The sequence below is a fragment of the Eptesicus fuscus genome, chromosome 22 (genome assembly GCF_027574615.1).
Source record: "Eptesicus fuscus isolate TK198812 chromosome 22, DD_ASM_mEF_20220401, whole genome shotgun sequence".
Classification (NCBI taxonomy): domain Eukaryota; kingdom Metazoa; phylum Chordata; class Mammalia; order Chiroptera; family Vespertilionidae; genus Eptesicus; species Eptesicus fuscus.
Window position 1 is genome coordinate 7,095,856 of NC_072494.1, and position 114,955 is coordinate 7,210,810.

General features: G+C 43.0%; 1 protein-coding gene across 3 annotated transcripts; it reads left to right on the forward strand.

Annotated features, from left to right (window-relative positions):
* Positions 1 to 59,842: 59,842 nt before the first annotated feature.
* Positions 59,843 to 114,465, forward strand: RAP1A (RAP1A, member of RAS oncogene family). Of its 3 annotated transcripts, XM_054711415.1 has the most exons (9): positions 59,844 to 59,956; positions 91,586 to 91,759; positions 101,385 to 101,468; positions 103,323 to 103,391; positions 105,515 to 105,571; positions 107,257 to 107,397; positions 109,127 to 109,270; positions 110,513 to 110,628; positions 113,775 to 114,465. In XM_054711415.1, the coding sequence occupies exons 3-8, from the start codon at positions 101,412 to 101,414 to the stop codon at positions 110,597 to 110,599; spliced, it is 555 nt and encodes a 184-aa protein (XP_054567390.1). In that variant the 5' UTR covers positions 59,844 to 59,956; positions 91,586 to 91,759; positions 101,385 to 101,411; the 3' UTR covers positions 110,600 to 110,628; positions 113,775 to 114,465. The 3 variants fall into 3 exon arrangements, with proteins under 3 accessions (XP_054567391.1, XP_054567390.1, XP_054567389.1); XM_054711414.1 differs by lacking the exon at positions 91,586 to 91,759; XM_054711416.1 differs by lacking the exons at positions 91,586 to 91,759; positions 103,323 to 103,391 and having other exon boundaries at positions 59,843 to 59,956.
* The last annotated feature ends 490 nt before the right edge of the window (positions 114,466 to 114,955 follow it).

A 114,955-nucleotide genomic window follows, 5' to 3' on the forward strand; every position in this document is an offset into this window, starting at 1 on the left:
TCGCCCCACCCCCACGGGGACCTGGGCCGGAGGCTGGGCGGCCTCTGACAGTCCTGTTATCCTGGGGTTTGGACTCTGCCTGCCGGGAGCGTGGCTCCCTCCTCCGCCCCATCACACTCTGCACACAGCAGCCCTGCCCCCCAGGACCCTGCACCCCTCCCGGGCCGGGTTGATCTAAGCAGGAAGCCGCTGTCAGCCTCTGAGAGAGGAGAGCAGGATGGAGGCCAAAAGGAAGTCACCCAGAGCAGCTTAAAAATAACCCTCCTCCCGTCGGTCATGCGGGGGGCGCGTGCAGGGGCCGCGTTCGGATGCCGGTGGCTCGGAAAGGCCCACAGGCGAGTGCGGGGGCCCGTGGGGAGCACACCCACCCCACCCTCATCAGCCCTCGAGCCCCCGCCCCCGCCTGTCTCCCCGGGGGCTGCCTGCCGCCCAGCCCGCAGCTGCTTCCCTCCCGCAGTTGAGGCCCCGGGTCGGTAAACTGGGGAGAGCCGCTGCCCTTCGGCCCGGGGCAGGGCACAGCCTCCCACGGAGCGGAGCGCGGGCTGGCGGCCGAGGGAGCCAGACTTCCTGTGGGCCGCAGCCTCATCTGTGCCCTGCCCGGGGCGGCCAGGATCTGCCCGCAGCGGGCGTGATGCCTTCCGACACCGGATGGGGTGAGGGGCCCCAGGAAAGCCAGAACCCACACCTATCTCACAGCCCGGCCCGGCATCAGTGTGTGCGACCCCTCGCGCTGCTGGCCTGGGGGCCTGTGGAGGCCGCAGCTATTTTAGGCCCCATTTCCCCCCATCCGAACGGCGCTGCTTGTGGGAGGGAGGCCACTGCCAGCCCGGCCTTTCCCTGGGTCTGCCGGATCCTCCGCCCCAGCCCGCTGTGGTCTCATCCCACTACACACACATGCACATACACAGGCACACACACACAGGCACACACATACACAGACACACATACACACACACACATACACAGGCACACACACACATATATACACACAGAGAGACACACACATACACAGGCACAGACAAACACACATACACAGGCACACACACATACACTGGCACACACATACACACATATACACAGAGAGAGACACACATACACACACATACACAGGCACAGGCACACACACACAGGCACACACATGCACATACACAGGCACACACACACAAACACATACACTGGCACACGCACACACACACATATACACACACATACACACACACATACACAGGCACACACACACACACATACACAGGCACACACATACACAGGCACACACATACACAGGCACACACATACACAGAGAGGCACATACACACACACATAGAGACAGACATACAGACACATGTGCAGACACAGACACACATACATGCACACACACAAACACACATACACACAGAGACACATACACGCTTCATGAAACATTTAGAGAGAGGAAGGCGTCTCAGGAACCCTCTGGAAAACACCTCATGGGAGAAAGTACCGGCACCGCGTAGCCTGAGTTAGTAACTTCCTCCCCTCAGTGAGCTGAGCCCACATCCCCTCTCGCGCTGCCAGGCCTCCACCGTCACCTGTGGCAATGCGGGATGGCTTTCCCGGACTTAGGTCGTTGCTCAGCCACTGAGCCACACTGGCCGGGCATCTCCTCAATGTTCTTAATTGTAGTAATCTATACCTAAGATAACTTTTATCACCTTAACCACTTTTTAAAATACATTTTTAAATTGATTTCAGGGAGGAAGGGAGAGGGAGAAAGAGATAGAAACATCAATGATGAGGGAGAATCATTGATCGGCTGCCTCCTGCACACCCAATACTGGGGACTGAGTTCACAACGTAGGCACGTCCCCTTGACAGGAATCGAACCCAGGACCCGTCAGTCCGAAGGCTGATGCTCTATCCACTGAGCAAACTGGTTAGGGCTCATCTTGACCATTTTTAAATGCCCAGGTCGGCGGTATTGCGTGCGTTCCCACCGCTTGTGCAGCCGTTACCACCCTCCACCTCCGGAGTTCTTCGCCTTGTGTAACCGAAACTCGGTACCCATTAAACACTGACTCCCAGCCCCGAGCGCCGTTCCGCTTCCTGTCTCTGGGATTTGGCTAAGCCCCTCCTACCTCCTCTTATCCTCAAGCCACACTCTACTCTTTTCTTTCTGCTCATAAGCCCAGCCCACTTCTGCCCTCCCAGAAACCAGTCTGTGGAATCTCTTCCTTTGGCTGAGCTACCACGGAGTCAATGGTTGCCTGCAGCCCTTCAAGAATTTTTTTTTTTCCTTCAAGAATTTTTAAAACTGTACACAAATAATAAGGTAGTTTAAGAACAATGCCAAGGCCCTGGCTGCTGTTGCTCAGTGGTTAGAGCACCAGCCCATGCAACGAAGGGTCCTGGGTTCCATTCCTGGTCAAGGGCATGTCCCTAGGTTGCAGGTTCGATCCCTGGCCCCCAGTCAGAGTGTGTGCAGGAGGCAACCAATCGATGTTTCTCTCTTTGCCCCTCCCTCCCACTTTTCTACGCTCTCTAAAAATCAGTCGGAAAAAAATATCCTTGGGTGAGGATTAACGACAACAATAAAAAAAGAATAACGCCCAAAAGTACAAAAGTAGGGATTATAAAAATAAAATTCCCGTGCTGTCCTTCATCCCACCCACCATTTCCACTCCCCTTAGCCAGCCATTGTTCGCAGGGAGCCGTGCGCTTGTCTAGAATTGTTCTTTGCCTTCGTAGCATGTGCTGCTCAATAACAGACGCTCTGGAGCCAGGATGCCTGGGTTTGAATTCTGACTTGGCCTCTGAGTTGGGTGACCTTGAGCAAGTTTAACTTCTCTGTACTTTGACTTCTTCATCTAAAATTGAGGCAGTCTGAGTATCCATTTCATAGGACTGTTTTCTTAGGATTAATACATTAATAAATATACTTAGAATAATGGCAAGTGCATAATAAGCCCTACGTAGGTATTCCTACTGTTCATTTTTATTATTATTATGCAGGTATTTTTATCTTTTTACACAAATGGGATTGTACCATGCATATAGTTCCGCAAGCTTATTTCACCTGATAAGCACACCCTGGGCATCTTTCAGGATTAATTCAACCTCATTGGTTGTAAGAGTTGGAGCTGTTTTAAAGTCCAGGGTACAAGAAACTAGAGCACATGACAGCGTGTCTCAGAGCATGTCCCCATGTACACCTGAAACTAATACAATGTTGTATGTCAATGATGACTGAAAAATAAAAAAATGTTTTTAAAAAAGAATATGTCTCCAGATGACAATCCTGGGGTCCTGGGTTGGTGGCACATGTGGGGGTGACCCATCGGGATTGGGGTTTGCTTTGCTCAAGGCGAGCACAGAGCGAATTTCCTGCTAGGTTTTGTGAGCTGCCGATGGCGCCTCTCACTCCCAGAGGCCTGGCCTTTACAGTGGCTATTCTTTTCTTTTCTTTTTTTTTTCTTCTTTTTTGCTGCAAAAAGCTTTATTGTTTCCATTTGACCCCGTGCATGGGAGAGGGCTGCAGGGTGGTGAAAAGAATGGCTAGCAGTTTCAGGGACTCAGGCGAGAGCCAGACACCAAGGGAGGCCGAGGGCCCCGGGGAGGCCCCTGGGCCCCTAGTCCTGCTGGAGGGTGAGCTCTTGGAAGAGACACCGGCCGGGCCCAGCCTGGGGCCAGCAGCCCACGTGGTGAGTCAGGTGGCGCCCATCTTCCTGATGAGTTTCACCTCCTCACCCGGAAGTGGTTCCCCCGGAAATCACAGAGCTGAGGGTCTGCACCGGGAAGCAGCTCCGAAAGGGCCGGTGGTTCAGGCCCCTCAGCAGGACCTGCGAGGCTCCCATGGCCCCCCGGCTTTGCCCACTCATCCTGGGGAGGCCCGGGACGCGGCCACGGCGCTGGGCTTGCCTCTGTCAGACACGCTTGGACCCTCGCGCTCCTCCCGTGCAACTCGAGGAAGAAGCAGAGAGAGGTGGGTGAGGGGGCCGCGGAGGCAGGGGGCCGGGCGGTGTGCGGGCCACCCCCGTGGGTGGATCATTCTGAGAGGCTGGGAGCCCAGGTGGTTGGGCCATAGGGCCGTCAGGTGCGCTGCTGGCCTCGGAGGCGGTGCCGGAGGCAGGCAGGGACCGGGAGAGAGGCGGAGGGTGGTCGGAGGCTGGAAGAAGGGGCGACCTGCTGAAGCCAGAGGCAGGTCCGGGGCGCCGAGGGCACTGCCAGCTGCTATTCTTACGGACCAGTTCTTGTCAGGGCTCCTCTCCAAACACGGTTTTCCGGGCGGCCCCTGGAGAGGAAGCCCTCTCCTTCCTGCCCCTTCCCAGGACCTGGCGGAGAAAGGGCTGGTCCCCCGGGAAGGACTATGTATAACCGGGCAGGAAAGGGGCCTCGGAGCCCCGTGACGGGAATAGAAAGTAAACAAATGGGCCGGCATGTGAGTGTGTGCGTCTGTGTGCATGCACGTGCACACGCCTGTATACATGTGTGCGTGCGTGCCTATTATATGTGCGTGCATGTGTACATGTGTGTGCACCCACACGTGTGTTTGCTCACTGCATGGCTTCTTCCCTTACCCTCCACCCCTATGGACTCTCCCATTACTTTCTGCCCATCTTATGTCTGGGAACCCGCGTACAAAGACAACAAATAGTCCAGAACCGGATCCAGAACTAAAACACGGCCTGGCCCTCAGGAGACCAAGAGGCAGGAGCGTTCCGGGGCCACCTGCTCAGGGGACATCAGCACAGTGTCCGGCTCTGAGCACCACAACTGGGATCCCCGCTCGACCACCCACCAGCTCCGTGACGTCACCTCTCTGGGCCACAGTTTCCTCACCATGAAAGTGCTGAAGACAATATTAGCTACTGGATAGTCGCTTTGAGGATTAAGTGAATTAAACTCACAAAGAGCCCCTACCAGGGCCTGGCACGGAGCCAGCACCGAGCAGGTGTCCACCGGGTTAGTGCTGTATCCGACTCATCCCTGCCTCCATTTCTGTGAGCCTCAGTTTCCTTTTGTGTCAACTGCTTACGCTTCACGCGCAGAAAAAACGATCGCACAGAGAGAGGTTCAGCAGGAAAAGTCATTTGTCATTTGGGAAATTTTTCGCAAAGACAGGGTCAGAGCCATGGCGGGGGCCGGCCGATTAGATCTCATGAGCAGTAGGCACAGAAGTCCCTCTGGACACTGGCAATCAGATGGGCATTTATCCAACACATTCCTGGAGGGGGTAGCTTACAAAATTCAGCCAGCGCAGCAGAAAGACCCAGCAGTCCAGCGCCTTCCCCTCCAAAAATGGTCATCAGAGGCAGGGCGAGCCCTGGGCGAGGGGAGAGTGTCGGGCGCTCCCTGTTTTACGGAAAGTCGTTACCCCCGCATGGCTGGGTGACGCACGGAGGCACGTGCTCACGAGGGCTGGTGGCTCCTGTTCGGGATCGCTGCCTGTTTGTTAGACGTGACAACAAGGATTTCCTTCCCCAGACCAGTGTGTCCTGTAGGGCGTGTCTCCAAAAGAGGAGATTCAGAAAGGAACGAGAAGGACGCTGGCCACTGAGCTCCAGAAATCCAGCTGCCTTCTCCCAGCCTGGGGACTCACAACAGCTTCATTGTGTAGGGGGTGGGGGGATTGGACCGCAGCTTTCCTGCAAGCGTATTTGAACTTGGACCTCGGGTGCATAGACTAGCGGCCGCTCCCAGCCAAGGCACCCCCTCCTTTCCCCTCCTCTCCTCTCCTCTCTTCATCTTTGCGAGAGGATTTCGTTCCATTTAAGTCCAGGGGACACGGCAAAAACAACACTCCAAACGCCACTTCCATTTTTGGCAATGGGATCCTTCCAACAGTGAGCAATGGGCCTTCGGCTCACAGGCCTTTAGATCCTCTGTGTACCTCATACAGTGGTGTTCTCCGCTCACTTCAGGGGGAAGCTTGAGGTTCATTTTTCAGCTTGTTGGTGTGTTTTTTTTTAAGGAGAAAGAGCACCATATCGGCAAAAAAGGACAGAGTCACTGATTATTAACGCTGGCAGGATGGTAGCTAGTCACCAATCAACTGCCCCATTTTTCAGACGAGGAAACCGAGGCCAAAGAGGCTAAGAGCCTGAGCAGCACTTTGAGAGGAATCCCCAGGACGAGCCATCTTAGGACTCAGCGCGGCTGAAAGCCACACCGTCTTTCCCTCGTTTCCTTGTGCTGTTCACTTCCCATTAATGCGCACCAATAAATTGCTGTGCGCCACTTTGGGGTGTAATGAGGTGCACTCAGGAGAAGGAAGCAAAACTTGGCCCTGTAGGAGTTCACTGTGAATAGTTCATTTAAAAAAAAAATTTTATTGATTTCAGAGAGGGAGGGAGAGAGAGAGAGAGAGAGAGAGAGAGAGAAAAGAAACATCAATGATTAGAGAGAATCATTGATCGGCTGCCTCCTGCACGCCTCCCACCGGGGATCAAGCCCACAACCCAGGCATGTGCCCTTGACCAGAATCAAACCTGGGACCCGTCAGTCCACAGGCCGACGCTCTATCCACTGAGCCAAACCGGCCAGGGCTAGTTTATTTCTTTTTCTTTGGAGCCATTCATCCCTCATATTCCTCATCTCTCTCAGGTTTCACATCCACTCTTTTTTAATCCATGGAGTGCTATCAGTGAGCCACTTAACTCTGCCAGTCTCCTCTTAGCAGACTTCTATGCATCTCCTCCCGTGTGCCAGGCACTGTCCTTGCTCTCCATTTCTTCTTTCTTCACCCCAATTCCCAGACTCATTACCTTCCAATTGACTGGCACTTGGCAGAACTGCCTGGCTGCCCCTGGGCCAACCTCCGTGTCTCCCACAGGTCATGTCTGAACCGTTTCCCTTGAACAGCTCACGGGTCATGCTGTCCCGCTCCGCAGCTCACAGCTGATTGCTTCCCGTGACTCACCAGTTCAGGTCCAAGTTCCTGCCTCTGGTTTTCAAGTTCCCCTGCAACCACCTTACTTACCCAAACTTACTTCCCCACAGTTCTCACCTAACTTGTCTTGAACTGGTAGAATTTCATTCACCCTTCAAGGCCTGGGGCCAACGATCATTTGTTCTCTAAAAAGTTTCTCTTCCACAGCACGGGCTGATGTGGCTCGGTTGGGTCAGGGCACATGCCCAGGTTGTGGGCCCAATCCCCAGTGGGGGGGCGTGCAGGAGGCTGCTGATCCATCTTTCTCTCTCCCTCCCTCTCTCCCTGTCTCCTTTCCTCTTTCTCTAAAAATCAATGCAAATATTTTAAAAAGAAAAAAAGAGTTCCTCTTCCCTTCCTCTTAGGCATCACTGGGTGCTCCCCTCTGGCACACGATGGCTCAACCTGCGGTTCGGTTCGTCAGCGGGCTTCTCACCAACCTCTGAGCTCTTTGAACACAGGGAGCATCCTTCCTATTTTGCATCCTAATGCCCTGCCGAGTGCAGATGCTCAGTAAATGCCCTGCGTGGCATCAATACTGAGTTCCCAGTACAGCGTTGAGTCCCTCACTGAAACCCAGAGGCTCAGCGAAGACTCGCTGGGCACCTGCGGGTAACCCGACACCAGAGCTCATCATGAGTGACGCAGGCCCACACTTGTAAATGGCAATTATGACGCAAGACACATGTTCATGAGAACGTTGTTGTTTAAAGGGGAAACTTCCCTTTTTGGGTGACCAAGGCCAAAGAAGCTGAAAATCCGAGCTGCACTTTGAAAGTTGTCCCAGGACAAGCTGTCTTAGGACACCAGGGAGTTCTCCCTCCCTTTTTGATACGTGATTTGAAAGAATGAAAAAGAAGGCAGTCTGAACTCACTCGTAAATGCTAAGGAACGACAATGTTACGTTTCCAAGGGAAACGGTTCTACTTTACTAGCCTAAGGAAGACATATCTAATCTGGAGTTAATAAATAAAATTAATACAGCATAGCCCTGGCCGGATGGCTCAGTTGGTTGGAGCGTCATCCTGTACACCACAAGGCTTCAGGTTCCATTCCCAGTCAGGGCACACACCTAAGTTGTGGGTTCGATCCACAGTCAGGGTGTGTATGGGAGGCAACTGCTTGATGTTTCTCTCTCACATCAATGTTTCTCTCCCTCTCTTTCTCTCTTTCCCTTCCTCTCTCTCTCTAAAATCAATAAAACATATTCTTGGGTGAGGATAAAAAAAATCACACTTAGCGACATGAGATTCAGGGGGGGGCATGGATAATAAAGATTAAGATGGATGTGATCATTTTTTTGGACCATTTTAATTACTATTCATTTATTCAAGACCATTTCCCCATCTCCCTGCACCCCACCCCACCATGCTCTTAGCACTGGAATGACCCTCTTACTATTTTCTTCAAATAGTTTCCTAAAAAACCTAAGCTGTTGAGACTAAAAACCGCTTGTTTGCTTTTTGTCAGCTCACATGTCATTTTAACAGTTTTTAAAAAGAATAATGTCATCAGAAAATCGAACATCTCAGGATGATGGCCTGGGTGATACCAGCCATTAAAGCACACACTTCCTGTGATAGGCAGGACATGACAGCAATTTCATGGAAATCACAATTAGTTCTCCCGGAACAGATCTCATATCAAACAGTTATCAAGCACATTTGATAAGGGCGCTGGGAGGATGTTAGCTAGCCACCCTTCACCCCCCTTTTCCAATGGACTTTTTAAAAAATATATTTTATTGATTTTCTACAGAGAGGAAGGGAAAGGGATAGTTAGAAACATCATTGAGAGAGAAACATTGATCAGCTCCCTCAACCAAGGTACATGCCCTTGACTGGAATCAAACCTGGGACCCTTGAGTCCGCAGGCCAACGCTCTATCCACTGAGCCAAACCAGTTAGGGCTCCAATGGACTTTTTTTATGGACAAGATAACTACGCCAAAAGAAAAAAGAAAAAAAAAACCCACAGAACAACAATTTGTATCCAAGCGACTCCTTATTCTCAAGTTTTCCAAATCCAGAGAAAGGATTTGAGTTGGGAAGTTCATTACTCACAGCCTTCGTTCACAAATCTGCAGAAATTGTGAGGTCTTTCCATTATCAAGTTCATTGTGTAGACACGCCATATGTCTGTGTGTGATTAGTGGCTCTGCTCAGAGCATGAGGAGGAGGTTCCTGTGAGGATATGTCCCTTTTGTTGTGGCTGCTGAGTCAGCCTGCTCCTGGCTCCTCGCCCTGTGTAGTGGGCACCTACTACTATGTGTATGTAGCCCTAAATGCGCCTGTTCGTCTTTGATGTCCCAGGAACCAAGCCCACTGGGTCCCCTTTGGGTTTGGCACCACATGGTCCACAAAATCATGGCAACATCTACAGTTACTGGAGTGCATTTGGACAAACGTTCTCAAGAGTTGAAGATCCAACCTGGCATAAGACATGTTTCCATCTAAACACACGAGAAGGTTCCCTCTGGCTCTGGCATCCCTCTGGGAAAGAACCATGTAACCACAGGGAGACCGGATTGTTGCCTGCGGGCCTTCGGCATGACCTGAACTTGACAAACCTTTTCAGTAGATGCCCTGCGTAGTGCCCTGGCAACAGAGAGTTTTCCCAGTCTGTGATACGGAAGTCATCTGATACTTACATTCCTGATCTGCAGGATTTCATCTATCCTACCCCGCAATGAGCCTGATCCTCGGGACCGTTACTAGAGGGTTTCTCCTACTTGAGCTTCCCTTTGCCATGGGCTGTGACAGCCCACCCTTAGCGGCAGGCACTTTCCTTGGAAACACAAAATTCCTTTTAGTTTTGTTAAACTAATTTTAATAGATGTTATCTATGTGCCAAAAAGCGAGGTTAGCCACAGGAAGTTAAGCAAAAGAAGAAGATCTAAACCTTGCTCTTGAAAAAGCTTATAGATAACTGTGATGTAATATAATGTCTTAACCAAACAGCGTAGCCTGGGAACCAGTAGGACTCAGAAATGAGGATCATATTCGCATGGGAGTTGGGATGAGCTTCTTGGAGAAGATAACAGGTAACCTAATTCCTAAAGGAAGAATTAGGAGAAGTCACTCCCCCAAGTAGGAAGGGTGTTCTCGGCAGAGGGAATAGTATGAGCAAATGTACAGCAGTATAAAGAGAGTGGGCTGTGCCCGGCCAATGTGGTGCGGTGGTTGAGTGTTGACCCAGGACCAAGAGGTCACTGGTTCGATTCCCAGTCAGGGCACATGCTCGGGTTGTGGGCTCAGTCTCCAGTAGGGGATGTGCAGGAGGCAGCCGATTGATGTTTCTATCTCTCTATCCCCTTTCCTTCCTCTCTCTCTCTCTCTTAAAAAATAATCAATTAAGAGAATGGGCTGTGATGAGGAGTACAAGCAGTTAGGCATTAATTATCAAAGAAGTACAAGGTGGAAGGTGGGGACAGAGATGAGACTAAGGAGATTAAAGCTACAGCAGATGGGACAAAAGAATGGAAAGAAGAGACTCGAACAGATATCTGCACACCCACATTCATAGCAGCATTCGTCACAATAGTCAGAAGATGAGCAACCCAGATGTCCATCAGCAGAAAGATGGATATGCAAAATGGGATATACACATACCATGAGATATTATCCAGCCTGAGAAAGGAAGGAAAATTCTGACCCACCTAACAACATGGATGAACCTGAGGCTATTACACTAAGTGAAATAAGCCCGTCTCAAGAGGACAGATACTGTGATTCCATTTACATAAAGTATCTAGCGCAGTCAATAGTCAAATTCATAGGTAAGAAGTAGAATGGTGGCTGCCCAGGCCTGACAGGAGTGGGGAATGAGGAGTGCGTGTTTAATGGGTACAGAGTTTCAATTTGGGGAGATGAAGGAAATTCTGGAGATGAGTGGTGGTGACAGTTTCACAACAGTGTAAATGTGCTTAATGCCACTAAACTGTGCACTTAAAAATAGTAAAAGTTGTGTTATTTAAATTAAGCCAGATTTGGCCCCGGATATAGCTTGCCAACTTCTTTCATGAGAGGTAAAGCTTTGCGTTAACAAGGAGATTTTCATGCCGATTCGAGCTGTGATAGAATTGGTTGGTCACTTTTAGGTGTGCTGGAGAACTCAGGGAAACGAACCGGTGCGCTCGGGGCCCTACATCCCTAGCTTCAGGCCCACTGAGGGGATCTGAAATCTTCCGTGAGACCCTGAAAGAACCCTGAAGTGAAATCAGTAGATAATTTACAGCCCAACCACAAAAAGGGGGGACTACATGTACAGAGGCGGCAATTTGGGCCACGTCGAGTTTGAAGGGCCTGTGAGATGTCCACGTGGAGAGGTTCAGCAGGCGCATACGCCATGGTTATAGTCACGAGAATACACGAGGTCACCACTGAAGAAGAGAAAGCGAGAGAAAGGCAGTGGGCAGAACGCCGGGGAACCTGACGTTCCGTGGATGAGCAGGGAAGAGGGACCATCATCTTATGGGTCTAAGACCCCCAGAATGGAGAAACCTCACAGAGGCCCAGGAAATGGAGAGTCTGGGGGAGCTGAGAGTGACTGCCCTAGACCACGCAGGTGTTATGGAGGCCGAGGTTGAGACATCGAGCAAGGCACAAGTGAAACAGGCAGGAAGATGACCGCTGCCCTCAAAAGAATCCGTTGCAAGATGTGAGATTTTATGAGGTCTGTGTCACCAGATCATCCCTTCTTTAAATCGCCGTTGGACTTGGGGACCAGGCACAAAGGTTAGATAAGGAGAAGTGGCTCTGTGGCTCCTGTCCACGTGGGTGAAAGGACTGTGGTGGGTGAAAGGACTGTGGTGGGTGAAAGGACTGTGCGGCCGGAAGGCGGGAGCGGCAGGAAGCGGCCTGATGACCTCCATCCTTTGATGGAGTAAGGACCAGGCGGGCACTGAGGGCGGGGCGTCCAGGGCTGTGTGAAGAGTTTGAAGAGAGAGGGGCACTTTGGAACAGTCCCTGGAAGTGGGCACCTTTTATGTAGAGCAGGGCCATCTGCGTGCCCTTCTGTCTGTCACTTAGAGCGTCAGGGAAGTGTTTCTTCTATGCACAAACTTACGATACCAGACATGCTTGCCCACATGCAGACCAGTTCTTGCATTCAAAGTTTATCATGTAGATTTCTTTCTGTAACCCTGGGTAAGGAAAGGGTAAAATTAAAAAGTTCCTGCCTGGCTGGCATGGCTCAGTGGTTGAGCATGAACCTCTGATCCAGGAGGTCAGGGTTGGATTCCTGGTCAGGGCACATGCCTGGATTGCGGGCTGGATCCTGTGGTGTGGGGCGTGCAGGAGGCAGCTAATCAATGATTCTCTCTCATCATTGATGTTTCTATCTCTCTCTCCCTCTTCCTTCTTCTCTGAAATCAATAAAAATATTTTTTAAAAAGATAAATCATGTGCTTTCCCTTTTAGTCTATATATATAATTTATATTACATTGCTTGTATACCATACAAGAAATGACGCAGTCTTTCATTTCTGGGATAAATCCCACTTGGGTCATGATATATAATCTTTTTTATATGCTGCTGGGTTTGTTTTGCTAGTATTTTATTGAGGATTTTTGTATCTATATTCAGAAGGAATTTGATCTGTAGTTTTCTTCTGATGTCTTTGTCTGGTGTCAGTAGCCTCCTGGAATAAGTTAGGGAGTCTTCGCTGCTCTTTATTTTTTGGAAGTATTGGTGTAGGATTGGTGTTACTTCCTCAAGCATTGGATAGAATTCACCAGTGAAGCCATCTGGTCCCGGGTTTTTCTTTGTTGAAAGTTTTGTGTTGTTGTTTTTTTTTATTACTGACTCAATCTCTCTACTTTTTATAGGCCTATTCAGATTTTCTGTTTATTCTTGAGTCAGTTTTTGGTAGTTTGTGTGTTTCTTTAAATTTGTTCATTTCATCCAGGTTGTCTAATTTGTTGGTACATTTCATGCAGGTTGTCTAATCTGTTCATAGTGTTCTCTTTGTTTTCAAATGGTTTCGTATGGGTATGCATTGCCTCCCCATACAGATTGCAAGCAGGAAGGAAGTGTGCTGGGCACAAAGCAGAAACTGAAGATGATTGATTGGAGTGGGTAAGAGCATGTGCACTGAAGCCAGAATTCCCAGATTCAAATACCTATCAGTGATTATTGGCTGTGTGACCTTGGGCATATTACTTAACTTTTCTATACCTCAGTTTCTTCATCTTAAAAATGGGAATGCTGATAACGATAATGCCTATCTCACAGACCTGTTGTGAGAATTAAAATACAGAAAAAGATGCACCAAAGATCAAGTTAGAAACATCACAGAATTTAGAGCTACGAGAACCCACAGAAGTGTGTAATTATCACAAGGGATTTCATTTCTGAAAACATTGCTGCTCTAAACCCCTCAAAACCACTAGGTCAAATCTCACAAACACCTTCCATTTGGCAATAAAATAAAGAAAATATTTGAAGCTTAAAGATGAAACCACAGCACAAACCTAAAGAGGAGGATGAAAGCTAAGGCTGGGGACTGTTCTGGGGTTTTTGTTTTCTTTGTTTTGTTTCCTTTTTATGTAATGTATTGGGTCTAGAGCATTTGTTTTAATGACCACTTGGAGGCAGTACATAAGTCTCAAGTTCACATAGGTTAAAGCAGGCGTCCTCAAACTACGGCCCGTGGGCCACATGCGGGTGTTTTTGCCCTTTTTTTTTTTTACTTCAAAATAAGATATGTGCAGTGTGCATAGGAATTTGTTCATAGTTTTTTTAAAACTATAGTCCGGCCCTCCAACGGTCTGAGGTGAACTGGCCCCCGTTTAAAAAGTTTGAGGACCCCTGGGTTAAAGAGTAAGATCAGAAACCCAAACCTTTATCCAGGAGTTGCAAAGGATTATACACTCAATAAATAGAAGAGACACACGTATCCGTCAAAGGAACATAGTGAAATTCAATTAATATGTCAGTTGTGGCATTTGGTACATGGTCACAGAGTCCCCTTTGTGACTTGTTAACCACATATGAGATCTCCAATCAGTTTGGGGCCTGAATTCAGATTTTCTTCATGTTTTTTTAAAAAAACAAAAACCTAAATCAAAAATTTAATCTCGGTGGTCTCTGTGGTCCCAGATTAGTAAGTACCCAAGCCCCTGGCAAAAGCAAACGAATTCTCTCCACTCAGGCCTCTGAGGAGTCCCACAGAGTTCCAAAGAATGTTAGCTCACAATCAAAAATCACAAAATACGTGAAGACACAAACTCCCCTGAGAGACAGCAGAAAAGCATGTAGGGGGGGGGGGGGAAATCACCTGCCGCGTCTTTAAATATAGGTATTAATGTTACAGAACATTAAATAAGTATACAGTGAAATCCATAGAGACAGAATGGTGGCTGCCAGAGGCTGGGGGAAAGAGACTTAGTCTTTCATGGGTATAAAATTTCACTTTTAGAAGATAAATGTTTTGGAGATGAATGATGATAATGGTTGCACAACAATGTAAATGTACTTACTGCCTCTGAATCATACACGTAAAAAAATGGTTAAAATAGTTAATATGTACATTTTATCACAATTTTTTAAGCTTGAAAAGATTATTATGGTTGATAATTTTTCCAGATCTGATAAAAGGCACAAATGGTCCACTTAAGGAATCACAATGAATCCTTAGTAAAAGAAAAACATATCTAGGCACATTGGAGTAAAACTACAGATTAACCAAGAAAATGCTAAGGCCAGGCAAAGGGAAAAGAAATGACCTACAAAGAAATGATATCTACACCCACAACTGGTTTCTTTTATATATACATATATACTTTTTTATTGATTTCAGAGAGGAAGGGAGAGGGGGAGAGAGAGAGAGAGAGAGAGAGAGAAAGAGAGAGAGAGAGAGAGAAACATCAATGATGGGAGAGAATCATTGATTGGTTGCCTCCTGCACACCCCGCTCTGGGGATTGAGCCCACAGCCCGGGCATGTGTCCTTGACAGGAATCGAACCCGGGACCCTTCAATCCATAGGCTGACACTCTATCCACTGAGATAAACCAGCTAGGGCCGGACAGTGGGTTTCTGAACATCACAGTGGTAGCCAGAAGAAAGAAGTGCAATGTCTTCAAAAGACCAAGATGAAAAAGAATTCTGCCTAAAAACGGATACTTTAACAAATCTTACTGAAATAAGGGGAAAATTAAGTCCAAATAATTAAAAACTAAAATTTTACTAATGAGCTTCTAAAAAGTACATTTTGAGAAGAAGTAAATTATGTCAGAAAAGAAGTTTGAGATGCCAGAAAGAACAATGAACAAATAGTCTAAAACATATGTAGCTAAATATATAAAACAATTGGTCATATAAAGCAATAATAAAAATTGGTAACTTATGGGAGGAAAACAAACAGAACTAGAAACAGTAATAGTATATGAGTTTGGGAGAATGATCTGAGTAACAGCACCCTAAGCTTCCTTGTACTGTTGTAAGGGAAAGTAAATACACCAATTAGCATTAGTCTATGGCCATTGTCGGCAAACTGTGGCTCGCGAGCCACACGCGGCTCTTTGGCCCCTTGAGTGTGGCTCTTCCACAAAATACCACGGCCTGGGCGAGTCTATTTTGAAGAAGTGGCGTTAGAAGAAGTTTAAGTTTAAAAAATTTGGCTCTCAAAAGAAATTTCAATTGTTGTACTGTTGATATTTGGCTCTGTGGACTAATGAGTTTGCCGACCACTGGTCTATGGTAAGTAAATTAGGCACATTAAAATTTCGAGGGTAACCACTATATGAAAAGACCATCTACCAAAAGGGAAAATGAAATAAGCCTAGGAAAAATCTCAATCCAAAAGAAAGCAAGACAGGAGTGGGAATAATGAAACAAATAGAAAGTCCAAATGAAGATAAAGAAAGGATCTAAATATAACAGCGCTTACAACAAATAAACCAAATTCTATGGGTTAAAAGTCAGATTTTTTTAAAAATCCTCTTATTTGCTGTTTACAAGATAAATACTCAGAACATAGGACAGAGCAAGATTGAAACTTAAAGAATGGCAATGTAATAAAGAAAAGCTGGTGTAGCCATATTAATATTGAACCAAAATATCACTCAAATGAATAGGGTCACTACGTAATCACCAACATTTCTATTTCCCAGGAAGATATAAACTTCTAAACTCTAAGTACCTAATAAAATAGCATCAACTGTAGAAAGTAAAAAGTGACAAATCTACCATCATAGTGATAGACTTTGACTTACCTCTTTTGGAAACTGATAGAACAAGCTGACTGAAACACCAATAAGGTATTATTCAATTATTCAATAAGCTTGATGAAACTGATTATGTATTAAACATAGTCCCAGCAAGTGCAGATTATATTTTCACATAAATTAAATATATACTAAGCCATAAACTAAGTTCTATCGTATTTAAAATAATCAGTATCATATACGCCATGTTCTGTGAACACAATGCAATTCAATTACACACTAATTTAAAATATTATTTGAGCCCTAGCCAGTTTGGCTCAGTGAATAGAGCGTCGGTCTGCGGACCAAAGTGTCCTGGGTTCAATTCTAGTCAAGGGTACATGCCTGGGTTTCGGGCTCGATCCCCACTAGGGGGCATGCAGGAGGCGGCCGATCCATGGTTCTCTCTCATCAATGATGTTTCTATCTCTCTCCCTCCCTCTCTCTCCCTCTCTGAAATCAATAAAAATATATTTAAAATAAATAATAAAAAAATTATTTGACTTGACATTTTGCATTTGAAAATATTGAGGCTCAAATGAAAATACATATAGAAACTTATGTGATCAGACTAAATCAGTATTTAACGAGTAATGTACTAGCTTGATTTCCTGTAATAGCAAGAAAAAAGGCAAAAAAATCAATGAGTTAATCGGCTAACTTTAAGAAGTTAGGAACATGGCAATTAAAACAGGTCCAAAGAATTAGAAGGAAGGAAATAATTTATTCATTAATTAAGCTAGTATTTATTGAGTACCTGCTATTAGGCATTGAAAAGAAAGCATTGATCTAAACAGTCTTTGTCCTCATGGAACTTAGACCCTCTATAACCTCATGTGGGAACAAGCATACTACTGGTCATCAAGAGATTTGATTCTACTCCCAACTGTCCCAGTAACCACCTGTAAGTCTTGAGGTAAATTACTTATTCCTACTTTGCCTCCCTTTCCTTCTCTGGAAAGGAAATCATAATATCTGTCCTATCTATTATGTGATATAATCAAATGGAATCCAATTACATAAACAATGTTTTGGGAAATTAAAAGCATTATTCAAATATAAAGTGATTGTTATTAATATTTAAAGCATCCACATTCCATTTGCTCTCACTGCCTTCCCAGTCTTAGAGAAATACAATGGCAGCTGGATTTAAAGTGTTCCCTTCTTCAACTGGCCAACGGCCATGAGATGGGTCTATTGTCAAGGTGGCTTCAAATATTAATGTTGGGAGAGACTCAGTGCTGGGTCACCTGATGCTGTGAAATCAAAGTCCACATTACAGGATAAATTACTAAATCTACTCTCAGGTATGCCTTGCATTTCTGCAACTCCCAATGGTGGGATTTCCATATGCTACCACATACTTGTCAGTTGTCCTGACCCTCACTTCAACATCAAAGATTCTTGGCACATAAAACACTGAATTCAAAATTACCTCACAGAGCAGTCATTTTGATTCAATGCTCTTTTACTGAGCACTTCTTATGTGCTAGGTCAGTGGTCGGCAAACTGCGGCTCGCGAGCCACATGCGGTTCTTTGGCCCCTTGAGTTTTTAGCAAAGGCCAGCTTAGGAGTACCCTAATTAAGTTAATAACAATGTACCTACCTATATAGTTTAAGTTTAAAAAATTTGGCTCTCGAAAGAAATTTCAATCGTTGTGCTGTTGATATTTGGCTCTGTTGACTGATGAGTTTGCCGACCACTGTGCTAGGTAATAAGCTAGGCCCCGGAAATTCAGAGATTACAATTTAGTGGGTAAGGCTGACAAATTGAGAGAATTGCCTCACATTCTCTCAATACAGTTAAACACATGAGAATCACAAAGAGGACACCCCCACTCCCACTCAAACCCACCCCCATTCTACTTCACTCTCTCAGAGCTGGGCTAGCAAAGAGAATGAGGGCAGGGTAGATGGCACTGATTTCATTTATTGTCTTCAATATCTAGGTCCTAGGACACTTGCTGATACTGAGTAGGTTCTTAAGAAATCCTTGTGCAAATGAATAGATGAAGTAGGCGGAGCAGAGAGAAGGGAGGCCTTGGTAGCAGGCACCTGGTACGTGATAATTGCTTGTTGATTGCCTGGGAACCAAGGGAGATGAATCTAGCCAACTTCTCTCCATTCCCAAACCCTTGCCAATCCTCCCCCTCCTGTCTCAGGATCTATAGCCTCACCGCTCCACCTCTTTCTTCCTCGTGTAAAAAAACCACACTGGATCTCTGGAGGAAGTCAAATCCAAGATTGAGGTCACCCTCTGAATGCTGTAAGTTTAAAAACTGTTGTGTGAATAAATTAAGCCCAATAAACAAACATGCTAATCATTTTTGATGCTGTACAGTAACACACCTACATTTATGTCCATCAAATTTTCTGAACAAAAATCAAGATACATGGTCTGAAAATGGAACAGATGATTTGAAATTGAAAAATATCTTTGAAAACATGTGTCATTCTGCCCACACCTGTGTCCCATAACCATTCTATCAACGTCTCAGGATTCATATGCTGATACCCTTTCCTCCACCCAAACCCACCGTCATGGATCAAGTGAGATTTCTCAGCTGTTGACCCAAGAAAATTAACTGCTTTTATTTTGCTATTCCAGTCTCTGCCTGGGTCAGGAAGCCACAGCCCTTTCGGTTCTTAGAGCTAGATTGGGAGATTAAAGCCAAAACTGGCCTTGAATTGCTATTTGCTTTTTTTGATTTGGGGAAAACCCAACACTAGTACATCTGTGCTTAGTGTTGTATAAGCAGCTATTGTTCAGAAAGTACAATTGATTAGTCTCTTGCGAGGTACTAGGCACTGACTTAAGAACTTTGGAGCCCTGGCCAGGTAACTCAGTTGGTTAGAATGTCGTCCGATTCGCCAAGGTTGTGGGTTTGGTTCCTGGTCAGGGCACATACAAGAACCAACCAATGAATGCATTAATAACTGGAAAAACAAATCATTCTCTCTCTCTCTCTCTCTCTCTCTCTCTATCTCTCTCTCTCTCTCTCTTCCCTCTCCCTCTCCCTTTCCCTTTCCCTCTCCCTCTCCCTCTCCTTCTTCCTCTCCCTCTCCTTCTTCCTCTCCCCTTCTCCCCCTCTCCCTCTCCTTCTCCCTCTCCTTCTCTCTTTAAAATCAATATGTTAAATATTTTTTGCAAGAACTTTGTATACATTATCTCTTTCAATTCTCATAACACTACAAATGATATTATTAGGATATCAATATTATGGATAAGACTAGTGCTTAAAGAGCCTGAGTCCTACACAGCAAGTCCTACACAGCAAGGAAGCAGCAAAGCCAAGATGTAAACCCAGGATTGAACGACTCTGCAGTCTGTGCTCTAACAACAAGCAGCTTGCAGTCTATCTGGGAGATCAGACATTCACAAGTGAAATCATTGGAAAACAGCCTCCATTAAAATGCCCAAATGTGGCTCTGGTGGTGCTCCGAGGCCAGATTGAGATTTGCTTTTCTGAGCCCTGTGGGATGTACAGGAGGAAAGGATCTGAGTTTTACAACCAAATAAAAGTTTACAAGAGCCCTGCGTGGTATATAATCGATAAACCCAGTGATTGAATGTGTGGGGCAGGCAGACAAGAGGACACCCGGGGGGAAGCCTGGAGTCCTCATCACTTGAATTTCTCAACACTTTACAGTCGACGGAGCACTTTCCCATATATCACGTCATGTCATCTTCACAACAATCCTGTGAAGTACAAGTTACCTCATTTTACAGGCGAGGACAAAGCATTGATTGAGTAGCTTGCCCGTGTCACCCAGTCACGTTCCAGGATGCAGCCCCAACCCCAGATTGTTGCCCCCAGCTCTTACGTTTTCTGCCGGGCCTCCCTGCCACTCCCTCCCAAAGCCCGCCGGACTGGACTGCTTTTCCCGGGAGCTTGCCTACCTGGCCCCCTCCTGCTCCGCGCGTCCGCCTGGAGTCCCTTCCATCAGCCCAACTGGTGGTTTCCTGCACCAACTGCCGTGGAAGCTTCCAACAGCCACATTCCAGCCAACCTCCTGCCTCTGGGCACTCGGGCAGCCTCGGCCTCCTCCAACCCCGGCTTCTCCCGCTTCTCCTGCTTCTCCTGCAGCCACGTTTGCACCATAAATCAAGGAAAAGCCATCCGGACAGTTTGAAATGGGAAAAATATAGAAATTTCTGGAACTCTGCCATGGACAACCTTATTTCCCTTTCCCCCAGTTTCCCTTCATAGATTGTCTGACCTCCTCGGAGCCAGTAAATATTTATTGAACACCTATTAGATGTCAGGGATTGTTCTAGAAATGCAACTTTGAACAACACAGAAAAGTCCTTCCTCTCATAAAACTCACATTCTAGTAGGGAGCGTCGGGTTAGTGACGTAAATAACATGCCAGGTGGTGATGGCACTGTGACGAAAAAGAAAGGGGCGGGAGCCCTAGCCGGTTCAGCTCAGTGGGTAGAGCATCAGCCTGTGGACTGAAGGGTCCCAGGTTCAATTCTGGTCAAGGGCACGTGCCTGGGTTGCAGGCTCGATCCCCAGTAAGGGGCATGTAGGAGGCAGCCGGTCAATGATTCTCTCTCATTGATGTTTCTACCTCTCTCTCTCCCTCTCCCTTCCTCCCTGAAACCAATAAAAATATATTTAAAAAGAAAAAGAAAGGGGCGAGAATATGAGCTGCAGAATGGAGCCTCTTGTTAAGCGGTTGACCAGGAAAGGCAGCTTTAATGAGATCTAAATGCAGTGAGGGAACGAGCAGTCGCCTGGCTCTCCAGGGACGGAGAACACGGTGCTGAGGGCGTTCAAGGAATGGCGAGGGGCCAGGTGGCTGCAGCCCAGTGAACAGAGGGGAGGCCGGTAGGAGATGAGGGCCCAGAGCGAGCCAGGGACCAGGTTTCACAGCGCCGTGAAGGCCCCGAGAAAATTGCCGGTGTTCAGGCATTCAACCTTGTGCAGGCAAACCGAGCGGCTATTTTGGGCCTGCGCTGCTGGGTGCAGAAAATACAAAGAAGAATGAGGCAAAGTCCTAACTGTCAAGTGTGGGGTCTAATGGGAAACAGAGAGGAGGGAGCAGGCGGCTGTATCACAATGTGATAGGTACTGTGGTCGGGTCCAGCCCAAAGGCTCCGGCACCACATGCAGCCCGGGGACATCAGAGGAGGTGACATGTAGGCCTCGGCTGTCTCGTGGGCTCAGCAACCCCACTGGCCGCAGGGGGCCATCAGTACTTGAAATGTGACTAGTATGACTGAAGAAAGGAATTATTTTAAATATATATATTTTTATTCATTTTAGAGAGAGGATGGGAGATAGAGATAGAAACATCAGTGCTGACAGAGGATCATCAATCAGCTGCCTCCTGCACGCCCCCTACTGGGGATCAAGCCCACAACCCAGGCATGTGCCCTGACAGGGAATCCAACCATGACCTCTTGGTTCGTGGGCTGGCGCTCAACCGCTGAGCCACACCAGCCAGGCAAGATAGGAATTTTTAATTTAATTTAATGTAAAATGATCAGAATGAGCTAAATTATCCCTAAGCTCCTGTCTACCTGAGTGATTGCAGGAGTCTAAGCAATTATCTCTCTGGGATTCACTTTCATGGGCCTCTGAGGCCTGAAATATCTCCAGGTCCACATGAAGGAATCGCTGTCTAAGACGGGGAGGTTGGCCCGGAAGCCTTCCCAGCATTCTTCAATCACCCTGGGGTGCACAGGGGCTGTACTACCTGCTCCAAAGTCTCAAAATCTCCCCACTTGTTAGCATTTTTGAAGCCACAGATGTATTTGTAGGAGGTGGAAATTCAGAGGTCTCCCTGGAAGGTTCTGATGAACAAAATCTTCTCCCAGTTAGAGGAGCAGACTCTGTGGTTGGAAAAACTATCAAAGCAGCCAAGCCAGCGTGGCTCAGTGGTCGAGCATCGACCTATAAACTAGGAGGTTACGGTTCGATTCCCGGTCAGGGCACATGCCCAGGTTGCTGGCTTGATCCCCAGTGCGGGGTGTGCAGGAGGCAGCTAATCAATGATTCTCATCATTGATGCTTCTGTCTCTCTCCCTCTCCTTTCCTCTCTGAAATCAATAAAAAATATATATTAAAAATATCAAAGCATAAAATGTCAAGAATGAAACTTCTGAATGCTGTGCCCTGAGGGTGTGGCGTAGGGAAGCTTCTTAATTTCCCAGAGGATGTGCAAATGTTTGCCAACCTAACCTGTATCTTGGCATGGGGACTCCAGTCTCCTAGGAGCAAACAGAGGCTAGCACCCAGTTTCTTCGCCTATAAAATGGATATAATAATAATTAGCTACTTTATAGGTGTTATTGGCTGACTTGTGTCCCTCCAAAATGTGTATGTTGAAATCCTAAGCCCCAGTACCTCAGAAAGTACCTATATTTGGAGACAAGGTCGTCAAGGAGGTCATTAAGGCCCACTCATGCGCTACCTCTGGTGCAGCGGTCATTAACTGGTGGTCCATGAGGTCTGAAAGGTTGGCAACCGCTGCTCTGGGGCACACTTCCCCCAGGCTCATTTTCTTTGCCTTTCTTTCTCCTAAGCTGCAAGGGCCCTTCTTTTGCTTCTGTAACTTGTTTCCTGAGCCCACACAGCCCTGCTGGCTCACTTCTTCTACCTGTGTGACTTTCTAAAGAAACTTTTGTTTGTATTTGAGTCTTGCCTCTGAATTCTTTCTTAGCCAAAACTCAAGGACTGAGGTCTAACATCTGGTGCCATTCCCCATTAACATTCTGGTGCTGTGACTCAGATGGTCTTATAAAAAAAGAAGGGGGGGTAATTAAGTTAAAACAAAGCCATTAGGATAGGCCCTAATCCAATCTGATTAGTAAGAAAAGGAAATTTAGACACAGAGAAACCAGACACATGCCCACATTGATAAGAGTCATGTGAGGACACAGTAAAAAGACAGCCCCATCTGCAAGCCAAGGATGGAAAGCTCTCAGAAGAAACCAAACCTGTTGACACCTTGATCTTGGACTTCTAGCCTCCACAACTGTGGGAAAAATAAATTTATGTTGTTTAAGCTGCCCAGTCTTTGGTACTTTGTTATGGCAGCATAATAACACACGTAAATCCCCTAGCACACGAATGCTCAGTAACAATTTATTGTTCTTTTTATTATTTACTACTAATTAAAAAAACCCTGTGTAGCCCAGCCAGCATGGCTGTGGTTGAGCATTGACCTATGAACCAGGAGGTCACAGTTCAATTCCTGGTTGGGGCACATGCCTGAATTGTGGGCTTGGTCCCCAATATGGGATATGCAAGAGGCAACCAAATCAATGATTCTCTCTCATCATTGATTTTTTCTATTTCTCTCTCTCTCCCTTTCTTTCTGAAATCCATACAAATATATTTTTAAAAATATCTGTGTAGGGCACCGAAAAAATATATAATATGTATGCAAACATACAAAAGGGATCGGTAGACTTCTCATCCACAGTGGAGGATCTTGGGAGATCCTCCTGCATACTGACCACCATGTGGGGATCACAAGTCTCTCAGTGTCTCCGTTAACAACACTGTAGCCCAGAGCTTCTCACACTGTAATGTGCACACGGATCACTGAGGATGTCTGCAGTACAGATTCTGCTTCAGAGGATCTGGGGCGGGGCCTGAGAATCTGCATTGCTTTAAAAATTATGATTTCAATTACAGTTTATGCTCAGTGTTATTCTGTATCAGCTCCAGATGTAGAGCCTAGTGGTTAGAGAATCATATACTTTACAAAGCAGTCCTCCCCCGAGGGTCTGAATTTCCAAAAAGCTCCCAGTTAATTCTCACACTGTTGGTCAGAGGGCCACACTAGGTGGCACTGAAGAAATGGGTTGTTTAGTCCCAGTGGGGGTTCTCAACTATTTGGATCCACAAGACAAAACAAAATGCATCAAGTGGCCAGAAAATGCTCACTGGGCTGCACCCTGTATCTGTCCATCATCATTAGAGTCTGCAGATCCATTTCAGCCAACATATCATTTGAGCCAGAGGGTTGGGGTGCCCAGGCAGGTAAAGCTATCCGGAGAATTCCTGGAGAATGAAAGGGAGGCACTTGGTTCAGCAAAAGGAATGAAGAGAGCACACGCCGTAGAACCTCTCTGGGATAAAGCAACTTGAAATCGCCGAGGTGGTGTTCAGGGTATCTCTATTTCCCAATCAAGGACCGGAGTGGTGTTTGCTGCTCCTTTGAAGGGGTGCAGGGGAGGGAGGTGTGGGCGTGGTTATGGCACTGTTTGCTACCAGCTGGGTCATGTGGCGTTTCCTTATCTTTGGAGAGTGTCATGGGTGTTGGGGCCAGCGTGGAGGCCACCTGATTTCAATCAGACTGTAAAGTCATTAACTGAGACACCCGGAGGTAGGCCTCCGTGTGGGCCTGCGGCCAGAGCTGTGGGAAGAGGACCTAGCGAGGGGAAGGACGAACTTGGCCTTGGGTTACTAGGTAACCTCAGACAAACATCTTGAGTAGAGCCTCCAGACTTTCATCATCAGGACCTACTGTTCTCACTGTGCCCCAGGAAGTAGTCCCAGGCACCTGGCCCCACGCAGGTCAGATTTCCCTTGTCCCCTGAGACGCAGGAGGCTTGTGGATCCAGCAACTCCAGGAGGTTGTGTTTTTAGAGTGTTTCTAGAGTTGGAGGTGGGAAGATGGGTTGAGAAGGGGTAGCACAAATCTCAGCCCCTGTCAATTTGGATGAATCCACTAACATCTAGGTGTTCTTTTTCGGGAATCCAGGTTTCTTGTAAGGTAAGCAGTCGCAAAGACCAACCCCTGATGGTAATCTCTCCCCGAATAGATTTTGGAGGATTTCATTCAAACTATCGCATCAAATACATTGTTGTATTTCGATGAGGAGCTTGGATTTGGGGAGCATATTAGCTGCTTGGTCCAGTCAATAAAGTCTCAAGTTCCCACATTTACAAAATAATAGCATGTGTTTCCAAGTAAATAATGGATTAAATGAAAGATAAAGCATATGAAGTGGTTAGCTTTTATTATAATCTCTTCTTTCATAACTCCACTTAATCACACTCTTTTTCATTATACAATTGCAAGCTCCCAAAAAGGCAGTAGGGGCGGTGGCTTATTCCCCTTCCCTCCCCTCCTCCCGTCCTAAAGTCTGCTACAGTGTTTCTCAGTGAGATGACATTTAAATGAGCATCTCCTGTATGCCAAATAAAAGGCACAGTCCTTGCCCTAAGGAGCACACAGTTGCTCAGAGGGAGACAGATGAGTCAACAAATAAGCATAATGAAGCACCTGACCGATGTGTACATGGGCAAGAGCAACAAAGCAGAGCATGTTTACTTTTAGTTTGGAGACTAAGATAAGAAGCGGGCTCAGGAGCTTCCAGGTTGGTGAACACATGGAGATTTAGAAAGAGTGCCGCCCTCGGAGTGGGCAGGGAAGCCTCCCACCCTTTCCCCAAACCCGAATAGACACTTCTCCAAAGAGGGCGTACAGATGGCCAAGAGACATGTGAAAAAGTGCTCAAAGTCACTGACCATCAGAGAGATGCAAATTAAAAGGACAGTGAGGTATCACCTCACACCTGTCAGAATGGCTACCATCAACAAATCAACAAGTGACAAGTGCTGTTGAGGATGTGGAGAAAAGGGAACCCAGGGCAGACTGGTGCAGCCATTATGGACAACAGTATGGAGCTTTCTCAAAAAATTATATATGGAACTGCCATTTGACCCAGTGATCCCACTTCTAGGAATATATCCTAAGAAACCCGAAAAACAAATCAGAAAGAATGTGTGCACCCCTGTTTTCATAGCAGCACAATTTACAATAGCTAAGATCTGGAAACAACCCAAATGCCCATCAGTAAGCGAGTGGATAAAAAAGCTGTGGTACATTTACACCATGGAATACTATGCAACGGTTAGAAAGAAGGATCTCTCACCCTGTGAGACAGCATGGAGGGACCTGGAGAGTCTTACGCTAAGTGAAATAAGCCAGGCAGAGAAAGACAAGTATCCTATGATTTCACTCATGTGGAATCTAATGAACAAAATAAACTGATGAACAAAATAGACCCAGAGACATAGAAGCATAGAACAGACTACAGAGTCTCAGAGGGAAGGCAGGGGAGGATAGGTGGGAAGAGATCAACCAAAAAACTTGTATTCATATATGCATAACCCATGGACACAGACAATAGGGTGGTGAAGGCCTGGGGTGGGGGATGGGAGCAGGCTAGAGGGGTTGATGGGAAGGAAAGGGAGACGTATATAATACTTTCAACAATAAAAAGACACAAGTGATAGGGTTAGCTGCCATCTGATGTCATTAAATAAATATTTGTTGAATAAATAAATGAATTTAAATTTTCATCTGGAAACCTTATATCTTAAGCATGGCACAAAGAATGTGAATACTATGTAGACACACAGATACAGCGATACAACAAAGGCTCATTCATACTCTTAAGTTTTCCATAAAATCACGCTGCCTGGAGAATTAGGGAAGGCTTGGAAGATGGGCATGGCAGAAGGAAATTGACATTTATTGAGTGTCTACTGTGTGCCAGCACGTTACATAGTTGTGTAACTTAAAATTCACTACACACCAGGGAGTGAGATAGTAGCTCTGTTAACTGAGGGGGGAACATACTTCCAGAGGTGAAGTGAACTTGTCCAAGGTCACCCATCCAGTAAAAATGGTACCAAGATTTAAACCCAGTTATGTCTCATTCTAACGACCAAGTTCTCTCCACTATGCTGTCTTCATGCTATTAGCAAATCAAGTGCCATCTCATCCTTGAAGGATGAGCAGGAATTTGCCAAACAAAGAGAGGAGGCGAGAGGAATAGGGCACTGCAGGTGTTGGGGGGCACGTGTAGAGGCCCGGTGGTGAGAAACAGCCGAGTTGATGAGACTGCGTGACTGAAGCAGATGATACATGGGCAGGGCAGGGCAGGGGGCAGGCGTGGGATCTGGAGCAAAGGGTGGATTAGAACTGTGCCCCCTATGCAGCTCAGTCTTTTCTGGAAGCCAGCACTTCACTGTAGCCTTTTCTGATGCTCTGCAACCAAGGAGGGCTTCCCCATCCTCTGTTGTACATGGTTTTCCTTTCGCCCAGTCCTACATTTTCCATATTCCAAGCACAGAGACATCTAAATGTCGCGTTAGGGTTTATCAATCCTTTCCTTTTCTATGACAGCAAAACACAGATAGGTACCTACAGCTCCCTTGACTAAGACACTCATTGCACAAGGCGAAATGAGTTACTGATGAACGTGGGGCTATTTAGGCAGCAGCAGGCACACGATTGCCCAGAACATAAAACCAGGGTCGTCAGGGAGCAGCTCTAACTTGGTAACTGAAATGCCAGATAAATGTCATTCTCTGTGCTGGCTTCATCATGGTTTCTTAAAAAATAAAAAGATATTCTCAGTTGTACTTTCTCAGGCATTTCCTGTTTATAGGGTGTGTGCTCCAACAGCTGTGTGAGAAAGCAGGACCCAAGTAAGGGCTTTCAGATCAAATTGCTCTTTGAAATTCTAGGTGCCAGGCTAGGGGATTACTCCCACCCAGGCCAGAGCCCGGCCGCCTGGCCCTGATCCTAGCTGCTCTGGGCTCCTGGCTACTACCACCACACAGTCCTGTAATGATGGCAAGAGGATGAAGGGTGGGTGGAAGTGTGGAGTACACTCTGTCTTCGTGGATGGTGGCATGTCATTGGAAAGGCAAGGGAGAGGGATAGAGAGAGAAACATCAGTGATGAGAGAGGAACATCACCGATTGGCTGCCTCCTGCACGCTCCCTGCTGGAGAAGGAGCCTGAAACCCAGGGAATGTGCCCTGATGGGGAATCGAACCAGCAACTTCCTGGTTCCTGGGTCGATGCTCAACCGCTGAGCCACACCAGGCAGGCATGGGCTATTTAAAACTTGTGATTTATGAAATCTCTTTTCTAAAAGAAAATGTGTGTATGGTTCCAGGACACGAATTACTGTATATCATCCATTCTAAGACATTTAATTATAGGGTACACCATTATTTTATGTATTGCTAAGAAAAAAAAAAAAACAACAACACAAAAAACTCTGCCCAAACTATGACCCGATGCCTTAACCATAACCCTGTGACCCAGGAATTAGTCACACCAGCCTCTCAGCTTTGAAACATGGGACAGTGCTCCAGGCCCTCCGTTTATTTCATTGCTGGGCTTATCTTAGACAATTCTCTGTGTGTATGTCAGGAACAGACAAAACACAATTATGTTTGTGTGTGGGTATTTTTCTCTTGAGAGTCCCATCAAGCACTTGGTTCTTGAGCTTTGTGGTGCTATATGGAACGGTGGGAATTTCTGCAATGATGAATGTCTGCTTCACTGACCTCAGATTCATGTCCCACGATGTGCATGCCTCCTACAAACACAGTGACTTTCATTTCAATGCCAAATGATAGTGTAATTTTTTGGAATTGAAACAGCCACTCAGCTCAACCTGTTATTACCAACAGTGTACTTAACTCCATTGATGTAATGGCAACGTGAACAGCCATGACTAAGGTGGAGCCCGGGCAGACCATGACAACTACAGCATGACTGCAGCCAGGTGACACATCAGCGTAAGAAGTCTCCCGAACGATCCCCGAGACATTAAACACCTGGAGGAGTGGGGTGGGTGGGGAATGTGTGTTTCTTAACTGATGGATTGAGCTATATCTTATTTGCCTCCAGTGATTAGGATCTGGCACATGGTGAATGGCCAACAAATGTTTTTAGGTTGTTGAAGGATTAGAATGCAAGGATAGATGAAAGGATGAATAAACAAACAAGTGAGTAGCTGAGGAGGCATGCAGAAATGACACCCCCTGTCTTCTTGCAGATTGTTTTTTATTTGGTGGCATTGCCCTGCAGTCTTCAGTCCCCAGAGCCGGCGGGAATCATGCATCTCCTGACCTTCACCTAGGCCTCGGCACCTGCTTCACATCCCATTCCCCCCCAACACCTCTTAGGCCTCTATCCCATTGTGAAACACCGGTGTCCACATGGGAGACTCAGTGTAGCGTGAGCTCACGTTTCTGGACTCGCCTCAACACCAGTGGCCTTGCCCTCAGCCTCTCCAGCAGCCTCCTCCCAGTCCTCTTCCTCCTCCTCGTCCTGGCATCAAACATTCCATCCTCCATCCCTGACTTCCTGTCCCTGGTATTTGTGCACCAGGTAGCTCCAGCCTCACACAGGTACATGGGCTCCAGCTACTGGTGGCTGGCTGTCAATCTGTCTTCCACTCTGTTCCCTTTTCCCCTCAGACCCTTAACACATTGACTTTTAGCAAACCATGAGAAATAAAAGCCATCTGGTTGGCACTCCCTGAGTTCCTAAAGACGAAAGACTCAAGTTCGCTCCTTCTCGCCTCCTTTCCTGTTTCAGAATAAATTTCTCTCCAGGTCAAGGCTAATCCCTCCATCTGGTCTCTGCCTCCTCCTCCGGAAACTCTTACTCTGTTAATCATACCCTCATTCTCCCTTACTCCAAGCTTCCCCTCCATTGGGTCTCTCCTGACAGCATATAAATATTTTCATCTCTCTTTAAAAACAACTTCCACCCGGAGACTTGACTTGGGGTGGTAAATACACAAAACACAGCATACAGATGATGTATCGTAGAACTGTATACCTGAAACCGATATAACTTTATTAACCAATGTCACCCTCATAAATTCAATTAAAAAAGACGTCACCCTTCCACACAGCGCTCTCCTCTCCTAGTTCCAGCCCTTTCGCTCTCCTTCAAAGCCAAGTCTGAAAAGTCTACCTGTGATGATTGCCTCCACTTTCACCTCCCATTTACTTAGCACCTAATCCTTTATGACGTGCCCCTGCTTACATCTGTGGCCTTTATCCCACTAAGTACCCTGTCACGTTCTTTTTCCTGATCATACTTGGCAATGTGCACAGGATGCTTCGTGCCCCTGAGCCTCCTTCTCGGATGCTCTCCTACTCTCTCCAGCTAACTAACTGCTGAATATCCTTCCCAAATACCTCTTCCTCCAGGGAGCCTTCCTTAACGCCCTGATGAGCGGCCACTCCTCTGTTCCACAAGAACAGCCTGAGCGCACCTCTGTCACCCTATTGTCATTGCTGGCTTAGTTACAGGTCTTGTCCTAGAATATTATGCTCTGTGAAAGCAAAGGCCATTATTATTGGGCTTGGGCTGTTATAAATAATGCAATGATAAATGTGAACACATGAGTCACTGAGCCTTCGAGTATAAAAATAAGGTCAAGTGCATAAAAGTTGTTTTATAGTCAAGACAGAGGGAACATTCTGGGTAAACTAAGTAGTGATAACAGTGAAAGAAGGATGAAGAAAGCACTTCATCAAATTAGATATCTCCAGTTACATATTTTTTTCTAAATTGTATCATTCCCTTAAATAAGCGTGTTAATACAGTTACTATCAAACTTGTTGGTGTCTTACTGATATTCTCAATTATAAGTGAAAAAACACACACGCTAAGTAATACATCAGAAAGATATCTTAAACTAAACTGCCAAGGAAATAAATTCAGGTGGCGACTAGTACTTGAAACCCAAGTCCAGGAACCAGAGCACACCCTGGGCAGTTTGGGTTTTCTACCCAAGGTTGGTATTTAAATTTCTCCAAGGTTTTATCCCGAACTCTCTTCCCCCGTTTTGCTGTAATCGCCCAACATTTCAGTCCAACTGAACTTGCAAACACTCCCTCAAACTGCCCCGGATGTTCTTGACCCGGGCCTTTCCTCCCTCCACCCAGAAGCTCTGCGCCATTTCCAACTACGCCAATAAAAAGCAATTTCCTGCCTGAGCAGGGCTCTCATTCCCTTTGGAGAGATTAATCTCTCCTCTTCCAGGGCTCTCATAGCATTTTGTACCTCTTGTCACACCTGGTTTTATTGACTAACTGTTGTGTAGCAAAAAATACTATGCACCATCGTATTTGGTTTTATATTAAAGGTTTTGTTCACCTAACATTTTTCAACCCCTTAAAGAGGCTCTATAACTCTTCTAATGACATATTTCAAGCAAATATACGTTAAGTTCAGAAAATAACATAATACTCCACCCACATTGACACATGATAGTTCCCATTCGTGTGTTTTAACTGGCATATGTTGTTCCACTGTCTACATATTTCGCAGTCTGTTTATCTATTCTCTTGCTTCCCACTTGTTGCTATTTTGGAATAAATAGGCAGATTTGGACATGATCTCTTGAGCACATGTGAAAGCGTTGTTCTAGAAAACCTTCCTGTGGCTCGTATTCTAATGAATGAGTGTTAGAGTGTATGCATTCCTCAGCTTGTCCAGTGCCTGCCCTTACCTCCCTGCAGTGCCAGGCACTGTTCTCGGCCCTGGAGGTTGAGCTCATCAAGTGGCACTCAAGAAAACAACCAAACCAAACCAAACACTTGTCGATTGTTATTGAATTGCACTGAACTTACTAGTATAAATTATCTTGTGAAGAATTGACAAAATATACTATCTCTCATAGTTGTTTAGGTATTTTTTATGTCTTCCAATTTCTGCAAATATCTTACACTTCTTTGGTTAGATTAATTTTATTTTATTTTTTAATTTTTGCTGCTAGGAAGCATTTTTAAAAATATTTCTATTGATTTTTGTTTTGTTTTATTTTGTTAATGCTCACCCAAGGGTATTTTTCTTTTTTTAAAAAAAATATTTTTTTCTTGATTTCAGAGAGGAGGGGAGAGGGAGATAGGAACATCAATGTTGAGAGAGAATCATTGATCTGCTGCCTCCTACTGGGGATCAAGCCTGCAACCCAGGCATGTGCCCTTGACCGGAATTGAACCCGGGACCCTTTGGTCATAGGCCGACACTCTATCCACTGAGCCAAACCAGCTAGGGCTTTCCATTGATTTTTAAGGAGGGTGGAAGAGAGAGGGAAAGACAGAGAAACATCGACATGAGAGAAACACATCGATTGGTTGCCTCCTGCACGAGCCCTGACCAGGGCCCGGGCCGAGGAGGAGCCTGCAAACAAGGTACGTGCCAGTGACCAGAATCGAACCTGAGACCCTTTGGTCCACAGACAGACACTCTATCCACTGAGCCAAACCGGCTAGGGCTCTATTGATTTTGAGAGAGAGAAAGAGAAACATCGATGTGAGAGCAGAGCATCAATCGCCTGCCTCTTGCACCCGCCCATACCGGGTATTGAGCCTAAAACCCTGGCATGAGCCCTGACCTGGAATTGAATTGGCAACATTTTGGTGCAGGCGATGACACCCAACCAACTGAGCCACAGCAGCCAGGGCGGAAGCATTGTTTTTAATGACAGTGCCTAATTATTTGTTTCTCCCAGATAGGAATCAGCTAATTTTTTGCATTTGATTTTGTTTCTATGGACTCTGTGAGCTCTTACTTTACTAGTGTGTAGATTGTCTTCAATTTGCTGTATAATTACACTGATTGGGGAGAACAACAGTGTGTTTCTTCTTTTTAAATCCTTACACATTTAATTTATTTTTATTTTCTGGTCGCTTGCTTGGCCCTCCGTCACTCAGTTTTATAGAAACAGAGATATTAGGCATTCTTGTCTTATTCCTGTCTTCCAAGGGGATGCTTCTAAGAAGCATTAACCACTAAGAATATTGTTGACTATAATTTTTGGGTGGACACCTTTTACCAAGTTAAGGAAGTTCCTTTCATAATGAATTTGCTAAAAACAATTTTTACCACAAATTAAAGTTTATCAAATGTTTTTCTCTGCATCCATTGAGATGATGATTTGTTTTTTTCTCCTTTAGAATATAAATGTAGTAAATGACATTACTAAATTTTCTAGTGTTCTAGCATTGTATTCTGCGATAAACCCAAACAGATTATAAATATTAATTCTAGCCCTAACCGGTTTGGCTCAGTGGATAGAGTGTCGGCCTGTGGACTGAAGGGTCCCAGGTTCGATTCCGGTCAAGGGCATGTACCTTGGTTGTGGGCACATCCCCAGTGGGAAGTGTGCAGGAGGCAACTGATCAATGTTTCTCTCTCATCGATGTTTCTAACTCTCTATCCCTCTCCCTCTCCTTCTCCCTTCCTCTCTGTAAAAAATCAATCAATAAAAATATATTTAAAAATAAATAAATAAATAAATATTAATTCTAATGCATTACTGGATTTAATTTTCTACTATTTTGTTTAGGATTTTGACCTTCTGAGAGATTCATCTGTGATTTCCCTTTCTTATCTATCCTTGTCTGGTTTTGACATCAAAATTCTGTCAGTATCCTAAAACATGTGGCAATTCTTTCCTTCTTCTGTTCTCTGAAACGGGTTGTGCAAGATCATGACGATCTTTTCCTGCTGTTTGTCAGAATCTGCGTACACACTCCTCTGGCCGCCATATATTTTGTTTTGTTTTTGTAGGTAGGTTTTTAAACTATCAAGTCAACTTTTTAAAAATACGTATAGCTCCCTAACTAGACTTTCTATTTCTTCTTGAGTTAGTTTTAGTAAGTTTCATTTTTACTAGAAAACTGGTCATTTCATGTAAGTCTTCAAATTTAGTTGCAGAAAGTTTATAACATTCTCTTCTTTTTTTTTTTTTTAATCCTCACCTGAGGATATGTTCACTGATTTTAGAGAGGGGAAGGAAGAGAGAGACATCAGTGTGAGAGAGAAACATTGATCGGTTGCCTCCCATGTGTGTCCCAAACCCGCAATCTTTCAGTGTATGGGACAACGCTCCAACCAACTGAGCCACCTGGCCAGGGCCATTCTCTTATTCCTTAAAAGTTCTGTTATACAGGTAGTGATTTCCCCATTTAATCTGTTGGTTTTATTAGTCTTTTCAGAGCACCAGCTTTTTATTTTCTTGATCATTTCTATTATAACTTTGCTTTCTTCTCAGTTAATTTCTCCTCTGTTTTACTTCTTTTCTTCTACTTTCTTTGTATGTATGCTATTGTTCCTTTATCCAGTGTCTTGAGATGAACACCTGGTTCAGTAATTTCTAGTCTTTTTAAAAAAATAAGTATTTTAAAGCTTTTGTAAATGCCTCTCTGCAAATTTCTCCGCAGCTTTTGCTGCATCCCACAAGTTTTGAAATATATTTTATTATTTAGCTCCATACATACATTGCCTGATTTTAGTAATGATTTTTTTCTTTGACCCATCAATTATGATTTATTCTTAATGCAGTTTAGAGAAATATTTTTAAAGGCACTAATGCATGGAAATTAAGGTTTTTATAGATCAGAAAATGGGACCTACAAGATACTGTGGTCTGGGCTGAGATGATGCCATAATGTCATCAGAGACCTGGATGCTTTCTTCCTGCTCCATTATCCTGACACCGGGATTCCACGATAGACATGTTTTATATTTCTCACTCTTTCCCGGGAAGTGGTTTGTACATAGCAGCTGCTGGGGACAGCCTACTGTCCTAATGTACCATGAGCATAAGAAGGAATTAACAGCCCAAATGAAAAATCATGAGATTTATCATGAATCCGTCCTCCCTGTCTCTGTGTGTGTTTTTAAAAAATATATTTTTACTAGAGGCCCAGTGCATGAAATTTGTGCACGGGTAGGTCCCTAGCGGCTGCCGGCTGCCAGCTGCTGGTCAGGGCCTCCCTTCCCCTGGCTGCCTGCTGCTGCTGCCGGCCAGGGCCGGGCAGGCCGGGGGGAGGGGCCGCAGGCAGTTGGCTGGCTGGCCTCTCCCCTTGGTCGAACTCCCAGTCAAGGGGACAGTTTGCATATTAGGCTTTTATTATATAGGATTGATTTCAGAGAGAGAGGCAAAAGGAGAGAGAGACAGAAACATCAATGATGAGAGAGAATCATGATTGGCTACCCCCTACATGCCCCCACTGGGGATTGAGCCCACGACCTGGGCATGTGCTCTGACCAGGAATCGAACCTTGACCTCCTGGTGCATAGGTCGCCGCTCAACCACTGAGCCATGCCGGTCGGGTGCATCCTCCCTGCATCCCCATCAGCTTCTTTCTCAAGTTCAGAACCCTGTTCTGGAGTTGCCTGTCAGGAGCCTGGAATGTAGCCCATGCCCCGGGTCTGGACCTGAAGGGCTGGCTCCAGCATTAGGCATTTGGGGAATATTTGTTGAGTTGAAGGATGCAGAATTAGAAAGGAATGAATGCTCCCAGGCTGCTCATTTTGCAAGCCCCAAACTGGAAACGGATGGCAAATGTCACAAATAGTAATTTAATCCTCTTACTAAAGAGATTAGAACTAAAACAAGGCAGGCTTGGCATACAAGCAGAAGTGTCATGTACTGAACAGTGTCTTAGGGGGAACAATGTAAGGAAAATTCATTTCTAAACAATAACTTTCTGGAAGCTTCTCAAGCCTAGGAGTCTTCTGGCTGACCTGTCACACACGATGTTTCCATTGTTCACAGCATGAGCAGTGTCTGTCTACTTAGCCGAGCAGCATCTCCCCCCACAGCCCCGACACTCTTCTCAGAGCAAACCTAGATGGTTGAGCCAAAGGCACACGGATGCAGGGGAGCGGGGGACAGAAGGTTCGGGCAAACGACGTGAACTGTCTTTTGCAGGCGCTGCTTGGCTGTCCCATAAGTGCTCCCTTCCACCTTGCTTTGACCCAGTCAACACAGCTGGGGCGTGGTTGCTCTTCGTATTCCCAAAGAGCAGTGACGGTTCTTTCGGATTCCGGAACATTCCATCCCTGTTGTGGGAGGACTCCGGGGGGGCGTGTCCAGGCCTCTCAATGAAGTTTTCATCAAAGCGCTGCTTCCTCCCCCCTGTTGCTTTTGGAAGGCCCTGGCTCTTTGACAGCCGCACCTCCGCTGAGTTTTTCCACAGCAGCCCCTGGATTTCCGCCCCACCCCCTCCCATCTGCACGCCCCCATTTCCTCTCTTCTCTGTGTTGGCTCTTTGTGGTTCTTCTGGGTAAACTGGCTGAAGAGTAATGAACCCAAAATACCTAAGTGACAAATGAGTCACCACGCTTCGATAGCAGATCTCTGAGGATGAGCGGGTGTGTTGGGGGGTAAATAGCAGAGGAGGTGGCTGCCCAGCGAGAGGTGGGCGGGCGGGGGGGCGGGGGGAGAAAAATAGAAACAAAATGAACAAGTTGGCAGAGGTGGCTAAGAGCAGCTGAGTGGGCGCAGGGGGCGGGGAACTCCACGGGCTTGCCAAGGTGAGGGTGGCGCTGTGGCTTGTCACGCCCTGGCTGACTCAGGCCAAGAGCAGGCCCCTCGGCAACTGCTCACGCCGGGCTGTCTAGTAAAACTCAGCTGGACCGGCCACCTGACTGCAGTCCTCTTCTGTTTACAAGTTCTGAGTCCCAGGGCCAGGAATTCTGGGTTCAGGCTGGGGCAGAGCTGCTACTTAGAGACACAGCGGTGTTGCTCTAAGGCCATGGTGATAGGAGCCGGGGCCTAAGTTAAATCTCTTCTCTGTACTTTTCTGTTTGTCTGGATTTTTTTAGAATGCATCATTTCCCCAAAACGTTATCTTGAAGCATACGGGGCAGCTGGTCGGCCAGCTCAAGGCAGGAGGCTCCGGGCAGCCCTAAGGGTGGGCGTGATGGTCAGCGAAGGCTGAGAGACCGGGGTCACTCGCCCCTCGGGATCAGTTCCACTTAGAAAGCACTGAGCATGTGACCTGGTAGCTCAGGACATGACTCCTGCTTTTTATACTTTTCTAAGTCAAAAAGGGGTGGAGTAGGCTGAGCCCTTGAGACATGTCTAGCGTCTGATTTTGCGGGCCTCTGCCTGGCCAGCACCCGGTCCCCTCTCAAAGACTGACCGTCAGACTGTTACCAGAAGCCATTGTGGGGAGGAACTAACTTTCTTTTACCCTCAAGCTTTCTCTGGTTGGTCTAATAATCATCAAACAGACATGAGACAGATCAGCAAGAGAAAATAACCAAGTTTGAGAGAGTCAGAGACCCACGTGCAGGAGAGGTTCAGAGTCAGACATGGGGACGGAGGTATAGGAGACCTCTGAGCTAAGGATGAGGTCATGCACCTTGGGGGCTTCAAAGGATCACTGCAGGAGGATAAGAAGAACAGAGGTTCAGCATAGAGAAGTTTGCCCGGCCCTATAGATAGTAGCTAACGGGAGGGGCCCGGTTTCTCCTGAGTCTGAAGCTAAAACTGCCGTTAGTTCAGAGTAATCTGCACACCCCTGAGGCACAGCTTGTGCTGGCTCGGTCTGAACCCCCACGCCAGCAAGTAAAACCACGTGTGCCAGGAAGGAACGAGGGCTCAGATGCATCCAGAGACTGTGACTAGGGTGTGGCTGCCAGGAGAATTTTATGGGAAAAGAAATGATCAAATGTCCCCGGGGGTAGGCTGTCTCAGATTAGGAGGACGATAGGGTTAGGTCACGGGCTGTCTGGTTCTTGTTTTAGGTTAAAACCCAGGAAGTTTAGGGACTTGCTTAAACACAGGGAAAGACAAAACAAGTTGGTGTGTGTCTTTAAGCCCGAAGCCACGTTCTGCTTCACTGGCTGGACTCAGCCCGTAGGCTCATCTCGGGCAGCCCTCACCCCTATCCCGCATAAGTGCGCCATCAGATCCATGACTCGGAAAGGGCAAAGCTTGGCATCAAGAGGAAGGGGGAGACTGGAAACTACCAAGGCTTGGTAGCTAGAAAGAAACCTACGGGTCCTATAAAGAAAGACCAGCGCTGGACAGTTTGGCTCAGTGCGTAGAGCTTCGGGCCTGTGGACTGAAGGGTCCCGGGTTCAATTCCGGTCAAGGGCACATGCCCGGGTTGTGGGCTCGATCCCCAGTGGGTGACATGCAGGAGGCAGCTAATCAATGATTCTCTCTCATCATTGATGTTTCTGTCTCTCCCTCTCTGAAATCAATAAAAATATATTTTAAAAAAGAGAGAGATCAGAACCCAAGACTTGATCCCCATTCAGTTCCTTAAGAGCTCTGTCTTTGCTCACTTGTACCTACATTCAGCTGAGCCAACCGGTGAATTACTTCCTGATAAACCTCTTTGGAAATGATTTATAAAAACCATCTCAGGGAAATCCATGTTCTTGGCCTCAGAAGTCTTCATTTCAAATGCTTTTTAAGACACTGTGGACAATATGTGCTTGTTATAAAAGTAGAAACAAAAAATTAGCCATTGTCCCAACACTTAAAATGTTCACACTGTAGTGTGTTTCCTCCCAGCCCTTTTCTAGGCATAGATTTATTTTTTTTAACCCGGTTGCTGTCATTCTGTATATAGAATTGTGTGTGCTGCGTTCTGCTAAATGTTTCTTACTGTCTTTCCCTGTTATCACACGGGAAATGATGTCCCCGTAATTATTATGGTTGACTCATAAGCCGTAGAGTTGACTGAATTATCCCCAATGTTTTGGGCATTGCATTTGCTTTGTGTTTTTAAAACTATCATTATTTAATTAATGTACAGAATTTGGAGATTTTCACATCAGCCCCATCACTTAGCCATGGGGTAAATCCTACCAATATCTGGATGGGTAACCTGAGAGCTAGCGGAGGGACCCGCAGGACAGACAATCAGAGGGAGCTGCCAGTGTCACCCCTTGGGGGTTTCAGGACAGGGTCCTGGAGGACTTGGCCATGGCCGAAGGCAGTGTCACCAGCGTCCAGCTGTGCATGTCCCTGCTAAATGTGGCCCCCAAGTTCCACATTTGGCCCAACATTTTCAAGGATCCTGCAGAGAACAGATAATACTTTCGATGAGTAAAAATAACAGTAAAATGGATCTCGTTCTAAAACATTTATAAAATGCCTTCCTGTCTCTTCTCTGATTTCCTATTGGAGGTTCTGACTTCCTCTGGGCTTCCCTGGGCGGGTCACTTGCTGGAGGGGTATCTTCTGAGCTGCAGAGTTAGGGCAGCAGAAGCAGAGGGAGTTGGCACCAGTCAGGATGGGAAGAGGGGGCTACGGATATAATTGATCATTTAGCATAGTTGTGTGGTTGTCATTAAATATTTCAGGCCAGCCCTAGCTGGTTTGGCTCAATGAATAGAGCATCGGCCTGCAGACTGAAGGGTTCCAGGTTCGATTCCGGTCAAGGGCACATGCCCAGGTTGTGGGCTCAGTCCTCAGTGTGGGGTGTGTAGGAGGCAGCTGATCAATGATTCTCTCACAGTATTGATGTTTCTATCTCTCTCTCCCTCTCCCTTTCCCTCTGAAACCAATAAAAATATATTTTAGGAAAAAAAAAATACTTCACGCCAGTGCTGTTTCCGTACAAAGGCGAGTCCTGTGTCACGCAGAATCCAGTTCCTGGGCTTTAATGGAAGACAGTGAGCTCCCCACTAAGCCCTGCTCGGTGATTCTTTCATTTAAGAATCTCCGCGACCCGGAGTTAAGTGCTGTTTTCCCCATTTGGCACATGAGGCCATTAAATCACAGAAAAGTAAAATAATTCTCCCCACGGCACATGGCCATTAAATGTTTGAGTCTAGATTGGAACCCAGGGCCATCTTTAAAGTGTGTGGTCTTTACATCATGCTGCCTCCCTTAGTAAACCTAACAGATAAACATGCTTGTAATAAAACATTACTTCCCACTTATCAATTAAGGGTGGAACTTTCTCTGAGATCCAAAAGGCACCATCGCGGGCAGGCAGACTCCTTCATAACGTGAAGACAACTCATGAAGACCAGGGGTCTGCCCTAATTGGTTTGGCTCAGTGGATAGAGCGTTGGCCTGTGGACTGAAAGGTCCCAGGTTCGATTCCAGTCAAGGGCATGTACCTTGGCTGTGGGCACATCCCCAGTGTGGGGTGTGCAGGAGGCAGCTGATCGATGTTTCTCTCTCATCAATGTTTCTAACTCTATATCCCTCTCCCTTCCTCTCTGTAAAGAATCAATAAAATATATTTTTTTAAAAAACAACAACAATAAGTAGATTTTGTCATAATCCTAAATCTCCCCAATGTGTCATCTCCGGGAAAGTCCGGGTCTCCAGCAGGAACCCATCTGCTGTATTTCTGGTGTGACACTCTTCTGTTTATATTTGCTCATTTCTCTCACAGAGTGCCAGGAGAGAAAAAGTGATATTTAAAATTTTTCATCTGCTAGTATTTATGCAAACACATTGCTCTCCAAGTGTGGGTTGAGCGATGTGAGTAAAGCAGACGCAGCCTCCGACGGACCAGAGTGTAACTTACTAAAAAGAGAGGAGAAACGGGTGCCCTTCTGAGGATGGGAAGACAGGAATGTCCTCGGACCAGCCGCACCGGACGGACCGGGGAGAAGTGCTGGGTCTTGGGCCCACCTTGGGGGCCTCACGCGCATCTATGGGCTTCTCCTGTGTGTGAGCCACTCGGGGGCTGGGAAGAGCTCTAGATCCCTGGCTGAGGACGTCACGGTAAACAATCATAAGAGAGCATGCTACTGACATAAGGAGAGAGAGGAAGAAGAGACTCTTTGCCAAACGCTTTGCTAAGTGCTTCACATGCATCACCTCCTCTCATCGTGACAGCGATCCTGTGATATTGTCTTTGTTTTTCAGACCGTGCTTCGCAGAGGCCATACAACCTGGGATCATGGGACTTAGGCTGTCTATTTTGAGATCTACGCCCTTTCACCTATATCGCACGTAAGAGGCTCCGGAGGCTTAAACTCTAATGGTATATGCATTTGGAACCTAAATAGCTAACATTTGTCGCGAGCTTACTATGAGATAGTGCTGGAGACAAAGAATGTCAACGTCCTTTATATGTTAACAGATTGAAACTTTGTAATCACCCCATGAGGTAGATACTGCTATTGTCCCATTTTACGGATGGGGAAACCGAGTTCACATATGGATCAAGTTGTCCGAATCACAAGGAAATATCAGAAGCCATTCTGGATCCAAGTCTAGGCAGGTAAGCACGGCACAACATTGCCTCTCCTCTGAGGAGAGCTTTTAAACATTCTAGAATCCTCCACCCCTTCCACCACCCGTACATAGATTTAACAGGGACGATACCCTTGAACACAGTATTTCAGTTCCTCTCTAAGTCCCTCTTCTTGCAGCCCTGAGGCCTTGCCGGGATGAGCAATGCCTCAGGCAGGTCAGCACTGTTACAACAAGTTTGAAAAACAAACTGGATAATCAACACTCTAGAAGTTCAAGAACAACGCACTCAGCTTGTAGAGTTCCTTAAGATAAAGAGGCTATTCCTTTGTGTGTGGTAGCGGCCAGCAGGCCTCCTCTCCAGCTGATGCTAGAGGAGATGGAGCGGACGGCCCCACATCAGGCCCAGAGTCCCTTGTCCTCTCCTAACTGCTCCTCTCCAGGTCTCTGCCTGAAGGAGAATGAAATAAATTAAGGGGACATCAGGACAGGAGAGCTATTTCCTATTCCCCATGGAATCCCTTGGTTGGTAGGGGATCGCCTTTAAGAGGGCACCGCCGGGGGGTGAGGGAGCCAGGCCCGGTCTCAGAGCCAGGAGCACCATCCACAGCAGCGATTTTCAACCCAAGCGCCACAAGAATTTTTAAAACATGTAATACCTGACTACTTAGGCAAGGACACTGCCCTCTTTCCCCTTAGATTGTCAAATACCAACCTATGACGGCAGCCAATACAACAAGAGCCATCCGGTGTGAATGAATCAAAATTATACCTATTTTTTTGGTCAGATCAGCAAAAAAATATATTGTTTGGTGTGCTGTAGAACTTGAGTAATTAGTTCATGGTGCCATGAGTCAGAAAAGCTTGAAAACCGCTGATGTACAGAGAAACCAGCAGAAGGAGGGAGAATCTGAAAGGCTGAGCCTTACCCCAAAGACACAGGGTTGAGCCGAAAGAAACGATTTACATAATTGAATGACTGTGTTTTCCAACCTATTGAACTAAAATTAGGTGTTCCCCTCTGGCGACCCAGCAGGTGGGGGCTGAGAAGGTGACATTAGAGAAAAAGGAAACCATGTTTTCTTTACACATCTGAGTGGTGTGAGTAATTCTGCGATCCTGGTTTACACCTGCAAGGCTGGGCAGATGTGAGTTTCATCAGCACATTCAGGGCTGAGGCTGCCGGGCCTCGCTCAGCCCCTCTCCGTAGCATCCTCTCTCTGAGGGCCTGGTCTCTCCCCAGAGGGTTCCACATACTTATATTTAGACAACGTAAGACCACGTTCACTAACCTCAACCACAGCGTTCAGTGTGGGTAAACTGCCTGGCTCTCTTGGGTGAGGACGATGATGACAGTGGGGTTCTTTGTGCCCAAGGAGTGGACTTCTGCCGCTTTCTATTGCCTGTGTGTGTCCAGGACAGTGACCACGGCAGAAGGTGATAACCCACAACGGGGAGTCTACGGTCACCCCGTTCCCATCACAAGAGGAAGAGGCCGAAGACCAGCCCAGGAGAAAGGAAGAGAGGAACAACGCTGTGTCGTGAAGGACTGGAGTTCAACTCTGTCGACTTCGCCAGCAGGTTAACGTGTGTGGGGGGAAGGGGACCTGGTGCTTCCCGTGGCAGAAGGTCGCTATTACGCCAGAAATGGAAAATGAGGGAAGAAGAATGGTCTTCTCCAAGGACATAAACGCCCCTTCCTATCTACGTGCAATCTTCCCCGTGACAGGCCGCGGAAATGTAGAAGATTTGGAGGCTCGTATCCCAGTTTTGCCACTTCCTTCCTGTGTAACCCTGGGCAAGTTATTTAACCTCTCTGTGCCTTTCATCTGTACTCTCATCTGTAAAATGAAGAACATAATAGTACCTTCCTTGTCAGAGGATTAAATGGCACATATAAAACCTAAAGAACAGTTCCTGGCACATAAATTTGGCTGTAATTATTTTATGAGAAGGGTAAGAGTCGTATGATTTTGAAGGCCCTTCTAGTTTAAGGTACCCCTTAATTTACTAACAAATGAATAAGGGTAAACTCTAATTGGATTTTTCAACACACTAATTATAGAGTATCTCCCTCCATAAGCTGACTCCCCTTCACAAGGACTTTGCACCCCCACCCCGGGAAAGAAAGATGTTCGTTCAGTGAATCAGATCCTCCAGCCAAACAGGCTTTGGAACAAGTTTGACCTCTGACCGTTCCTGTCATGAAGAACGTGCTGATAACCATGTTGTACAAGAAGACAGTCCGTGACAGCTGACCTTTTCCTCCTGTAGGCTGAGGTCAGGGTCAAGTCCGTCTTCATTCGAAATACACACGTTAGCATGAAAACAATATTCATGGAGAGAACATGGATTTTAAATTTTGATCTTATGGCTTCCTCACTGGGAGAGTCTAAGGCGAGCATGTCAAACTCAAAGGCTCACACGGGCCAAATAAACAAGGTTTACGTGTATGTGGGCCGCAAAAAAACAAAAGCTTCAATTTTCATAGAACGGTTTATTTCGATAGAGACATGCTGAATACAAAGGGCTGAAATAAATGAGTCATCGTTAACATAAAATAATAGAACATTTTAATTAAAAATTAATATTTTTTCTTGAACATTAACTTACCAGACACTGAATAACTGCACAAATTAATAAGGGTAATGCAAATAAACCTATTTTTCTTGTTTTCCGAAAGCGAAATATTTCCTGTTGCGCGCACCAAACAAGTCAGTACAAGACCAATAACATGGCAATTGGCTGCTAAAATATTCGCTGCTAGTATTAGTGGAGAGAAATGGTGCGCCTGCCCGTAAGGCGAGTAAAGGAAATGAATGCAACATGATTATAGTAATCAGTCATTAGCGAACATTATAGTTCATTATTAATAATTATGTATAACAGGGTATTGTAAAAATTAAGTTACAAAATTTTTATTAAAACATTTTTTACATACTGTTATATTGGCTGGGCCACAAAAATATTCATTGTGGGCCACATGTGGCCCGCGGGCCGCGAGTTTGACATGCTTGTAGTACACTCTTGCAAGGGAGGATGAAATTAAATTACTCATATAAAGTGACCGGCATAGAGTCGGCACTCATTAAATGCCAGTTCCCACTTCCTCCTCCCCCCTTTCCTGCTGAGATACCGAGCCTGCCCTGGGGGAGGGGCAGTCATTGAATGATGTGTCAGTTCATTTCTCTCTCACTCTCCTGGGCACGAGATCGTGAGGATGGGAAGAAACAAGCATCCATCGGTCTGATCTTTTTCTACCTAGCGAAAACTGCCCATCTTTCTCTTCTAGCACTTAAAAAAGCGATCAGAGTCCAGCTGTTAGTGACTTACCCAGCTACTCTAAGACCAGCTTGATCAAGCGAGGAATAAGTGCCCTGCTCATCCCTCTGGAGGGTGGAAACAAGTAAGGCCTCAAGAAAATCTACCCCAAACCTTTCCAAGTTTACAGGGCGTGTGTAACACCCCAGGGGGCAGGACAAGTGAGACTGGGGTCAGGCTTGGCCATGGCATTGAGGTGCTTCATTGTCGAGGGGGGAGCTGCATGTCCTGCCAGCTTCTTACCAGCGTTTTAAGGACAACACGGAGCCTCCAGTCCAGCCCCCGGTAGCTGTATTCATTCACAATCACCGAGCCCCTCGCCTTTTCTGCTAAGATCCAGTCAAGCACCCAACCATCAAGCCCTACCTGCCCTCCCCACCCCCCCACCCCGGCACCTCCTTGTCTTCAACCACCCTGAGAACTTTTCTGAGAGGCAGCAGAGACTGAGAACCAGGGGGCCCTGTGGACGGAGTCGTCGTAGCTGTTGACACGAAGTGCTGACATTGGAAAGTACCGCTGCTGAATCAAAAAGCCACTTCCCAGAGACGACAGCCCTGCTCAAGGCTTGGTTCCTGGAACACGGCTGGTTGGGTCCAGAGCCCGGAGCCGCCTCTGCCTCCGTTTCCCAGCACGTGGGACGGGGAGTGGCAACAAAGGGAAATGCTACCTGCCGCCCAACCTGTCGTGGCTCTACGCGTGAATGACCTGACCAGCTGCCAGAAAGCTATGAAAATTAACTCGTATTTACCAATTATTCTGAGGCAAAAGGTGACAAAATTAGGCAGCGCTGAGGCAAGCGGTAGGGTGTTAGCTGGGGCGCCGTGCATTTTGACAGAGTGTCCCTTTAGCTTGTGAACTGAACTTTAATTTTTGTCCAAGTAGACCATTTTGGATCACAGTCGTTTTATTTTTTATTTTTTTTCCTTTGTAAAACACTTTCCTCTCTTTCCTTCTAAGTGTTGGAATCTAAGAGCCACTCCACCCAGCTGAGCTGCCCAGGACTGCAATTTAAAAAGTAGTGAGCATAGTTCGGATTCTTCTCCACACCATGCCAACTAAAGGAATAGCATCTAGCTTTCTTTCTCTTTTTCTTTCCTTCTCTCTCTTTAAAAAACAAAACAAAACAAAACATTTTTATCAACTTCAAAGAGAGAGAGAAACATCAGTGATGAGAGAGAATCATTGATCGGCTGTGTACTGCACGACCCACACTGGAGATCGAGCCTGCTACCCGGGCATGTGTCCTGACTGGGAATTGAACCACGACCTCCTGGTTCATAGGTCGACACTCAGCCGTTGAGCCACGCCAGCCGGGCTCTTTCCTTCTCTTTTTAACGAAACAAGTAAAATGTGTAGGACTGGAACTCCATCCGGTCCTGTTCAGCGTTTGCCCTGAAAGGTGACTTAGCTCCTGTGACATTTGCAGGGGAGCTTCATTCTGGAAATGCGGGCATTTCTTTGCTCCGGGCCCCGTACTCTTTTTGCCTCTCCGCTCCGACTTCAAGAGCACAAAGGGGAAAGATGGCCACGATCGCCTGCCATCTGCTGTCCCACAGCTCTGATGTAAGACACGCAAAGCCTGGGCTTCTCTGGCGAGGAGCAGAGGAGGAGGAAGTGGGAAGAGGCCCGGGGGCTGCGGTGGAGACTCAACCAGCAAAGTCAGCACCTGCAGGCGGAAGAAGGCAGCGAATGAGCGTGTGCCCAGCGCGCCCCAGAGAAACCGCCAGATAGTCCAGGCCGGGGCTGGCAAGCCGCTGTCTGCACCCAGAGGGCACTGCTCGGGGCTGTCGGCGCCACGGGCATCCTCTGAAGCCAGGGGATGCTTCTCGTGGGACTAATTAGTCCCTCTGCCTCACACCCATCTCCTCCATGCTCCCCTTACCTCCTTGCTTTGATCTGAATCCTTCTCGGGGGTCCCTGTTACAGGCTGGTTCCACTTGAAATCAATTCCCAGTGTCCACAGTTTCATCTATACCCTAAAAACAGAAACAAATGAAAAATTTCATCACGATAAAAATAAATGAAAATGAGCCCCCACTCCTGACACAGTTTTGATTTATTTGATTTGTTTCCAATGCGACAGATTCTACTTCTCATCTTGCTTTGTCATTTGTCTTATTTGATTCCCTTTTCTTTCTTCCTCCTTTTGGGCCAACCCATTGACACCCACCCCACACAACAGCTCCACCACCAACCCTTTTAGCTAGGCCAGTACTGGGTCCTCCATCACACGTGATCGGCAGCGTGCTAGGAAGCATCGGGCCTGCCACCTCTCTGAGCACGCCTGGGACCACGAGTGTCTGCATTTCTGTGACTCATCACCCTCGCTGTCTGGTTTCTATGCTGTTAGATTACTTTGGGGTGAGGTGTGAGAGGCAGACTTACTTCCAGAAATTCAAATTAGTACTTCGTCCACTGAACCTCAGACAGAAGACGGACGTAGTTGCTTACCCGCCAGGATTCAGGATTTGCTGAGCGGCCCCGGGAGCTAAGAGCCAGCAGAGGCGGGGGGCATCCACACCCAGGCTGTGCCGGGAGGTGTCAGCACGCTTGGTCTCCTGAGGATGGTGGTTTGCACATTGTTTGTGGTTTGCCGTCATTTCAACAGATAAAAATCCCCAAAGGCCCACTGACCCCGCTGACCGCCACTTACCAACGCAAAAAACAAACAAACTGACATTTGCTCATTGAGAAGAAGGCCAAGGCTCTGGCAGAGCACAAGAATAATGTCTTGCTCCCCAAGGCCTCATGGCCTCCACAAATATTTATTGATGTCATTCAGCTCCTCTAAGGGTGGGTCATACGTAATGTCCCAGTCATTTGGGTCTTGCAATTTAGGTTCTTGATTTTTACAAAATGTGGTAAGGAGCCGAGGAGCAGCAGCTGCCTGCGCCTCCACTTGCTCAGGATCAATCGCTGAGTCCGCTGACGACTTGTTAAAGATGTTTCTCTCTGAAAGTTGGTGGGGAGACAGGTCCAAAGCGGTCACAGGATGGCCAGTGACTGAAACGCTGTCACAGGCAAAACCCTTGGGTGAAGAGGAAAGAAAGGAGGCCGTGAGAGTGGACGTGCTTCTGAGGTCACGTGGGCAGTCCCCTGGGCCGCGGCTCTCCTGCCTCAGGATGCCCTTCGTTTGGGCAGTGCCCCTGGGGCCAGCTGGGCTGGTGAAAAACACAACAAAATAATCCCATTAAGTTCCCATTATCTGACACATTAGGAACCCTAATGAGAGGCTTTCGGAGGAGCCGAGCAGCAGGAGGGCACCTCTAATGGGCCCTGTCCTCCCTGAGGTTGTCACTGTCACCGTGGCAAGCCGAGCGCCCGAGTGTCTCCGAGCAGTTGCCCTGGAAGCCAGTGGATTGTGCACCTTGGGCCCCGGGAGCCCCCCAGGGAGCCGTCACCAAGAGACAGAGAAGCAGCCCAGAGCGAGGCTGGCACCCAGAGACCCTCGGCCTGAAGGGTGCTCGCCTTGAACCCTGCGTTTTATGAATTGTTCTCAGAAACTCTGAACAGATTTCACTTTGAAGGTCACAGGTTCTTTTTTTTAAAATTCGTTATTGATTTGAAAGAGAGAGGAAGGGAGGAGGAGGACGAGGAGGAGGAGGAGGAGGACGAGGAGAGAGACAGAAGTGAGAGAGAAACTTTGATCGGTTGTCCCCTGTACACACCTGGACTGGGGATGAAGCCTGCAACCTGGGCATCTGCCCTGACCGGGAATTGACCCGGTGACCTTTCAGTGCAGGGGATGACACCCAACCAACCGAGTCCCAGAGGCCAGGGCTGAAGGCCGCAGATTCTTTCAGTGTGGTGCTGTCTGAAGGCCGCTCAAATGCCCTGGAAAGGGCTCCCTCACCTCTGTGGCTCCCAAACTGCGTCCTCAGACTTCAGGGACGAGAGGAAGGTGGCTGGGAAGGCTTACTCCCCTGGCAGTGAGCGGCTGTGGAAACACTCACCCCACAGACCTGCCAAACGGCTTCCAGTGTTCTCTGTCCAAACACGGCGTCTCCTCTCCAGCTCTGCATCTCATCTTGGCTCTGCCTGGCCCAGTAGTGCCATACCCTCCGGTGGCACCGAGCCCAGAGCGTGCCCAGCGGTGCTCCGCTCCATACAGGGCGTCTGCGGGCCTCCCAGCGCCCTCCGCCCCGCTCCTACTGGGGAGAGGAGATTATCAGGCGGCAAGTCACGCCGTTGTTATTATTACCCTGAAGCGTAATAAATCTGTGAGGTGCAATAAATTAAGACAAGGCTCCCTTCTCACTCTACACGCTGCCAGTAGTTTTATTGTAACGGCTGGGAGACAAGAGTTTTCCTTTTTAGGCAGAGCAGAGGATGCTGTGCAATTAAAGAGAGAATGAAAGGAGGCTGGGAAGGAGTTTGTGAGACTGGTATTGTGCCTGAGCCGGCTCATCAGGACACCCAGTGGCATCTAACTGGGTGCCTAATGGTGTTAGGGAACAAGGGGCCTGACAGTGTCCGGGAGACTCATTTGAATTCATTATCATAGCAAGGTACCTGCAGGCTGCAGAGCTGGCCTCCCTCACAAGACGTACAGCGCTTTCTCTCGGTGATAAGCCCGAACTGATTTCTGAGATCACAAACTGCTCTGGAACTCATGAAAGCCAGCAGAGGAGTGTTAGTGAGATAGTTGCAGAGGCTGAAATTGTGATCATTTGTTCATTTGGGCAATTGCAGTTGTAGAGAGAAACCCTACAACTCCTCGCAGGGAGATTCTGGTCGACCAGATGCCGGTCCAGAGGGCCACAGGCCCTGCCTCTCCTTCCTTGATGCCATGCACCTCCAGGCTGCAGGACGCGAGGGAAGGGCTTGAGCAATGCTCCCCTCTAGCCTTTGCCAAGTTCAAAGCCCAAATGAGGCCGCCTCCAATCTTGTCCCCAGCATACCTGACACTGAATTTTTTTTTTTTGTCAAAAATCCTCCTCTTTGGTAGCAAATTCTCTTTCCAGTCTCTGTTTTAGAATTCAACCCTTACTTTTTTAAATTCAAATGTTAGTCATTCAAGACATCTTAAATGTCTGGTTGGAGAACCTTCTTTTTATCATCTTCCGTCTCACCTAGGCTCATGGGTGCTTTCCCCTAAAGTAGACCTACTGGGTGCTGGGGCTCTGCCTTCTATGCCATTGTGTTCCCTGAATACTTATGAAGCTGGGGAACACATAGTTGACATTCAATACACAGATGGTCCCCAACTGGTGATGGTTCTATTTACAGTTGTTTTTTTTTTATTTTATTTTACGGTGGTGTGAAAGTGACACACGTGCAGTAGAAACTGTCCTTCACATTTTAAAAATTGGTCTTCTCCTGGGCTAGCAGTTTGGAGTATGATACTCTCTCGTGATGCTGGGCAGCCACAGCTCCCAACCGGCCACGCAGTCACGAGGGTTGAGCACTGACATTCCACAGTGGACGGCGTCTCCCGTGTTCTTTGGTTATTGTGCTCGGAGTGTGTTTAAGGTGGGTTGGGCTAGCTCTGATGTCCCCTAGGTTAGGTGTATTGAATTTCGACGTAGGTTATTTCCAACTTACAATGTGAGGTAACCCCATCGTAAGTTAGGGAGCATCTGTGTAAATGTTGATTAATTGACTTTCAAAATAGTTGCCTAGCTCATCTGACAACTGTCAGCAGCTACTGCCCTAGTTTACTGTCCTCCCTGTATTGCCCTGCAATGCTCCTTAGGGCCTTCCAACCCCAAACGACCGACTCCCTAGGTAATCCCTAATTCTCCCCGCTTGGCTCCTACTACACCCCTTCATTGAGTCTCACTTCTTAGCAGCTAAGCCAGGCAATTTCATTCTCTGAGTTGGAACAGTCTCATGAATTCTATTTTTCTCTGCCAGGTTTCCCCCGCCCTATACATCCTTCCTCCACTTACTCTGGAAGAAGCCTAATCAGTACAAACTCCAGGGAAGCTGAGGTCCTCATTGCTGAATCTGGTTGAATTTGGGATTTGCTCCCTCAGCTCAAAATTAATATTGTAAGTGTACTGGAAGTACATTTTTTACTTTCTGGACCCCAGCTAATATTTTTTACACGCAGAGTTCGGTATTTGGCTCAACTAGTTATTCAAATGCGCAGGAAATTGCCAACTCCTTTTTTGGTCTTTCCCCTATCTCACCACTGCCCGCCCCCCCCATCACCCCAACACACACACACACACACACACACACACGCACGCACGCACGCACGCACGCGCCGTCACTGGAGATGGGAATGTTGAAGTCCTTGCTGGAATTCCCCTTAGGTTGTATCATTGTTTGGAAGTTATTGGTTCTCTCCAGGAGCAGATAGGGACAGAGTAAAGAGCGCCTGTCTTAGCTCAGCATACCAAGTAGCACAAACCCTGGGCCTTCATCTCTCTGTAAGGCTGCTCTAGGGCAATATGGTCTTTCTTCTAATGAATAGACAGATTCATATTACAAATATTTATCAAACACTTATCTTGTTCCCAGTACGGTATTGTTCATTATATCATCTTATTTAACTTAATTCTAATCCTTGAAGGTAGCATGGATTTTTTTTCACTTATAAGTGAGGAAGCAGCCTGGCCGGTGTGGCTCAGTGGTTGAGCATTGGCCTATGAACCAGGAGGTCATGGTCTGGTTTCCCCATCAGGGCACTTGCCAGGGTTACGGCTTGATCCCCAGTGTGGGGCGTGCAGGAGGCAGCCGATCCATGATTCTCTCTCATCACTGATGTTTTTATCTCTTGCTCCTTCTCCCTTCCTCTCTAAAATCAATAAAAAAAATTTTTTTTTTAAATGAGGAAGCAAATGTTCAAACGTGTTAGGTGACTTGCTCTGAGTGGTAGAACCAGATTTTGGGGTTCTAGGTCTACTGTTCTTCACATTTCACCACGTTTCCTCTTGTGTGATTTTTAATTCTTTGTTAATAGCTCCTCTGTGCAAGAGCTGGAACTGTCTTAAATAACCTACAGAGCCCAGGAATCCCATTGCAACAAACCCCATTCTAAAGCCAGCATTCTCTCCTGGGTTTCATCTGGCAAATACTCAAGTGCATTATGAAAGTTCACCCAATTTCTCAGTGGGAATTGGGAGCTTCAGACATCTTTAAGATTGGGTCCAAGTGTTAGACATCAAGGGAACAAACAGGAAGCCTGATGATGCTGTAAGATGCTGGTTGTATGTTCCTTTATGCCATAGACAGTGGGTCTGAAAGTTGTATTAATTTAATTTGTTAACACTATTGAAAGTACCACGAAAATGGGAGAGTGGGGTATCTCCACCTAGATTTTTAAAAAGACCCTTTGACTATAATGTCAATTTTAAAAATTGGTTAGTAAATAATAATTATTTTTCCTATAAAAGTAGCTAGTACTTCTTCAATATTTACTGTGTATCAGGGTTACCATTATGAATTTTTGTGTATTATTTAATCTTCACAACAGCTCTATGAGGTAAATGCTATCTTCATTTTACACAAAAGGAAACTGGGGCTCAGAGAGGTTAAGTAGTATGTCTGAAGTCACACAGCTGGGTAAGTGGCAGGGTTGGGATTTGAACTCACACAGTGTGACTCCAGAGCCAACACGTTTAACCACACTTAGGGTTGCCAGACAAAATACGGGATGCCTAGTTGAGTCTGAATTTCAGATAAACAACCCCAAATATTGCATGGAACATATTTATACTAAAAACATATTTGTTGTTTCTCTGAAATTCAAATTTAACTGGACATCTTGTATTTTTATTTGCTAAATCTAGCAACCCTCACCACGCTATCCTGCCTTGTATAAATGCATATCTCTCTCTCTATTTGGGTTGCTTAACTTGTGGTGTACATATGCTTGAGTTTTGTTGCAGAATAAACGATGTGAACTCATAGCCACAACGTTAGGACAAGCCCTCTTGGATACCTTTTCCCTCCATTTTCTGAAGGCTGGGTTGGTCTGGGGACAGTCTCCTCCTTGATAATGTAGTTGAGTGTAAGCTTTTCCCTTCTGATAAGAAAGAACTTTGCTTACTGTGGGCACATTCTGGCCTCCTGCCTGCACTGGGCTTTCTCATCGGCGGCCAGCGGTGTCCTGCCTGGTGCTCATTCTTATCCAACTTCCTTGCTGCAGAAATCCTTGATGCCTTCTAGGAGCTGCAGAGCTGTGTGGACGAGTAGCTGCTTCCTTCCAGATGACTGGGAAAGAACGAGCTGGCTGCAGCTTAGCAGGGAGGGACCCTACACATAACGTCTGTTATACACAACATACAAACGGGCAGCAAACACACCACCCAACAAACATCCTTTATTATCTGTGTGTGCCCTCCCCCGACTAAGTTACTTCACGCAATGCACACACGCACCTACCCGACTGCCTTCTCTCAGCACCAGATAACCTCAGCTAAAGAGAGGAGCTGCTGCTCACAGCCCCTGAGAAAACAGATGTCCCCCAGACCACACAGTGCATTTGAAAACAAATAAGAAGCACTTTGGAATTAGCTGATCTTCATTATCTTTTAATGATGTGGATAATTGAGAATTGACCATCTATTTACAAGCCTGGATAGTTATAGAATTACCTGTATAGTCAAGATTTTTTAAGTCTTTTAAAAGCAGCACGAATTTTTATGAACCCAGAATCCTATATAATAAAAGGCTAATATGCAAATTGACCGAACGGTGGAAGGATTGGTCGCTATGACATGCACTGACCACCAGGGGGAAGACACTCAATGCGGGAGCTGCCCCCTCAGTGTGTTTTCCCACAGGGGGAGTGCAGCGCAGAAGCCGGGCTCAAGGCTGGCGAGCGCAGTGGCGGTGGTGGGAGCCTCTCCCGCTGCTGCAGCAGCACTAAGGATGTCTGACTGCTGGCTTAGGCCCGCTCCCCACAGAGCAGGCCTAAGCCATCAGTCAGACATCCCTTGAGGACTCCCAGACTGTGAGAGGGCGCAGGCCGGGCTGAGGGACCCCCCACCTCTGAGTGCATGAATTTCATGCACCAGGCCTCTAGTGAAATAATAATGATAGATAATATTTACTGTAATGTAAAAAACATTGTGTCATTGTGAAAAGCATTGTACATGCCTGATCACTTAATTTTTACCAAAACCCTATTATCAGTACCATATTTCAGATAAGAACACTGAGGCTACAAGAAGTTAAGCAGTTTGTCCAAGGGCGAATGGTTGATAAGTAGTAGAACCTGCATTTAAACTTATGCAGTCTCACTCCAGAGACCCATTGGCTTAATTACTGAGTAATGATGCCTCCAGAGCATAAGATGTTAGATATCGCTTCTGTGAGGGGGTGGGAGGGGGAGCTTTTACAGAGAAAATTTCAAATCTGTTGCTGACTCTTTTACTCCAAAGGCATGAAATAGTCTCTTTCTGAAAGAGTAAAGAATATCCAGGAGGAAATTAGGGTGGGTGGAAAAATGGCCAAAATGGTTAGGATTAAATTAGATAAGTAAATTCCTAAAGCATACAACCTACCAAGACTGAACATGAAGAAACAGCAAATCTGAGCAGTCATTACTGGTCAGGAGATTGAATCAGTAACCATGAGCGGTAAGCTCCTTGACATAGGTCTTGGTGGTGACTTATGAATCTGACACCAAAAGTAAGAGCAACACAAGCAAAAATAAACAATTGGGACTACATACAACTAAACAGCAAAAAACCCACGTAATCCAATTAAAAACTGGACAGAAGCTCTGAATGGACATTTTTCCAAAGAAGACATAACAGATGTTCAATAGGTACACGAAAAGATGTTCAGTATCATTAATTGTCAGGAAAATACAAATCAAAACCACAATGGGATATTAGCTCACACCTGTTAGAATGGTCATTACCAAAAAGATAAGAAATGACAAGTGTTGACAAGAATGTGGAGAAAAGGGAACTCTTTGCACTGTTGCTGGTAATGTAAATTGGTCTAGCCAGTATGAAAAGCAGTAGAAAGTTTCCTCAAAAAAAAAAAAAAAATAGAACTATCATATGATCCAGCAATTCAACTTCTTAGTATTTAACTGAAAAAAAAAAACACAAAAAAACATAAAAGAACAACAAAAAACACCCACTAACTTGAAAAGATAGGTGTACGTCCATGTTCATTGCAGAACTATTTACAATAGCCAAGGTGTGGAAACAAACTAAGTGCCCATCAATTAATGAATGGATAAAGAAATTGTGATATAGAGGTATATATATATCTATTCTTTAGCCATAAAAATATGAAATCCTGCCAATATGCTAAGTTAAATAAATCAGGCAGAGAAAGATAAATACCATCTTATATGTGGATGATATGTGGAAAGATAAATGACCTCTCTTATATGTGGAATCTAAAATAAACCAAGTTCATAGATCTAGAGAATAGATTGGTGATTGCCAGAGGCAGGGGTTCTGAGAGTGGGAGAAATGAATGAGGGGAGTTAAAAAGATTAAAAAAAATTAGATGCCAAATGATGAGTACAGAGCTCATACCACATGTGAGTCACACAAGTTGGACAACACTTCTACTGGTCTATACCCTGCTCAACTAGACAAGTCTGATCACTCCCTTGTATGTCACAGCAATGCCAAGTTGCCACCATTCTAAATGCTTACTCTCATTTTCTGTACTTATCTATGGCATAGCACCAATGCCACAATGTACAGAATTGTGGCATTGGTGCTATGGTCTGAATGGTTGTGTCCCTCCAAAATTCATATATTGAAATTCTAACTCCCCAATAATGATGGTCTAGAAGATGGGGATTGGGGAGGTGGTTAGGCCAGGAGGATGGAGCCCTCTTGAGTGGGATTAGTGCCCTTATACAAGAGGCTCCAGAGAGATCTCTAGCCCTTTCCACCAGGTGAAGACACAAGAAGAAGACACTGGATGAACCAGAAAGAAGGCCCTAACCAGAACATGGCCATGCTGACACGTTGATTTCTGACACATTCCTCTGGAACCATGAGAAAGAACTTTCTGTTGTTCATAAGTTACTCGGGCTGTGGTATTTTGTTATAGTAGCTCAAATGGACTAAGCTAATATAGAAAAGATCACGTTAGCACATATACATTTTCCCTCCCTCCCTCCCTCCCTCCCTCTCCACAATACACACACTCCTGACATATTTATTGAGAACCTACCAAGTACCTGGTACTTTTCTAGGCTCTGGGAATATAGTAATGAACCAAATAGATGTCCCTCTCCACGGGAAAAATCACATTCTAATTCAATCCATGTTTTGTCAACTAAAGATAGGTTCCAGTTTGAGATCTTGCCAATGAGTAGCTCTGTGCTTTTGTGCAATTCATTTAATCCCTCTGAGCAACTTTTTCCCTCTGCAAAAGGAGACTTATACATACTTTAGTGGCATTGCTGGTAGGATTAAATTAGGTACTGTGGCATCATTTTGAAAACTGTAAAATGATATGCCAATGTCAGGTCATAGTTTTACCTTCTCGAAGGCAGGGACCGTATCTTTCCTATCTTTGCATCCTCAGCAACAAGCACAAATGCTTGGCAAGTAGCACGCACTCCACTAAGGTGTGTTGAATAAATGTGTGTAAGGTACCAGCTGCATGTGCATAGTATATTTTTATTGAAAATATGGTAAATATTAATGGGGGGGTTGGTGACAAATATGTGATGCCTTAATCAATAAAGTAATTAAAAAAATAAAATATGGTAAATATTGTCCTTGCTCTTAAAATCACTGCACCAACAGGAAAAGTACACTAGGCATGGCAGGCCATGGCAGATGTAATTCTACTCTTGGGTCACAGGTTTCTAAGAGTCTGAGGTCTAAAATTACATTTTGTAAACGTTTATTAGATGGAAGCCGCTTTTTATTGATCTGTTTCACAATCTGAATGGTCCTTAAAGGCCTTTTCCATAAATTGCCCCTAGGAGTAACTGGGCAGGTCCTGGCGTTTCTAAGCACATGACGCTCTCTAGGATTCCGAGCTAGAACTGAGTGGTAAAAGTACCCTAAGTTTGGGAAGTATTTGGAAGGAAAAGAAATAGTCTGTTCTCTTCAAAAGTTTGAACCTCATGTTAGAAAATCTCATGGCTTTTTTTTTTTTTTAACTTAAGGTCAGTGTATTAAGATCAATGCTGAAAGTTATAAGGAAAATATTCCCCTGAAAATTGTTTTTTTCTTGGGGAAAAAAAAAAAAGGAAACCCAACACCCCCTCAGCATAGGCACAGATGCTGTGGCGGCCACGCCTCTCTGGCCAAGGGGCTAGTCCCTGGGTGGGTGAAGTCACTGTCTCAGTCCTCGTCATCCTCTGGCTCCGACTCATCCATTTCCCGGAATAAAGACTCATCTACCTCCACATTCTTCCAGCCTCTGCCAAGAACTGGATACCATGGGTCAAGATTATGATCTGTTTCAAATAGCTGTTTCCCACTTAAGTTATTTTTTTTTCCTGCTTGCTCTTCTTCTTTCATTCATTTCCTTTTCCTTTCCAAGAGTTCTGCGTCAAACTTGGCCTCCCCACTCAAGAAATTCTCAGTTGTGACAGGAGTGCCACAAAATAATTGCTTTTTGGCTGCCGCTTGGTTTGCTTTGTGCTTCTCCCAGGGAGACAGACATTCTCACTGAGGGTTCGTGATGCTGCTCCGGGTTCCACAAAAGTGTACAACTCAATGCAGTGGCTCTAACGGACACCAGACCGACACTGACAATTAAAACACAGGATCTGTAAGGAGGCCTATTCAGTAACGGGAATAAAAAATATACACAAAATACATGACAAGGCAGCATAGGAGTAAAAAACAGAAACAGCGGGATTTCAGCGGAGAGGAGAAATCAGATACCCTCACTTCCCCTCTCCCTTCCGCATGCCCCATCCTTGGAAAGTCCCCTGGCCTCCGCTGGTTTGATTGCTTCCTCTTCACCTACTCTTTCCCACAGGGACCGCTGAGCCATTGGCCCCACTGCCCTCTGACATGCCCTCTCTTCCCTCCCAGCTTAGATGCCAAGGTCCAAGGCTGTGACCACTCCTCTCCTTGTTCCCCTCCCCCTCTCACTGACCTTCATCAGCAAACCCCAGCCCTGGTCAAATCCAGCTCTCCTCCCCCACCTCTCCAACCCCCAGCAGTGGAATGTGCCTGGAGAAAAACCACACAACCTTGCTGAGTGGTCTCACTTTAAAGAGAGGACCCCCAACTCAAGAGGGCGCTCAGCATTGTCCAGACTGCTACACTTCTCCACTCTTCCACGGCATTCTCCCTCACCTTCTCCCGTCTCCTCAAACAGCCAACAGCCCCTCCCGACTCACAGCTTTATTACATAGAGTGAAAGAAAGCACACAGCCCAGACCTAACTCATCAAACCCAGTGAGACCCTGGCACGTACAGTACCAACTGGGAAAGGGTGCACTGTGTGTGTGTGTGTGATTGCTAAAAGGCCACCCGCCCTCCGCTTTACGTGGAGCCATTAGAAAGGGTACCCCTTCCTCCGGGTTGATGTGGCTTCGCTGTCTGCTTGGCAGAGCAGGGGCTGGATTCCAGGTCCCACCTGCCCCCCTTCTGCTCCACGGTAGCCTGAGCATGCCACCCAATGGACTACCTGATATACCACCCACAGACTTCGCCTTCTCTCCAAAAATAGTGTGTGGACACACTGTCCTTGCTCCCAGCCACGGCCGATCCCTACACTTCTCTGTTAGGGCCCATTGCTTCTCCCCTACGCCAGGACAATCTTTCTCCAGTTGTCTCTTCTTATCTTTTGCCCCATCACTCTACCCCCACACACACACACCCCGCCCCAGAGAATCATCCAGCATACCAGCAGGTGGAAACATCTCCCATTTTAAATACCCTCCCTTGGTCCCAAGTAATCCTCGGGCTGCGGGCGGGTTCTCCGTTGCTCTTTACAGCAAAGCTCTTCAAGAGCTCTTTAGACTCACTGTAAACACTTTCTCTTCCTCACCTCCCATTCGCTGTTAACACACCCTAATCACATTTCTCCCCGATGACCCCTTTGAAACTGCTTTTGTCAAGGACATCAGCCACCTTCATCAGGCCAAAGCCAGCCTTCAGACTCTCAGATCTCATCTTATTCATGTCATCAGTTTGATAAGCCTGATCCCTCCTACCTCCTGAAAACAATTCTTATCTTCCAACATTCCAGCCTCTCCAAAGTGTTCCTCCTCCTTTTCTACTTCATCTCCAAGTGTTGGAGTTCCTGTTAGCCCTCTCCCTCAGCGACGCTCCCTCCCTAAGTGATTTTCTGTAAGCCTAAGGCTTAAAAAGCATCTGTGTGCTGATGGATCGCAAATTTGTATCTTCACACTCATATATCCAGTTGTTTACTCACCATGACCGCTTGGACGGATAGCAAGCACCTTATGTAACATGTACAACACAGAATTCCTACTTCCGCCGCCCCGTATTTTCTCTTTGAGTCCTCCAAAACTCATTAAATGGCACCACCATTTACCCCTCCTTCTGGCCCTGAATCTAAGAATCACCCATGATCTTTTCATTCCTTCACACACTCTGACAAATCCATTTCAGTTCGAAATGTGTCTGAAGAGCCCTCTTCTCACCCCATCTCTGCCCCCACCCTATTCCAATCTACTGCAACCTCCTTACTGGTCTCCCTTAGGACACCCATGCTTCTCTGTTGTGTATTTTACACACATTAGCAAGAGTAACTTTAAAAAATATTTTTTTATTGATGTTTCAGAGAGAGAGGAAGGGAGAGGGAGAGAGAGAAACATCGATGGGCTACCTTCTGCAGGCCCCTTGTGGGGAATGGAGCCCACGATCAGGCATGTGCCCTGACCAGCAACTTTTTAGTGCAAAGAAGGATGCTCCAACCAACTGAGCCACACCAGTCAGGGCTGCAAGACGCTGCCATTGCTCTGCTCACCCTCCCATGGCTTTCTGTTGCCCTTATGACTGCCCTATAAGGCTTTATGGGATCTGGCACTTCCCCACCTCTCAGCCTACAGCTTGCTCTCTGGCCGGCTGATTCCTCAGCCATGCTGGCCTTTGTTGTTCCTGCAACATGCCAGGCATATTCCCACCTGAGCTTATGCAGATGTTCTTTCAGCTTGGAAAGGCTACCCTCCCCTCCCCCTTATTTATTTGCTAGGCTTATTCCTGCCTATCCTATCCTTCGTGCATATGCTCAGAGGTCTCCCTGGCCTGGCAATACCAGGTCAGCGATAAAGTCACCCCCTTCCCGACTTTATTTCTTTCACAGCACTTATCAATACCTGAAATTTTTGTTCCCTTGTTTGTTGTCTGTCTCCTCCCTCCTACCTCAGTAGAAGACAAGCTTCACAAGGGCCCCTGCTTGCCCATGTATGGCTTTACCGCCTAGAACAGTGCCTGGCACCTACTAGGTGTTCAATTAGTACTAGTCGAACGATTGCATTTCCTCCAAGGTCCTACGCCTCCTGAATCTTTAAACCCTTCCTCAGTTCAGTTCCGGCTGTACGCAACCCCACATCCCATCCTCCGCTAAGCCACGACAGCCCACACCTCCCCCACCGTCCTATGCTCTCCCCACCCCTTCCTGCGCGGCCCCTTTAAGCGGAGTCCGGAAAGCGGCGAGGAGGGCGGGGCCAAAACCTCGCCGACGCGGACTCGGAGGGGCGGGGCGTGAGCAGGGGGCGGGGCTGCGTGCTGCGTGCGTGCGCGTTCTGGAGGCGCCGCCGCCGCCGCTCTCGAGGCCGCCGCCGCCGCCGTCGCCGCGCAGAGCCAGAGCCGGAGCCACGGCAGAGAGGAGGGAGGAGGAGGAGGAGGAGGTGGAGGAGGCGCTGGACTGGGGGGGTGAGTGAGGGGCGGGGAGCCGGAGCCACCCCGGAGGGAGCGGGGGGCGCGGGTCGGCCGGGCCGGGGTTGAGGCGACTCCTGTCGCCGGTCAGTCCCCCGGCTCCCCCTTCCTTCTCCGCGCTCCCTCGGTGTCCGGGGCGGCGGCCCGGGGGCCTGGCCGGCGGGAGGGGCCAGGGCTCGCGGAGGCCCGGCCGCCGCCGCCGCCGGGGCCAGAGCCGGAGCCAACCACGCCCGCGGACGGAGCCGGTCGACTGTGGCTGGGCCTGCGGGAGACGGACGGGAGGGGCCGGGCCGGGTGTGGGAGAGAAAGAGGACATTGTGTCCCCCACCCTGCAACTCCCGGAGGTGTCATGGCACTAGCCCGTTTCCCTCGCCATCTCCCCGGACGGTGCCCTCGCCCCTCGCCGCCTGGGCGATGTAGGAGATTGGACGTCGCCTCTCTTTTCCTCTTGCCCGTCCCCAGACTAGGGTCAGCTTTCCCTTTGGGGGGCACGCGGAGAAGGGTGGCGGGTTGATTGAATTCTCTGTCCCCCCTCCTGCGCTAGGAGGTGCGGGGAGACGGGAGCGTGGCCCTGGGTCCCGGGTCCCCTGCTCCCTTTATCCCCCCCGGTGCACCGGGCTGACATCTCTACATCCCACTCCACCTCCCGGCCCCTTTCCCGCCCTCTTTCCCCGGTGTCTTCCGTAGCATGCCGCGTGTCCGCCTTTTCGGCGTTGCTGTTCTGGGGTCTGTCTCTGCTTCCCTGAATTTTGTTAGGGACGAGGTCCGTCTGATGCTTGTCTTCCTTCCAACTGGGGCTGGTAGGGGTGTCGTTTGCCCCCTCAACTCAGGAAGTTAAGGGACAGTGTCTTAAGCTGAATTGTGTAATTGACTGCTATGGGGAAAAGAGCTGAGGGAAGACACTTGTGCCCTAAAACCAAAAAAAAAGAAGGGGGGGGGTCTTCTCATAGGGCTAAGAACCAGAGTTTAGGGGGCCTTTTTGACTTCTTGGAGTCCAATACCTTGAGCAGTTAGGTATTTCTTTAGGGGAGGGAGGATCGTTTTGTCACTGCTTTGAAGGGAGGAGGGCATAAGAAGTGAAAGAGAAGAGTAAGAGGGCAGGAGGTTAATGGGCCACGTCCTTACAGGTGGCCACGGTTTTCTGCTTCCTGGGTGTGGGAGGAGGATTCGTTCTGTTTTTTAGTCACAGTCAGAGTGGAGGATCAGCTCTCCGGGCTCCTGCGGGGCTCCTACCTTCACCAGCGCGCTGAAGGGCAGCCTCAGAAGGGATGCTGCTGGAAACAGGATTTGGAAACTTTCTTTTGGTTTCCTGTCAGCGTGTGGGGGTGGGCATGCGTCTGGGTAGTTTTTCTTTTCTTTTTGATGTAATTGATAATCTGCCATAGTTTGACGTAAAAAAAAGCACTAGATCAGGTCCCGAGCTCTTTCTGTGCCTTTATTATTGTCTTGAAATTATATTTGCGTTGGTTGAAATTCTTTTTTTTTTTTTATTCTGGTGTTTCAGTGAATCTTGTTTCTTCTGTATTTTGAATTATGTACTGCAAACTATGATTAGATGGACGTTTCTGAGGATCATAGGGTGCGTGGCGTGTGGTAGGCACTCGGTATTTCTTGAATGAATTGAGTGATTGCAACCATGTGCTTAGGTACTATGTATCTTCTATTCTTTTGACAAGTAGCTTACATTTGAATATTGCATTTCACTTCCAAGATATGAAATAGTAATTCTTGACCTTTTCTAGGCCACTGATACCTTTGAGTTTATAATGAAATATATAGACACTGTAGAAAAATAGCAATAGGCATTCATGCAGAAAATTTTGTATTCAGCTTCAGGGACCTTCTAAAGCCAGCCAATGGAAACTTGTCTCAAAAGTTTATTATGATGGAATTGAGTATTATTCAGTTCCATATTACAGTTGCTCAAAAGCCTTTATTTTCTGTGTGTCCTTAGGAATGACAGTATTTACACTTACAGATTAAACTTTGTGTCTTTGGGAACAAGACTTAAGAGTGATTGTTACTGCAGTTTTATGGGGCAAAGTTCTCATTTTAATAACTGTTACCAGATCAGTAACAGTTACTGATGACTTCCAAGGAAATAAGATTGCTGCAGTCGGAAGCTCAAAATCATAAACATGGTGGACTTATGATTTTTATTGTATAAACTTCTGAGCAATATGAACAGCACTTGAGAATGCTCACAAATCAAATGGTTCAGTTTTCCTGTTCTCTTCCGAGCTTGTTTATATGCATGGTATTTCATGTAGTTAATAATTATTGTATCAGCATTCAATGTTAAGTCAACGAGTGCTTTTTGAAGGTCTGTTGGAATAAAACAAAATCCTTACTGTCATAGAGTGTATATTCAATCAGGAGAGATGGGCCATAACCACATACATAAAGAGTATGTCCAGTTTTAAGAGCTGTGCAGGAGAGTAAAGAAGGCTGAGGGATAGAGAAACAGTGTCCGGAAAGGACAGGCAGGGAAGCCATGAGACTAGCGCGGAAACCTGAAGGAAGTGAGGATGTGGGCTTTTGGGGAAGAAGGTTACAAGCAGAGAGAACTGCAAGTGCAAAGACCCCTCAGTGTACTTTGCCTTTTTTAGAAAAACTAGGAGGCCAGTAAGCAAGAGGAAAAGTGAGAGTTGAACTTGAGGTTAGAGAAGTAGCTGGGGCCCCACCATAAGGCCTTATAGGCTGGTCAAGAATTTTCAAGTTTACTATGAATGAGATGGGAAACCATTGGGGGTTTGGAGTTGAAGAGAAACCTATTCTGACAAGTTTGTGAGAATCATTCTGGCTGTGGTGTGGAAACCAACTTGGCTGGGATGGGGGAGAGGAGAAGCAGGAAGACAGATCAGGAGGTTAATCTTCATTTTAAATCTTTTTCAGTGGTTGCAAATTAGTCCATCTATCTGCTGTTGTGTATACAGGTAGTTTCCTTTCCCCCTATTAAAATAACAATAAAACGAACACTTGTGTCTGCAACTTTTTCTTTTGAAATATTTCCTTGGGATTGATTTCCAGAAGGACTACAGAATCAAAGTATGTGAATATACTTGTGTTCTTGGTGGTGTATCTGTGAATTCCTTCAAAGAATAGGTTAAAGTGATAGCCACAGTTGTTGATCTTAAGTTTCATGGCAATGTCATCTGCATTGAGTATTATTATTTAATATTTTAAAGACAATTTTAGATTGTTAGGTTTAATTTTCCAATAGTTCACTTAGAGTTCATATATTATTAGCTAATGGTTGTGGATAGAGAGATGAATTAGACAGGGTCTCTGCCCTCAGGGAACTTTACATTCTGTCTTAATTTTTAATCTGATAGTTAAATAACTTCACATCCTGCCAGTGTTCACTCATACTCACGAACTTTGTTCTATCCCCTTTACACAGTTTTGGGTGACTGGTTAAGAGGGCAGTTGATGACCTTTTATATACAATTGGCATTCCAAGCAAGCATTTAATTTTTCAGTGATAATTTTTTTTTCTTACAAAGGGATTTTTTTTTAATGGTATCTGCAGTTTGTTTGATTTCTGTTCTGTGTGTCTTTAGAATTTTACAACTGTGACAGCCTGTTTTGTTCTTTGCAATAAATTATGCAACTAGTACTTAGTTGAGGACTCTCTCAGTTGAATTTTTAAATTGTTGTAATTCTTTATAGTTATTCAAAACACAGAAACTATTGTTTCTATTAAATAAGGTCAGCATAACAGCTTTGAAATTTTATTTAGTTTTTAAAGGAGGGTGTTACCGGTCTGTTTTGATAGAAATCATACCACAGTGAGGGCATTGCTCAGCATTTCTAGTTCTAAAATCCAGATAGCTTGATTTGGCATGACCTGGGAACTCCAAGCACCTAGCACTGTGTCTGTACATGCTAGGAACCCAGCAAATGTCTATTTAGACTCAGATAACTCCCTAAGCTCCCAGTTATAAAATTTTCATTTTAGAAGTTCAATAAAAATATCTCATACAAAGCATTTATATATTAATGGGGTGGTGAGTTTAATATTAGGAACACAACCCGGCCGGTGTGGCTCAGTTGTTATGTCAGTCTATGAACTAGGACAGTGATGGGCAACCTTTTGAGCTTGGTGTGTCAAACTTCGCCAAAAAACTGAGCATAACTCAGGTAGTGTGTCACTTTGAGGAAAAAACTAACTCCAAGACTCTAGTCACAAATGTTTCATCCTCAGGAGCAGCAAATGTTTCATCCTCGGCATGCGGCCGCTTGTCATCAGAAATGGCTACGCGTGTCAGTGCTGACGCGTGTCATAGGTTCACCATCACTGATCGCCATCACTGAACTAGGAGGTCATCACTCAATTCCCGGTCGAAGCACACGCCCGGATTGCAGGCTCGATCCCCAGTGTTGGCCATGCAGGAGACAGCCAGTCAGTGATGTTTCTATCTCATCATTGATGTTTCTATCTCATCATTGATGTTTCTATCTCTCTCACCCTCTCCTACTGAGATAGATGAAGCATCCATTTCCCCCTCTTTTTTATGCATGAAATTTGGGGTAGATTTTATGTGCTTTTTCACTCTGTTCACAGAGATAATACTGGCCCATTTACATTTTGAGTTTTTGTAATGGTGGTTATGGGTTTGCACAGAATGATTCACATGCTCTCTGTCCAATCCCCTTTACACAGTTTTGAGGTGACTGGTTAAGAGGGCAGTTTGTTTCCAAGTTAAATGATCCAGATGAATACTGAAGCTATAAGCTTAGCTTATCATGATACTCTGATCAACAAAGCAGTTCAGTAGAGAACTATGCCATGCTCTCATTTCTGCTTGAAAATAGGCCTTTTGAGGTAGAAGGTACATGCATGTACCAACAAAAAAAGGAAATTGTATGTGATGAGTAAGAAGAAGTTGAAGCAAGAAATAGTGTACTTTTATAAGTGCTCTAAGATAAACACTTTATATAATTTTTAGAAGCCCATGATATACACGCGGAGGATTGAATATGTTCTATGAAATTAACTTCAATTGTTAATGGCTTTTTTTTCTTTTTCTTTTTTTTTACTAATGACTTATTTATTTAGGCTGTACAAATTTAGATTAGATAAATCTGGGAAAAAAATTCTTTGCATATCTAGTTTTCCCTGATATAGTTTCCTATCTCTAGCCTACTTAGTAGTTCACATTGATAGAGAGCGGTTCAAAGTGTAGAATGGTAAAGTTAACCAAATTTGGAATTAAATATGTAATCCCATGTTAGGTTTCAGGATATATTTAAATTAAGCCATGTTTCAGAATAGTAATATACTAAACTACACATTATCCTATATAATAAAGAGGTAATATGCAAATTAACCCTCACACCCTCACAAGATGGCTGCCTACAACCAGGCCGGCAGGGGGGTTAGTGCGGGACAACCAAATGACTGAACAGCAGGCTGCGTGGGGTGACCAGGCCGGAGAGGGGGCTGTGAGGGGGGGGCAGTTAGGGGTGACCAGGCTGGCGGGGGGGGGGGCAGTTAGGGGTGACCAGGCCAGCAGGGGGGCGGGTAGTAAGAGGCGACCAGGCCCGCAGGGGGGTGGAGTTAGGGGTGACCAGGCTGGCAGGGGGGGGCAGTTGGAGGCGATTAGGCTGGTGGGGGGGCAGTTAGGGATGACCAGGCAGGCAGGCAGGTGAGCGATTAGGAGCCAGCGGTCCAGGATTGTGAGAGGGATGTCCGACTGCTGGTTTAAGCCTGCACCCTCTCCAATCCAAGTCCTAGATTGGAGAGGGTGCAGGCTGGGCTGAGGGGACCCCCCCCCCCCCCATGCACGAATTTCGTGCACTGGGCCTCTAGTAACTGATAAAGACACTGTTGGATTAATTAAAACTTGAAGTACGTTATGTTGAACTCTTAAGTATATATACCTGTAATGTTCATGTTTGTTGCAATATAATGTTGTATTCACTTGTTCTGGTTGTAAGAGAGGCACAAATAACTGGCTACAACTGTTTCTTTGGACAAATCCCAAAAGCAGTTTGTGAGATTCTAAGTTAGCAATAGTAGGAAATTCTCTTTTATTGCAGATTGAACATTTCAGATTTGTCAGATGTGTAATACAGAGAGTAAATTCATTCACTGTATTTTCAGTGATATTTTAAAATTCATTTACAAGTAGAATCACTCTGTTCTAGACAAGTATTATAAAACATTAAGCAAGCAACCATAACTTAATTATTTTAGCAGTTGGAATTTTAACACTATCATGGATTTTATGTACTTTTCAGTATCTAGCCCAAATCACTGATGCCTTTTGAAATACCTTTTAAATTTCATCATATGCTGGTGAAAATGTTGCATAATCTCATTAGTAGATTTTAGATTTAGTCATTGAACGATGTTTGAGTGACCCACTATTAGGCTCTTTGATGGCAACTGAAATGTGAGGACTGTAGTTTCTATTTAAGGAATTCAGTCTAGTAATTTTGTTGTCAGAACCCGACATATGTTTTATAAATAAACTAGTAGCCCGTTTGCACGAAGATTCATGCAATAGACCTTCATTCACCTGGCTGCCTGCACCAGTTTTTTGCCGGCACCAGGGACCCAGGCCTTGGCTGTGGCCATCGCCTTCTGCCTTCTTTCAGGGTCCGGGCTTGGCCCCGGGCGGTGGCCTTGGGCTCGGCTGCACCCAGTGTCCCTGCTACCGATCGCAGGAGCCGACCCCCAGTGGTCTCCTGCGATCGGCGCAGGCACTCCGCTGGCGCCCAAGGCTGGGGAAAGCCTCGGGCGGCTTTCCCGGCCTTGGGCTCGGCCGCACCCAGCGTCCCTGCGACCGATCGCAGGAGCTGACCCCCAGTGGTCTCCTGTGATCGGTGCAGGCACCCCGCTGGCGCCCAAGGCCGGGAAAGCCTTGGGCGGCTTTCCCGGCCTCAAGGCTTTCCTGGCCTTGGGCTCCGCCACACCCCATCGTCCCTGCAACGGTTTCCTGGTGGGCGTGGTTGATGGGCGTGGCTTGGTTGGTGGGCGTGGCTTGGCGTAGCGAAGGTGCGGTCAATTTGCATATTTGTCTATTATAAGGTAAGATTTTGTATTTTTATTTTAGAATTAAAATAGAATCATGTTCATTTTATTTTTTATTGTTTAAAGTATTACATGTGCCTCCTTTTCCCCGATTGATCCCCCCCAATCCATTCCCACCCCCAGGGGCAAGCCCCCACCACCTCAGTGTCCGTGTAGTTTCTGTTCCAAGTAATATGCTCTTGTTAGTTTCAGGATCATTTTCAGTGGCTATAACTGCTTAAATATTGTTTTCCAGTTTAAAGTAATTTATGTTCCATTGTGGTAAATTTTGAAAAGAACACAAATGAAAGAAGTAATTGAAAATCACCTATAAACCTATCATCTAGAGATAATGATTACTAACATTTTAATAGTAACATTTTAATACATTTAGTACATTTTTCTAGTTTTTTTCTTCTTAAAAATTGGAATTATGCTTTTATATAGACTGTTTTGCTACTACTTTTTTCTCTGAACAGGATATTGATGTTCAACCTAGTGTGGGATTTTTAGGTTGATTCTTTATAGTATTACTATCTAATCAATTAGACAAATATGCAAATTGACCGCACCTTTGCTACACATAAGCCACGCCCACCCACCACGCCCACCAGCCAATCAGGACGAGTATGCAAATTACCCCCAACAAAGATGGCGGCTAATTTGCATATCAAGACAGCATCAAAAGAAGCCAAGAGCTGCAGAAGGGAGTAAAGCTTCGAAGAAGCAAGCAAGCCGGCGCAGGGGCGGGGGGGGAGGAGAAGGGAGGAGAGAAGTCAGGGCTGGGGGTGAAGGGAAACGCAGGCGGGCTGGCCGAGAAGGCGGGGCGGGTGACAAGGGCGGGGCGGAGGCGGGGTAGAGTGCAGCAGGAAATCCTATTGCAGGATTTTTCCTGCAATGGGAATGCTAGTCTATATATATAAAAGCCTAAGCGACCGTTTGACTGTCCGACTGGTAGCTATTACGTGCACTGACCATCAGGGGGCAGACGCTCAACACAGGAGCTGCCGAGCGACAGCAACTTTGCAGAGTGCCCTCTTGCACTCTGGGGCCCCTTGGGGAATGTCGGACTGCGGGTTTTGGCCCGATCTCCGCAGGCCAGGCCGAGGGACCCCACCTGCCGGAGGGATTCCACTCACTCCGCAGATACCCTTTGAGCCCCAGTGCCTCCCCAGGTGCGGCCGGCCGGGGAGGGACCACAGGAGGTTGGCTCCAGGGCATGCCCAGCCTGTCTCACCTCGTCTCGCCCCACTGGCCATCTTCTAATTAACTTCCTTTCAATGTGCATGAATCCGTGCACCGGGCCTAGAGTTTTAAATAATACTGGGGCAGACATTTTTGTACATTTATCTTTGATTGCATCTTTGTGTATTTCTTTCTTTCTTTAGGATAGATTCTCAGAAGTGGGATAACTGGATCAGAGGGTGGTTACCCTGTGTATAAGAGTGTGTCTCACTTCATCTTCAGTGGCATTGAGTAGGTTAGTTTTTACAATCTTTGCCAATTTGATAGATATCTTTTATAATTCTTGGGTGGGAACCACAAAATCCTCAGATTATTAATAATTTATAAAACCATTATAGTGTGTGATTGGTAATTTGTAGTCATCTTTGAAAAAGTTGTTTGGAATGAATTTCTTTGAAAATATTTTAGATAAAAATCCTTTATAATAAAAGCCTAATATGCTAAGTGTCTGGTCATCTGGTCGTTCGTTCAACTAACCAAAGCATAATATGCTAATGATATGCTAAGGCCGCTCAACCACTCGCTATGACGTGCACTAACCCCCAGGGGGCAGATGCTCTAACCGGTAGGTTAGCTTGCTGCTGGGGTCCTGCCGCTCTGGACTGAGCGAGATGGGCTGGACATGCCCTGGAGCCCTCCCGCGGTCCCTCCCCAGCTGGCCAACCTCCCGCGTCCCTCCCTGGCCTGGCCTGCGCCCTCTCGCAATCTGGGACCTCTCGGGGGATGTTGGACAGCCAGTTTCAGCCCAATCCCTCAGGCCAGGCCAAGGGACTCCACTGCACCAGGCCTCTAGTGTTCCATAAAAAGATACTCATTGAAGTTACAATTTGAGCATTGTTTTTTATTGGGAAGAAATGGCATTTTACTAAAATGACAAACATGAGAAAGCTCATAGCATGTAGTAAAACTAAATTATTTCAGATACATGGGTGGGTTAGTCACATGATTCAGAACAAAAAATAAATACTTAGTGTTTAGAGCAATGGCTCTGGAGTTAGGCAACCTAGGTTCAAATCCTTGCTTTGCCACTTACTAAGTCTGTGATTTGAGGCAACTTACTGTGTATGTAACTTAAGGTAACTTGCTAAATATATATGATTTGATATTTATGAAGTTTGGCTTTTTCATCTTTAACCTTTTGCACTCAGATGTCGAGTGTGACTCGACACGGTTAACATTAGAATAAAGGAATAGAGAAAAAAGCAAGCGAGTGCAAAGGGTTAAAAGGGGAATAATAACTACTTCATAGGATTGTTGAGAGGATTAGAAATATTGTGTAAGACTGCTTGGCATGTAGTAGGCATTTAATAAAAACTAGCTATTGTTAAATTTATTTTTGTGTGTTTCGTTTTGCTAATTTTGGTGGGTGGGGCAAGAGATGTCATTTGTGTGGCCTTGCCTACATGACAATGCAAAATGGCCTTGAGGAATGCAAAATGGCCTTGAGCAATGGCAGCTAGAGGGGAGTGGTAGTAGACATTCTTTTTATTTGTATTTTTTACTTATTGATTTTTATTTATTTATTTATTTATTTATTCATTCATTCATTCATTCATTCATTTTGAGGGGGAGAGAGAGAAACATCGATTTGTTGTTCCACTCATTTATGCATTCATTGATTGATTCTTGTATATGCCCCGACGGGATGGAACCCACAACCTTGACACACTGGGACCATGCACTGACCAACTGAGCTACCCAGCCAGGGTGGTAGTAGACATTCTTTCTGGTAGGAATGGAATGAGCCAAGATAGAAAGTTCAGGACAAGTTGGAGAACAGGAGATTGATTTGACAGAAGCCTGAGCCTATATAATTAGTAAATGTGGCATTAAGGCCATAAAGATTGATTGGGGCTAGGCTTTAGAACTCATTGAATGCTAGATTGAGAAGTATAGACTTTATTCAAGAGTGCAAGAAGTTTTGATAGGAGGAAAATGACATATTTTGGAAGTTGAATCTAGCTACAGAGTTCAGAATGAATTGAGGAAGAAAGAGACTGGACACAAGGAGGCTGGTAATAATACAGGTAAGGCAGGATCTGAGAGTTTAAAGGAAACTAGGGAGGTTTTGAGGGGAGTTGCTGGGAGTCACTGTTGTGAAAATCTGGCTCTTCAAGTGTACCCAGTTTGAAATTGAAATTCAAAAGAGAATTTGAGTCTTAAGATACAGGCTCCATGGAGGTAGGCAACCTCTGAGAGAAGACAGGACTCAGTACACTTTGGTTGTTGCTACTTATTTTTAAAAATTGAAAGGTAAAAATTCCTGTTATTTCATTAGTGAAAAGCATGTTTAAGCTATTCTTTTGACAAATTTGTAACTTTAGAAGTTTTATTTATTTCGCATTTTGAGTTCTTAGTTAACAGGGAACCCTCAGATTTAGACATTGGTACTTCTGGAGGTATCTTAAAATATGTCAATGTACAGTGCAGTTCTTCAGTGTGTGGTCGTTCCAGCATTTGTGAATGTGACTGGACTTTAGAAATATCAGTTGTGTGAGCAGAAGTGATGAAAAGTAAAGTACAGACTTCTAGTTTGGTAAGCAACTTAGAATGGTGGGCAGTGAAATATGGAGCAATGAAAAATAGGATATTGAGTGTATGGTCTTTAGAAAAAAGACTACTTTTAGTACTTCTCTCCCTTCCCCTTAATTTATTAATTACAAACAAATTAGTTTGCTCATGTCATTCTTAGTCATTCTGGTACCCTGGCTCTAGCTCTGTTAATTGTACTTTCCACTTGGCTGAATAATACATAAGCAAATTAGCCTAAAGATTGATATTAATATTTCTTTTTGACTCATAAGTAAACTCACTGCTGCTGTGAATTATCTGCTCACTGTCTTTCTTTAATATTACGAGAAGAGAAGCAACCCCCAATTTGTCAACATTACATATTGGTTTATGATACTTTCACGATGTTTGCATATTTTAAAGCACTGAGTTGTTATACCTTTCTAAATGTTTCTTTTAGTTTTCAAATATTTTCTAAACTCAGAAATAAAGTCCTTATTAATTTTTATTCAAATCTCTTTCCTTTAAAAGTGTATTTGAAAATATTTTTAAATTACGGTCATGCACCATTTCTATAGAGATGGACCACATCTACAATGATGGTGCCATCAAATTGTAATGGAACTGAAAAATTCCTCGGCCCAGTGACAGTCGTATCTCAATGCATTCATTACTCATGTGTTTGTGGTGATGCTGGCGTAAACAAGCCTGCTGCACATACAGTTATGTACAGGACAGAATACTTGATCATGATGAACTGTTGCTGGTTTATGTATTTACTCTACTATTAATTGTTATTTTAGAGTGTACTCTTCCTACTTATAAAAAAGTTTGCTGTAAAACAGCATGCCAGGTTACGCTGGCAGTAGCCTCTCATATCACTTGTTCACTGTTTCTTGATTGCATCATTCTGCCTTGCATTTGATTTAATCTCATGTTATTTTAAAATTTTGTGTAGCAAACATGCACTTTATTAAAAAAAAAGTCTACAGTTACGTGCAGTAATGTCCTCGGCCTTCAAAGTCACTCACCACTCACTGACTGACTCACCCAGAGCAACTTCGAGTCTTGCATGTTCTATTCATGATAAGTGCCCTATATAAGTGCACCATTTTTCATCTTTTATATCGTATATTTACTCTATCCTTTCTATGTTTAGATATACAAATATTTACCATTGTGTTACAGTTAACTACTGTACAGGTGTGTAGCCTTAGAGCCTATGTGGGTAGGAGGCTATGCCATCTAGGTTTTATAAGTGCACCCTGTGTGCACTCTATGATGTTTGCACAATGACAAAATCTCCTAATGACCCATTTCTTAGCACCTGTCCCCATCATAAAGCAGCACTTGACTGTAATAAGCAAATATAGCACATAATATTGGGGATAGTGTGTTACTTTTTATAAATACTGTGTTTTCCTAATGAAACTTCAAAAGCCCAGATTTGGTCAACTGAGTGATACTTCATTTACTAAAGGGACCCCAGAGAGTCAAAACAGTAATGTCTCAAACTATAACATCCTAGTTGAGTCTGTTTTGAATTGGTTCGAAGATATTTCTGTTTGTCAACAGAAATCGGAACTACAGTCATTCCCTTAGGGCTGATTATTCTTACCCTTCCCTTGTCCCCCCAACCATAGCTGAGAGTAGGAGCTTCCCTGGTTTGGGCCATTTTGGCACTGTCACTATACTGGCATTTGTGGCCTTCCCGGTATGTATGTCTTAAATTCTTAGAAGTCTGCTTGCATTTTGGTAGGAAAAATAAGTTATGAATAAGATTGAGTGGCTCATGATATACTATTATAAGAAAATTCACAATTTTATATGTTAATTATACTTCAGTAAAGCTGAAATTTAAAAAAATTATTTTTTATGTGAGGTGACATATGAAGTGTGTGACACATGAATAGACTGTCTATTCTAGTACCAAAAAATTGAAATAAAAGAGCATAACGCCTACTAGGGCCTTTTCTTGAAGTTAAAGCCCTTACATCTCATTTAATCTGCACAGCAAATCTTTGAACTAGATATTGTCCATTTTTTACAGATGATGAAACTCAAAGTAATTTTATAATCTATGAAAATTAACAAACTCTAATTATAGAGAACTTGAGGCCCGGTACATGAAAATTCATGCACTGGAGGCAGGGGGTCCCTCAGCCCAGCCTGGCCCCTCTCACAGTCCAGGAGTCCTCAGGGCCGGGAGGCAACCCAGCCATCAGGGGAAAGCGATGCCCCATCACACCTCTGCTGCTGCCACTGCGGGCAGCGCAAGCCTCAGCCAGCCCTGGTTACCTGAGGCTCGGGTGGCCCTGGGCAGCTGGGGGGCTGAGGGGACTGGGGGACTCCAGAGGCAGGGGCGTGGAGCCTGCCGCCCTGCTGGGGCTGAGGGGACTGGGCGCCGCCGTCTTGTGGCTGTGGGCGCCCTCATCTTTGAGGGCGTGGCAGTCGATTAGCATATTCCCTCCTTATTGGCAGTGGGGGCCGCCAGCTTTGAGGGTGGAGCAGTCAATTAGCATATTCTCTCCTTATTGGCAGGGGCCACCTGACAGTGTGAGGATCAATTAGCATATTCCCTCTTTATTAGATAGGATATTGCTGATAGCAAACTACCCATAGCAGAGACTGCCATACAAAAGCATAAAATAGATGATCAATAAATTTTTGTATTTTGCTTGCATTACAAACATGAATGAATGAATATGAATTAATGTTCATTTCAAATATGAATGAATGAATATGAATTTTAGTGAATAAATGGGTCAGTAGGTGAATGATAGAAGACAGCCTTTAACTCAATAATTTTTTTCTTCAGTGCAGCACAACATTTTTCTTTCAGATGAGTCTAGAAATTTTTTCACAAACAATTGAGTTCACCTTTCTTTTTCTCTGTACAAAACTCCCTCTTCTTTCAGGTGGTTTAAATTACTTAAATCACACAGTAAAATCCTTAAAGGGAAATAAAGACCAGAGACATGGAAAGCATCACTTCCACTTATATTTTAACTAAGTAGTATGTAATTTTATCAGTCTGTAATGTTATATCTGCATTAGACCCTTCTATTCACATTCAGGATGTTATCTTTTGGTTCTGTTTGTATCTCTTACATTTTTAAAACTTAAAAATTTACTGTAGTTGTCTAAAATGAGATGATATAATAGTAGTCGAAATAATTATGTAGCCAACATTAGTTGACCATCCAATCTCTATTTCAGTTGTGTGGGGGGCATGTGTTTCTGTTTTCTATTAGTACAACAAAGTGTGGTTTGTTCAGAAATATGAACTGATAATTTAATAGGGTTCAAAAGATACATAATGTGATAAGTATTATTTTCAACTGATGTTAACCCTACCAGACCACAAAGTACCGAAAATTAGGTACAGCGGTACAGCGGCAGATTCGGAAATTACCGAAAAATTGGTACAGTGGTCTGGTAGGGTTAATACCTGGACAGACTAGTAATGTGAATCTCTAAACTGCATATTTATACAGTTTCTAATTCTTCAATGATTCAATATCTTAATAAATTTAAGATTAGAATTCTTTTAAATGAATACCGAAGAGTAATGGATACCATGGATGAAAGTAGATGCAGATAATCGAGAGATTAAAAGAAACTATTTTAGTGGAAGGTTGCAAAAGGAAGGGTTTACGGGATTTGCAGGTGGAAGTTGCTATGCTAGACTGTGGGAAATAAATTTATTTTTACAAAAAGAAATGAAATTGGTGAACATTTCATTTCATTTCAATTCATCTCCATGAGGAGATAAATTAATGTTGAATGGGTAGAAAGAACCCTGTAGGTTAATATGGTGGCTTATAGGGACCTTCAGAGACGATTTGATGACTCTCACAAATCATGACACTCATGAAGTAGGGATCTGTCATGTTGGTTTGAGTAGAAAGTACAATAAACTTAGAATGAAGAGGGCTGTTTTTGTAAAGACATATTTTAGGATTTGTTTATAGATGTCTGGGACTAAGGCTATAATATAACACGTTTATAAAACATAACTTTATATGATATTTTGGTTCTTGATATCCTCAAACTGCTCTTTTTGTTTGTGTATGTGTTTTGTTAGATTTCTATATGATAGCATTTAGACTGCTCTTTTGTCGTACCCTTCTGCTCTCCATTCTAATCATACAGGGTGGGGCAAAAGTAGGTTTACAGTTCATATGGAAAATAATAAGAATAAACTCTGTTTCACATACAGCTGTAAACCTATTTTTGCCCTTCCCTGTATAATCAGTTTAGTAATGACATACATAACCCCCTGGTATGAGATTTTCATGCTTCAGAAGGTTCTGCATATAAACTACCAGTATCAATGTGGTGAAACTTTTATAAATGTAATTATTTAAGAATATCAGATTAGCCTGGCCGGTGTGGCTTGGTGGTTGAATGTTGACTTAGGAACCAGGAGATCCCAGTTCAATTCCCGGTCAGGGCACATGCCCAAGTTCCGGGATTGATCCCCATTAGGAGTGTGCAGGAGGCTCTCCCTCTCCCTCTCCCTTCCTCTCTGAAATTAAAAAAAAAAAAAAAAAAAAAAAATCAGATTAACTTACAAACCACAGGCAAGTGAGTTTGGAAGTTGAATCTTATGTCTCAAACCCATATTTAGTTGTTTGTTTACATTTTCCAATATTAAGTTATTTTGATGGTGTTTCTTTACATCCATATTATAAGTCTGGAACTTAAGTAACTCAAAATTGGTCAAATAGTATACTGTTTGAAAAAGGTTCCTATGCCTTTTGAATATTGAATAGCACACTTTGGACAAACTCCATTGTAAAACATCCCTTTGAATTTTAAATAAATGTTTAGTAACTTCTTATATTCAAATGTCATAATTTTTTACATTGGAATATGATAGCATTATAATTCAAGGATCAACCAAAATCTGCAGTTGAAACCTTGAGCTGGAAAGTTTCAGATGATGTAGTTATTCTATTATTCCCATTATGCTTTAGACTTGGGCTTCTGTCATACAGAACAAGTCTGAGATTGTGACACACTCAGGGCCATCTGCTTGCTGTGTATGTAAGCAATAGGCCTTTGACACTGGAAATAAAGAATCATCACTTGTGGTGTTCTTAGCTGATTCTACTTAGGCTCAAGTGTGCTGGGCTCAGCTTGTGTCTTCAGTGAATTGTCTCCATTTTGATCTTTTGCAACCGTAACACTTCCATAGCCATGTGTTTAATGTCTTCTGTGTGTTGATGTGCTGAAGATGGACTTGTGAAATTTTTTAGTAGTGCAAAGAAAATGCCTACTTAATTAGCAAAATTTTAAAATGATTTTTTAAAACATTCAAATACTTGTAAAAGAGTGAATTCTTTAGATGAAGGGCCCACCATCACGTTTCCATCTTGTGGTTAATTTTCACAGTATAACAAACTATTTTTTGGTCCAAAGTGCTTTGTAGAAAATCAGTCATGTAATTGCATTTGTCTGCACTATCTTTAAAAAACTTCTCTATTGTTATGGGAGAAAAAGCTGATTATCAGTGTTTTCGTAGTATGATTGCAGTTCTTATTTTTACAAAATGTTTATTCATATGTAGAATATAGGTAGAAAGGAAATACCAAAAGGATCAAAGTTATCTTGAATTGGGATTACAGGTGATTTATTTTTCTCCTTAAACTTCTTTTCTGAACTTTATACATTATTCATATATCTTATAATTAGAAAATGAAAGGTCTAAAATGAATTTATTATAGACTATGAAATTAAATTTAGTAAAGCTTTTAAGATGAAGATTCTTAAGAGATAAAGGCTTTACAAATGAATTAAGAAACAGTGTATTCCTGAGATGAATTATGTAATGATAAAATCTGTACTTAAAAACAAGCAAAATTAGGTTGCCATTTTCTGGGTGTAGGGAATGAGATTGGGAAAAGTATTTTACTATTGATAGGAAGACAGACTTTTGTTTGATTCTTCTAACTCAGGTTTGCCTCAGTTACATTAATTTATATACTGTTTTATGGATAATTATTTAATTATAGGATATAAACTTATTAACATGAATAATATGCTAAGTCTCACTTTGAATATTTGGTCATAAGAATGTATTTGTGGTCAGTAGGCAAAACACTCCATGGAAGTTTGCATATAGTACCTATCAGTTGTTACCTCACCTCTATTTCTCCCTGTTTTTTTTTTCATCTGTAAAATGGAAAAAGAACAGTACCCATTTTTTATACATGTTTGAGGACTAACAAAAAGCACTCAAATATTATTATTATTATTATTATTATTATTATTACAACCAACAAGTTGGCATTGATGTCTGTAAGAAATTGGGAGTACAAGATTGCTAGGGACTGGAGCAATAGTTTATGCTTTACATCCATTCACTGTTTTGACTAACCCTGTGTATTCTCCTTTTGTTAAGTGGGACTGTTAGCTATGCACTTAGTTGGTTTCATTACTTATGTATACAATAAATCTTGGCATTTGTGGTTTAATGTTTTAGACTCAGTATTTAACATGGGAGATTTGTAATTTGGTGTAGGGACAGTTTTGCATAATTCAAGACTGACATGCCAGATAAGTATGTGAACCAGAGCATTGAGCATCCCAGTTATTACCCAATAGTGACTTTGGTTCCCTAACTTGTTTAATTTTCATCATGGGATTAAAACCTGCGTTTCTGTGTGAACAATGGTGTCTTGAGAAAGCCAGTTTTTAATGCTGGTTTTTGCAGATTAAAGTGAGCTTAGTGGCATAATTTATGAATATTTCTTATTTCTTGTATATTCTTCACATTGCCTTATGCCCATTACAGATAATGAATAATAGGGTGTGTTTGATTGGTTTGTGAAGAAATTTGAATCTTCACGTTCTTTAAAGGAAAGAGAGGAGTTTAGCAAGGATTCCTAGATTTCTGGGCACTTGGGTTATTTTATATTTTTCATGTTAACATATAATTTAAAAAATTTCTTAAACCAAATTAAAACCTATGTGTCTGGATTTCATGACATTTTTACATGGAGTGATAGAAATGTGCTTTCTTTGATAAAAGCCACTAGCCCCATCCACAGAAATACTGATTTCATTAGGTCTGCAGTAGGGCCAGGAATCCGTACTTTACTTCTCCAGGTGACCCCCCCCCCCCCAATGACTCTGATGCAGTGTTTTTCAACTTATTTGTTACCATCACTTGCTCCCCGCCCCCAGCCTTTTTAAGTACTTTTTTCTTAATTATCCCCCTTATGAAATTTTCATACCACAGTTGCACTGTATCTTCCTTTATTGTATATTAAACTGTGTTTTATACACTAAAAGAGTTAAGGGATTTTTGTTTTGTTTTGTTTTTTCCCCCCAAGAGCCAGTTTTCACCCACTTCGGGGCAATATTTACCCTGTGGAGAATGTATACAAATAAGTGAAAAGAAAAATCACTCCCAGCTTGTTAACATTTTCGTATAAATCTTTCCCAGTGATTTGTCAGTGCATATATTTTTTATTTTAAAAAAAGAGATCAGATGCGTAATATCTTATGCTCTCTTGTAGAAATATATTGTGAATTTTTCATGAAAAAATATATTTGAATAGTGTCGTATCTAATGGATAAATAATATCAATGCATAGTATTCCGTTAAGTGAATTTGCCATCATTTCTTTAAATGATTCCTTATAGTTTTTAATTTTTAAAAAAATATATTTTATTGATTTTTTACAGAGAGGAAGGGAGAGGGAGAGGAATAGAGAGTTAGAAACATCGATGAGAGAGAAACATCGATTCAGCTGCCTCCTGCACACTCCCCACTGGGAATGTGCCTGCAACCAAGGTACATGCCCTTGACCGGAATCGAACCTGGGACCCTTCAGTCCGCAGGTCGGCGCTCTATCCACTGGGCCAAACCAGTTAGGGCTAGTTTTTAATTTTTTATTATAAAAGCTGTGCTGTGAATGTGAATAACATTATATTTGAATTTTAATATTTTGGGTATGTATAACTTAGAAAATGAAAGTCCCTTTCCCCAAGGACTTCACTGTTAATATGAATATTTGTTAAAGAATAATAAATTGACCTTTAACTATGGCAGATTGCTTTTTTGCCTAAAGTATTTTGGTCATCTTTTCATATCACTATATATAATTCTACTTTATTTTTAGCAATATTCTGCTGTAAGATGTATAGTAATTTATTCATTCTTCTAGTGAAAGACCTTTTGTTTCCTAGGTTTTTTGTTTTTGGCATACATTTTTGTTTGCTTGTGTTTTTTGTACCATAAATTTCCATTTGTGGCAGAATTACTGTGTTATTTAAGAATTGGAAGCACTTTATATGCTTGAGGCTTTCTTTAGGCTTTTTCTTCTTTTTCATTTTTTTATTTGACTATTATATCTGGATATAGGAAATGTTACATTAAGAAAGCAAATGTGCCTGTATTTTTTTTTTTTTTTCAGATTAAAAGTTACAGTTTTAAGTTTGGCTAGTTTTGGGTGTTTTTTTTTTTTTCTTTTTCTTTAAAGACAAGTACATGTATTTTAGCTAGATTGGAATAATACAGATTTTTGAGGATTTTCATGTTTGGGCTTGAGACCTTTTATTGCCTGGCAGTGATTCAGAACTCTAAAAGCACCTGACTTGCAAAGTGAACATAAGCTCTTGAGCTGGGAGCTTTCTGGGAATATCTGGAACCACACATCTTTCTGGGAATATCTGGGACCAACATTAAAAGGGTGGGTTTATTGATTGAAGATCTTAGGCATATACTCTCTCTGCTATCTAACTTTTATTCCTTTTGGAAGGAGATATATTATCTCTTTTTGCATTTCTAGTAATGTCCTTATTTTAGATATCTTATATGTTCCTGCTAATTTTTACAGAGTTCCTTTATATATTGTCTTCAGAATTATTCAGGCATTTCTCTGAGGCTTACAGTCTCGTAAAGCTCCAAAAATATCAGAATAGATACTATATTAAGTAGCACTTCTGTGAATCAGCACCTGATTTTTACAGACTCTCAATCTGATTAGTGTTTGCAGGATTCAAGCAGATTTCTTTATGGAAAACCATTAAACATTGAAAAAATTATGCTTTATCAAAGTAGAAAGGTTTTTCATTTAGGAAAAAAACACTAATTTTTTGAGGCAGCTGATTCTCTCATGAGCTAACCTTGTTATTTTAGACACATGCTTGAGTGAGACTTCCAAATGGTCTTAATGTTCTTGAAGAGTCAGTTTATCGCTAATTATAATAAATCCTAGAGGCCTGGTGTACGAATCCGTGCACGGGTGGGGTCCCTTGGCCTGACCAGCGATCGAGGCCGATCGAGAGGCAGGGGACAGCCTGCCGAGGGGAGGGACCACAGGTGGTTGGCCAGCTGGCCAGGGAGGGAGTGCAGGAGGTTGGCCCCAGCAGCAAGCTAACCGGTGGCCGATTCCACAAGGATTCAGGCTTTTTCCTCCCTCCTGTCTGGGTCCAGGGTGCGGGTGAACCAGATTCGGGGCTGTCAGGGCCCTAGCACCAAGGTCTGGGTCAGTGTGCGTCAGCTACTGGCCAGTCATTCGGTCGTTCTGGTCATTCCAGTTGTTTCGGTCGTTCCAGTCGTTTGGTCATAACGGTCGCTTAGGCTTTTATATATATAGATAACAAATGTTATTCAGGGCAATTCAGACAGGACTGTTTCCTGAGAGGAGCCTCTTAGAGTTGAGTTGTCATCACAGCTAGCTTATTACGCTCCTTACAGAGGTTCCTCTTACTTTGGGACATGGTTCTTCATCTAGCAAAGTGGATAAACAGCTGTTTTCCCACATGATAGTGGTACTTTTTTTTGCATGGTATGTTTTAAAAAATGGGCATCTCACTTGTGATTTTGTCTATTGAGGCTTGCCATTTAACCAGGTTGGAGAATTTAATTTGACCATCTTGTGAGTATACATGAAACTGGTTCCTTTACTCAGGATGACAGCAGCAAGCATGACAACCCACGCTTGAGCACTAGCTCCTTATGACTTTAACCTTTTGCACTCAGATGTCGAGTGTGACTCGACACGGTTAGCATCGGTAGCAGCTCGAGAAAAAAGCAAGCGAGTGCAAAGGGTTAAACCTTTGGCCAAGCATGTGTGATTGCTTAGATACTGCTTTACCAACCCCATTGCCTAATTCTTGGTTTTCTGAAGCCCGAAGTCATATCAGAATCTTCAAATTCATTTAAATGAATAGTCCACAGAAGGAGGATATTTGATTTTAACTAAATATTATGTGAGTTTATTATCCTATCTAATAAAAGGGTAATATGCAAATTAACCATCACTCCATCACAAAGATGGCGGCGCCCATAGCCACAAGATGGCGGCGCCCAGTCCCCTCAGCCCCACTGGAGTCCCCCAGTCCTTGGGGGGCGGCCACTAAGAGCGGGCAGCGTGAGTGGCCTGGCGGAATGCTTGCTTCGTCACTGCGGAGGGCCTCTGGGGAGCAGGGGCCGGCCCGCAGCTGAGCGCAGGCCTGGAGAGGAGATGGCAGGCCCGACTCCCGTGAAAGCAGCGCGGCACCCTCCTGCCTCCCGCAGAAGCGTCTCGGCTCCCTCCCGGAAGCGGCGCTGCAGTTCCTGCCAGCTCCCGCGAAGCGGTGGGCGGCCTACTGCCTGCGATATCGCGATGGGCTACTAGTTGATTATAAAAATTAGAATGTGTGATAGGCATTGGTGTTTGTAAATGTTTCCATTTTACTATTTCTCATTTTTTTAAAATACTTTCTCCTCACACAAAGTATTGTGATAAATTAGTACCCAGTAAGACTTTCAGTACAGGCATCTGGCGGAAAAGATTCTTTAGTAGGTTTGTTTATAGTACACATTTCCACTGCACATAGAAGTGGCGGATTTTATGTTTTGTGTCCCAACAAAAAGCAAACTGCTTTTCAGGAAAGCATCAAGTAATTTTTATAGCTCTTTATTTAGTAATTTTTCTATTCAAAGTATAATTAAAGTAATCCTTAAATCTCATTTTAGGTTCACTTTAAAAAATAAATTCATTATTTTTATTTTTATTTTATTTTTTAAAATATATTTTATTGACTTTTTACTGAGAGGAAGAGAGAGGGATAGAGAGTTAGAAACATCGATCAGCTGCCTCCCGCACACCCCCCACTGGGGATGTGCCCGCAACAAAGGCACATGCCCTTGACCGGAATCGAACCTGGGACCCTTGAGTCTGCAGGCCTACACTCTATCCACTGAGCCAAACTGGTTTCGGCAATTCATTATTTTTAAACAAGTAATACATTATAAAGAAATACAGATCAAGTAAAAAATACAAATAAGAAAATATAACAGTAATCAGTTTGTTCTGTATCCTTATAGGAATTTCCTATCTAAGAATACATGCATATACAGAAATATTTAATTTTGTTTTCATACCTGCTTTTTTTTCCTTGAAGTTTTCAGATATAGAGGTGATACACGAAGACTAGAAGTGTTCTTTTCTAGCATGCTGGGGCACTGAATAAAAGCTCCATTTTCACAGACAAGTTTTGTCAAGTTCCTCCATTTCTACCCTTGCTCTTCTCATCACCTGTGTTTTTTTAACCACCATTCTTCTCCTTGAATGGAGAAAAACGATGGGTCTCAATCTGGGCTGAGCTCTACAAAAGAATTAATGGAGAAGATTTGAGAAATATCCATATCCTGGCTCCACAGTTCAGAGATTTTATTTAATTGATGATGATGAGGCAAGACACGTGGGAAGAGAACATGCTTTATCTTAGCCTGCATCTAGAAGCTTGCCTGAGCTTCTGAGTTCCAGTATGGTTTGAGGAAAGGCAATGATTGAATCCAAGGAGGTTGGATTCCTCAGCTTCCTGCCTTCAAGAAAGAAGATAGGCATAGGTCTTTGTAATCCTTCCAGTTCTCTAAGGAGTGCATGCCACAGACGTCATTTATTCCAGTGTTGGTTCATCTATAGAGTGTCATCCTTCATTCTAAGGGGAATCAACGTCATTAATGCAAGACAGATTCAATAGACAAGATGAGTGATAAAGCAGTGTGGTGTTGTGGTTAACCACACAGATGCTAGGGCCAAACGGCCTGGGTTGTAGTACTGGTTCTGTAATTTATGTTGAGCTTGGGCAAGTTTGTGTTAGCCTCTCTGCTTCATTCTATAAAATGGGGGTGATAGTCTCCACCTAATAGGTATGTTGCGAAGATTGAAAATATTAATATATGTACAATGCTCAAAGCAGTACTTTGTACATGGTAAGTACTTAATAAATAATACAAATTTTCTACCCTCTTTTCTAACATATCCCACCCTTTTAATGCTTTCTCCAATGAACTAAAGCAGGGGTCAGCAAACACTTTTCTGGAAGGGCCAGATAATAAATACTGTAGGTTTTTAGGGTCATACAGTCTCTGTTGCAGTACTCAGTTCTGCTGTTAAAGGGCAAAAGCAGCCATAGACGACATATGTAAACAAATGAGCATAGCTGTGTCCACTTAAATTTGAATTTCACATAATTTTTATGTGTCATGAAGTACTGTTTTTCTTTTGATTTTTTTAAAAAAAGCATGTAAGAATGTAAAAACCATTCTTAGTTTACAGGCCACACAAAAATAGGCAGTGGCTCAGATTTGGTCTGCTGGTCATAGTTTACTGATCCCTGAAGTAGAGTAAAGGAACCTGCACAACAATTGTAGGCACCCTTTCTTAAGCACGCCTTCATTTTCAAATCCCCCCATACTTTGAAGGAGTCTAAAACAGCGGTCGCCAACCTTTCGGACCTCACGGACCACCAGTTGGTGACCGCTGATCTAGAAAATTCAGGTTTAGAACTTTAAAAATTCTACTCCCAGTTTTGATCTTAAACTATTAGCATATTGTGTGAGACAGTGAACTCTTTAGGGACTCTGTCCTCCTCAAACAGCGACATACAGTATATAATTGTACTTAAGATTTTTTTGGGTACAAGCAACAGAAACAGATTGTGTCTTGTTCTCAGCACCACTGTAGTAGGTGTTTGTGTTAGGGTTCTCCAGAGAAACAGGCCAGGAGGATACATGCGTGCGCACACAATACATATACAATACATATACACACACAATACATATACATACACATTTTGTGTGTGCGTGAGAGAGAGAGACTTAGTTTAAGGAACTGGAATATGTGATTATAGGGGCTACAAAGTCCAAAATCAGTAGGGCAGACCAGCTGGGAACTCTGGCAGCCTTGGGGACAAAATCTTCAGTGAATCCTCATTGTTTCCCTTAAGGTCTTTCAGCTGATTGGATGAGGCCTCCTCAACATTATTGATATCTCCTTAATGTCACCTGTTTGCAGATGTTACCACATAGGTGTTATTTACATAATACTTTCACAGCAACACCCAGATTAGTGTGTGTTTGAATATCTGGGTACTATAGCCTAGCCAAGTTGACATATACAGCTAACCATCATATAGTTTAATAAATATTTTTCTAATAAATGGATGAACAAATGGTTAAAATGGTTTAGCAGAAATGAACTTGCAAGCTTCAGGAAGTCTGAGGAGAACCAGGGGGGTTTGTAGGGGTTGGCACCTAGGTAGCGGGAACAAACAGTGTACCACGGTCAGAATGAATCAGCTTTAACGATTTCTATCTTCACATCGTTTTGCTCAAGATTCACTTTAGGAAGTTCCACCTGATTGGCCTGGCTGGAGATTGGGTGAGATGTCTGCCATGCCCATTGGAGAATGGGACACCTTGATTGACATTTCCACCAAAACTTCAGTGAGGGAGACAAGGGTTATTTTCCAACAGAGAGTCGGGATGCTATTCTAAAAGGAGAAGGAAGAGATACTAGACATGCAAAAATAACAGATGTCCGCTTCACACCAACTCTTGATATCTGCCCACAGAGGGACAGCTGGTGAGGCGGACATGGATCAGGGCCAGATCATGGAAAATTTCACAGGCCTGGTAATTTGTTTGGGTCTTATCCTCGAGAATAGTGAACCTTTTGGGGGGGTCATAGATCCCATTGAGTATTTGAAAATTTTGGACCACATATTTGGCTCTCTCCCCCTCCATAAAATTGTACTTATGCTTAAGAAAAATAGTTTTGTTTTGTTTTTGCATAGCATTTCAAGAAATTCTTGTGCTTTCTAGAGTAGATCGCTGATTGGTGGGAAGAGGGGCTAGTCCATTAACCTAAAAAGTTAAGAACTCATAGGGAGAGGTTGGTATATCCTATTTAAAGATTTTAGGCAGCAGAACCACAAGAGAGCTGTGTGTTAAATAGATCATTGGAGGATGGATTCAAGGGATACAGGAGTGGAGGCTGAAAAGCAATCACAATATTACATCTCCCTCAGCTTCTGATATTTGCATTTTCTTGATTCTCCTTAATCTCTTTGCTATGGAAGGATTTGTCTAAGAGATGATGCAGGCCTTAATTAACACTGTGGTAATAAGGATGAAAAAGGCAAACAATTTAAAGAAACAGTTGGGAGATAAAATTCACAGAACTAGCCTGGCTGTTAATTGTATATGGGAATAGAGTGGAGTATGTCTTGTATGTTTCTAGCTTGCATGACAGAGAATTACAGAGGCCAGGTAGGAGAGTTGACAATAAATGTGAGGAGCGACAACTTTTATCTTCTGAGTAGGACTTGAGGAAAAGTGACTGGACTTGATAAAAGGAGCTATGGTTGGTAAAAAGATCAGTTTAATACTGAGGGCCCAGATAAGATTTCAGGAATTTGTACTAGTGGCATCAATTACATAATGTATTTTCTCTAGCAATGAAGAGAGGTTTTTAACATTCATTCATGGTTGATGGTTATACATGGTGATTTGGGGGGAACACAGGATACATGGAATAGAGGCAAAGAATAACTCAGATAAAGAGGGTAATAATGATAAAGACAGAGTTCTTATTCCATGCTAGGCACATTTGTAAGGGTGTTTTTAAGGTACTAACTCATTTACTCAAAATAACCCTGTGAATCCCTGGCCAGAGTAGCTCAGTTTGGGTGTTAACCCATGCTCAAAATGTCGCTGGTTTGATTCTCTGTCAGGGCACACACCGTGGTTCGATCCCTAGTGGGTGGCGTGCAAGAGGCAGCTAATTGATGTTTCCTTCTCACATTGATGTCTCTCTCTCTCCTCCTCTCTGTGTAAAAATCAATTAAAAAATAAAGTAATTCCACCACTGTGAGCAAAGAAACCTACTGAAACAAGGCTTCATTTTGAACTTGAAAGAATTAAGAAACTGATATTAGAATATAGGTTACTAGAGGCCTGGTGCACGAAATTCGTGCACTTGGGGGGGGGCGGGTCCCTCAGCCCACCTGTGCCCTCTTGCAGTCTGGGAGCCCTCGGGGGATGTTCGGCTGATGGCTTAGGCCCACTCCCCCCAGGAGAGGCTCCCGCCACTGCCACAGCGCTCACCAGCCATGAGCCCAGCTTGTGGCTGAGCGGCGCTCCCCCTGTGGGAGTGCACTGACCACCAGGGGCAGCTTTTGCATTGAGCATCTGCCCCTGGTGGTCAGTGCACATCATAGCAACCGGTTGTTCTGCCTTTTGCTCAATTTGCATATTAGCCTTTTATTGTATAGGATGTTCTCTCATGTAGGATATGTTATCTCAGTCCTTCATCACCCTAGTTTGTTGTGTGGTCTTCTGGTTATTAACTACTTTTATTTAGTTTTATAGTAGTTAGATATGGCAAGGAAATGAGATGAAACACATCTGAAAATTTTTTTCTTGGATTTTGTTTTGGGTTTTTTTTTTTTCTTTTACATAAAAAATGAAATATGAGAAAAGTTTCGTAGAAAACAGCAGTTTAGGTTAACAACGTATTCATAGAGTCATGTTGCCTGAATTCTGATCCCACCTATGCAAATTACTGTCTGTTATCTTTGGTAAGATACTTTTCTTAGCCTCACTTTCTTTAGCTATAACAGGAATGATAATAGTACCCCTACCATATATTCATGAAAATTCAATGGTATGGCCTGTATAAAGTACTTACCACGGGCCCTAGCCGGTTTGGCTCAGTGGACAGAGCGTCGGCCTGTAGACTGAAGTGCCCCAGTGATTTCGGTCAAAGGCACATGCCTGAGTTGCGGGCTCAATACCCAGTAGGGGGTGTGCAGGAGGCAGCCAATCAATGATTCTCTCATCATTGGTGTTTCTATCTCTTCCCTCTCCCTTCCTCTCTGAAATCAACAAAAATATATTTAAAATAAATAAAGTACTTACCATGGAATATTAGATGTTACCGTTGCTTATCTCTTCTGTTAAATCAAAACTTTACTATTGACTCTGATTTGATTTTTGAGGTTACTGTTCAGTTCCAATTGGATGTTTAGCAGGCAGTGTAGTATTTAAAGGAATATTTTGTACATTGTGGGGTTTTTTTTCCATCTAAAATAAGCTAAAGATGCAAAAGAATGAATGTTGTCTTAGATTCCTAAGACCTGGGAAACCGGTCTGCATGCTTTTATGCATTTGGTTAACCTTTATGCCATTCAGAATGTGAATCCAGTTTGTGCTGACTTCCGTTCCTCAGCTAGAACGCCTTCAAAAAGAATCACCATGGTGTTCCTTGATGTCATTAGGGCCATTAGGAAAAGTACTTGTTACAACTATGAAGACTCAGAGAACTCATTTTTATTTATTTATTTGTTTGTTTATTTGTTTATTTATGAAAAACTTGGTTTTGGTTTAGAATTCTTCTAACAATATGAGTAATATTTGTAGAGTGCTTTTTATAACTTTGTCTCATTTGATCTTCACAATTCTGTGAACAAGGTAGGATAGATGGAATAATTCCTACTTTTAAAGATGAGAAAATCTGGGCTTCAAAGACGTTCAGTGACTTGCCCAGAGATAAAGAGATAGTTATGTCTGCTGTCTCTTACATTAGTTTTCATTCTGTATCAGAGAACTTGTATATGAACAGCCTATAATTTCCAGAATGTAAAACTCAGTTGTTGAAATTATTGGATTTTCATATTTGCTGGAAGTATGCACCTTTCGATTTTTGGTGGGCTGTATATAAAGTTACAAGTTCTGCCATGATATATTACCATCATTTTAATTTTATTTGTAGCTTTAGGGTTTAGAGATATTTGATTCAGAAGTATGTCCTTACAATACATTTGGTGTTAGAAAGTTATTTTAATAAGTTAACTGACTTAATATAATTTTGATTCAAAGGGCATTATGAAACTTTTTTCTTACAATATTCTTAGTTAAGCTAACCATTTTCAAAAGAAAAATGACTTTTTACTTTTAGTAATCATTTTAAAAACAAGTATTTATATTGTATAAATACTTGTGGAGAGATACATAATATTCTTTTAAATTAGGGACATTCATTGTGCAATAAGTTCAGTTCAAGTATTTTTAGAGCCTCTACTCTTCTATTCATGGGCTCTGTGCAGATCACTATGAAGGAATACAAAATAGTTCTTACCTTGCTTTCAACAAAATTGATATTGATAGAGAAGGCAAGGCTAATAATTGTGTAACAATCAGAGTAGAGTTTGCCAAGCTATAGTTTAAGGCCTGTTTTTGTATGGTCCTCAAGCTAGGAATGGCTTTTGTTTTTGCTGTTTAAAAACCAACCAAACAAAAAAACAACAGAGGAGAATATGTAATATAGACTAAATGTGGCCCACAAAGCATACAATATTTACTAACTGGCCCTTCACAGAAAAAGTTTGCTGACAGTGAATTAGAGGAATATAATCCCATAAAATAAAATGTAACCAGAGACATTAGGGAATGCAAATCAAAACCACAATTGGATGCTATTTTATACCCACTAGGGAAGGTGTAATAAAAAAATGGACCATAGCAAGTGTTGGCAAGTTTAGAACATAACACTGCTGGTGGAATGGCAAAGGGTAAGGCTGTTGTAGAAACAGTTTGGCACTTCCTTAAAAGGTTAAACAAAGTTACTGTATGAAGTAGCAATTTCACTCTAGGTAAATACTCCAGAGAACTAGAAACATGTTCATATAAAAACTGGTACACTATGATCATAGTATTGTTAGTCCTAATAGTCAAAATGTCCATTAACTGATGAATGGGCAAACAAAATGTGGTCTAGTCATAAGAGTATTATTCAGCTGTAAAAAGAAATGAAGTACTGTTACATACTACAACATGGATGAACCTTGAAAAACATTATGATAAGTGAAACAATGCAGACACCAAAGGTCAAATACTCTTTTCCATTTATAGAAATGTCTAGAATTGTCAAATCCATAGAGACAGAAAGTAGATTAGTGGTTGCCAGAGGCTGGAGGGACAGGGAAATGGGAATGACTGCTAATGATATAGGGTTTCTTGTTAGGATGATGGAAATGTTCTGGAATTAAATAGTGATGATGATTGTATAATCTTGTGAATATACTTTAAACCACTGAATTGTACACTTTTAAGTTGTGAGTTTAATTTATATCTAAAAAAAAAAATGTGATCCGAGGCTAAGTAGTTTTTATAAAAGAAGTAATGAGAGAGATAAAGAAGAGAAGATTAGCCCTGGCTGGTTTGGCTCAGTGGATAGAGCGTCAGCCTTCGGACTGCAGGGTCCCGGGTTTGATTCCGGTCAAGGGTACCTGCCCAGGTTGTGGGCTCGGTCCCCAGTAGGAGGCGTGGAGGAGGCAGCCGATCAGTGATTCTCTCTCTATCATTGATGTTTCTGTCCATCTCTCTCCCCTTTCCCTTCCTCTCTGAAATCAATAAAGGTTTTTTTTTTTTTTTAAGAAAGGGAAGATTAAAAGCATGAGCTAATGAATATAACTTTGAAGTTGGGGATTGAAACGCACTCCAGAGGCATAGAGGATTTGGAGAGAAAAAGGAAGTAGATACGGCATTACAGATCTAAGGGAGGGGTATAAACCAAGATACTGGTGTTTGACAGAAGAGGAAGACATGGCAAGATGTAAGAGGAAGAAAGCAGCTGAGTCTCTTGTTTTCATGGAGCTTTTAAACTGGAATATTTAACTGATTTGACCTGTGAGAGATCATGCTTTGTGCTATCATTTTCATGGACTAAATTGTATATTTTTCTAGCCTAAGGCGGGATTTTTTTATTCCAACCAGAGAGCAAGACCAAAGGGCTGTCTGCCATGGTACTGTAAGGATTTTAATTCTCAGTATAGATATGCTTTGAGGAATTTGCTACCATCTTTTTTTTTTTAAACCAATTTTAACTCATAAACTTTATAAAGTTATTTCGTGTGTATTGCCTCAATTAATGCTCTTACCACACCTATGTGATAGATGGTATAATTCCAATGCCAGGATGGGGGCACTGGAGTTAGAAAGCCTAGGTTCAATTCCAGGTTCTACTATTTTCTAATGGTATGTGAGTTTTGATGAGTTATTTTACCTCTCTAGGTTATATGCTTTCTCTTATATAAAGTGGTGATTATAACATACTAGAGTTGTATTTAAATAAATTGTCAAAACTAAAATTTTTAGCCGAAACTGGTTTGGCTCAGTGGATAGAGCATCTGCCTGCGGACTGAAGGGTCCCGGGTTCGATTCCGGTCAAGGGCATGTGCCTTGGTTGCGGGCACATCCCCGGTAGGGGGTGTGCAGGAGGCAGCTGGTCGATGTTTCTCATCAATATTTCTAGCTCTCTATCCCTCTTCTTTCCTCTCTGTAAAAAATCAATAAAATATATATTTAAAAAAACTAAAATTTTTAGAATCATCCTCAATAAGTGTTACGTTGTTATTGATAGGTCATGAGAATTGAATGAGGTTAAGGAGTCCAAAGTCTTCCAGCCGGTAAGTGATAGAGCCAGCACTTAATGATAGGTGTTCTCAATTCAAGTCCTGATGTTTTCATTGCTTTTACCAAATTTTATATACTAATACCTATCCTTTAGACATATACTTATAAATTTACTTAACTTTCCTTTAAAAGGAAACCAGAATATATCAGGTATAAATAGCATAAGAGACTTTCATACAACAGAACTTTCATTTCTAAACCCAATCTTTTGCTTTAATCCACTGACACCTGGTCCTTAGCAATTATAACTAAACTAGAGGCCCAGTGCACAAATTTGTGCATGGGTGGGGGTCAGCCAGCCTGCCCTGATGGGGACCATTAGGCAGGGCTGGTGGGGGGGAGGGGATGCGGGAGGTTAGCCAGCCGGCCCTGTCCCCAATCAGGGTGGGGGTGGGCGATCGGGGGACAGGCCAACCAGGGGGAGGGGCTGTGGGAGGTTGGGGGAGGGTGCCGATCAGGCCCTGATCGGGCTGGTTGGCCTCCGCAGTGCGCGTCATAGCGACCGGTCATTCCAGTTGTTCCGTCGTTCCGGTTGCTTGGTTTATATATATATATATAGATTATGAACTATGAAGGACTGTTTGTTAAAAAATTTTATTAAAAATTTTTATGACATTGGAGGAAGATGGTGAGGTAATGTTTGGAGAGAAAAGAAGCAAGGTTCAGAATTATAGCACTGTAACCTCTAGTGTCAAGCAGTAAACCTGGTCGTTAGAATAGTAGTTCATTCTGGACATATATAGAGTAGCTCTTAAATGTCTGATGAACCTACTTCTACCTGTTGTAAAAATAAATGAAAGAAAAACCCACTTGAACCCCAGTCTCCTTTTCCTTGTAGTAGTGACCACCCCATTACTCCCTTCTTTAAGCAAACTCCTAAAAAAATTGTAATATGATTTCCATTTCTTACCGCTCAGTCTTGGCTGAACCTAGACAGGCTTTTGCCCCTAGGTTATTTCATTGAAATGAGCTCATCGAGTCTCCAGTGACATCCAGTGGTCAGTTGTCAGTCATCTTGACTCGTCAGCAGCATGTAACAGTTGATCACTTCCTCTTTGAAATAGTTTCTTCTCTTTGTTCCTAGAAACCACACATGTGGTGTTCCCCTGCCTCCCTGGCTGCTGTGGCTTGTCCTCCTTCATTGACTCCTCTACCTATGAGTTTGAACCGTGGCTTCTCTCACTAGATGTGTGGCTTGGGCAAATTGCCTACCTCATAAGCTTTTTGTGAGAATTTCTTACAACAGTGCTGGAGCATGGTAAGCTCTCAGTAAATGTATGCTCTTGTTATTGTTTATAGCAAAGTATAATAGATTGAAAAGAGAATGACATTTAGAATCAGGAGACATTACAGCCTCCTAGATACTTTTCTCCCAAGTCATTTAATCCAAGTTAAACTTTGTATGCTTTTCTCATCTTTTTAATGGGGATAATGCTCTACAGCTTTGATTTTGACGAACTAAAAAATATAAAGGGAAAAAGAGCTTTGTAAGTGAAAACAATGCTATATAAAATGTAGTTGCTATTGGTCACATCATTTTACTTTCCCTTCGAGAAGGTTCACAGCATTTCAGCTGGTTTGGAGTAATGAGGTAGTTTTTAAAGAATAATGATTTCAGAAATTTAGTGACAGGCCATTTTACTTTAGAAATTATTCTAAATTCATGCTTTAGTTATGGCTTGTTTTGTGTTAGTCTTAAATTTTAAAATTATGATTATATCAGCAGTTGTCAACCTTTCGGATCTCACGGACCACCGATTGGTGGCTGCTGGATTATATAATTTATGAGGTAATTCCCGTAAGAGAATAATGTTGAAATAAATACCTCTATGGAAGTGTATCAAGAGTCTAGAGTTAATATACTTAGCTATATCTAGCATAAATTAGTAAACCTAATTTAGTAAACCTCATCTTTGATAGCACATGACCTATCCAAAGGCACATAGTATGGAATATTTTTGGATACTGTGATAATCTCCCTTCTAATATTAATTAGATGCATTCAAAATGTTCAATATTTAGGAGGAAAAGTTGTAGTCAGGTTAGTAAGTGGTAGAGCAGGATTCTAGCCAGATAGGGTGTAGCCTAAGTTCAGGCTTCTTTTTTTAAAATATATTTTTATTGATTTCAGAGAGGAAGGGAGAGGGAGGAACATCAATGATAGAGAGAATCATGGATCAGCTGCCTCCTACACACCCTCTACTAGGGATTGAGCCTGCAACCCTGGCACATGCCCTTGACCGGAATCAAACCCTGGATCCTTTAGTCCACAGGCCGATGCTCTAGCCACTGAGCCAAACTGGCTAGGGCAGGAAATGTAATCTTAATATACTACTTTGCTGTGTGTGTTATTTAAGAGAGCTAAAATTCTCATCTATCCTAAGAGCAATATCTAAAACTAAAAACCAAGAGAGAGTGGTATAAATGTCTTATTTAGAAATATGGGGCTGGCTGGAGGGGGTCAATGGGGGGAAAGGGAGACAGGTAATACTTTCAACAATAAAGAATTATTTAAAAAGAAATATGGAGGGAAGCATTCAAAGAAATAGCCAGAAGTTTGAGGTAGTTGTAGGTTAAAGGAATATGGTGAATGCTATTTTTTTGTTACAGGGTTTTTGGTAGTGCTTACTAATAGTGCTAATTAGCTTATATAACCTTTATTTTATGAGAGTAAGAACTGAAGCTTTTGCAGAAGAGATCCGACTTATCACAACATTTGAAACTTTGTAATTTGGGAAAGAAAATAAATCTGCTCATTGAAAAAGAGGATGTAGGGCGAAGAAGGATAACTGTCAAATATTTGAAGGAGTATGGAGGAATTCTCTTTATTCTGTTTGGCATCCAAGGACAGAGATCCAATAAATGGCCACTACAAAGAAACAGAGCAGTGTAAAGAGTATTCTAACTATTAGGGTACCCAGAAACGGAATGGACTGTTTTGTGAGGGTAGGTTTGAAAGGGCTAGATTGTCTGCCATATCCATATCTAGAGATGTTTTTAGAGTAAATTGCAACAAAAGTAACACTATTGTTCAGGCATATTCAATGTTTAAAACAAGAAAAGACAAACAAGCTATTCATACAACATGTTATAAGATTTGCTGCATGTGAGTTAAGCTTTTATCATGTGTGGTTTACAAAATTAGGATTTAGAAGGATTTCTTTTTATTATGTTGGGACTACTGATCTGTTTTGTCTTACTCATTACTTTTGTTTACCTTTCTTTACTATTGTTTATTTTTCATTTTCTAATTCTGATTGAATTGGTCAAGTTTCTTTGTCCATTTTCCCTGTAGTGATTTTTAGGTTATATATTATCCAGTTTTTGACATTACCTTTTTCACAGTTAGATTTATATTTTTTCAACATGCGTGTATAGAGATTCAATATACTTATTCTTTCCCCAAGCAAGAGGAAAACTTTAACTTACCTTTACTTTCTAACTCCTTCCAAATTATGAGTTTTATTTCCAGATTTTTTAATATATTTTACAGGGATAATTAGATTTCTGGCTATAATTTTTGCTGATTTATGTGCTTGCCATATTTCTTATTCTTGTGCCTTTCTATTTCTTGAGTCATTTCTATTTTTTGTTGGGTTACCAACTCCAGTAATTTTATATATATAATCATTTAGTTCTTTTTGTTTGTATTATTTATAATTGTGTTGTTTAATTTACAAACATTTTGAGATTATGTTGTGATTTCTAGTTTAATTGCATGATGGTTAAAATATATACTCTGTATGATTTCAGTCCTGTGAAATTTGTTGAGACCCGATTTGTGGCCCAGCATTGTCTGTTCTAGTAAATGACCCATGTGCACTTGAAAAAAATGCGTAATTTGCAGTTGTTGGGTGTGGTGTTCTATATATATATCTGTTGGGTTAAATGTTAAAATCTAATTATGATTGTGTATTTGCCTAGTTTTTCCTTTAGTTTTGCTTTATATATTTGCCTTGTATTTTATTTTAATTTTTTCCTATTGAATACTTATTAATGTGATTACTGATATATTTGGATAGCGTGACATCTTTCTATTTATTTTATAATTGTCCATCTGTTCCTTTATTTTTCCTTTCTTCTGTTTTTAGTTATTAAACCATTCCAAAATGTAGTGGTTTAAAACAACTGTGGAATTAGGGAGTGGCTCAGCTGGGTGGGTCTGGCCTAAGGTCTCCAGGGTGTTGTAGTCAGATGGTGGCTGTCTGGGGTCATCCTGAAGGCTTCTTTATTCACTGTTCTGGGAGGACTCAGACAGCTAGGGCTCCTCAGGCCACTCTGTCTCTGTGGTCTCTCCAAGTGGCAGCTTCAGGGCAGCTTGACAGCTCTGGTGCTCGTTCCAGCTTCAGAAGTCAGACATCACTCACACGGTTTTGTTTACTAAACCCGTCCATATTCAAGAGAAGGAATTTTTTTTTCTCTCTAGAAACTTTTTAGGATTTTGTCGTCACTTTTAGTGGTTTGAAATTTCACTACAATATTTTCAGTTGTGAATCTCTGATGATGATAATGGTGGTAGTGATGACGAAGATGATGATGATGATGATTGCATTCACTGGCCACTTTATTTCTGAAGAGTCCTAATTTTCCTACTTACCTCTAGAAATATCCTTCTATAATTTCTTTGGTTTTTCTGTTCGATTTCTGAACTTCCTGTCAGAACATGGGATTTATCCTTCTTACCTCTTGTCATACATTCTCTCTCTCTCTGTCCTTTGTTCTGCATTCCTTTCATGGATTCAGTAGATTGGTTCACTTACTTGCTTTTTAGCTATATCCATTTTTCTTTTTGGCCCATCTACTGAACTTATTTTTATAGTCATAATTTATTTCCTAAGTTTCCCAGTGTGTGTTTTAAAAATTCCTTTAAGGATATTGCATTTACTTTACAGTCTTCTATAGACCCTCTTAACTCTGTTTTCTTTGAATTTTGTTCTGTCTGTTATATTTATTGCCCCTGTCAAGTTGTTTTCCTCAAGTCTTTGATTGTGTGCTCTTGTTGGGAATCCATGTTGGCCTCTAAGAGTGTGAAGACAATTTATAAGCTTCTTTTATAAGTATATATGTCTCATCACTTTATCTCTGTATGCATCCTCCTCCCAAAGTACTTGTCTTGAGAAGAATAAGAAGAAAATATCAAGCCAAAACCGGTTTGGCTCAGTGGATAGAGTATCGGCCTGCGGACTGAAAGGTCCCAGGTTCGATTCCGGTCAAGGGCATGTACCTTGGTTGTGGGCACATCCCCAGTGGGGGGTGTGCAGGAGGCAGCTGATCGATGTTTCTCTCTCATCGATGTTTCTAACTCTCTATCTCTCTCCCTTCCTCTCTGTAAAAAATCAATAAAATATATTTAATAAATAAATATCTCACTTCACATATGCAGAATGTATGATGGAGTGCGATATTCCTATTATAAAAAAAAAGAAAATATCAAAAAGATTCTCTCAATGAGAAAATACTGTGATTTCATGTTACAAAAAAAGTTGAACTTCCGTTATGATGTACTATGAAGAGCACTGTTCTTTATTTCAGAAAGTTAAATCTTAACCATGATTTCTATATTTACTCATCACTAGCCACCCCTCACCGTACCCTCAGCATGTTGTGGTCAGTTTTAAGTTTTAAAATATACATGGCTTCTATAAATATTTAACCAGCAAAATAACCTCTTGCTAAGAAACCACCTTCAGTGTTTTTTTTTTAATGTGAATTTTTTTTCTCTAAATTTTGTTTTGTAGGTTTAGTTGTAGGGAAACTATTTTGTCTTGTACTTAGTTTATATATTTAAAAACAGAAACAAAGTTGGGATTGATTTGTGTCAAAACGACAATGAAGTTATATATTATTTTGTGACGTTTAGAAGTGCTTTTGCTGAAGAAAGAATAAAAGTTGCTATATTATAACTCTGGACCATGTTAGAGACTCAAGATTGACTTAAAATTTAAACATAGTGTAATGTTTATTCTTGTCCTCCTATTTGTCAGGGAATCTTAACCAGAGTGAGAAATTTTCTGGTGCTGTGTTGAGAGTGCAGGGCACAAGAGATTTCCATAAAAAGGCAAGGGATTTGCTTGGAAGAACATAGTGGTTTTCTAACTTGGCAGTAATGAGTTAGAACTAACTCCTTTAAAAGAAAATATTAATTCACATTATTCCTTATTGGGTATTTGTGTGTGTGTGTTTTTTTATCTGAGCTATACATTCTTGTATTTGCATGTGTGCATATAGACTTACATTTGTAAGCCCTGGTATTTATGTATAAAGAAAATATGACTTTGGAACTTAACTATCTTGCCACTTGAGTTGAGGATCGGCCAAATATTTTATTGTTGCAGAATACCCAAAATAATTTGGCCATGTCTGAGTGCTTTTCCCAAATTCCCTTGCCCTAGGGGGTAATTTGGAGAGTATAAGTGAACCTTACTATATTAGGATTCCCTCTTGAAAGATACACATTTTTGGATTGAATGAAATCACCTCTTTTTGAAATACAGCAATCCTAAGAATAAGAATCACTTGGAAATAAAAAAAAAAAAAAGAATCACTTGGGATCTAGAAAGGGAGTTATGGATATGGAGATCTGTCTGGATGAAATACATGCTCTTGTGTTTAATTGTCAGTATTTTTTCTCTCCCTAGAAATGGGAGAATCACTTGATACAAACAGAGGTATAGGGTGACTAGTGTCCAGAATATACCTCTCCCACTTCATTTTCCCCTCAGGTTTTCCATCCATCTCTATGTGGCTGTTTCTCAGAGCTCAGTTCTTAGCTTTCTTCTGTATTCACTGAGTAAATGCCCCTTGGTTGATCATCTTTGGTTTCAACTACCTTCTTTCATAACAACTCCTACATCTCTACCTCAAGCCCACTGGTTTCTCCCAAGCTTCCAGACTCTGCCTGCTTTCCCATAAGAGTCTCAAAACAAATTTTTGGCTGGAAGTATTAACTTACTTTTTAAACCTCTTTTTGTAGTTCCTGCCTTAATGGAAGGTATGCTACCAGCCACCTAATTTCTCCAAGCTAGATATCTGGGAGTTACCATCCACTTCTTCCTTCACCTTAATAACCTCTAGTTGGCTGCGGAGTCTCCTCGGCACGGAAGCACTGCCCCCCCTTCAGCCTAGTGCTGCTGTGCAGGCCTCTGTCGTTGCCTCCTGAGCTGTTCTAGTAGCCCCCGTAACTCTTCTTCCTGCCTCTATTGTCTCTTTCTTCCGTCCACTTTATATACTGCTATCAGTTACCTTTCCGGAGTATATATCTAACTATATTACTTTAAAAAAAAAAAATCAGTCCTCCCCCCACCCCCCATTGCTTGCTTACTAGATAAAATGTAAACTCTTAAATATGGCAAATGCCTTTGCAAGCATTGCCCAGTCTCCATACCCAGCCTCATTTTTCAGACCTTTTATACCCTGTGTTCTGGCCGCACTGAACGATGTGGTCTTCCCTGGATCTTCTCTATTTCGTGGTGTGGAGTGTTCGCTCAAGGTGTGTCTTCTGCTTGGAATGCCCTTCCCTACAGACCTGGAGCATTTCTATTTAGTTATCACGTAGCTGTTACGTAACTTGCATGAAAAACTGCACTCTCCTCTGATCCTCCACCCCTTTAATTTTTTTGTCTCTAATAACTTTGTTCACATCATATGGTAGTTATTTTTTCTTCCTCTGTGAGCTACTTGAGGATGGGAAACATATGCTTTTGATTTTTGTGTCCCTGGCACCTCGTATTGAACTGATACCTAGGAGATGCTTTGAAAATGTTTGATTCAGATCAACAGTCATATTCGCCATTATGTCTGTTGCATAGACTACTAATTTATCCTTGCTGTGTTACTTAATCAGCTTTGGCTGCTATAACAAATTATCACAGATGGGATGGCTTCAACAACAAGTTTGTTTTTCACACTTCTGGAGGCTGGGAAGTCCAAGATCAAGGCACTGGCAGATTAGGTGTCTGGTTCGGACCTGCGCCCTGGCTGTCTTGTATCCTCACAAGGCAAACAGAGAATTGAGTTCTTGGATCTCTTATAAGCACACTAATCCCATTCATCAGGGTTCTGCCCTCATGACCTCATCTAACCCTAATTACCTTCCTAAGTCCCCACTTCTTAATACCATCGGATTAGGGGAAGGTTTTCAACGTAAGAATGTGCAGGAGCCCTAGTTGGTTTGGCTCAGTGAATAGAGTGTTGGCCTGCAGACCAAATGTCCCGGGTTCAATTCGGTCAAGGGCACGTACCTTGGTTGCAGGCTCCTCCCTGGGCCCTGGTGGAGCGATCGCAGGAGGCAGCCAATTGATGTGTTTCTCTCATCGATATTTCTCTCTGTCTTTCCTCTCTCTAAAAATCAATGGAAAAAATATCCTTGGATGAGGATTAAAAAGAAAAAAAAAGAATTTGCAGGAAACATTCAGTTCATAACACTATGTATATAATTGGCTCTCTCAGACATTTTCCCTTTTTTCCCCATTGAATTTTCTTAAATTCTATTGAGCTATAATTTGCATGTAATAAATGCACCTATTTTAAATGTACAGTTCAGTAAGTTTTGATAGATGCATGCACCCATGTCACCACTACTACAGTCAAGGTACAGATCATTTTCATCACCCCCAAAAGTCCCCTTATACTCCTTGATTGTCATCACCCCTACCCTACCACCACTGGTCCCAAGCAGCTTTCTGGCACTGTAAGTTCATCTTTTGTAGAATTTTATATAGTGGAATCATACATATTACTCTTTTGTGTCTGGCTTATTTTGCTGAGTGTGTTTTTGAGTTCATTCATGTCGTTGCATCGGTCAACACAGTTCATTCTTTTATGTAGATCTAAGTTTCTGTCTCAGCATTTTCTTCCCACCTGAAGAACTTCCTTTGCATGTTATAAACGTGTTCTGGTGAACCCCCAGCTTTTTTTTTTTTTTTCTTTAACCTGAAAAAATTCTTTTACTTTCATTTTTGAAGAATATATTCATTGTATTTAGCGTTCGTCTAAACTTTTTTCTCTAGCCTCTTATAACACTTTCACTTTTTTGACAACTTTTCAGGAATTTAATTTTTGTGCCTTGTACTTTTCTTTGTATTTATACCGAGGAGCGGGTTCACTGAGTTTCTTAACCCTTTGCACTTGCTTGCTTTTTTCTCGATTCCTTTATTCTACTCGGGATTTAATTTTTTAAATACCCCAGATTTTACAAAGCGCCTCAGTAGAATAAAAAACTGGAGTTTCTTTTCATACAAACTTATTTATTTGGATTTTTTTATATTTCAAATTATTTCTGTGGCTGTTACAGTGGACTTACTTCACCCTCCCTTTCAGGTCACATTTTTTTTTCTTCTTCACATGTCTACTAATGTTTTATTGGATGCTATGGACATTGTAAATTTTACATTGTACAATGGAATTTTTTTCATCTTTTAAAGAATTTGGGATTTTACTATGACAAGCAGTTGAGTTACCTATGGATTGGCTCTGTACTTCTGAGGCTTGTTTTTGAGCTTTGTTAGGAAGCATGTAGAATTCTTCTACTCTAGTGATTCTGCTTTTCAAGTATGAATCTTTGGGTTGAATTAATTCCCTGTATTTCAACAAGGAGGACTTTTCTGGTCAGAACTCCCCTATTTCCCAGCACTCTGGGAATCGTTCAGCTTGTGGATCCCTGTTTATTCTTCCCCTTGCCTCATGGAGTTTCACCCTGTATGCCCTGCTTAGTGTTTGGCCATAGACTCAAGTGGACCCCTGTGCAGATTTCTGGAATTTTCTGTGCATAATCTCTTCCCTGGTATGCTTCTGGTCTCTGCTTGAGTTCTTCCTCCCTGCACCACAGTCTGAAAAGTGCCTTCAAGCAGAAAGCCAGGGCCATTGTAGATCTCACTTCATTTCCTCCCACCTCTCGAAGATCACAGTCCTATACTGCTTATCGACCATTGTCTGAAAGCAGTTGTTTTTATATATTTTGTCTGGTATTTTGCTGTCATTTTAGGATGGCAAGTTCATTCCTACATATTCCATCATGACCATTGGAAATACTTTCCTGCCTTTTTTACTTTTCAAGATAATGAGGGTATATTTCCTTTTTTTTCTCTTCAGCAATTTGGGCCTTATGGAGTATATTACTAATATCCACCTATATAAAATTTTAACGATATTATCCCTAATCTCTCATTTGTATCCTAATAATTTTTGAGTTAACATTTTACATAGTTCAGCTATATGTAATAATGTGGAAAAAAAAGTATAGAATTACTATATGATATTTTAAGCAAATTACATAGCATGTATGTACATTATATTAAAGCTCATGAGTAAACTTCAAAAAAGTACCTAAGCTGTTTTAAATGAGAGCTTCATAAATAATTGAGTTTATGACTGTACTTATAACTGCTAATTTTAATCTTATTTTCTGATCAAACACTCTTAGAAGTAACAGGCTAATGATTGATGCTAGTCAAAAATGATCTTTAATGAAGTAAAATGCTTGGCAGTAGTCCTATAAATTAACTAGAGGCCCGGTGCACGAATTCGTGCACGGGTGAGGTGGGGTCCGGCTGGTGGGGGGGAGGTGACACAGATGGTTGGCCGGCCAACCCCGCCCCCCATCAGGGTGGGGGGGCCAATCAGGGGCAGGGATGGCCAGGGGGAGGGGCCGTGGGCAGTTGGCAGGCTGGCCCTGCCCCCTAGTCAAACTCCTGGTCAAGGGGACAATTAGCTCTTTATTACATAGGATGTTAAAGTGTGTATGGTTTTACTGTGCAACCTCTGTCTTCACTTTGATAGTCTTAAGGGGAAAGCAAACAAAAATCTCATTATTTCGTGTAACTGTTGTACATTCTTAGGCTAATCTTATCATATGTAGTTATCTTCGATTTTTTTTTTTTTTTCAGATTGTCAGTATTTAAACAGACCACACCATGCGTGAGTACAAGCTAGTGGTCCTTGGTTCAGGAGGCGTGGGGAAGTCTGCTCTGGTAAGTTAGCCACCTAACTATAACCAACTAATATAATACAAGAAGAACATTGCTGTGTTTTTGCTTTGAAAACTCAAGTCACTAAAGAGAAAAGGTGCCAGTGTTTTTCATATGCTTATATCTGACCCAGAGGGGACAAGGATTCTTTCAGTAACCATAGAAGTGTAGTTTTATAATCGTGGCTCGTTCATTCTTTCATTTACCAAGTATTCAAAGAGGAATAAGATTGTTTTCATTTTTAAGGAATTTACATTTCAGTGGGAGAGACTACACTGATATTATAGATACCAGTGGAGTAAGCCCTGCCCTACCCCAGACTTAAGTGGAACGAAGGCCATTTTTTGTATGCATGCTGTATTTGGTAACTGTTTATTAAGCTTCTGCAATGTCAGGCACTGGGATTGTGACAGTGAACACAAATCATCCCAGGCCTGCACAGCTTCCATCATCCTGGAAGAGATGTGATAAATACACAGCTAAACAAAGAACCACTTGATTATAATTGCAAGAGAGATGACTTTGAACAAAAAGTACAAATTGGTGACAAGTGAACCTAAATTAGCATTTAAACAACTAAGAGACATTGCTGGGGCAGGAGTGAGCAAGGGGGGAAGTAGAGAGAAATTAGGTGAGAAGCAGGCTAGGGCCAGATTAGGACTTTTTTTTATCCTCACGTGAGGATATGCTCATTGATTATGGAGGAGAGAAGGGGGGAGTTGGAGGGGGAGAGAGAGAGACGTTGATGTGAGAGAAACATTGATTGGGTTGCCTCCTGTGCACACCCCGACTGGGGATCAGACTCGCAACCTTTTTGGTGTACAGGATGGTGCTTCAACCAGCCAAGCCACCCGGCAGGGGCAGGGGCAGGGGCAGGGGCAGGAAAACAGTTTTTTTTCTAAACCTCTGCCCTGAACTATATTTCGAGGACCTCTGCTTTAGTACAAAGCATATTAGGAAGTTTAAAGTTCTTGGTGTGATTATATCCTGAGTTTCCTTTGAAGAAGAGGAGATTAGTAAGAGAAAGATGCTTGAAGTTTACTATATTCAAGTTAATCTATTTAGCTCAAGCTAAAACCATGTTCAAAATACTCCTGGGTAACTCAGCCCACATCTTTACCCTTTTCTCTAGGATTAATGGACCAGATCCTGTTTAAAGCTGTCCAGGAAATATTTCACAGTCATCTTCTGTACTTCTTTTCATTTGTCAAATGATAAAATACCTAGTTTCTAGTCTGTGCTTTACAGAAATCCTAGAGATAAAAGTAGGTAATCTGAAAAAGATTTGTAGGCAGCATTTTCCAATGAAAGGCATAAGGCTTCAGAATCAGGATGGTGTACATTTGAATTTCAGCTGGTGTGAATGTGAAATTTGAATGTAATTATAAATTTCATAAATCCAATACATTTTAATTCCCTTTTATCTTTTCCCCAAAATTAGAAAGGCTGGTTCAAGACTTTAAAATTTAGAACCTTACGTCCGTCTCCTTTCAGAGCATGAGATAAAAGTTATATATAGATATACAGAGGAGTAATGGGAGTTTACTGATAATTTTCATTTTTTAATAAATTAGAATGTGTCGTTATTTGTATCTTTGTTGCATTTTAAAACATAATATACGTAAGAGTTAGTAGTGGGGTGTCAGCAGCAACATTGCTGACAGTTTTGAACATGGCCATCTCCTTTCATAGTAAGTTACTCTTATATGTCAGCATGTCCTTATATTGAAAGATAATTACCCAGACTTTTCACACACTTTCATTTAATCTTTACCACATTGTGAGGTTAATAACATTTAGAGGAGTTGATTTTTTAAAATTCTTTAATTTTTCTCTGCCTTTTTTTTTTTTTTTTAGACAGTTCAGTTTGTTCAGGGAATTTTTGTTGAAAAATATGACCCAACGATAGAAGATTCCTACAGAAAGGTAAAATATGAAAATTAAGTAACCTTTATGCTTGAAGTTTTCCAGTGACTGAAAGTTTATGTTATATAACTTTAAAGAAATTTCGTCTTTAAACTATAAAAAATTAGTTGTTGGATTCTGTATGATACCATAATGGTAGATACATGTCATTATACATTTGTCCCAACTCATAGAATGTACAACACCAAGAGTGAACTCTAATGTAAACTGCGGGTTTTGCATGGTAATGATGTGTTGATATAGTAGGTTCATTAGTTCTAACAAAATCAACTCAAGTGTGGCATGCTGATAGTGGGGGAGGCCAAGCTGGGAGCAGGGGAAGGGTAAATTGGAACTCTGTATTTTTGCCAAGTTTTCTTGTGAATCTAAAAAATAAAGCTTTTTAAAAGGGAAAAGTTTATCTTGGCAAAATATACTATTTTACTTAATTACAAGATTAGCTAGAATTGTGGGTAATTTTTATGATTGTATTTCCCAAACCTTATGGGGTGGGGTGGGGTGGGGGGGTGGGGTGAGTGGTGGACAGAAGACAGTGTTATAAAAAAGACTACAGCTAACAATATACAAAAAAAAAAAAGAAAAGAAAAGAAAAGAAAAAAAGATTAAACCTACCATTCAACAATAGGAAATTAAGTTCATCGAACTGTACTGAGCAATTTCATTATCTGCACATTGGATACAAAATTGTGCTCTAGATACTTTGAGAAGCTCCAGGCCTAATTCATTATTCATTGAATGTGCCCGTTCACAGATCGGGCAGGCTACCACATTCGTCCCACAAGTGGTGAGACCATGGATTTGTGGCCACCAGTGGTGCTCCTCAGTCCCTGGTCTGACAAAGACGCAGAGTTTAAAGTAGGCCTCAGTTAATTTTAGAGACAGTGTTGCACTACTGGGATTTCCCCCAAATAAGTTGCTGGTTAAAGCTTTAACTCCACATGGAGACCTGTACCTGGAATGCAGGAGATTGACCACTTTTCTCAGTCCCTTCTTTATTAAAACGTGTCCACACAGCTGAGAGCTGATACTTTCTGTAGGCCAGCCTTCTCTTCTTTTATAAAACACTGGGCTTTCCCTGCCGGTAGCGCTGTCGCAAACATGGTGAACGTTCCTAAAACCCATGGGAATTCTGTAAGAAGTGTGGCAAGCATCAACCCCACAAAGTACCATGTACAAGGAGGGCAAGGATTCTCTGTATGCACAGGGACAGTGGCGTTGTGACAGGAAGCTATGATGGGCAGACTAAGCCGATTTTTTTTTTTTTTAAATGACTAAAACTACAAAGAAGATTGTGCTGAGGCTTGAATGTGTTGAGCCCAACTGCCAATATAAGAGAATGCTGGCTATTAAGAGATGCAAGCATTTTGAACTGGGAGGAGATAAGAAGAGAAAGGGTCAAGTGATCCAGTTCTAAGCTTCATATTTTATTTTATTATATGACAATAAAATCTTGATATGTTCACTTCAAAAAAATAAAACACTGGGAAAGTAGAGTTCAGTTATAAAATTTCACCTTATGCACACAGCTTTTCCAAAGAAGTATCTTTTTCCTCAAGTCCTGAGGACTATGAGTTCAATGATACTCACTAGCAGCTCTGTGTTCCTTGTATCTCTTAAACTAAAATTTTCCTGTGTATTAAATTTGGGATGTAATATATTTCAGTAAAACTTTTAACATAGTAAGTTGTCAAAATTTCTTTGCCCCCAAACCTTGTTTGCATTTGGAGTAAATTTAATACTTTGTGTTTTGTTTTCTTTAACGATAATATGAATAATCATTTCATGCATTTTTTTCTGTTAGAACTGTACCTATTTTCCTACAGTTTTTCTTAAGTCATAGAATTTGACCACTAGCTTTCTAGTAGTAACAAGTCATTACTCAGAGTTTACAGTGGTCAGAAAATATCTAAGCCCAACATTGATAGTCCTGGCTTCTGTAATATTAATAGAAAATGCCTGAGACCTCCTGTTCCTAATTGCAATACCAAGTTAAGTCTCACCGATCCAGCACACTCTGGGGAAGGGCTTTGCCCTTGTTCATATGCACTGGAGTATAGAGTGGGGAGGAAAACAGACTGAGGTTTTGATGTTACATTTTCACTTTTTCTTCCCGCCCCCAACAGCAAGTTGAAGTAGATTGCCAACAGTGTATGCTCGAAATCCTGGACACAGCGGGAACAGTAAGCATGCTTTCTCCTTTTATGATAGATTTCAGTTTGTGAACAAGTTTTATCATCTGAATAATTCCTCTGAGTAAAAGTAGTTATTATGATTAAGAACAAATTCTCTAAATGTAGGGCTTCTTAAGTGTTTTTATGTGCATGAAACCATCGATGGTGGACTTAAAGCTCATATCTCACTATTAAATTGTATGTTGAGTTCACCTATGGAATCTCTGTGTTGGGTTTCTTCTCCCTGTGTTCAGGTAAGGATGATGCTGTTACTGCTCAAAAAAAAAAGGTATTTCAAATCCAGAATCACTGGGTTTAAATAAGACTTCGTCTCTTGGCACCATAGTCATTCATGTTTATAAAGATTATTTTGCTTTTGTTAGTATTTTAACATCTCAAGGGGCTGGTGACAGATACTTGTTTTTTGACAAAACTCTTTAGGATTATTTGGAGCCTCATTCTTCTTATCTTTAAATGAGTACAATAACGTTAGTATATCTTGTTTCAGATCACTTCTTATTCCTTTAAGATTTTTGCTCACTCCAATACTGCTTCAGTTAGAACTCGGTGATTTTAGTATCCAGATAGAATCTCGATAGATGTTATAGATCAGTGATGGGCAACCTTTTGAGCTTGGTGTGTCAAACTTCGCCAAAAAACTGAGCATAACTCGGGTAGTGTGTCACTTTGAGGAAAAAAACCATTATTTCGCAAATGTTTCATCCTCAGGAGCAGCAAATGTTTCATCCTTGGCATGCGGCCGCGTGTCATCAGAAATGGCTACGCGTGTCAGTGCTGACACGCGTGTCATAGGTTCGCCATCACTGTTATAGATAATCCAGTAGCCTGGCCTGTCAGTTCCTTGACCTCCATCCTGCTTCAGCCGTTCACGCCCATGGTCTTACCTTAGACTATGTGATTGCCCATAACTGTAATACCACCCAGTCTCCTTTTCAAGCACAACACTCTCCACTTACCACTTCTGTTTTTCCATCTCACTTTCATACCCTTTAACTTCATTGGAACCTGGTTCCATTTATCCTAACATCTTTGATTATTCCTCATACCCTCAACCCCCTCTTCACATAGCTTCAGGCCCATGGTCTCTCATTCCTAAACAATCTCCTGCACACATCCTCAACTGCCCTGACTTTTCAGCAGCCTTAGATCAGTGGTTCACTGTATATTCATTTGGCTTCCAGGAAACAACCCTGGCTTGGTGTGTTGTTGTGTTTTTTTGCCTGCGTCCTTGGTTACTCCTAAGTTTTCTTTTCAGATTTGTCTTATCTCTACACGCTCTTGATGGTAGAGAGCCTCCAGGTTCAGTACTTGGGCTTCTGTTTTCTAGCAACACTGCCTCGAGGTCATCTTTGTTAGCACCAAAATCATTGAATTAGGATCTATTAGTAAAAAAGGAATGAATGATACGTAGTTTTTTCTAAATCACACAAAAGTAAATTAAGGTGGTTAAGATTTTCTCTCTAATTCTAGTTTATTGTCATTATTTCCAGTCAGGTAAGTAGAGAGCAGGAACATTCACCTCAGTTTATAGAAACCATGCATCATGTCTTACGTTTCCTGTCATGATAGCATGTAAATAAAAAATGCAGTAGCTCACTTGTGATTATTCTGATTTAAGTTGTCCTAATGTATGTTCAAGAAATCATGTTTATAATTGCGTTTTTTTATTACAGGAGCAATTTACAGCGATGAGGGATTTGTATATGAAGAATGGCCAAGGGTTTGCACTAGTATATTCTATTACAGCTCAGTCCACATTTAATGACTTACAGGACCTGAGGGAACAGATTTTACGGGTTAAGGACACAGAAGATGTAAGTATTCTTCTCTCTGTAAGACACACTGCCATCTCTGTGGTCGAATAAGTTGACCTTTATAAATTTACCTACAAATTCTATGCTATTGAGATAGTTCAAAAGGGAGGACAGCAATGATGACATGCCCTGCTCTGTGGGTAGGATGTGCAGAAGCAGGGGAGGGGAAGAAGGCTGGTAGAAGTGAGGCTCGGTTGAGCTTTGAGAGGTGGACGCTATGTCAGAAACAGTGTTCAAAGAACATTACTAAGAACCATTATGATTTGTTCCTATTTCTAAAGTTCTGTTGGTATAGTTTTTACTTACAGGTGTTTTTATTATGTTAAAAGATTTTCGTTAACCAGGTTTTAACTTTTTTATTATTTTTAAAATATATTTTTATCAATTTGAGAGAGGAAGGGAGGGAGAGATAGAAATATCAATGTTGAGAGATAATCTTTGATCAGCTGCCTCCTGCACGCCCCCTACTGGGAATCGAGCCCACAACTTGGGCATGTGCCCTTGACTGGAATTTAACCTGGGACCCTTCAGTCCGCAGGCTAATGCTCTCTATCCACTGAGCCAAACCAGCTAGGGCAGGTTTTTATATTTTTAATTTTATTTTTGTTTTAGAATTTTTGTCTTATTTGGCATTCGTTGTTTTTGTGCCTTTTTGCAAAGGTGAAATGTATATTTTACATGTCCGCTTTAGTTTTGAACTATGGAGGCTTCCCTTTCAGTTGTATCAATCAGGATATTAAATTTCATTTGTACCTTTATCTCTTTTGTGTGTTCTCTCTCATTATTAATGGGAACATATGCACCTGCTCGAGACCTTCACTTAGGTAATATTGTAGGCGGGATGGATTTATACCATATGATTCATGGACCAACCATAACCTAATGAATAGTCCTCTTCCTTCACAGGACTAATTTATCTAAGAGAGTTCTGTTTTCTTGGGCAGTTAACATGCAAATCACTGAACTCTGGTAATGTTAATAATTTTATCCATATAACAAACTAAAAACAATGGAGTTATAGTTGTTTCATTTAACTCGTGATAATCGCCTATTTTAGGTATAAGATCCACCTTGTCCCTTAAATTCTTTCTTTTGTATCGTGCCCATCACCTCACAAATGGCTTTGCTCTGTGGGTATCTTTGAACTAAGAGTGTGGTACAGTTTGTTAGCGATCTGTTTTATCGGAAGTAGGGGCTGTGGATGGACATAGCCAAGCATTTCTGGTATGGAGAAAAAGGGAAGACGTCGCTGCTCTGGCTGTATTTTCTCCTTAACGACCCACCTGAACTGATCTCAGATTTGGATGTCAGGTGTAGGAGCAGAACTTGTTACTGCTCCTGTATTGGTCTGGCCACTGCTTCTGGCATTTGTTGGGACTGTGAGATGAAGCACTTGAACCAGAATTAGGCCCCCGAGTACATTCTTCTCCACATTCAGATTTTTCCACTTGGAATTCAGCTATCACTTGTAGCCCACACGGGAATTTTTGGGATTATATCTTTAAAATAATTAGCAGATCAATGTAGTAAGATCTCTTCCATAATTTTTCTGTCTCTTCCCCTGCCATCCACCTTCTCTCTCTAGCACTCATGCACATTCCTTTTTTTAAGCACTTGGTGAAGCATATGGTCCTCATTTACACATTGCAATTGGTGACAGATAGTTGCTTACTCATAAGGATAAGTAACAAGTATGTTAGTGTTCGTTTTCTGTCATTTCTTCCCACAGGTTCCAATGATTTTGGTTGGCAATAAATGTGACCTGGAAGATGAGCGAGTAGTTGGCAAAGAACAGGGTCAGAATTTAGCAAGACAGTGGTGTAACTGTGCCTTTTTAGAATCTTCTGCAAAGTCAAAGATCAACGTTAATGAGGTAACCTCTAGCTGCTGGGCAGCACAGACAAGTGTCTTTTTAGTCTCCTTTAAGTTAACAGCCGAAAACTATTTAAGAAAAAAAAAATAATTCTTTTAAACAGTCTTGATTCTACCAATTTATAGAAATCACTAAGTAATTCTTTGTTTGCATAAAGTCACTTTAATGACTGTAATGAAGACATTCATATTTATATGCAAAGAGGACGTTTAAGTTAAAGGAATATGTTTAAAGCCCTGCTAAGCCTCATCAGGGGTGGGGAACCTTCTTTCTGCCCAGGGTCATTTGGATACTTATAACATCATTCTCGGGCCATACACAATTATCAAATTAAAAATTAGCCTGCTGTATTTGGTCAAACATTTAATTAGCTCACCCCTAATGCCTTGGCAGGACCAGACCAAATGATTTCGTGGGCCTTATACGGCCTGCGGGCTGGATGTTCCCCATCCCTGCTCTAGACATGTGCCAGAAAGTAGTATATGAAAATTGTCACATCACCCGTGTATTGTACAATTGCTTATGCAGATATGTATGAATAGGTTATAAAGTCAGTAGGAAACCACAAAAATTAAATAGTTAATATAGTGAATTTATAGAGAAACATACTACCTCATGGATATCACAGAATTTGGTGTTTTGAGTCCTGCCTCCCTTTAGTGCATGACTCAAAGGGAGGAATCTGAGTGTGACTGTAATTCACTCTCTTTTTGGCCTGATACAGCAGGTGCACAAGGCTTTTTTTGTCCATGACGTAAGCACTCCACTATCTTAAGAACGTAGCTGTGGATAGGAATGCTTAACAAGTAAGCTGCCTGACTGGGTGTAAAGGGCCAAAGTTGACCGGATCCCTAAAAGATTGGTGCAGTCCCCAGCTGCCACCACCAACCAAGCAAAAGCTTGAAGTTCCCTTTACTTTTGTTCTTTTCAACATCATTTTTTAAAGACTGTTTTTTCCTTTCCTGGAAGCGCATAAGCTTCACTTGCTGGTATGCTCGCCATGTGTAGCATCTCAGGTAATCCCAGAATTCAGCTCGCTCACAGCATGGTGGGAGCGGGGAGCAGGCTAGGTTATCACAGCCTTGTGTGTTCTCTTGCTGTTCCTCTCTGGCCCTTGGTTCTATAAGTCTTTTTATCCGACTCATGTTTTATCAGAGTAATATTTAACAGAACCAAGATTGTTTTGTGGAACAAGGTCTCAAATGTTGGTTGAATAAGTACATTTTTCTTGTTTTCATTTAGATATTTTATGACCTGGTCAGACAGATCAATAGAAAAACACCAGTGGAAAAGAAGAAGCCTAAAAAGAAATCCTGCCTGCTGCTTTAGGCCCACAGTGAGCAGCAGCTCTGAGCCAGGTGAGTGCCGAAGGCAGAGCACGTGCCTCTCTTGTCCTTGACTTTGTTTTGGGCTGTCTCCAACCTTCACCACTTCCCATGGCACCTGTTGAGCTATTTCCAGCTTCTGTAACTTGTAAATGTGATACCTCACTGTAGCTATGCTCATCTTGTGGGTAATTTGTCTCTCTTCCCACGATATTCTAAGCTGTGTTAGAGAAGGCCCGTGTCTGTTTCGCTCACCACGGTGTCCCCAGTGCCTGGTGTAGTGGTTGAGTGAATAGAATGGCCACCAAGGTCACTCCCAAATTCATGCCAAATTAAAGTGGAACAGTGAAACAAAAGGGCTTGCAGAAAGGCTGAAGCGCACATTTGATGAATTTTTCCAAAGTGAACATACTCATATCTGAATAAGAATCTCCTCCCCCAAATGGAACCCCTGCCCTGAATCCTCACAACATGGGTTAGTTTTGCCTCTCTGAAATTAACATAAACAAAAACGTCTGGCTTAATTTATGTCTGGCTTCTTTTACTCAAAAATGTGAGAGTCTTTTTGAAAATTATCCTGATTGCATATAGTAATAGTTCATTTTTATTACATGACTATCCTGGCAATATGTTTATATATTCTGCTGTTGATGGGCATCCGGGTTCTTTTGGGGACTAGCACTGGTAATTCTGCTGCACATATTCTTGTACAAGTCTTTGTACACGTGTGCATGTATTTGTTTGGTGTATATCCAGGAATGGCATGGCCAGGCTGTACACTGGGTGTATGGGCAGCTTTAGTAGACACTGCTAAAAAAGTTTGTCAAAGTAGTTGCACCACTTGCACACCTGCCAGCAGTTATGAGTTCCTCCTTCCCCAACTTTAGTGTTGTTGGTCGTTTTGACTGGGTGTGTGGTGCTACGTCAGTGTGGTTTTGGTAGTTGCTTTATCTCAGGTCCAGTTGACTTCTTTCCAATGTTTTGTCGGGAGGCTTCGAAGTAGTAATTGACTGTAAATTTGCGTAAGTTTTTGTTAAGTGAGCCAAGCAGCGCTAGCCTTGAAGCTGCCTATCAAGTAAGAAACCAGGCCCTGTGGGGCCATTTGTTTGTTTGTTTGTTTTTTGTAATTCTGTATTTAACAATTTCTGCTTTTCTTCATCAACGGCATAAGCAATACCATAAAAGAATATGTTTACACAATGGAGTTATGGTGTAATTTGTAAACTTGGTCTGTTTAGAGGAAAGTCAAGTTCCCACTTGAGAATTGGTTGTGCTAATTCCTCCTCTTGGGCCTGTTCAGTAGATCCTCTTGCAGAGCCCCACATTAGCTGGAACGTGCCTCCTTAGAGAGATGAGTGAATGTCTCTCTCAAGGGAAACAGCTGGGTAGCAGTTTCAAAGAAAGTAGAGGAAAGCGGGCAGAAGGGCAGGGGGCATGGCATCACCTCTGGGAGTTGGATTCAGGGAAGACTGCTTCCGGCCAAATGGTTGTTTGAGGCTTAGTGAAATCGATTCATTAGCTATAAATCATCAGCTCCCTGAAAGTGGTTATTGTTAAAATTGCTGGTGCTTGTGTGTGTTTAGGTAAGGGTGCAAGGTAGGGGAAACAAGGGCTCTGTTCCTGATCTGGAGTATATTAACTCTCTTAGAGTTGACTGGCCTGTGTATGTCATTACCTTGGCTGGTCCAAGTTTAATTTCCAATTCTCAGAAATGTCCATTAAACTTATACTTAAAGGAAGAGGTGCCATCTCCTGGCCTCTTGTGAAAATTCGCCCTCACACATCCTACAGTGTATTGTGAGATTTGCCTTAGAGGAAAGATCTTGGCCTAGATCTAGAAATGAGACTTTCATCCTGGTTGCATAAATTCTTAGGCTCTGCTATGTAATTCAACTCATAACATAGTTAATAAGTCACCTGAGCTCTCTGTGAGTGTTTGGGAATAGGCCACTTAGCAGTTGGAATACTTTGCATGCAGAGCATTTTGTCCTGATTACGACTTGAGGGCCGTGTTGATCCCATTTGAAAAGTACTGCGTTACGGGGTAAACATTTTGTTTTTCGTCAGAGTATGTGAAGCTTGAGGGTAGCTTATCTAGCCTTAGCCTTTAGGCAAAATTGTACTGAAATATGTTAATCTCTTTCTAATGTGTAACACTTTTAAAGATCCTGGAGAGAAATTCATTTTTGGAAAATTCTTCCTTTAACCTAACTCTTTCCTGCTGAGCAATGAGACTGTCAGCCTTCTGCCTTTGTATACGGGGATCAGCTCTGTCAGTGTCTTTTCCTAACCTGAATTATAAGTGGTAACCCTAATAGGCACAGTCCTAAAATAGTTGAGGAAAGACTTTCCCATGGACTGGCTGGTGTGGCTCAGTTGGTTGTGTATCATCCCGAGCACCAAAGGTTGCAGGTTTGATTCCCATCAGGGCACATGCCCAGGTTGTGGGCTCAGACTCCAGTAGGAGGCATGCAGGAGGCAGCTGATCAGGAGGCAGCTGATCAATGTTTCACTCTCACATCGATGTTTCTCTCTCTGTTCCTCTCCCTTCCTCTCTCTCTAAAAAACAATAAAAAAAATTTTTTTTTTTAAATTCCAATAGAAAGAGTTTGCAGGTGGATGCTGTTTCCTTGGTGGAAAGGAACTTTCAGAATAAAATTATAATAGGATAGAAATAAAACAAATAGTTTTCCTCGCCCTAGCCGGCTTGGCTCAGTGGATAAAGCGTTAGCCTGTGGTCTGAAGGGTCCCAGGTTTGATTCCGGCCAAGGGCATATGCCTGGGTTGTGGGCTTGATCCCCAGTAGGGGGCATGCAGGAGACAGCCAATCAGTGATTCTCTCTCATCATTGATGTTTCTATCTCTCTCTCCTTCTCCCTTCCTCTCTGAAATCAATAAAGAAATATATATTTTTTAAAAATATTTTTCCTCTTTATAGACAGGACTGTCAGGTATATTGTAAAACACTAAGTATAATAAAACTACTTTTTAAACACTTTTAAAGGGAGTTTAAAATAGCCCTGTTACTGGAGCTGCTTAGTATAATTTCTCTAGTAATGATCAGCCAAAACCATTGTTTCTTTCTATATTATTAAATATCTGCTTGTTTACTGTTATGTTCTGACATCAAGAGATTAACCATATATATAATATATGTCTGTATCTATTCAACATTCTAGATTACAGGAATGAAGAACTGTTGCCTAATTGGAAAGTGCCAGCATTCCAGACTTCAAAAAATAAATCTGAAGCGGCTTCTCCTGTTTTATATATTATGTGAAGAATTTAGATCTTATATTGGTTTGCACAAGTTCCCTGGAGAGAAAAAAAATTGCTCTGTGTATATCTCTCAGAAAATAAGACAATAGTATTTCTCCTTTGCAATAGCAGTTATAACAGATGTGAAAATAAATATACTTGACTCTAATATGATTATACAAAAGAGCATGGATGCATTTCAGAAGTTAGATATTGCTACTATAATCAAATGATTTCATATTGACCTTTTTATCATGATTCCTCCCGTCAGGCACTAAACGTTGAACCATTATACTTTATATCTGTAATGATATAGATGATGAAATTCCCCCTCAAACTCATTACAGCAGATAACTTTTTTGAGTCATTGACTTCATTTTATATTTAAAAATTATGAAATATCATTCTGTCATTATATTCTAATTAAAATTGTTTGTGCATAATGCTTTGGAAAAATGGGTCTTTTATAGGAAAAAACTGGGATAACTGATTTCTATGGCTTTCAAAGCTAAAATATATAATATACTAAACCAACTCTAATATTGCTTCTTGTGTTTTACTGTCAGATTAAATTACAGCTTTTATGAATGATTAAATTTTAGTACATTTTCATTTGGTTTGTGTGTTTTTGTTATTGTTTATAGATTTAAGGCCTTTATTTTATAATGACCACATCGTTTTAAATGCAACAGGTAGCTCCTTTCTGCCTGGAACCTGCAGAGCACTTGGCTTGAAACCCCTAAGTAACTGGTAATTTCTCTGAGAACAGACCTCCCACTGTCTGTTCTGGATGTATTTATTCCTACTATACAGTAACATACAGCGGGCTACCTAGAATAGTTTTGTATATTCTCTCTTGATCTTAAAGAATGTATCTTATTGAATAAAATGTCCCACTGTGTATTATTTTTATATGTAAAAAGATAAGTTTAATACTGTATCAGGGTTTAACTTTTGCAAATCTTCCATGGCTTGTAACTTCATTAAGGGAATCTTTTTGCCATTGTTAATTTGTGCGTATGAATCCACCAATGAAATGTCATGTAAAATGTTCACATTTGCTTTATGGTAGGTTGAGGAATCTGAGAGAAGTGAGTGTGAG

What these genes read in the sequence shown, in the direction of transcription:
- RAP1A (XM_054711415.1), top strand. Translation starts at nt 101,412, where the DNA reads ATGCGTGAGTACAAGCTAGTGGTCCTTGGTTCAGGAGGCGTGGGGAAG. An exon ending in TAGAAGATTCCTACAGAAAG is followed by an intron (nt 103,392 to 105,514) that starts GTAAAATATGAA and finishes CGCCCCCAACAG; the next exon opens with CAAGTTGAAGTAGATTGCCA. An exon ending in TCCTGGACACAGCGGGAACA is followed by an intron (nt 105,572 to 107,256) that starts GTAAGCATGCTT and finishes TTTTTATTACAG; the next exon opens with GAGCAATTTACAGCGATGAG.